Source organism: Zingiber officinale, chromosome 7B (assembly GCF_018446385.1).
Source record: "Zingiber officinale cultivar Zhangliang chromosome 7B, Zo_v1.1, whole genome shotgun sequence".
Classification (NCBI taxonomy): domain Eukaryota; kingdom Viridiplantae; phylum Streptophyta; class Magnoliopsida; order Zingiberales; family Zingiberaceae; genus Zingiber; species Zingiber officinale.
In genome coordinates this window covers 1,759,196-1,875,479 of record NC_055999.1, presented here as the reverse complement: position 1 = coordinate 1,875,479, position 116,284 = coordinate 1,759,196, and the positions used below count along the sequence as shown (strand labels likewise).

Genomic DNA, 116,284 nt, shown 5'->3' with positions numbered 1-116,284 from the left:
TTATTATTTTTACTTAGCTATCAAAATAGATTAAATTTAATTTTAATTTATTAATATTTATTTTTAATTATCAAATATTTTTAATTTAGTTTTGAATCTATTAATAATATTTTAAAATTTTTTAGTCATTGATCCTGTCCGAAAGTCAATGAGATGGATGCTGGGGATGTGACACTCCCGCTGACCTCCTGTGGACTTTGCTCCAACCTGCAACATAAGTAGCGTTAGTGCCGAGCTAGGGAAGGGATCCCCGACGATAGCCCTCCGACGCTCAAGTAAGTCTCCGGCGAAGAAGAAGAAGCAAATAGAGGAGTAACAAGAAGACTATAGCGCAACAGTAAATACCGCATACCTCCGCCGATACTTGGACCCCCCCTCCCCCCTTTTATATAGGGCTTCGGTAGCGTGCGTGCACACTTCCCAAGGCGAGCACACATCTCAATGCTTTTCCTGAAAAAACGTGTCAGTAAAGTGCCCTTAACACATTACCTTAAGGGGCCGAGCATATCTCTAAAGTGATAGTGGAAGCTTCCGCCGTACAATTCTCTGTCTAACCATATCGTCTGTCAGCGGCACTAACTCCCAAAAGGATATCAAAAGATAGCCTACTGTGTCTATTGTTTGGTCGTCCACTGTCCAAGTGTTGTTTGTTGTCGGGTCGAGCGGGATAGTCGCTTGGCCGGAAGTCCACTGTCTACATGCTCTGTTACTAAGCCGAGCCGGATCTCTGCCGGAAGTCCACTGTCCGTGTGCTCGGCTGATGTCAAGTTTGCTGCCAGGTCGAGCGGAAGAGCCGCTCGACCCGGTTTATGCATAATGCTCCCTTTGTCATCCTCTTATTTGAGCGTCGGGTGCTTGAATCATGGCCGAGTCAAAGGTGATCTCGAATAGGTCCTTTTCTCTTCCTGATCGGGACATGCTTGTCCGATCAGCAAATGACTTCTAAGTGTTGACTGCCTTGACTTTGACCTCCACTGTGGTAGCAAGGTAGGGCCCATAAAACTATTAGAGTGTATACTAAAAGCCTAGCTTTCGTATAAACTTTTATTGTGAAATAAAGAATCACATTGGTCAAATGTCTACATTTATATGCTAAGTGTAGTTGTTCAATTAATTTATATTGTAGATAACATGGTGTGTGGTGTCACACACAGAAGATCATGTTATCAATTCCTTATAAATTATAAACAGTAGCTCACGACTAAGATGGAAAGGAACAAACCATTGGAATAGTCGTAGTGTAATTTGGTATTAGTTTATCTTAACTATAAAATTACACTAGTACACTCAGAGTGTATTGAGCTGGACCATTTAAGGTAAGTTCTTTTATACTGACTTAATAAAAGAACTAGACCTTTGTTATTATGGAAGTGTGTACTCTTAATCCCAATATAGTAACAAGCACGTGTACTTAGTATTTATTTCTTTGACTTATCAAAGGGTGAGATTTAACCCGATAAATCAAGAGGCCCGATAAGTTGGGAAATGATATTATTTATAGTGTGTATTGTTGATTATAGAAGGAAACTGTGTCCTAGTAATCTAGGTTGATGATGTCCCCAAGAGGAGCTAATAAGGATTGTCATGTAAACTCTGCAGGTGGACTTAGTCCGACATGATAATAAGATTGAGTGGTACTACTCTTGGAGCTAGATACTAATTAAGTGAGTTGTCAGTAACTCATTTAATTAGTGGACATTCTGTATCTTAAACATAGGGAGACTAACACACTCATGATAAGAAGGAGCCCAAAATGTAATTTGAGATTGGTGCGGTAGTTCAATAATAATTCTTTAGTGGTATGAATTATTATTGATGAAATTAAGTTGGGTGTTCGGGGCGAACACAGGAAGCTTAATTTCATCGGGAGACCAAAACCAATTCCTCCTCTTGGTCCCTATCGTAGCCTCTTATTTATAAAGTGTTATACCCACCTATACTCACCTTCCTACCCAACCTTAGGTGGCCGACCAAGCAAACTTGGAGTCCAAGCTTGGGCCGGCCAAGCCAAAGGTTGAGCCAAGTAAAGGTGGTCGGCCCTAGCTTGGAGCCCAAGCTTGGTGTAGTCGGCCATATAAAATAAAAGGATTTTATTTTTAAAATCTTTTCTTATGTGGATACCATGGTTTTAAAAGAGAGTTAAAAATTTAAATCTTTCTTTTTATAGCCTTCTACAAAAGATAAGAGAAAGGTTTGATATCTTTCCTTATTTTGTAGTTAAAAGAAATATTTTAATTTTTAATAAAACTTTCCTTTTTTGTAACCATCCTCATGATTTAAAAGAGAGTTTTAAAATTAAAATTTTCCTATTATAGTTTCTACAAAAGATTAAGAAAAGATTTGATATCTTTCCTTATTTGTAGATTGAGAGGAAGATTTTAATTTTAAAGAAAACTTTCCTTTTTGGAAATCAGAGAGATTTTAATTTATAAAATTTCCTTTTATAACCAACGGAAAAATTATTAGAGAAATTTTTATTTTAAAAATTTTCAAAAACAAATAAAAAAGTTTTAATTTTGTGTTTAAAACCTGCATTATTTGGAGCACATGAGGTGGCCGGCCATGTAAAGGGTTAAAAGGAATTTTTAATTAAATTTTCCTTATTAACCAATGGCAAGAAGAATAAGGGAATTTTAATTATAATTAAATTTCATTATATGCCAAGACCAAGGAATATAAAAGAGGGGGTAGAGGTGCCTCACCTCATAACATATCTTCTATTCCTCTCTCTTTTCTTCCTTGGTGGTGGCCGGCCCTATCATCTCTTCCTCTCTTCTTCTAGTGGCCGAATCTATCATCCTCTTGGAGCTTCTTTTGATGGCCGAATTTGCTTGGCGAAGAAGGAGAGAAAGAAGGCTTTGTTTCTTAGTTTTCCTTGGAGCTTGGTTGGTGACCGAGAATTGCTATCTCTTGGAGAAGGTTGTTTGGTCGGAACTTGGAAGAAGAAAGAAGGAGGCTTGGTGGATTCTCATCTCAGTAGATCGTTGCCCACACAACGTCCGAGATAAGAAGAGGAATACGATAGAAAATAACTAGTAATTCTTTTCCGCATCATACTAGTTTTCTTTGTATGAATTCCAAACACAAAAGACATATGATTCTAGGCACTACAAGAAAAACCCTCATAGACATCGGTGGAACAACGATTTTAAGCAAAAACCGATGTCTTTGAGTATTTTACACTGGTTTTTCCAAAAACCGGTGTCTATAAGCGCAGATTTTCGCTCATAGACATCGATTTTTAAGCCGATGTCTATGAGCGCATTTTTTCGTTAATAGACACCGATTTTAACAGCGGTTTTTAAAATCCGGTGTCTATAATAAAATAAAATAATATAATTTTCCCACCAATACTTAGCCGAAATTTGCAACACTTCACTCTTCCCTCTAAACCTAAACCTATATCGCGTCGTCCACTGTATACCGTCGCCTCATCTCCCTCTTCCCCTTCCTAGATCGACGCCCCTTCCTCTCCCGATCAGGATCAACACAGGACGTCCTTGCTTCTCCGTCCAACCACACCGCATCTCCTCCAACTCCTCCCTTTGGGTGAGAAGAGGCTGCCTGTGTGGCTTGGAGTCGTCGTCGGGTCGCTATAAGTCGTCCTCCTCCACTCTTTCTCGATCCCATATCTGGTAACCTCGATTCCTCATCTCCTTCTTCTGATTTGATCCCTCCTTGTCGATCCTCGCGTGGCCAGGACTGATCGGAGCTCCTTGCTCGCTGATTTTGCTGCTCGCGGTAGGATTCGGCGCTGCCTCCAGGTGTGTTATCAACTAATCGGTCGACATGGTGAGGGGGAAGACACAGATGAGGAGGATAGAGAACCTGGCCAGCCGGCAGGTGACCTTTTCCAAGCACCGGAGAGACCTTCTGAAGAAGGCCTTTGAGCTCTCTATGCTAGATTAAAAAGGGGCATTGCGTCCTGGGAACCCTAAGATAGTCCTGCTATGAGTTTAGGGTTGCTGCACTTCGATGGTCGCGTCATCGACGACGATGGACGGTCCCTACTGGAATCCAACGACGACGAGGAGTTGATGCATGTTGAGCCTGGCGTCACCGTCGCCCTCGGTTTCCGACCCATGGAGTCGCCTGGAACTCTCTACGTCACCTCAAGGTATTAGTGCCACGCTCACTCAGTTTCTTGCTTCTTGTCTTCTCTCAGATGTGAGTGGATCCTGCAGGAGGGTGATTTGGCTGAGCGACGCCGACAAAGGGAAAGGGTATGCGGTGGATTTCTTATCGTTGTCCCTCCACGCTGTGTCAAGGGACCTGGAGACCTACCCCTTTCCTTGCATCTATACTCAGGTATTTGATCTATGACTGAGTTTGGGGTGGTTCTACCTGAACTTCTATTGAATCCAAAGGATCAAAATTACAAAATGTAACTTTTTTTTCTTTTCTGTTTATCTTGAACATTAGAAAGCTTTCTGTGTTTTTTTGGAGAATTCATTGTGGTGCTCGATAATGCGCTATTTTCCCTCACTGATTGGTAAACTTGAACTTTTGTTGCCTCTGACTTGAATTTTCTAAGCATGAATTAAGGGGCTACCGGTAAGCTGTTTCTTGGATAGCTACATGTTGGTGCTTGAGGTTGCCTATTTGAGTTGGTGATTACTAGCTGAGAATGGTCCTTTATAGTAATAATGTCCTGAAGGATTTGAATTATTTGAGGGGCAAATTTGAGTTACACCATTGAGGATAGTCAGATTGGCTGATGGCACCTGTGCTGTTTTTTGCTTTATTGCTTATGTACTGTTTGCTGGATTCATGTTGGATTCTTCATCAGATCGAGATAAGCGACGAAGATGAAGAGTCTGAAAGCTCATATTCAGAAAGTAATGATGATTTGGAATTGTCAAAAGTCACTGAAATGAGACTTCTTCCTTCAGATGTTGGAAAGCGTATCCTTGCTATCATGCATGCCTCATATTGTTTTCATTTGTGGCAAGTTCATTGATTGATGCATTTTCATGTATAAAGTAGGCGTTGCTGAATCTTTTGTGGTCAACTTTCTATTTAATGCTATTATGAGTGTGTTTGTCAAAGTAGGAAAGAATATGATGCAGTTGGCATTGCTTCATCATGGATTTTAGTTATGGCATAATAATACAATTATGAATGTCATCTTATCTTATTGTTCTGATTATCCTGCAAGTTCATTGCATCGATCTTTAACTCATTGATTGCATATTCTGGGATTGTGATTGTCTTCTTATCAAGTCCCATCTTTCACTAAGAGAAAAATCTCTATGCTTTTTATATGGTTGTTAAGTTCAGATCATCCTTGCATATTGCTTTTTTTTTTTTCTTTTCTTGATACTGAAAAAACCTTAGAATTTGGGTTTGGTCAATTGTTTCTTTCATATTCTGTATCTTGGTAATATAAAAATATTACATACTGGGTAATCATATGTTGTCAATGTTGATCTACAATGCTAGTAGCAGTTATGTTTGTGAATCATGCTGTTAATGTGTAGAGTGTACCAAGCAGTGATTTAGCTCTCTTCCGGTTGATTTGCAACATCATGGTAATTAGTATATTCGATCCTTAAAACATTTTACTGTGCTCAAGACCAAAGGAGGTAGTAAATTTTTGTACTTGTTAATGTTAATTTGAAGAAAATATTAATAGTAAGCCATTTGGAAATTATGAATGGAAAAACATTAAAATCGTTTATAATGCATTTTTAGAAAATGAGAATATCATATACAATAAAACATTGGTATCATATACAATTAAACATTGGTCCTTGCGTATTCCCAGGATATGTTAATGTCGTAGACAACATTCCATAGCTTTCTACTTATATTTCCTTCTAACAACTCAAAAAAACCTTTTAACAGATTCTGTTGATTCAATTGTTCATGTTCCTTGAACAATGCTTGATGTATATTTATTTATCAAGTGATGAAGAAGCTTATGACTAGTCTGTTTCACTTTTTTTTTGTTTCCCAAGCAAAAGGTATGTTATTATTATTATTAAAGTCATAAACCGTGTTCTTTCTGTCTGTTGTTCTTCATTAAGCAGGATGGACTGCAAGCACATTTATGAGAAGGAACCAGTAATCCACTACATAAGCACAAAGAAACCACATCCTCGATGCCCAGTTGCAGGTAAGTGCCCTATCTATTGCAGTTGATCTTTCGTTGTTGATCTTTTTGCTCATTACAACTACATCCTACCAGGTTGCCTAAAAATTCTCCAAGTTGGACGGGTTGTATCCGACGCCTTGCTTACAATAGAAATTGATGAAATACGTTTGGCATCAGCTACAAACATAAAGTCAACAATGGTAGAAGATTTTTACAGAAGTTGACGGAAAATGGCAACACTGCTCCCTGCAATTATAAGCTTGATATAATTTTTCAAGGTGATTTAGCCCCTGTCGGTGATTTGTCATCAGCCAATGCGATTTAGGCATCATAGTTAATTATCTTTTGATGTTGTAAGAAGAATATTTGTGTAATTTGTGGATACGGACTTGATGTGTACAATATCTATTATCTTTTTATATTGTAAGAATAATATTTATGTGTTGGTTACATGGATATTGATTTGGTGTGTTTAAATACACCGATGTATAATAATATTAACTAAATTTTGCACTATTAAAATGTTGTATAATATCGGTTTTCACTATTTCGAAAATCGAATCGGCGTCGTTAAACAATATTGATATTACATCGGTTTTTCACCGCTGCTAAAACTGGTGTTATTAACATATAATATTACATCGGTTTTACACCGTTGATAACCGATTCGAACACCGGTGTTGTTAAGTGATACTACACCGGTTTTAACCCGATGTCTAAAATGGCAGACATTTTACATCGCCTTCATAGACATCGGTCGAAAATGTAATAGACACCGGTGGAAAACCGATGTCTATGAGGATTTTTGTTGTAGTGAGGTTTCGAATTTGTGATTCGAGTTTGTGTTCTTTTCTTTTCTTTTTCGATCTTGTGATTCGATTGTTCTTATTGGTTAAACCTAGGGTTACTATAAGGAGATTGAATATTGAATTTCTTTAAAAGGCTTTGTCAAGGAAGTGGTGGATGATCCCATAACCAAGAAGGCCTAGTGCCTCGCCATGTTTAACCTGGAAGCCAATTTTAGAAATAAATATTTAATCAACTTTGTAACATAGGTGGACTTGGATTAATAATGTTAAGCATCGTTTGCGATTCAAGTCTAAACCTCTAAGAACAGATAAGTTAAATTTGGAATCAATAATGTTAAGTTCCGCTTACGATTCCTAATTTAATTTCTAAAGAACACAATATGTTGTTAGGAATGGTTCAGGATTTGTACAAAATTTTTGTACAGGTGAACCGGTACGATATTCCGAGTATCAACCAACAAAAACTTCGAGAAAATATTAAGATATTTTTTATATTATTTTTTATTAAAGTTTTTTAATGATAATATTTTTTTAATATATTTAAAAAATGTAAATTTGATTTCCAAGTTAAGAAAGCCTCCCATTAATTTAATAATAATTTTGAATATATATTGATATGGTGAATAATGGGGGCCCAAAGTTGGGTAAAAGTTAAAGAAAAAAAATGATAATCTCAGTTAGTCTCATTGACTATCTCTGGGGATGATCGACCCGGCCCCACGGAAGTTTCCCACCGGCCACCAGGGTAAATCGAGAAGTGCGCGCGGCAGCCAACCCAGATGCCCAGCATCCTTTGATTGTGCTCCCTATTTGGAGGAAAATTCTTGCAAATACGCCGTAGCTGGGGATCGAACCGCAGGTGTCTGGGTGACAACTTGAATGTCCTACCGCGGCACCATGCCCCGGGGACATGTAAAAGTTAAAGAAGATAGGTGATATGGTGGTCAGAGTTGAGGAGAGATAATCACTCGGGGTTAGCATGGTCAAATGCCTTGGCCAAGTGGCTTAGCTGATTGAACGATCGGATTTTGAGTCCCTCAAGAATGACAGAACCCCGAGCTGCATTAGCGTCCTTTAGACCCGAGTCCTCTGGGTCACTCGGAGATAACTCGGCCAATTACCTTGGCCCGGTAGTCTACCCGCTCGGACCTATGGTCCGATCGAATGTGCTGGACAGATGGCCCGATCGGACTCTGTAGCCGAGTGGAGAGGTCAAGCAAGGGTTGAGTCCTCGAGGGGGCATCAGTCCATAGTCGACCCAACTCTATCTGCAAATGAGGTCTGATCAGACGACAAAGGGGGCTTGGCCGGCCTGCCAACAAAGCATATCAAGGGTCCATCAACCCAACGATCTAATATTTCTTTTTGACGTCTTGTGTAACAGTTATCAAGGAAATAAAGAAATATTCCCTGTGTATTTTTTACAAGGGAAACTTCCATTCTGCAAATCATAAAAGTGGTGAGTCCATTTTTGGAAAGGGTACAGAATGGTGGGTCCTTTTTTGGAAATAACTTGAGATTCGTACACAAAGGAAAAGTAATATTATAAAAGAGGGTCTCTATCTACAGACGCATATACATTATGTTGGTACAATTTACACTAACGGTCTAATTCAAGTTTTGATGAATGACAAATGAGTTAAGTTAGGTATTGTCGTAGCCTAACCTTATTACCGAATGTGCACGCAAGATTAACTATCCCTAGTCAGGATGCTCGATTCATGATTTGTTGAAGGTCGGATGTGTGATTCCAACAAGTCAGGATGTTCAATTTCCGACAAGTTGAAGTCCAAATGTAGGATTCTGGCAAGGGTCGGGATGTGCAATTTCCTATTGAGAAGACCAGATGTACGATTCTGATAGGTCGGGATGTGCGATTCCCGATTGGAGAAGACTGGATGTGTGATTCCGATATGTTGGGATGTTTGATTTTCGAAGTCCAAATGTTTGATTTTGGAAAGTAACTCTACACCTGGTAAGTAGAGATAAGTCACTGAAGAAGAGTGACTAAGTGAGGACATGTCCCCGTTCGAAAGGACATTAGGCGTAGGTCTAATTTAAGTCCATTTCAAAAATCTAAATTGAGACACTAACTTGATCCTGATCTCCGGGAGAACGGGTTTAATTACTATCTATTATTATTATTGTACTAGCATTTGTCTTGCAAATTATTGGAGTAACACTTTTTGCAAAGTAAAAGGAGCACAAAAGATCTCGGGTGAACAGTGTCTGAGACGCCTTCAAGCATTAGAAGGCGTCTTCGCACTGTTCATGATAGGCGCCTTCGGTGAATAATAGGGGGTCTAAAGTTGAGTAAAAGTCAAGGAAGACAGATGACATGGTGGTCAAAGTCGAGGAAGGATCAGTACTCGAGGCTAGCATGGTCAAATGCCTTGGCTAAGTGGCTTAGCTGATCGGGCCAGAGGTCCGATTGGATCTTGAGTCCCTCGGGAACGACAGAACCCCGAGTTGCATTAGCGTTCTTCGGAGCCGAGTCTTCTGGGTCACTCGAAGATAACTCAGCCAATTACCTCGACTCGGTGGTCTACCCGCTCGGACCTATGATCCGATCGAACGTACTAAATAGATGGCTCGACCAGACTCTATAGCCGAGTGGAGATGTAGAGCGGGGGTTGAGTCCTCGAGGGGCATCATTCCGTAATCGACTCGATCCCGTCCGCAAATGAGGTCCTATCGAACAACGAAGCGCATAAGATATTCAGCAACTTAACGACCTAATATTCCTTTTTGACGTCTTGTGTAACAATTGTTAGAGAAAGAAAGGAATATTCCTTGTGCATTTTTTACGAGGAAAATTTCTATTCTGTAAATCACAAAATTAGTAAGTTCATTTTTGAAAAGTGTATAGAATGATCAGTCATTTTTTTTAAATACCTTAAAATTTATGTACAAAATAAAAGTAATACTATAAAATAGGATCTTTATCTACAAATACATGTATATAGGTTACGCATTCAAAGTATATTATTCTTTTTTTAATGTATAGGTTCATTGCCCAAATGGTACAACCCATACTGATGGGTTTTTCAAGGTTCCTTGTCGTTTTTTCACAATTTCTAGGTTTATTTCGGCTACATATGTCTCTTGGTATTCTTTCTGAGGACTGACACCATATAAACCTCTTTTTTTATATCCGATAAACAACAAACTTGACGACAAATGTGCTAATAATTTGAGATCCAAAATAGTGAAAATGTGTTAGAAGGACCATAATTCTAATATCAGTGGATATTATAGAACCACATTGATCTATCTGAACAAATGGACTTTGCTACCAATCGAACATCTATATATATATATATATATATGGACTGAATTTTTTTCCTTTTATTAAAAAAAATATTTTTAATAACAAACAGGATGATCACGGCCAGTACCAAGTGTTGGTGATTCATGTATTAATTATTCCCGCGTTATAAACAAATCCAAAGATTGATCGATGAACAGTCGCGTACTTTAATTCCTCACCATTACAATAACTCTCCGCTGCTCTTGAGCTTTGTCGTCACCGGCCCAGCCGGAGCTCAAGATCCAATTCTGCGTCCACCACGCCGGGCATCCCCTTCTTCTCCACTTCATCCTCGCCGAGGCTCTTCGACGCTCGAGAAGAGGGTGACATGCAAGCGATTCTGTCGGGGACGACAGCAACGTCGAAGGGGAATTGGGCGCAAGGAGAGGTGCAGTTGAGCCTGCTCTTGTCCTTGCGGTGCAAGTTCATGTGGCCGCCGAGGGCTTGCGCGTTGGAGAACCCTCTCTTGCAGAAGGTGCAGTCGAAGGAGCGAGAGGAGCTATTAGCACTGCTCCGGCCGTCGACGTTGCTGCCGCCGCAGCTCTCTTGATCCGGTTTGTTGTAGAGCCGACGAGGAGTGGCTGGATCCGTAATCTCCATGGCTGGTTTGCGGGCACACTAGGAAGGGAGATGGAGAGGAGAGAAAGAGAGTTGGTCGTGGTTTTGTCTTGTTCTGTGACGTCTGTCGTCTAATTTATGGAGCAGTTGGCAAGAAGTCATGAAGAAGAGAATGACGTTGTTCATCAATTGTTCACAGAAGTGTGAAGGGCACCAGAACATTATTGAAGTGTAATCTGTACTGTCATCCTCCACCAGATTAAATTGGTGTGTATGTTTTCCATTTCTCTCGAATCAAATGAATTCTTTTGATAGTATCATCTGTTTTGCTTTGTTTTTCAATTTGGTGGATTCTCCGTAACAATTTCTCGACAACTGTCTGTTCGATGATTTGTCCCTGGCGTTAAAAATTTACACGAAATAGTTATTAGCAGGTATTATATTACAGATGTCAATCAAGGGCTTTCTATAAAACAGAAAACAAAAACAATAGCACAAAAAAAAACCTCCTTGTTGACGCATTCACCTCATGTAACAATATACCTATTCCGATAATTTGTCACGTAAAGGGAGTCTCCTTCGCTAAAATGGTCACGCAATGTTCACATGTCAATATTGGAACTGGCATCTTGTGCTCTCTGAAGATGTACCATCAATGTATAATTACTCATCTGCAAAAGGCAATTGGTGTTTAAGCATTCTACAAAAGAGAATATCTTCGAATCGAGTTGGAAAGTTATGTGAAGAGCGTTTGCCAGGTCGTAGCATTTGAACTAGAAAACTTATAACGATGAGCAACTCGTCATTACCTCCAGTGCCCGGACTTGTTCTTCATACTGGCCAATCACATGCTTCAAATGTTGCACCTCCTTAATCTTCTCCTCATTCTCTGTATTCCGCTCATGCTGGACTGCAACAGCTTTCTTTAGGATTTGGTTCTCTCTCAATAAACATTGCAGTTGTTCTTTCGAGGAATTGTTCTCGTTCTGCTTGACCCAACAAAAATAGATAAAAAGGGCAATTAGCAGATAATATCATGAATGGCATATTTGTGGAGACCATCTACCTCCATGGCGGTCGAGGTGCGGGTAACAACATCTCCTTTAAATACTTCCAGGATCTTCATAGCACGGCTACGAACGTCATCCCAATCCGCAGCATCCATCATTTCCTGTACAAATAAATCTACCCAAGAAGATCCATTTTGGGACTCTACAGGTTGAGAACCTACGCCATTCTGAGAGAACTCAACCTTATCTTCAAATGCCTGAGACCTCAATGCACCTGAGTAGTGTAATGCAATAGAAGGTCAACTCTTAAGCAATGCCTATAGCTTCCACATACCAAATTAGCGTATCACCAGTGAACTCAACTGACATACATGTATCGACCCTTGTCAGAGTAAATGAGCAGGTACTACTAACCTTCCAGAGCACTTGATTTTAAGATCGAGTTAACTCCTTCAAGACTCACGGAACCATCACCGAGGCACAAAGCATTGAGACTCTTGATGGCATTGTCAATTTTGTGATCATGAGCATTCAAAACTGTTTCAACAACCTGGGGCAAAAAGTTACAGATAAGCACCTTAGTTGAAAGGTATGGAAAGGCAAGATAATATTTTACCAACTGAAAAAGTAGGAAACCTCTCTCAAAATTTGTAATTACTACTCATTCAACACATCTTCAAAAAAAAATAACTTGAGTAGAAAAATAGTGGTGTCCCAAAGCAGCAAGAAATACATTTTGAAACATAAAATTGGGCGTTCGTCCATAAAAGCAAAACAGAATTCAATGCCAAATTGGGCATTTATTCATAAAAGTAAAACAACATACAAAAATGGAGACCACATATAAATACTTGCTAAGAACTTGCAGTTAAAAGTTAGGCCGATATATAACAAGTTTTCTTGGCCCAGTGAGTATACAAAAGTGACTAGCGAAGTAAAATAAATTTGAAATGCTATGCATATTTTCCAACGAGTGTTTCTAAGTTTCCATTTCATGTATCCTGTTTTGTTTTTTCTAAAATTACACCCGTCTTTTTACTTATCCAAGATACCTCTAGCGTGTGATTTGGGAGAACAAAATAGCACGCATAGTTTTGAAGAAAGTGAAATTTAACTACGACCACTAAAATATCTGCCACGGGATACCCATGGCTTGGAAAAATTAGCCTCTTTTTTCTTCCTAAATATCTTTTGATGGCTCGAATTTAAGTATTTTTTAGTAGAAAATATTAACAGGTTATAAGAGTGAAAGTTGTAAAAAAAAAAATTCTTATTTAGTTTAAATTGGTTAAAGGAGTGAACTTATTTTGGCCAAAAAAAATATATACCAAAGGTGGGAGGCATAAGAAGAAAATTCCTCTTCATTCAAGTTGACAAGAGCAATTTTTTGAGTTAAAAATGCTCAACAAGGTGTTTTTGTAAAAACTTCTTGATGACCCTATTCACCCATTTAAAATAATTTCTTTGTATAGCTTTCTCTCTTGCAAATTTATTATCACATTTTTGTTGTCAAATATGATTAAGCTTGAACCATAAAAAAAAAATTAAAAAGAAAAAGGAGCTTAGACCAGGAGGGCCTATTTTGCAGCAGATTTTCCAACGGAAGCACCTGCGTTTTCTTTTCTTTCCTCTAAATTCATCCGCATGCTTTGTTTTTCCAAATCATACACCAACGGTATTCTGGGTATGCAAAACACAAAAACAAAAACAAAAACAAAAACAAAACAAAAAAAAGGAGAAGAATGCTCGAAGAAAAAAACAATCTAGAGTGTGTGATTTGGGGAAAAGGAAACTTAAATGCATCAGTTGGAAAATTTGGCATCAAAAGATCCTCATACTTGCACTTCCACAACTTAGCTGTGAAAAGTGTGATGCAATCAGACGTTGTCATATGAAGTTATCTCAAGGGTTGCTCTACAACTTGCAAAATATTCTAAATTCCTTGAATCCAAGATGAAAAATAATTAGGAAACTGATAATAATAAGAATACTACAACAACAACCAAGTATTATCCCATTAAATGGGGTCAGCTATATGGATCATTCTACGATATTGGACTCTATCCCCTACTATATCATCATTTATATTTAAATAAATTTTATTTTCTTTTATTGTTGCTAACTAAGTCTTTTTTTATTTTCCACTTCCTCATTCAATGTGCACATTTGTCATAGTTTCACATTGCCTAACTGGATTATTTATTGATCATCTAAGTATACGTTTTCCTTTAAGTTTTAGGGGTACTTTACGCTTACAAAAAAACATCTGACACTCTCCTCTATGTCAACAATTCCGCTTGTATTATATATAAGACATCTCTTTCAATCCTCCATCCTTTTATAAAAATAATCCTAAATACTTAAAACTCTCAATTATAGATCACTCGTCATCTCCTATCTTAATAATTATCTTATTATGTCTATAATATTACTAAACATAAATTATAGATATTATATTTTTACTGTACTAAGCCTAAAACTTTTCACTTCTAATGTTTTCCGCCAAGATTCAAGTTTAGCATTTACTCCTTCAGGTGTCTCATCTACCAAATATTATCATATGCAAACAATATTGATCCTGTCCGAATCGTTGAACCAAAGGACGCTGGGCACGTGGCACGCTCCTAGTCGATGAAGTGAATCTCCGGCTGGTCGAACGAAGCTCCAGCGATCCTGCACAAGAGTCTAGCCGGGAAGGGGTTCCCGGCGACGACCCTCCGACGCTCAAGTCAGGTAAGTGGTGGAAAAAATGGCTGCCAAGCTTGTATCATACGTACCTTCGGCGAAGTAATAGCCTCTTTATATAGGATGGAGAAGGAACTGATGCACGCCTACCGAGGTGCGTACGTGTCAGCAACCCATACCACGGTATGCACTTGTCAGAGAGCTTACCTGACACCATGCTACCACCGTCGAGCATGTCCTTTGATGGGATGGCAGGACCACTCGTTGTCAGACTAGAAGTATGGCATAGCCATACGACTTGACGGCTGTCAGCAGACGTCCCCGTCTTTTACCCACCGTCTGACGGGGGTGCCCGGCCCGCCGAGCGGGCGATGAACGTCATCCGGACGGGCTTGATTCTTTGCGCCGTCCGGGCGGCACCTCCTTCCGCTCGGTCATTACGCACTGTTTTATTTGAGCGTCGGAACCCTGGTCCCTACTAGGGTGCCTTTTACTATCAGATTTCCCTTTCTTCTGAGTCCAGTCGGCTTGCCCTTTTCTGGCGAACCACTAGACCCTTTGACCTCCCCTCAGCGTTGACTCCTTATGGGGTTCCGGATTTTTACCGCCGGATCACTTGCCTTCCTCTCGAGTCTAGTCGAAGGAGGCAAAGTCCGACTGACTGGACCGCCGATCTGTCGAACAATGATCATTGCCTTAGGCCGCTCGGCCATGCATAAGGATGCTTAGCCGAGCGGCGATATCTTTCCGTTCGGCGATACTCTGTCCATGCCTTGTACTTTCTTGGAATCGATGTCCGTTGTTCTCCTACACTACCCATCACGTGCTCTGCGCACGGTAAGAGGAGCTCATTAAATGCGGCTAGTAACCGGCTGACACGTGGCTACCGTGCATTTGTCAGAGTATGGCAGTTGCGTCACTTCCGATGGGACAGCCGCCGTTTGAAACGGACGATCCGATGACAACCTCGATATCGATGACCTGGATCGGACGGTGGAGATCGTTTCCGGGCGGCGATATAAGACCCTTGACTCGGTTTCCGCCGCATTTCGTCTTCTTCGTTTCCAGATTCCTGTCACTCCTCCTTTCGCCGGCGACTTTGTGCTCAGATTTTCCGACGATCACACGGCAACTTCCGATCATCTCCCTCGTTTGTAAGATCCTTTTTCTCGCTCCAGACGCATTCCTCTTTCTGTTAATCATCCTTGTCAGTCGGTTTTCTTCCATCGCTTGAACCATCTTCTTCTATCCCGCATTCTGGCCTTTCGATCATGACCAGTACCTCGCAGTCAACCGGCGGTGCTCCGGGTCTTTAGTACTCGAACATGGAAAGTCGGTTCGACGAGGAAGACGCCATGCGCCTTACTCGAGCATATGACCTACCGACCGACCACGAAATAGCGTTAGCCACGCCTTCCGATCGGCCTAACGATCCTCCGTCCGGCACTGTTGTCTTCTTCCGTGATCAATTCCTGGCCGGACTACGTTTTCCTCCTCACAAATTTTTCTTAGAAGTTTGCAACTATTTCCGCATTCCGCTCGGCCAAGTAGTTCCCAATTCTATTAGATTGCTGAGCGGAGTGGTAGTTTTGTTCAAGCTGAACGGCATTCCCTTAACCCCAAAAATCTTCCACTACTTCTACTATCCCAAGCAAGCCGAGTGGGGCACCTTTGTTTTCCAATCTAGGATAGGCTTCGTCCTTTTCGATAATATGCCGAGCTCCAACAAACACTGGAAGGAGCATTTTTTCTATATACGCTTTCCCGAGCGGCCGACTTTCCGCACCAAGTGGCAGACAGCTATGCCGGCCCAACCGGAGCTCGGCAAGTTTAGAGGTGACGCAGACTATCTCCACGCAGTCGAACAGCTAGTCGGTCAGCGCTATCACATTGACAAGATGCTTCTCCCAGGAGTAATGCACATATTCGGCTTGTCTTCTACACCAGCCGACCTGCCTTGTAGCATGAGTAAGCTTCCCTATCTGCCCCTTTATTTTGTTCTAACTGATTTATTCTCTGTTTCTGCAGCTGAGGTCATGTGGAGGGCCAAAGCCACTGAGAAGCTCAAACTGAAGGCCGCTCGGATTGAAGCGGTGACGAGCAAGGAGGCCGCCGAACGGGGTCTTGCTCCGGCTGATCCAGCCGGCGAAGAAGGTGAGGGGACGCCAACGGTCCCAGAAGCCCCGGACGCCCCTGCCCCTCCTGATGAGGCCACGGGCAATATAGAACATGCAAGTGAAGCTGAAGTGGAGGGCCGTTCGGCCGATGATGTGCCGCTGCGCACTCGGAAACGCCGGCGATCGGAATCTGCACCTGCCTCTACACTTGATGAGCCACAACCTGAGCAGGGTGTAGATGCGCCGGTGCTGTCCGGAACAGTTTCCGTCGAGAGTACCCCTACCCCTCAGGATTCTCCGAGGGCCAGCTTGGAAGTGCCGCCGTCCGGCCCTTCGAGGACTCGACGACGTCTCAGGCGTTTAGGCGAGCTACCCACCTCTTCTGCTGGCGGGCCATCTCAGAGCAGGCCGAGCGGCCAGAATCTACTTAAAACCGTTCTGCGCCTCCCTTCAGAGGCGTACATGGCTGCCGCCGATCGACCGGTGTTTCCTAAGCAGATGATCACCCTGACGGGTCCTCTCGCGCAAGCTTGGATAGATGCTCGGAGTCGTATAGCCAAGTTGACTCCCGGGCAGCTCGACGACAGCAACCTTGACCGGGGTATAGCCCCTCCCCTTCCTTTCTCTCTTATTTGAAGTTTTTAACCTGCTCGTGTTTGCTAGCAGAACTGGGTGGAGCAGATCGCCATTAGCGATCGGTTGGCCGAGCTGGAGGAGGAACTGAAGAAACAAAAAACGGCGGGGGATGCCAGGCAGTCAACGGCCGCTCTGGAGAAGGCCAAGAAATCACTAGAAGCCGAGCGGAAACGAGCTGCTGATCTGGCGAGCAAGGTCGTTCGGCTCGAAACAATGATTAAACAACGAGACAAGGAGATCCAGACGGCGACCACTCGGAAGCGACAGGCCATCAACGATATGGACCACATGAAGGTGGAGATCCGGGGGCTGGAGCAACGCATCAAGGACCTCGACGCTCTGCTGGCCACCGAAAAAGAGAGCCGCTCGGCTGATCTCCAAAGATTCGATGGGGACTTGAAGGATCTACAAGCCGCTAGTGACGCTGCCCATGCCGCGCTCAAGGAATATCAAGAGGGGGAGTCGGCCCGCTCGGACGAAGTGAGGAAGGCGTTCCTCCGCTCGGAAGACTTCGGAGAGAAGTTTACCGACAAGATATCCCTCACGTTCGAGGAGGCTATTAAGGCGGCGGTGGGCTATCTGAAGACCAAAGGTCACCTGTCTGCCGAGCTGACCATCCCCGACGAGGATCTGGCGAGCGTGATGGGCACCATCCCCGACGCTCTTTTTGATTTTGATGTGTGAGGAGCGTTTCTGTTTAACTTCTTTTTGAATTCCCGCCGTTCGGCCCCGATTATCTGTGTAAATGACTTTTTTGGCTTGCATATTAGACAATCTTCTGTTCCTTCCTATTTTAGCGAGAAATTTTTCCCTCGTCCCAACTTTAAGTGTTTTTTTTTTTTTTTTTAAAACTCTTCCGCTCGGCACCACTGATGGTGCTCGTTCACTTGCTCGCATTTTTTAATTCTGATTAACCATCTTTTACTTCGTGCTCGGATGTTTATAGCCGGTCGGCGCGGCTCTCGATTTTTAAAGACGGGGCTCGTCGGCGCGTCCGCTCGGATTAGTTATAGACGCCGGCTCGTCTCTCGATATTTATCGTCGGAGCTCGACGGCACGGATATTTATAGCCGGTCGGCGCGGCTCTCGATTTTTAACGACGGGGCTCGTCGGCGCGGATATTTATAGCCGGTCGGCGCGGCTCTCGATTTTTAACGACGGGGCTCGTCGGCGCGGATATTTATAGCCGGTCGGCGCGGCTCTCGATTTTTAACGACGGGGCTCGTCGGCGCGTCCGCTCGGATTATTTATAGACGCCGGCTCGTCTCTCGATATTTATCGTCGGAGCTCGACGGCACGGATATTTATAGCCGGTCGGCGCGGCTCTCGATTTTTAACGACGGGGCTCGTCGGCGCGGATATTTATAGCCGGTCGGCGCGGCTCTCGATTTTTAACGACGAGGCTCGTCGGCGCGGATATTTATAGCCGGTCGGCGCGGCTCTCGATTTTTAACGACGGGGCTCGTCGGCGCGGATATTTATAGCCGGTCGGCGCGGCTCTCGATTTTTAACGACGGGGCTCCTCGGCGTCCCAGTGAGACTACACACCCGGCCGAACGGCTCGGCCTTCGTCGTCGAGCGCTGGGCTTGTGCATAATCATCCCCGAGGTAATATCGGCTAAAATGTACCTGGCCGAACGGCTCAGGCCTTCGCTCCAGGTAATAACCTCCCTCTATCACCCTGATCAGCGCAGGGTTTTGGTTTTCCTTCCTGCCACACTAGTATGCAGCCCGGCCGAACAGCTCGGGGTCTTCAAGCCGTTCATCGGAGAATGCTCAATGTGTTTTTATCTTTTTGCTTCCTGCATCGCAAGCATATAGGCGACGAAAAAGTATATACATTTATATTTAGCGCACCTGTCACCCAGCGCGGCTCATGGTCTATTTCGTCGAGCATTTTGGCTTGGATAATTTACCTCCGTCCGAACGGTACGGGGCCTTCGATTTTCGAGCGCTTGGCTCGACCCATATACCTCCGGCCGAGCGGCACGGGGCCTTCGTTTTTCGATGATAATGCCTTATTTTCGCTCTTTTGACTTTTCATTTCTGCATTTTCAGTAATCAGTCGAAAAATGTACACATGGTGATTTACAGTGATACACCTTTCACCCCGCTCGATAAGGCTGGAGGTGGTTCGCGCTCCACGGTCTATCTAGCTGCCGACCGTCCTCATCCTCCAGATAATACGCGCCCGAGCGGAGCTTTTCGATGATTTTGAAAGGACCCGCCCATGGAGCTTCAAGCTTGCCGACGTCACCGACCGGCTTGACCTTCTTCCACATTTATATATTCGTTGGCTCGATGTAGCATGTGATCATAGTCCCGGGGCGGCTTTCGGATTAGCGACCGGAAGAAGTCCCCATCCGCAAGGCCTTGCGTGAAGGCGTTCATCATCGTCTCCGAAGTGGCCGTTGGGATGTCCATCGCCACTTGGTTGAATCTCTGAATGTAAGCTCGAAGCGATTCTCTCGGCTCTTGCTTGATAGCGAACAAGCTGACACTTGTCTTTTGATACCGCCGACTACTGGCGAAGTGGTGGAGGAAGGCCGTTCGGAATTCCTTGAAGCTCGTGATGGATCTGTCCGGCAGCCTCCGGAACCACCGTTGAGCAGACCCCGAGAGGGTGGTAAGAAAGACGCGGCATTTCACTCCATCGGTGTATTGGTGGAGCGTGGCTGTGTTGTCAAACTTACCCAGATGGTCATCCGGGTCCGTTGTTCCATTGTACTCGCCGATCGCAAAACGTTTTGGTAAATTAATGATACATTGGTTGATGAATTTTAAGTGTATTCGCTTTATTCATCTTTGCTCCAGTAATTTCACGTAGGCCTTCAAATCATCTGGGCCTCTAACGTGGGCTGACTAATACGGAGGGTGGAATCGACGGTGGATGGAGTTTATCAAGTTACTGGGCGGTCAGAATTTTGGGACAGGAGCGCTTTTGTTCAACAATTTTGGCGGCCCTTATCTCGACCAGAGCGTCGAGTTCTTCCCTAGAAAGCGTCACCGTGTGTTGTCGTCCAGCCTCGTCCATTGTTTCCGATCGGATGCAGGAGCGTTCCCACAGACGGCGCCAATTTGATCCTGTCCGAATCGTTGAACCAAAGGACGCTGGGCACGTGGCACGCTCCTAGTCGATGAAGTGAATCTCCGGCTGGTCGAACGAAGCTCCAGCGATCCTGCACAAGAGTCTAGCCGGGAAGGGGTTCCCGGCGACGACCCTCCGACGCTCAAGTCAGGTAAGTGGTGGAAAAAATGGCTGCCAAGCTTGTATCATACGTACCTTCGGCGAAGTAATAGCCTCTTTATATAGGATGGAGAAGGAACTGATGTACGCCTACCGAGGTGCGTACGTGTCAGCAACTCATACCACGGTATGCACTTGTCAGAGAGCTTACCTGACACCATGCTACCACCGTCGAGCATGTCCTTTGATGGGATGGCAGGACCACCCGTTGTCAGACTAGAAGTATGGCATAGCCATACGACTTGACGGCTGTCAGCAGACGTCCCCGTCTTTTACCCACCGTCTGACGGGGGTGCCCGGCCCGCCGAGCGGGCGATGAACGTCGTCCGGACGGGCTTGATTCTTTGCGCCGTCCGGGCGGCACCTCCTTCCGCTCGGTCATTACGCACTGTTTTATTTGAGCGTCGGAACCCTGGTCCCTACCAGGGTGCCTTTTACTATCAGATTTCCCTTTCTTCTGAGTCCGGTCGGCTTGCCCTTTTCTGGCGAACCACTAGACCCTTTGACCTCCCCTCAGCGTTGACTCCTTATGGGGTTCCGGATTTTTACCGCCGGATCAAATATAAACCACGGTACCATATCTTGGATGTGTCTAGTGAGTTTGTTAGGATTAGTGTAAAAAGATAGGGACTTAAAGTTGACCCTTATTTTTATGGGAAACGCTTCGGTCTTCACTCTTGTCATTACATCCTTATATATATCCTTAATTAGTTCAATATACATTATGCTAATACCTCTCTTTTCTAAAATTCTCCATGTAATTTTCCTTAGAACTCTATCATAATTTTTTCTAGGTTGACAAATATCAAATGTAAGTATTACTTCTGTTCCCGATACTTACTAATTAGTTGCCGGAGAAGAAGTATTTGGGCTGTAAATGAACCGAATGTTCATTAACAAGATTAGTGTTCGGCTTGATAAGAGATTGTTTATATTCATTCAATATACACAAGATCAATTAAATGAACAAGCTTAAACAATTCGTTTAACTATACGAACAAGTTTGGACACATATGTGCTCAGCTCATTAACGTTCGTGAACCATGTTCATCAATAAAATTCTTATCAACTTGCTAAATAAATAAAAAAATTTAAAAATGAACAAGCAAATTTCTATTATCAAACTCAATAACTAATCAAACAAGCTTAAAATTTAAAAGTTTCAAACAATCAAATAAGTTTGAATTGAGAACTCGATAGCATCCAAATGACCAAGCTTAAGCCAAACTCAAACCAAGCTCAAGTTCATAATAAAGAAATCAAGCAAAGCTTGAACATTCATTTTAACAGCTTGTTTCTTGGTTACCTTATTAAACAAGTTAGACAACCACAAAGCTTGGCTCGATTTGACTTGTTTACAGCCCTAGATTATACATTTTAGGTGGATGGTAATCTGATTAACTCATAAATCCTGTTTCTCAAACTATTCTCTCTGAAACTTCACAAACCCACATGAAAAGAGAAGAGTGCATTTTCCTCTCATGTTTGTAGCTCCCTTAATCAGAGAAAACCAAAAAGGTTTGAGCCAAAGACGAAAATTTCAACCAATCAACGTTATCGTCAAACTTTCTTCAATTGTCCACTCCTGGAAATCAATGTTTAAAATTTCGATAGGATAAAGAGCACAAAATAGAGGGGGAAAAAGAATCAAGACATCCGTCGTTGATCTTAATATTACAAGTCGTCAGTCAATGACTCATAGAGTTCTAACAAATTAATGAGCAACGACAAATAAAATAGCGAGGACACAGATTGAAGCTAACAGACAAAGGGTGCGAACACAGAGAGATAGAATAAAGAAGAATTACCTCCCGATCCATGGAAGGGAACATGCGGAGGAGCACTGAGAGTAAATCCTCAGATCCGTAGCGTCCGCAGCGCGATCTCTTGGCCGACGGAGGCGGCGAAGCTGGAGATCCGAAAAATTCCTCCAACCCTAGACGCTTTCCGCAGATCCCAGCAGACATGGCAGCCACGCTCCCCTCTTTCCTTCCTCTTTTTCCACCTTCAGCTCCCAACTCTCCACTTACCGATTACTTCTCGGCCGCGGTCATCTCCGGTTTATCCGCATCGCGTCAAACCGGCCGGGGCCAACTTAATGCGGGAGCCGAGCGGGGGTTTCAGGCCGTGCCAAGTGGCACGCCCTGCACACAGCCAGCTCAGACGTCGAGCTCGATCTGTGCCTACGCGGTCCCACACAGCACAGGGTAAGACTGCCTACGTGGCCAACGACCAAGCTCAAGAAAAAATAATGTTTCGAAATTAATAATCTCATTATATTTTTCTTTTTTTTTTTAATTAAATCGGCCCAAGTTCGGTTAATGTGCTTTATCCATTTTCCTGAAAAAAATTCTCGACATGCTTCCTTAAAAATATAGAAAATTTAAAATTTTCAAATAACTTTTGGAATTAATTTCTAAATTAGGTTTTGATTCTTTTCAAAAAAAAATTTTTTTAATATTGTAAAAACAAATTTTTTTATTTTAAAATTTGACTTTAATTATTCATTTTACCTCTTCAAATGCTTTATTCTAATGCGAATGAACAAAGTTAGGTGCATATCTTAGATTTCAAGTCATTTCTACTTAATTTAATAATAGATAAGATCTTCACCTTAATTTAATCAGAATTAAATCTTTCTACTAAATATAAATTGCATTTTGTTTTCACAAACATGAAAGATGAGGATAAATATTCTAGCTCTTTTCAGTTTCAACATCACTCTGATACGTACCTGTTAAAAGTTCCAAAGGTATTCTAATTCAAGATGTTCACGGTGGAATTAAAGTGTATATTGTGTGTATATATATCGATCCGGTCGAAGAAGAATCAACGTCCTTTCACAGTCTCGCTGCTCTTTCCACACAGATAATCCTGACGCCAATGGCACTCTCGAATCATCCTCTCTTGTCAGCCATCACTTCAGCTTTCCGCCCATCCCCTGCATTTGCCATTCCTCTTTAATCTTATTGGCTAAGGATCCCTCTCTCACACTCTCTCTCCGTCTCTCCCTCTACTCTACTAAACGCACACTGCGCTAGCTTAATTCCGTGTTATAAAAAGGAGTACAGGAGAGACCCATCGCCTCTTCCTTTTCCCTTTCTTATTGATTTCTTGTTCCTCATTCCTTCTTTTTCTTCTCCTCCGGCATCTGCTTGTGGCTGTGATTCAGCACAGCGACTTGTGGCCTCATCATCAAAATTGCGTCAAAAAGGAAAGTCTTAAAGGAACAAAATTAAAGGGAGGAAGGAAGGAAGGAATTAGTAAAGAAGAAGATCGAGAAATCCAAATAGCAAACATGGTTTTTCCATCCGTTCCTCTCTATCTTGATCCACCGAACTGGAACCAGGTGAGTGGAATTAGGAGCTTCCCTCCTCCCTCTCTGTTCCCGTTTTCTTCACTCCTAAAATTAAAGCCATAAGAAGAAAAATAATTAATTCTAAAAATTCTTACGACTTTCTTTTAGTGCGTGCCTTAATTATGTATGTGCTGATTGGCTATTAATTGCAGCAGCAAGCTCGTCGGCAAGGAAGCAGCGGTGTGGTTTCTCAGCTTCCGCCTGCGGGAATGGCGGCGGCGCAGCGGACGGAGACGGGGATGGCGGCCGGGTCGATCCGGCCGGGGTCTATGGCGGACCAGGCGCGGCTCGCCAAGATCCCGCAGCCGGAGCCGGGGCTCAAGTGCCCGCGCTGCGACTCCACCAACACCAAGTTCTGCTACTTCAACAACTACTCGCTCTCCCAGCCGCGCCACTTCTGCAAGACCTGCCGCCGCTACTGGACCCGCGGCGGCGCGCTCCGCAGCGTCCCCGTCGGAGGAGGGTGCCGCCGCAACAAGCGCAGCAAGCCCTCCGCGGCCAGCTCCTCCAAGACCTCCTCCGCCGCCGCCGCCTCCTCCTCCGGTGCAATCACGCCGCCCCATTTCGTCTTCCACTCGCAGTTACCCTTCATGGAGTCCTCGTTGCATCCGCTGCCGCCGGACTTCAACTTCGGGACGACGAGCTTCTCCGGCATGCAACCCCCCGTCGACGCCGCCGACTACCACCTCGCTGGCGGCATTGGCGCCGGAGTCGTGGGGCTCGAGAGCTTAAGGCTTCAGCAAATGCAACAGTTTCCTTTATTCGGAGGTGGGAATATACTAGACCACCACCTACCTCCGCCGCCGCCGCCGCTGCCACTTCAGTCGATTTCCGGGCAATACCCTTACGGCGGGGAAGGGAGTGGATTCTCCGGCGGATTATTCCCTGGGCAAGCTACAATGTCGAAGCACTCCAATTCCGAGCTCATCTCTCAGCTTGCTTCTGTAAAAATGGAAGACAGCCAACACCCGCATAACTTTCCGAGAAACTATCTCGGAGTTTCGCGCGACGACCAATTCTGGAACGGCGGCGGCGATGTCGGAGGCAGTGGCGGCGCCGCCGGTGGCTGGGATATCCCGGGATTCAACTCGTCATCAGGGTAATTAATTAATATATCTATATAGATATATAAATACAAATGTAATTGTGTGCATGGCTCCGATCCGATCTGATCCTTTGGTGGCCTTTTATACCAGTTTTAACATGGAAGCTTAGGGTTTTTGGAATCGATCGGTTACTGCCAGAAAAGTGAACAACTGGAAATTTTAATTAACTTGTTCCTAGATGTAGGTTCTTGATTTAGATCGTGAATTGGTACTGTTAATTTCTTTTCTTTCTGTGTAACTTAATTACAGTTTGGTTAATATTTATTAGATTGCTACCATGCATCTTAATTACAGTTTGGTGTTAATTTCTTTTCTTTCAATGCGTTATATTTCATTGTGTAATATTCATCAACATCGATACGTTCAAAATTCAAGGACATGAACTTTTTAATTAATTAATTAAGTAAGTAAGTAGGTATTTCAATCCTTCATCAGCATTTTAAATTTAAAGAAATTACTATGTGAAGTTTTGTTGGATACAAATTAAACGGCCATCTCATAAGTAAAGATTGGATCAATTTTTTTTTTCAAATTATGTACGTTCATTAATTTTTATATTCTCATGTGGAATCATAATTTTTCTTTAAACTTAGAAACTTCTATATATATGCTGAATTTAAGGCAAGCTAATTCGGACTCTTTCTAGAATTCCCATCTTGTTTTGTGCTACTTCAACAAAAAAATGATCTCTACTTTCGAGAAAATTTCCTTGGAAAAGCTTCCTTCTTCAACCTTGTTATATATTTATACAAATCTTGCTTTAATGAAACAATATATTGCCAAATGAAACCTTTTTTGACCCTCTTTTTTTCTGTATGATTATTCCTTGCAGATTAAAGCTCTCATGATCCAAATTTTGACCACCATTCCATGCACGCATGCACATGTTCTTCTTCGTGAAAATTAATTAAGAACTTATATTAGTGGTGATTTCACTAATAGTGTAGCAAATTGTGTCCCTTAATGATAATATGGAGAGGACAACTGTAAGCTTGAGTATGCACGCAAAGATTTGTAGAAATATTATCAGCACAAGATTAAAGCTCAACTTCTATATATTATCAATTGGTATCAAGCATGAGTGAATAATCTATGCATGCATACTACACTACACTACACATGTAGATGATATAAGAGACAGAAAGACAACCTCTTTATTTGCTCAGTGTCTTGTTGGTTAGATAATTTCAGGGCTCTTCCTCCAATAAGAGAGAGCACGCAACCGCCACTCTTCTTTCTCTCTCTATATCATCACTCCGATCCGGTCTTACTCGTCATATCTCACAAAAATCAAAACCCTAATTCCAACTCCTAGGCTCCATGGGGTTGCAGAAGAATTGCACGCATGTATGCTAGGAAGAAAGAAAGGTGTTTGATGAAATGGCCAAGAAGGAGAATGCTTCATGAGGCAGTAGCTAGCGATTTGTTCGAGAGGGGTCCAGGGAATCTGGGTCCTCTTGCCTTTCCCAAACACCAAGGCCGTTCTCCTCTCAGCTCTCCCTCAAGAGAGAATAAAGGTCGCCCGAGGCCGTGATAATGAACAAATAAAAGGAAAAGGAAAAAAGAGAGAGAAGTTGCAGCTCGGTTTTAATTGTCAGATGTGATCAGTGAGGGGTGGGTGTGGCTGGCACATACAAACGTAGTAGAATTGGAAACTGGAAATCTGAGAGGAGATGGAGCCAAGAAAAAGCAAAAAAAGGTCAGGCAATGTTAATGTACGAGAAGTACTGCAAACTGATTCCAAAGCAAGCAGGTGTGCATTGCACTAGTGCATCTCTCTGTGTGTATGTGTGTGTGTGAGAGAGAGAGTTACATCAAGACAAGTTTATCAGCATGGCATGCAGTGGAGTGGGATGCACACAATGTGTCTGAATTAATGTAGTATTCTTCTGCTAGGGAAGCATGAACTTTGCAACTTTTGCTTTATTGATTAACGATGAGTTGGACCTCCTGATCTCCTTCCTACTCGGTGAGACAGGAGATTGGATATTTGTTTAAAGGAAAGTAGTATATAGAGTAAGGCTAGAACATTCGTTTTGTGTTAATTATATTAATGAGTACTACATGTCTTCTTAATTCTGACGTCTGATGTACATGAACATATATATACTGATATTGATATCATATTGTAGAGTACTGTTGTATGCTTAACGAGGAAGAAACTCGTCTTGCTTCAACGTGCTCGATCACGTACGTAGTGGGAAGTGATGCAGAACTGGATAAGAGAAACAGTTTATGTGAAAAGAAAAATCAAACTCGAATTCGAGGTATAGTAGAATTGCAGAAAGCAGAAATTTGATTCATGAACTTACAAGTCACAAAATTATATCAAGTATGATTCATTAACCAATGTCTCATAGTGGATGATTAATGAGAAAACCCAATTATTTTTATAACAAATGAATTTGAAGAACTTATGTACGTGTTCATTACAATAATGAGTTTAAGAAACGTAAACAAGGCTTAGATTGTGAAACACGTATTAAACATGATTGTGGAAGTCATAGAAGGATATCATTCTATAATTTAGTATTTTACATAGGTTTATATATGTTAACTCTGTTGGAAAGAATATTAACCACTTTGTTTACAAAAACAAAACAAAAACAAACAACGTTGGCACCTGAGCACTGAAACAACATTGGTAAATGTCTTAAACAATATATGTACGTGTTGTGTTGCTTCATGTAAAAGTAATGGCGAGAAGGCCAAGGAAATGACAAGGCATGCAGCGCCAAGACAGAAGGGAAGCTAAATGAAGAATAAACAATTGAAGCTACTTAAGAAGGCTCCTCTATCATTGTCGATTTGATGGTGGAATCTTGGAATGTTGGGAGTAACACTGGCTTGGAATTCAAGGAGGTCCTCCCCACTGTGCCATGGACAGCGTGCTTGTGGAATCTGATGTGATGTGTGGGGGATCATCTTTTACTTTGTTTATGAGGAGGGTGTAGCTGGTGTTGGATTTACGTGCATCATCCGCCCACTCAGTTTCAGAAATATATAAATATTCTGATGCGTAGATGATTCGAAACACCAACCAGAACTACGGTAAATAGATCCAGCTGAGTTGAGCTTTGAGTGTTTAAATTGATTTGATATGGTAATTATCCTAACTCAAATTTAAAATAAATTAATTCTTTAAAATTATTATTTAAATTAATTTTTTTATTTAATGAACTATCAAATTTAAGGACATTTCTCTTTTCTTTCGGCTGTATAATAAATTAAGTTGTGCTATCTTTTAGATAATGATTATATACATATAATTTTCGTGTATATATATAATGAATCCAGTCAAAAGGTCCACAAGTTTTTCTGTGAGGTCATGATCACTTTTGAGTCAAAAAGACACAAGTAGACAAAGAGCAGAAAATAAACACGCACTTTATCCATGGTGTCCACTGTGTTGTCGAACGGCCAATAAAAATTCCCTTTGAGTCCGACGCAGCCAGTGCTTGCAGCTCGGATGCTCACAGATTTGGTTCTTCTTGTTCCTACAAAAGTCTGATCCTCTGAACGTTCCTCGTTTGATGCAAAATGTGATAGTACTCCTACCAAGTGTTCTTGGTCATTGGTCTCACCGTGAAATATTTCCTAAATGATAGAATTTTTTGCTATACCTACAACTCAAACTCTTATCTATTAATATAAATTTACTAAATACCAACTCAACTACGCCTACCCGTGGAACAATCAACGTTCCTCTTTGTTTGTACAAAGAATTGCTTGTCCGTTTAATATACGTAATTATAACAAGAAGAAAAAAAATATATAAAAATGTGTACATAGGAGATATTCCTACTTTCTATAGAGTAGTTTTTCTATATAAAAAGAAAATCTATCACAGATATGATGCTGAATGAGGATTACTCAAATCTCCATGGGATTCCTTCCTTAGCCTATTTCTTTAGGAACTATTATAATAATAATAATAATATATTTAAAACATATATATTGTAATTATATATGCCCTGGTTCCCATTACTTATTCATCTGCAAATTTAGAGGATAAAATTAAACCTGAAGTTTTATCCTCTGCAAATTTACGATGACTGTGTTGTACATATATATAACGCACATTAAATTTAATGCATTAAATTTGATGTTGAGTTGCTTAGATCGAAATAATATTTTGTAGACTTGCAATAATATAATCAATAATATCATAATAAAACTTCCGTAGAACCGAATGTATTATCAGTTCGAAGAGCTGATCAAATATATAATTTTTCTTTAGGCTTAGAGTGCTTATAGTTTAACTTTAATAAAACAATTTAATTATGAAAATGAGAATTTCTATAATGGTATAAAATAGCTACTATATTTTGGCAGGTTAGGAGCTCGACCTATTGGATGTGAACTTGTTATTGACCTAAGCTCATTAAAGGATTCAGGATCAACACAATCTAACATGTATTTGGTCAGTAAATCCTCATATGCCTATAGCGAGTACGATTGATTATATCAGTCTAATTTTACAAGACAGACTTATGTTCACTAATTTTGACAGGCTCCGGACTACTTTAGAACAGTTGCTTGCTACTTTAGAACAGTTGCTTGCGATCTATTTTCGTTTGAACCAGTTGAACCAATCTATCTAATTTTCCAAAGACGGGTGAAAGATGATACAATTAGGTCACTCGACATGTTACAACAAATCTGGAGCTACTTGGGAATTGAAAACAATTTAGCAGGTGTTGATGAGCAGATGAAAATTACAGTATATGATCTTAGAGGCATGAAGAACACCTGTTTATACAGAATTGAGGATTTTTCCTAACTCCGAACAATAAAGCAACTTTTCCTTCTGTATCTCTCATTTCCATCCTGGTTTTCAATGTTTTAATATTTGAAAGGGTTCGGGGAAAACAACATCGAGTTGTCAAACAATTTGTTTGGCCTATAGAATGCCATTGGCAACACCTGGTCGGTACTCTCCAATTCCAAGAAGATCCTACGTAATATAAGCAACCATAAAATTACAGGATATTAATGCAAGTAGAGAGAGAGATATCAAAGTCCTAGCAACATCAACGAATCATCTGACATATTTGTTTTTTTTTTTTGAAGAATATTACTACGATCAGTGCTTAATCCACGTCAAGTAAAAAAGAAAGAGCATCTTAAGCTACTGGGCAACCCATAACTTTTTTTAGGGTTGTTTAGAAGTTCAACTTCTGCTGTTGCGATACTGGCTTTGCATTACAATGAGCTAACCTGACTACTTTATACCATTTCTCTATTTGCATATTCAAAATATTTTTATACTAATGAAGTTTGTAAAAAATAAGCCCAAGTGCATTAGAATTAGAAATATCACCTGACAAGCTTTATTTTTAGCTCGGGTTTCAGCTGTACTAGGAATGTCATGATTTGGCTTCATAAACTTCTTTTCACGCCGCTCGCATGAACCCCAGCCGTCTGCAAACCTACCACATCTAGATTCCGCAACAAGGGAAGTGACATAAGATGGTGTTATGCATGAGATTTGGAGCTAGTTAATTGATTAAGGTTGGGCGTACTTCATATATGCACGAACAATGAATTCAGCACGTTGAACATTCCTGTTCTCATCAAACTCAATCGACTTGTCCCTAATCTCAAATGAGAGATTGAAGAAAAATGAGATTTTTCTCCATCCTGAAAAGAAATACATCTGATTCAATGAATGTGAAGCAAGGTTTATTAAAATAACTAGTACGAACTTCCACAAGTTACCTGACTTCTTAATAAATGGATGTCCTTGTATCACGGTGTAATCAGTTTTCTCTAAAATCTGCACATGAAAATACATAAAGGATGTAATTGGTTTCAGTTAGAATTTAACTTCGAAACCAGGTAACATGTGAAACACTACTCGTATTAGAATATCAAAATAACCAAGTGGCCATACAAGATTATGTGAAATTTTGAAAGTGGTATAGACTAGAAATTCCTTTGACTTGAGAAACTCAGGATAAACTAGTGGTATTTGCATATTTTCATCAAAACATATAGCACAGGATGAAGAAAAACACATATTCTGCTAGGAAAAAAACTAAAGTGGAAGAAGACATGAACACAATAATGATGGAATGCTTGCAAAGAAGTTATTCGTTGAACAAATTGCGATATATTTTCCTCTCATTTGCATTCCCCTCTCATAGATTATGGCGCTAGGGGATATATATATATAGTGTAGAGACATAATCTTGATACATGACTGCTTTTCGAACACAACCCCTTAAACTTAATCTTCACATTCTTTGCAATTGTTTGTGCCCCTCCCCATTCACAATAGGCATCCATTGACTCTAGCATTTTCTTTAATACCCTAGAAATTGAAATTTGAAAATCATCTTGAATCATATTTCTCAATATTCTTAAACAATATACATCAGTAGACGGATTAAGCTATCAAAAAATAAAACATCTTCCCTACTTCAGTTTTCATATATGGCCCATGTCAGTATCACCAATGTCTCCTCACAATTCTCTAGTTATTAATGAATTGTCTGTTGGAGTGTATACTGAAAGCCTAAGCTTTGTAAACATTCATTATGAATAAAGAATCACATTTGGTCTAATTATCTACATTTGTTTGTAGTTGTTCATTTAATTTATATTGTAGATAACATAGTATGTGGTGTCACATACAGAAGATGATGTTATCAGTACCTTATAAATTATAAACAGTAACTCACGACCAGAATGGAAAGGAACAAACCATTAGAAGGTCGTAGTGTAATTAGGTATTAGTTTATCTTGACTATATAATTACACTAGTACACTCAGAGTGTATTGAGTAGGACCATTTGAGGTCGTTTCTTGTATACTGACTTTATAAAGGAACAAAGACCTCGGTTATTATGGAAGTGTGTGCTCTTAATCCTAATATAATAACAAGCACATATATTTGATATTTATTTCTTTAATTTATCAATGGGTGAGATTTAGTTCGATGAATCAATAAGCGATAAATTGGAAATGATATCACTTATAGTGTGTTGTTGATTATAGAAGGAAGCGTGTCCTAGAGATACTAGGTTGATAATGTCCCCAAGAGGAGCTCATGGGATTGTCATGTTAAACCCTGCGGTGGACTTAGTCCGATACGACGATAAGGTTGAGTGGTACTACTCTTGGACTTAGACATTAATTAAATGAGTTGTCGAGAACTCACTTAATTAGTGGACATTCGATATCTTAAACACGGAGACTAACACACTCATAATAAGAAGGAGCCCAAAATGTAATTTGGGATTGGTGCGGTAGTTGATGATAGTTCTCTAGTGGAATGAATTATCATTGATAAAATTAAGTTGTGTGTTGGGCGAACACGGATGCTTAATTTTATCGGAGACCAAAACCAATTCCTCCTCGGTCCCTATCGTAGCCTCTTATTTATAAGTACTATACCCACATATCCACCTTCTATACCCACCTAAAGGGGTCGGCCAAGCTAGCTTGGGAACCAAGCTAGGCTGGCCTAGGGGTGGTGGTCCTAGCTTGAACCCAAGCTAGTAGGGCCGCCATAATTAATTAAAAGAAAATTTAATTTTAATGTTTATTATTATGTGGAAGATTTAATTTAAAAGAGAATTAAAATTAAAATATCTCTCTTGTAAAAGATTTACAAAGATTAAAAAGAGATTAGATCTCTTTCCTTATTTGTAGATTGGAGAGATGTTTTATTTTCTCTTTAAAATTATTCACATGTTAATAAAATTAAAATTATAGATATTTCCTTTTATTAACCATGAAGAGATTTTAAAGAGAAATTTTATTTTTAAAATTTCCGGAAACAAATAAGGAAAGTTTTAATTGATTAAAACTTGTCCAATTTGCTTCCTATTGATTTGGCCGGCCATCATTGTTTAATTGGGAAATATTATTTTATTTTTCTCAATTAAATCATGACAAGGAAATTAAGGAAAATTTATTGTAATTAAATTTCCTAATTTACCTAGGCCAAGGAATATAAAAGAAGGGGTGAGGTGCCTTCAAGAGACACAACATCTATTTATTCTCTCCCTCTTTTGTTCCTTGGTGTGGCGGCCATCATCTCCTTCTCTTCCTCTTGTGGTGGCCGAACCTCTCCCTCTCCCTTGGAGTTCTTGTGGTGGCCGGATACTACTCGGAGAAGAAGAAGAAGAAGAGAGAAAGCTAGCATCTCTTGGAGCTTGGTTAGTATTTTGGTTTTCTCCTTGGTGAAGCTTTTCTTTTGTGGCCGAACCTTGCTTGGAGGAGAAGAAGGTGGTTGGTGGTTTCTCATCTTGGAAGATCGTTGCCCACACAACGTCCGAGGTCAGAAGAGGAATACGGTAGAAGATCAAGAGGTTTTTCTACAAGGTATAACTAGTAATTTCTATTTCCGCATCATGCTAGTTATTTATGGAAATAATACCAAATACAAGAGGCTTACGTTCTAGTATTTCGAATATGTTTTTTCGAAGTTGTGTTCTTTTGTTTCTTTCTTTTCCTTGTGATTTGATTGTTCTCTTTGGTTAACCTAAAGTTATTTTAGGAAATTAAATATTAGCTTTCTATTAAAGGTTTTGTCTAGTCGGTGGTGGTTGCTCCCATATCCAAGAAGGCCATGTGCCTCGCCACGTCGAACCTTTTATGGAAATTAATATTTAATGGAATTAATAACTTAAGGAGACTTGGGTCGAACGTGTTAAGTTCCGCAGGAGATCCAAGTCAAAACCTAAAAGAACAAATAGATTAAGTTTTGGATCAAACGTGTTAAGTTCCGCAGGCGATCCAAAATTTAATTTAAAAGAACACATGGTAGCTAGGAAAAGGTTCAGACCTTTGTACAAAATTTTTGTACAGTGGAACCTATAGGTTTTCCGAGTAGCAACCAACATTGTCTTCCTTTACAATTTCCTTTCAAACAAAGGCAAAAATGCCTTCATAGTTCAATAGAATGAGCTATTGAGTGTTTTTGAGCACTTTCTTATACACTATTTGGTTGCATGCATCAAATACTTTCAATCTTTTCAAATAATTATTCTTAACTCTTTTTCTTTCTATATGATCAAATTTCCCTTCTATGCAAGGTGAATGTAATGTTATCATATCTGTTTCATAGAATAGGGCTAACTTCCTTATGAGTTCCACTTGAATGGCAGGTAGAGATTTTGTTGAGCCACCATGAAGATTGTATACTAGAACCACCAGAGAATTGGGACTTTGGGAGGGTGCACAACCAGAGCAGTTAATAATGAATTAAGCTTTGGGCTGGGCTCTAAACCTATAGCAGCTTATTTAGTAGCACAATATATTAGACATGGTATAGAGCTTTGTCTGCTATTGCTTCAGCTTTTGAAGCAGGTTTGGGCAATGCTACCTTTGTGCTCTGAAGATGGCTTGAAGACTCAGATTGCTGATCTTTTGAGGCTGCTGACATGTTGAGTTCCGTTTGGTTTTGCTTCGAATTACTATTTAGATTATCTAGACAGTCTATATTGTTCTCAAACTATCAGTTCTGATATCAACTTTACTTATTTAAGTAAATTGAGTCAGCTGCTCTGTCCCCTCTAACTGTTTTTTGGGAAAAGAAAGTGAGTGTGAATTGCCTAACTAGACATGGCTCCTTTATTGCCTGTCTTAAAATCACTTGGTTAGATGGAAACTAGAATCACATAAGTTACAACGCTCTGTCCTTCCAAAATTTTGTGTCTGTTTTATTAGTTTAGGTTTTCGTATGCAAAATACACCTATTCCTCAAAAACAACTTTAGCAGAAAGGTGAAATGAGCATGAACTAGGAATCCAAGGAAGGTACTCCATTGAAACATTCATCTTAGCCTGTATGCTGATAAAGCAAAGATTGGTTTCTCAAACATAAAGTTGGACTGAATGATTAGGCCAACTGATTGGGATGATAGTAGTTTAACTCCACAGATCGTGTGAAATAAAATTGAAATAAAATAAAACAACCTATTTGTCAGCAGAAAAAGAAAGATGGAACTTCGATCAGGTAAAGCACATTGACAAGAATTGGAGGTCAGCCGATCATCGCATGTGCAATAAAAAAGAACAAGAAAACAAGACAAAAGATTACCGCCATGGCAGAATTTTGGTATTTCTTAAAGGAAGACACTGAAGGGAACGGCACATGTAAACCGACATTGGGTTCCCTGTTCTCCCTCTCCACGCAGTTCCACCCCTCAGGCGGCGGGCTTTCCACCACTGGAATCATTGCCTTCTTCACGTACTTTAACGGATCTGGAGATGCATAGGTGGGAGACGACACCGCCATCATTGGGGTCCGCTGCGGGTGCCGGACCACGACCATCGTACGCTCTTCCACAGCACCGGATTCCATGAAGCGCGGCATCTTCTGGGGGCGGCGATGGTCCCAGAGATCCTCCTCCACTACTTCCCCGTCCACCGGAACAATGGAGGATTCTTCCGCCCTCCGGATCGGCCTAGGGTTTCTGAACGGCTTCGAGCCCTCGATGAGGCCGAGGGGAAGCAGCGGCTTCCGAGACCTGGAAGATGCGGCTGATTCGATCGCAGCCCACAGCTCGGCATCGTCTAGGTCAGGATCGTCCATAGGAAAGTGGACGCCGGCGGACATCTGCGGCGGCGGAGACGACGAGTGTTTTGAATTCAAATGGACAGGAAAAGCAGGAGATTGATCCGATCTTGTGCATAAAATATACAAATAAATAAGATCCAACGGCTGATATTTCTTGGCTGTTAGATCTATGCGTACCTGACGCTGCACCAAGTTTTTCAGTAGAGAAGAATCAGAAGACGGAATTAGCTAAGAAACACATTAAATTAGACAAAAATATCATGAATTCACAACAAATCAACCAACTTTCTCACTTCAAACGGACTAATGTTCTTCTTCTCCGCATCAGCGGTTCCCTTTTTTGTCGACAGTAGAATTCTTAATATTATGAGATTTCATCGATTAATAAAGATAAAGGATATCATCCTTTATTTTACATAAAAGTTATCCCTCCATATTTAAATTTTTGGATCCGTCACTGCCATTAGAGACTTCTCATTTCGATGGAGGGATTCCAACAAGTTCATATCCACTTGAGCGAATCATGATGAACTTATTTCTCAACCGTAAATTAAAATTTAACTGAAAATATATTAGTCTTAATGAATTGAACTGAAATTAGTAAATTCCCGTAACGACATTAGCGATTACGTTTAGACCGTCCACGTTTCAAACACGTATCTCGATGCTTATCCCACTACGCCAAGAACGAACCCAAATAAAATCTCCGACTGAATAGCTTCCCCGCTTCGTCTTCCTTCCTCAAATCTCTCTGTTCTCACCCTTCACGCGCAGCGGCCGAAGCTAGGCCCTACACGATGCCCGCCGGCGTAGGTCTATTCATCTTTCTCCTTTTAATCCGCCTCTTTTGCTTCTCCTCCGTCTCCGCCCTCTCCATCGGCGTCAACTACGGCGCTAACGCCGATAACCTTCCCCCTCCGGCTCAGGTGGTCGCCTTCCTTAAGCAGAGCACCTTCATCGATCGTGTCAAGCTGTTCGATGCCAACCCCGACATCATCCGCTCCTTCGCCGGCACCGGTATCGCGCTCATGATCACCGTTGCCAACGTGGATATTCCTGCCCTCGCCTCCCGCAACTCCTCTGCAGCCGCCGACTGGGTCGCGGCCCATGTCGCTCCCTTCTATCCCGCCACTAACATCTCACTCGTCGCCGTCGGCAACGAAATCATTGCCACCTCGGATCGCAACCTCATCGGCCGCCTAGTTCCTGCGATGCGCTCCCTCTCAGCCGCTCTCGCTGCCTCGGGATTTCACCAGATCCGGGTCTCCACGCCTCACTCCCTCGGCATCCTCTCCGCTTCGGAGCCGCCCTCCGTCGGACGCTTCCGCCGGGGTTATGACCGCTCCATCTTCGCGCCGATGCTCGACTTCCACCGCCGGACGCGCACCCCCTTCATGGTGAACCCCTACCCCTACTTCGGCTACACGGCGCGCACCCTCAACTACGCCCTCTTCCGTCCCAACGCGGGGGTGTTCGATCCCGCCACGGGGATCAACTACACGAACATGTTCGAAGCGCAGCTGGACGCGGTGCACGCGGCGATGCAGCGGCTGGGCTACGGCGACGTGGAGATCGCCGTCGGGGAGACAGGGTGGCCGTCTTCTGGCGACGCGGGACAGATCGGAGTTAGCGCGGATGACGCGGCCTCCTTCAACGGGAACCTGATAGTGCTGGTCAACTCTGGCAAGGGAACGCCGATGATGCCGGGCCGGAGGTTCGAGACGTACGTATTTTCGCTCTTCGACGAGAACCTGAAGCCCGGGCCGACAGCTGAGCGACACTTTGGCCTCTTCAACGCTGATCTGACCCCGACCTACGACGTCGGCCTCTTACGCGGCGGCGACCAGGTGCGCCCAACCTTTTCTTCTCAGTTTTTAAGGATTTTGCGGCTGCATTCGCAACCGGAGCTCATTCAGAAACGGCATTTGAATTTGATTACAAAACGAAAAAGCCTGCGTGCTTTTCTCTTTCTCTGTTATCTTCCTATCCCTTTTCCTTAGCATTCACACAGGATGATTCCTTCCTTATTTTCTCGTGATAGGACTCAACGCCATGATTGTTCTGTTCTTTCCCTCAATAGCTGCCAATCTTTTTATCTGTACTTGCCTTGTCATCCAGACCTTTTATATTCTTTTTCTCCAGGCTCCGGCGCCGGCGCCGGCCCTGGCCCTGGGGGGTGGTGCCGGGCGTTGGTGCGTGGCGAGCGCGGACACGGGTGAGGCGGCGCTGCAGGCCAACATCGACTACGCCTGCGGTAGCGGCGTGGCGGACTGCAAGGCCATACAGGAGGGCGGCGCGTGCTTCTCCCCCAACACGCTGCTGGCCCACGCTTCGTACTCCATGAACAGCTACTACCAGGCCGCCGGCCGCCACGAATTCAACTGCGACTTCGGCCGCACAGGCGTCATCACCTCATCCGATCCCAGTAAGTATCCGTTCCCATATCGTTGATTGATTCAATCTCTGGAACAAACGTTATCGATGCTTGATTTTAAATGATCGCGGCAGGTCACGGGAGCTGCAGTTATCCGTCATGAATTGCAACACTTGCACAAGATGATCGAACGGAGGATTAATTGATTTGTGTACGTTGTTCAAATGATGTTTTAATTATAATGCAGCTTCGATACTTGTTTGCCGGGGCATTTAATCATATGTTCTTGGATATCACTGATGAAATTAAGTAAGTGACGAGGTTTTCATAATCCCGTGCGAGATGATAATTTTGTAAATGTCCTTGATCTGCTCGCTACAAGAATACATAAACTAAGATGATAGACAATGAAAATAAATCATAATGATAAGGTGCATAAAAGTATAAAAGTTAAGAGAATATGACAGTCATAAATTAAAAGAACGCGCGTGACAGTCGGAGATCACATAGAGATAGTAGTCAGAGATCAAGGGGACATGATAGTCAACCGTTAGGAGAAAGGAGGTAGACCGCTTAACGTACCTGGTACTTTCAGTAAGATAACTCTCGGTCGACCTTCCAGTATTCCAAACGTGAAGGAGGAGACCCGAGTCGTAGCTCGTCTCTCTCATCAAGACTCGGGCTAGGCGCTACACCGTAACAGTCATCCTGAGTTGCCCATAGCTAAATCCGGGCGGAACAGAAGATACTAGGCGACAACAATGTCAAGGAATCGTAACCGTCTGTCAGAAAATAGCTGTCATATGTCAGGGAATATTCCAATAGTCTGTTGTTATCCACGGATAGAACCTTCTTTCAATTCATAGCTAGGAGGGTGTCATGCGTCCTCCATCACCCGACAGATCCTGACACTTGACATTCTCTGGCATTAGTCAGGTTCCAGAGGTATACACGGTTATATAAAAAGAGAGGTCCTCTCCTTTGAGCAGGTTCTCTCTCTCGCACCTTCACACTTGTCTTTTATAATTTTTTTTTCTTCGTATACTGTTCTTCTGGGAAAAAAATATCTTACTTGAAGGTCGGAGGGCCTACGTCAGGAACTTTTCTCTTGGTTTCTGGTCTCTAACGTTTCGTATGTTTGTCTGAGTGTGCGCAGAGCTTAAGTACCACCGGCTTAGTCATTGTCGTTCGTCAGTTCCAGGCATGGGTTCGTTTTCCCAAGCACATGCGTAGGGATATCCAAATCGTCTTTCCGTCAACGCCAATGACATCTCAACCAACCTTCGTCTGACTCAAATTCCAAACAAAACACATACCAATTCAATTTCTTTCACAAACTGGACAATTTAAATCTTCCTTTTTCTAGTTTCTTCGTGTGTTTTTTTTCACTATTTATTTTAGCTCCATCATCAGAATTCAGAAAGCAAGATCGTAAGTTGGAGGGAAAAAGACAGGAAAAAAGGAATAAGAAAGACGGGAAAAAAAGGAAAGGCTCCATCTAATTTGTTGGGAAAAACACAGGAAAGAAGCAATAGAACATTAGGAAAAGTAACATATTTTATAGTTTAAAAAAGGAGGAATAAATAAAGGAAAACAAAGGGGAAAAAAAGATTAGAAGAACAAACATAGTTTAAGAAAGAATAATCACTTTGTGAGTCTCTAGTCAACTTCACTCGTATGCTTTTAAGGCTTAAGTTTCGTCCCCGGGCGTAGTGCAGACGATGAATACATGGTATCTCTGACGTAATGATCAGAGGTTGATTCTTAGGAACTGACGATTTGGGGTTTACCCTGCCATGCGTCTATGACCTATGTACTTACATGAACCTCCTTCTATATTCATGGGATCGATATTAGGAGGACCGTTAAGATAACGGATCTATTTTTTTTTTTTTTAAGGCTTAAGCTTAGTAAATAATCACTTTGGTTACATTCTTGTAGATTAGGATTTGATGACTCACTTTGATATCTTCCACGTGGACAATCTCAACTAGATACGTTGGTAAACATTCAAATTTTGGCAACACTAATCCTGCACCATTTAGACTGATGGAAATTCTCTAGGACAAGTTAGCTAACCTACCTTCTTGACAAAGCAAAAGATAAAGCAAAGTGGTTTAGAGAGGATATCTATGAAAGAATTAACCAAATTAAAATATCTCGTTAATGATTCATTGCTATTTTCAACTTCTCAATCCGAGAACCAACTCCTTATTCCTAACCGACCTCAAGATCTCATACCTAATAATAAGTATGTTCACTAGAATTCTCTTGGTCTTAATCTTCATGAAAATCATCATAATAATGTCCTGATTATTTCAATCAAATCATAAAGTCAGAATGTGTAGTAGTTTTATCATCATGGAGCAAACCCCTAAGACGTAACACGAACAGTGGATGCATGACATCTCTGTTGTAATGACCAGAGGTCGATTCTCAGAAACTGACGATCTGAAATTTATCTCATCATACGTCTGACGTCTCATATCCGTGGGACCGACACTAAAAAAAAAAACTACTAATATAGCATACAAGACAATTAAACAATGAATCATTACAAGTTCAAAACTTTTGGTAAATTGGGATAAAATATATGAACAGTTGGCACGATATTCAATAATAAAATGTATGAATTTAGTTTAGAAATTCAAAATTATTCTCGACAAAATCAGTCTTATAATACCTCAAGTAAGTATAATTGAGTGTCGCAATTAAAAATGATTCACAATCTTGAAAATAGGAATTGGGAACACTTTGTTGGCTTAACAATTGACACTTATAGAACATCCACAACAATTTTATTTATCCATCATATTTATTGTCTCACACATCGTCGCTAATTGACACGCTCACAAGATGCTCGATCGAATGCCGCGGTCAAAGTACCAGGAGTCGGTGGTCCACGACAGCGAAGAGTAGGACGTCGGCGACGAAGCACTTGAATGCTCGTACGACGATGCGTTCGAGCCGCAGGGCTTCCTCACCAGCAACGGCACCACGTCTTCGAGCAGACCTTCCGAGCCATCCTCAAAAATTCCCTGCAGCGGCGCGACGTCCGCATCCACTAGTGGCGCACTGATCGGTCGTGCCGTCTCGGCCTTGGGCTGGCATTTGAGCTTCTTAGCCACGTGAATTTCGGCGGCCTTGGAGATGTCCGGCGACCGAGGGAAGAGGAGATGCGAGTAGGTGTAATGGAGGTGGAGGCCATCGTAGGTGACGATCAGCGTCTCTGGGTCTTCCATCGACCTCTCCACCTGTTTCTTGGCATTGCATCTTGGGTTGGTGCATCTGTAGTAACTCCTGCCAACAAGACATGCATATTTATGGTAATCAATTACAAAGTTCAGTGGCATTCAGGTGTCAGCTACGTTGTCAGACGTGACATGGACTATGGTTCGTTTTTTCAAATTTGGAAATCTCCAACAGGTAGGGACGTGTCTGTCACTAGCTTTGACTTCCTGTAAGAGTAACTGTCATCGATCTACCATGCAAGGCACGAGATCTTGTGGTAAATTAGAACCACCTGTATCTGTTCTCTGAAATGATGTTTTAATTTCTACCATTAAGAAGTAAGAAAGTACCTCGGATTGGGGCTGTTCTTGATGGTTTTTTGCCCATATTTTCTCCATTTGTAACCATCATCCTCGAGCCCATTGCCACAGGTCTTGATCCTCATTACGTACTTGTGATCCATTTTCCCCAAACCCTTGTCCGGTAAAGAAACTCTGCAACAGCACCAAACGCACACTTCACTTCAGCGAATTAGCAATGGAAGAATTCTAATTGAGCCAAACATATTGACTGAAAAGGAAACTCTAAATACGACTCACGGTGGCTGAGAATTGCATAGGCCATTGGACATAGACAGTGCCCTTTCGATATTGCTGATGGTTGGACCCGAGTAGATGAGCTTGCTGATATTGGTTGATTCACAGTGATCATCAGCTTGGGAATCTTCCACACTCGGCGATGAGATGACCTGAGGGCAGTTTTCCTGCAGTTCCTGCATGAACTCCATTTGGGAGAAGTCAAAGTCATCAAACCAATTGACCTCTGCTTCTTCAATTCCCTCCATCTAGCTTAAAGTCTCAGTTGACGAGGAAGATAGAGAGAGACAGAGGAAGATATTGACTTGTGTCTCCGACCCTGCGTTGCTCAGGCTTTTAAAAGCACAAAACTGCATGAATTCACCACCGCCAATCCTCTGCGAGGTAAAAATTTCTTCCTCTGTCTCTCACACTTTCAATTCTTACTGTTTAATCCTATTTACTGTAAATGATTAAGCGCTACTATGCATCCGATGAGATCTACGTGTTCTTTTGATCAGGTCGAACGGGTTAATATTGTTGGAGTAAGAAATTTCTGATACGCAAGGGGTTGACTTTGGAGGGGTGAACTAGAGATGAGATTTAGATGGTTACAAGAAGAAAACAAGGGAAATTAAAGTCGATATGGGGAAGGAGGGGGGACAACGGGATTGACCTGCAGGCATGGGGGAGCCGGGTTGGAATGTTAGGGGAGCGTGCCGTGGGTAGAGTTGAACACGACCGGGAGAGGGAGTCAGCGGCAGGCGTGGATGTACGGTGGATTGAGAAGTCAACCGGCGGCACTGTTCCACGTGGCGGCAGCTTAATGGTCTTTTGTCGCCTTGCTTCACGCGAGGCGTATGAAGGTTTTTTGATCTGTCGCTTGGTTACTGGCAAGTATGTGGCGAGCGATCCCCCGTCTCGGATGACACAAGGAGCAGGGAAACCTACAGTAGACTTTAACATAATTTTCTCTTTTTCTTTAAAAAAAAAACATTAGAATCTGGAAAACAAAATTTTAACTAAGGAAAAAGGTAGTTGGATTCTCTCTTTCAGGCACTGTATTTGGTGTAATATTTAATGTAAAAATTTTAAGTATGGTAGGTATAAATTTAGTTTCAAATGATACATTAGTAGAATTTAGTTTCATGAGCAAGAGATCGTATATTGCAGTCTTTTAGTTTTAGGCATTTGAACAGACTACTTAATTCTCCATAGCATACTTTCATGGCGAAGATTTTAGGAGATTTGGAGAGATTGTTTAAGTGTATATTTGGATGGGGTGTGGAAGAAAAGGGTAGAGAAGTATTTATGTTCCCTTTATCTGGAGGGGATAAGATTTATTATTATTATTAATAATAATAATGTAACTTATGTTATCTTGTATGGGAAAAAAATAGAAGAGAAATGAACGTAAGATCATCCATATCAGTTATCCTATTTAAAAATTTTACCCTAAATTTTGAATAGGGTAATTAAAAAGGTTTTGCATAAGTTACTCTATTTATTCTCTAAATTTAAATTTGATGAATAATGATTCTTTAAATTTAAGAAATCAAATCTCTATTCTAAACATATAATAATATTTCTTTTCAATATCTCTTCTTCCACTCATTCTCTCTCCTTCCCTTCATTCTATAAATATAATAATAAAAAATAGAAAAAAGAGAAGAAAGTAATAAAAAATTAAAGATAATGAAAATTTTAGAGTAATTGATATAGTGTATAGTAAAAAGTGATTGTCTAAATTTAATAAAGTGAACTATTTACCCTAAATTTTAGATATAGTGATAGAAAAACTGATATGGTTATTCTTAAATATATAAAATTATAAAATTATCCTGCTTCTTTAAAATTAAATTAAATTAATAAAATTATTATTAATGATTTTAATAGATGAAAATATATATAATAAATAAATATAATTTATCTATAATTTTTAAATTATATATATATATATATATATATATATATACATAATTGTTATCCTACATATTGTTACGGACCAACTGTCATGTCATATTATTTTATTATTTTAATACAATATTTTCTCTTTCTTAATATTTTTTCTTCTTCTTCGTTCACGCTATAACGAAGCCACGCTCACCAAGCCTCGTCGTCGCTGGCCACCCGCCGTTGCTGCCTGCCCACCGCCGAGCTGAGAGGAAGTCTCGGCGGCGAGGGGATCTAGTCATGTCGGAATCTGGTGGCGATCTCGCGGGAATCTGGCGCGATCACGTTCGGTCGTGACGCGTCCGAAATCCAATCGTGATTGCGCCAGATTTCGGACACGATCGCAACCAGAATCCTGCGCGATCGCGGTCGTGATCACGTCGGATTCTGACCGCGATCACGCCGGATTCCGGTCGCGATCGCACCGGATTTCGACCGCGATCGGGCTGGATTCCGGTCGCGATCGTGTCTGGAATCTAGCGCGATCGCTGCCGGATTCCGGACGCTTCACGACCAAACGCGATCGCGCCAGATTCCGACGAGATCACGGTCGGATTCTGGCGCGATCGTGGCCGGAATCCGGCACAACTAGATCCCCTCACCACCGAAACTTCCTCTCAGCTCGACGGTGGGCAGGCGCGCGACAGCCGGAATCCATGCCGTGATCCCCGACGGGTTCACCTCCTGGGATATAGTGTGGGTGGGTACAGGCGGCCGGAGGCCGCTGGCAATGGCCAGATGGCCGGCGGCGGGGCGAGTGGCTAGCGTGCGAGGAGGCGCGGTGAGCGGATGGCCGGCGGGTGAGGAGGTACGGTGAGCAGTGGCGAGAACAAAGAAACACAAGAAAAAATAAAAAATATTAAAAAAAATCAAATTCTGTAGATTGCGGATGAGTCCGCATGTTCAGGTCCGTATTTTAACAAATCTCTCTCTCTCTCTCTCTCTCTCTATATATATATATAGAAATGATATGTTGCGGACAAAGCCCCTGCGGACATGCGTCCTGATCGGTCTGGTGACCGATCAGGAGGTTCCCTGATCGGTCTAGAGACCGATCAGGAGATTCCCTGATCGGTCACCAGACCGATCAGGAGATTCCCTGATCGGTCACCAGACCGATCAGGAAGCATGTCCGTAGCGGTCCGCACGGCCTTTGTCCGCAGCATATCAATTCTCTCTCTCTCTATATATATATATATATATATATATATATAATTCCAATAGAATTTGAAAAAATTTATTTAAAAAAATCTGTTTTAAGTTGGAGATAAAATTAGAATAACTTTATTTTATGATTCCTTCCCCTTCCTTACATCCTGATTTAGGATGTAAAAAATTTGACCTATTCCTATAAGCATGTAAGGCGAAGACTTACCTTTCTCTCCTCTTCCCCTCCTTAACTTACTCCATCCAAATAAGGGTCAATTCTTTCCTTCCCCTTATTTATCCTTCCCTCCGCTTCCCCATCTCCTCCAAACAGAGGCTAAGATTGTTGGGCAAAGCGTGTTGACATAATTTTTGTTGTAATAATGCAAATGCTTATTATCAAGAAAATAGATCATAAAATTTAAATTCTCTAGAAAATTCAAAATGAATGGGGCTTAAATATATCAAGAGTCATAATTCTAAAAAAGGTAGAATTTAGAGTCCGGAAACAAGCAGAGCAATGGCTTCATCCCTATAGGCCCATGACATGCCATTGATCTAGTTGAATTCTATTGGTCTCCATGTGATGCCCAGTTAACTAAAAGTGACAGATTTGCTATATTGGAGAAGGATGAATTCCATGTGAGCACATGTATTGAAAAAAAATTACTCCCATCTTCCCAACGATCGGTCATAAACTGACTCAACTCTGTTCATGAAGACGGACTGAGGGATGCATGAGCGTAACTGCTAACCGATCGAGCTGGACTGCACACAGCTTAACAGTTGGCAACCATCTACTGCAAGCACGCGTGTAATGCTAGTTACCGTCCCCCACTAGACCGAGGGCGGAGGATCTGCATGCGGGACTCCATGGGGAAGGTCACCATAATCTTGTCCACTTCGATCCGCTACACCCGTCCGTGAGCCAGTGCAGTGCAGTCACGTTGTTGCTGCATGCGCGCGACTGGATGCCAGTCTCCAGGCTCAGGCTTTACGATTAACGCAGCAGCTCCGACTGCGATGTGTCACTGTTGCTGATGTTAATCCGGCACGTTCGTACATTAATCTTTTCTCGCCCTCGCCAGTCGCCAAGAGAAGAACAAGCCACGGTCGATCTCAAGCTACTAGTAATTGGCTCTCTCTATATATATGCCCCTCTTCTCCACATATATCTAGCTACATCCTAGCCACTTCTCTTCTCCTATTGTTTGTCTTCTTTTTTTGTTAAGTTCAAGGACTTGGTGCGTGCATGGAATCGACGATTGAGCAACGGTTGCTGTTTGCTGCTGCAGCATCATGGAGATTCACAGGCTCTGGTAAGAGATCTCGGAAGATGTAGGTGAGGGAGCAGTATACTGAGAATCTTGATGATGCTGCATTGGCAAATAATGACTAATTACTAATAGATATACTGAAATTGAGTTGAAGTTGATCTTCTTGATAAGGTATTAATTAGATCATCTCGGCTAAATTAAATTAGCTTTGATTGTAATTAATTGAAGCAACCAATTGCCCATTTATGTCGTCAAGTATTAATTTATTATTCTACTGCTGCATCTCGCAGAAACGTGCAGATTTACATGAGAAGCTTAGCTAGCCAGCACAAGTGTTCGTTTTTCCCGGAGACGAGTACAGAGTCCATAATTGCATGCAGTCTTCAGTGCTTGTGCATGACCTCCTGGAAATCTACCTACTCACGTGTTTTTGTACATTACATATTGAAGCATACATGATTAAATTAGTATAAGCTATTAAGGCATGCTTTTGGACACTAATCTCTCTCTGTTCCTCAATTCCTCATGCTCACTAATCTCTCCCTGAGCAACCTGCCGGAAATCAATGGCCACAAGCTCGACCTTTTCCTCTTTCTATTCTCTTTTTCTTCTATCAATAATGATGCCAAAATTAAAGCAGCGGGGAGCCAGACAACAATAGGTACAATAACACTGTACTATCAGATTCTTCTTGGGATCCGTGCCTTCGTTCAACTGTTCACTCCATTAATCGCCTTTCTCATAACCCGTTCTCCTTTCCCTCTGACCTCTCCTCAACCAAACCCTGACGTTATCCCTTCTACGTTCCTAGGAATTCCAATTCACCGCTGCAGAAAGCTCGGGAGCTCCACCACCAGAGGGGGTGTAATACGGCTTCCAGCCGCAGCTTCTCTGCCATGGAAGAAGAAAGGTGTGAGCTTTCGAAGAGAATAGAAATGAGGCTTTGCCAGGATAATGATCCTAAGCCAATAACCCCTTCGATCTGTCATTCGATCGATTTCTCTTACATGCTGTGGCGGGAGGTGGCGGGAGGCGTCATGGCTGAGTGTAGCCTCCTGGAGTGACAATTCTACTCATCGCAGTAGCATATATATAAATACTCGTGGCAATTTACAGAGAAACATGTAGCTGTTGGTTGCTATTCGGAAAATCTAGAGGTTTCACTGTACAAAAATTTTATACAAAGATCTGAACCTTTTCCTAACTACCATGTATTCTTTTAAATTAAATTTTGGATCGCCTGTGGAACTTAGCACGTTTGATCCAAAACTTAATCTATTTGTTCTTTTAGGTTTTGACTTGGATCTCCTGCGGAACTTAACACGTTCGACCCAAGTCACCTTAAGTTATTAATTCCATTAAATATTAATTTCCATAATTGGTTCCCAGTACTGACGTGGCGAGACACATGACCTTCTTGGATATGGGAGCAACCACCACCGACTAGACAAAACCTTTTATAGAAAGTTAATATTTAATTTCCTAAAATAACTTTAGGTTAACCGAAAGGAACAATCAAATCACAATAAAAAAAAACAAAAGAACACAACATCGAAAAACATATTCGAAATTCTAGAATCGTAAGCCTCTTGCATTTGGTATTATTTTCATAAATAACTAGTATGATGCGGAAAGGAAAAATTACTAGTTATACCTTCTAGAAAGACCTCTTGATCTTCTACCGTATTCCTCTTCTAACCTCGGACGTTGTGTGGGCAACGATCTTCCAAGATGAGAAACCACCAATCACCTTCTTCTCCTCCCTAGCTAGGTTCAGCCAAAACAAAAGAGCTTCACCAAGGAAGAAAAAAAACACCAACCAAGCTCCAAGGGATGCAAACTTTCTCTTCTTCTTCTTCTTCTTCTCCAAGTAGTATCCGGCCACCACAAGAACTCCAAGCAAGAGGGATGTTTCGGCCACCACAAAGAGGAAGAGAGGGAGAAGATGTTGACCGGCCACACCAAGGAATAGGAGAGGGAGAATAATAAAGGTTGTCACCCATGAAGACACCCCTACCCCTTCTTTTATATTCCTTGGCTTTAGCAAATAAGGAAATTTATTTATAATAAAATTTCCTTAACTTTATTTGACAATAATTAATTAAGAAAATTTTAATAAAATTTCTTAATCAACTAATCATGGCCGGCCACCTCAAATAGAAAAATTAGGAGAGTTTCAATCAATAATTAAAACTTCCTTATTTGTCTTTGGAAATTTTAAAAAATAAAATTTCCTTTTAAAATCCCTTCATAGTTTATAAAAAGAAATTTCTATAATTTTAATTTTCTACATGTGAATAATTTTCAAAGAGAAAAAATAAAATATCTTTTCAATCTACAAATAAGGAAAGAAATATAATCTCTTTCTTTTAATATTTTGTAGATTTTTTAAAGAGAGATATTTTAATTTTAATTCTCTGTAATAAATTATATCTTCCACATAATAAAAAATTAAAATTAAAATTCTTTTTTAATTTAATGTGGCAGGCCCCCTCTAGCTTGGGTTCAAGCTAGGGCCGGCCACCCTAAACAATGCTTAGGCCGGCCCCCTTTAGGTGGGTATAGAAGGTGGGTATAAGTGGGTATAGTACTCTATAAATAAGAGGCTACGATAGGGACCGAGAGGAGGAATTGGTTTTGGTCTCCCGATAAAATTAAGCATCCCGTGTTCGCCCCGAACACACAACTTAATTTTATCAATAATAATTCATTCCACTAGAGAACTATTATTGAACTACCGCACCAATCCCAAATTACATTTTTGGGCTCCTTCTTATTATGAGTGTGTTAGTCTCTCTGTATTTAAGATATCGAATGTCCACTAATTAAGTGAGTTACTGACAACTCATTTAATTAATATCTTAGTCCAAGAGTAGTACCACTCAACCTTATCATCATGTCGGACTAAGTCCACCTGCAGGGTTTAACATGACAATCCTTATGAGCTCCTCTTGAGGACATTATCAACCTAGTATCTCTAGGACACAGTTTCCTTCTATAATCAACAACACACACTATAAGTGATACAATTTCCCAATTTATCGAGCTTATTGATTCATCGAACTAAATCTCACCCATTGATAAATTAAAGAAATAAATATCAAACATATGTGTTTGTTATTATATTAGGATTAAGAGCGCACACTTCCATAATAACTGAGGTCTTTGTTCCTTTATAAAGTCAGTATAAAAGAAACGACCTTAAATGGTCCTACTCAATACACTCTAAGTGTACTAGTGTAATTATACAGTTAAGATAAACTGATACCTAATTACACTATGACCTTCTAATGATTTGTTCCTTTCCATTTTGATCGTGAGCTACTGTTTATAATTTATAAGGTACTGATAACATCATCTTCTGCATGTGACACCACATGCTATGCTATCTACAATATAAATTAATTGAACAACTACAAACAAATGTAGATAATTTGACCAAATGTGATTCTTTATTCAAAACAAATGTTTACAAAAGCTTAGGCTTTCAGTATACACTCCAACAGTAGCTCCATACCTGATGCATTTGGAATCCCTGGATCCCAATTCATTCATGGTGCGATCGAAAGACTTTGTAATTTTAGAATGTTCTACTTGATGCAAACAATAGCTTTTGTAGCAAAATTCCCCCGAATGCTATAATTTCCATTCAGAGGTCGAACTGTGTTAGCCCTGTTTTTTCTCTGCAATTGAACCAAGTTCTTTTGCTACACATTTCACTCAAAAATACCTTGATATAATATTTTCAAGAGCATATTGGACAAAATTCCCCAAAGTATAATCACACATCAGCAAGTAAATTCTTCTTTACCAAAATCCACTTCTTAACTTGAATGTAGTAGTTGTTAAACGACTCAATGTACACCCTCTGGTACATCTGCACTTCCATGTGTACTGTCTTCACACATCTATCAACGCCATCTTCATACTTCCCATACAGTGCTGGGACTGTTAAGATGAGTACAACGCCTGTTGGAAGAACAAGGAAATGAATTTAATTCCAATGTTCAAGCTGAATGTTTTTAGAAATTCAACCTCATTAGATTACTTGTAAAATTATATTGCAGGTATTCATTTTGACGAACGAGGAAAACAGGATTGCCTAATTCACTGATACTAAAGTTTTGATTTCAGTAGCAATTTTAAAGCCACATAAACTCTATGTTCATAAAAAAAATGATATGGTTTACTCGAGAATTGGTTTGGGTATTAATCATCTACAATAAAGTCTCTTTTTCCTGATGTTCCTAGAATATTTCCCAGATGAAATTGGAAATTGTGTCAACAGAAAACTGAAATATGATGAATCTAGTAAACATTCTCCAAATAACTTACTTGTGTAACTCAATGTAAGAATATCAGCCAAACGACCAATTGTAGAGGCTAGCAATAAGCACATAGCAATGGAATAGAAAAGTTTGGAATCCTTCCCCCGTGCAATATCATTGAACGCAGAGAAGATTTTGTTTGCATGGAATTGACAAAAATCGGAAGCTTCATGTATCATTTCTTCATTTAGGTACATCTCTGGTATGGGTGGAGGTGGTCTGCATTTGTATCAGTAAATATGTTTAGAAATTTTTTCCAAGACATACTGCAGTAAGGACACAGGAAATGCATTATATTCCTTGCACATTCATATATGAATAAAATGGATGAGTACAGGTTATCTATTTGTTCTTTATAAAAATTCTATGCTCAAATTTCCAAGCTTCATTCAGATGTAAACTCAATCTCAGGATTAGGACACTAAAAAAATGTTGATTACGTTTACAGAAAAAACCTTCATCTCAGGCTTCTTGACCTACCTTTTTAGTTTAACATATTCCTATTTTTTTTCAGACCACAGTTACATGAATTCCATCTTAAACTGAATGAGAATGATTCAGGAGATAAATAAGCTATATATATATATATATATATATATAAGTATATTATTAACATCCCATTTAATGTAGGTTTCTTTTCCAGTTAAGTACTCGTATAAGTTTCTGATATTTGTTTCAAAACTTCCAGAATGCACTGCACTGACTTAATGTTATAGTTCTGTCTTGAAACTTTATGAGAAATTATGTATCAACCTTCCACCAGTCCACCTGGACAACAAAGGATGATATTGGCTATTAACTATTCATGTTTCCAAATTTAGAATTCCTTCACAGACACTTAATAAAACTTTCAGCAATCAGTCAAACAAAATAGATGAATTAATTACAGAACAGAGCCTTGCTACAATACTACAGTGTAAAAGAGCTCGACAAAATAATCTGTGATTAAAAGGTTAAAACATAATTTCACGAAACAAATAAAGTCAAAATGCGAAAGCATGGCATTTACCTGTTGAGAACTTCGGCAGCCTTTGCCCACACGAAAAGGATGGAGATCAAGAGAAGCAGAACATTTGAGACAAGCGACAGAAGGGTATATCCAGCTACCTCAAAGATGATCCAAGACGCAAGTACACCAATGAGAATTCCCACGGTTACATTCTTCTTCCTCCAGAGGATCACATCAGCAACTATCAGGCACAATTACAGTGAGTCACTGATCAGGACACAAGCATTTTTTAATTCCACTCCCAATTCTCATTTTGTTTCTCTCCATGTAACCCTAATCGAAGTAAAAATATCACAACTAGATTCGCCAATAGTAGAAAGAAGGGGGAAAAAATGGATCGGGAAACTAATAAAGGTGCACCAAAATCGATGAGAAAACTTCCATCGAGTAGACTCTCACAGCTGAAGAAATCGCATAACACTCGACGATCGGACTGTCGGAATCGAAGCAAGCGACGTGGGAGATGAAACATCCAAACTCCGACTAACATAGAATCAAGAAAGAGAATTGGAAAAAAAAAAAAATTGCATTCTCGGTGGACATACTCATTCCGCCGCCGAGGATCCGGTGAAGGGATCGCTGCTTGCCCGAGGACGGCGGAGAGGATTCCTGCGCGGATTGATCTTGGACGGCGATCATCTCTTGTTCCGTTCGAGGGCTGGGAATGGGAAGTGAGGAGAGGGTAAAGCGGTAGGTGGAACCGCCGATTAAGGTGGCGGCTCGCTTTTTCAGCAGGCGGAAAAAGACGAAGGCCAGCTAATGGTCCTCCTCCCCACTTCCCCTCTTCAATAATTTATTTTTATTTTTATAAAATACCTCTTAAAATATTTAAAATTATTAAAACATCCTTCAAATAAATTAATTATTTTTATTTTTTTTATTTAAAAAAAATGAGACTTTTCAAATCCATAACATATATGTCAGGTATTAATCTTCCCATTTAATGATCATTAACAACTAAGACCAATTTAAGGACATGCGATTACACACTTTCCTTGTAAATCCTCCCATCGCTGCGCAGCGAACTCAGAATTTACAAGTCACCGCAGTCAACAACGAGACGAGCACAATAACAGGAGACGAAACGTTTCAGGAGAAGCAGCTCTGCAGCCGTCCGATCTGGTCAGATCAACGGCCGTGTGCAATTACACAACTAATAAATAGTCGTAATTATTATATTCATAAAGGCCGTCACCTCGCCCCTTTCCTTCCCATCTCTCATTTTCCAGTCTCTTCGTCTTCTTCAATTAGTCATGGAGGAGGAGGGTGAGAAGAATAGCGCCGATCTCAATCCCTATTGCTCTCTCTGGCAACCGCCTCCCTTTGTGATCCCAAATACTGCCTTCTTGAGTGCATTTGTGCCTGAAGGAATTTTGCTAGACGATGGGGATTTTGTTGCAGAGTCGATTAAGGTGATCAAAAGTGAGGATGATTGCTGCGGAGAGAGCAGGCCGGCGAGAAATACCTCGTCGAATTCCTGTAATGGCAGTGCCCCTGCAGCTTCGGCAAATGCGATTGTCAAAGGCCAATGGACAGCGGAGGAAGATTGGTATTCTCTTCACTTAATTTGCGTGCGTGCGTGCATGCATGAATTATGTGTTGTGGACTCGTGATGAAGGTTGCTCTGTTTCTATTCACCTCTGTTTTCGTTCGCAGCATGTTAGTTAGATTGGTGAAGCAACACGGCGTGAGGAAATGGTCTCAGATTGCTAAGAACTTGGCTGGAAGGATCGGGAAGCAGTGCAGAGAAAGATGGCACAATCATCTACGACCGGACATCAAGGTCTCCAATTGATTCGAGTATCAATCTTAATCGAAATTAAAATTGTATTGACGATCGAATTTGTGGTTTACAAAATGTATATGATTAGAAGGATACGTGGACAGAGGAGGAGGAGAGGCTGATGGTGCAAGCGCACGTGAGGTACGGCAACCGATGGGCCGAGATCGCGAAGCACATCCCTGGCCGCTCAGAGAACTCCATCAAAAACCACTGGAACGCCACGAAGCGCCGGCTCAACGCCAAGCGAAGGAGAAAAGGATCAAAAGCGTCTGCCGCCAAGGCCGCCGCTGCCTGCAGCGGCGTCCTTCAAGACTACATCCGCACCAAATTACTCGATCACTCGCAAGTAGCCGGCACGGTGATGCATGGCTCCGCGAGAGGGGATATGGAGGGATCCGTGTTCCCTGATGTTTTCCGCGATCCGACATTCGATAGCTTTCCGAGCATCCTCGACGATGACTTGATCCGATGCACGCTGATGCCTGATCACGCGTCGCCTGATGCAGCGTTTTACCGAGCCTTGGAAAGTGGTTCCGGCAGTCACCATCATCCGGACGGAGCCGCGGCAAATGACGTGAATTATATCGAGACGATGGATGGTTACAGTCCTGGCGGTTCTAAGAGAGATCTGGATCTGGTGGAGATGTTGACGCTGCAGTTCTCTTCTCAGAGTAGCAGCGGCAACAGTGCTACTGCGTTACTGAGCGCTAACAGATCATAATTGCTTAGTGTACGTTTGATTAATTAGTGGAATTAACGGTTAAATTAGAACGATGGGATTAAAAAGAAAAAGAAAAATACAAGTGTGGAGTTTCTTGCGTGCATGTAGATATGGTTTACTTGGTCAGACAAGACGTGGATGTGCGTGTTCTGATTAAGAGTTTGGACGAGAGGACAAAAACAGTTAGAGGGTTTACTCGTCGTACGTCCTGCTTTCAATTGTAATGTTTTGTCTGGTCTTCCGCGCCAGAATTGTGATTCCTATGAATATGATATTAAACGTGAACTAGGGTTTCTATATCTAAGACTAAGCATGCATGAACAGCATGGTGTGATCTCTTTAAGATGATATTGTTTAATTAAAGAAAATTTAGATAGAATAATGGAGGAATGGAATAGGAAATGAGAGAAGTCCTATATATTGGAAAGTAAGTTGAACAACAAATATTACAGTTAGATGTTCGGTATATATATTACTCTTCCTCAACATGATGAAAAATGCCTTTTAGATACAGCCGTCTTACTTGGGAAGACAGTACATATATAGGGATTAAAATACTTTCGTTTTTCTAGTTTTTCTTGTTTTTTTCTCTCCCTTTTTTAGGCAAAATACCGATCAATCTCGATAATCAACATTGTATCTAAATAATCCAACGAGAATTACAGAATATTGCAAAAAATTAAAAAAATTAAATTCAATGTGTATAGTTCCATTTCTTATATCTATTAAATTGTAGCGAGCAGACTTCCAAAAGCTAGAGTCAGGTTTACGATCGACCTACGTTGTCTTCGTCATCCACCGATTATCTTGATGTTCAATTAGCGCAAATTGAAAATTAAAAGGTGGCGAATTATGGAAAAGAACGCAATTAAAGGATGTTAACATCCGATAAATTAAAAGAGTAACCGAAAGTCGACGGGATTAATTAAAGGAGGTATGTGCAGTAAATATGTTATCGCGTAACTGCAGTGCATGGGTTCATGAAAATTTTTTCTTGAGGTCTGCTTTGAGAATAACTATGGATGCATAATATGTAAGGAGATACGAAAGCTACAATTAATTTTTTAAAAATAAAATATTGATGCTGGTCTGGGATTTAAGTTTATGGAAGTAGGATTTAGAATCCTGTTTCTACAACGATCGATGTGAAGTGATGGAACGCATGCTGATGCCTGATGCATCACCTGGAGTTGCAATTCACCTGATATTGCATCAACTGGAGTTGCACAAGTCATCGAGATGGATGGTTACGATTCTGGTGGCTCCAAAAGAGATTTGGATCCGGTAGAGATGTTGACGCTGCAATTCTGTTCCTCGTATTGTAGGAGTACCAACAACACAGTTCTGCTTTACACAAGCGCCAGACGCCAGTAATCATAGCAAATAAGTAAAAGGGCAAGAATTACAACCGTGGCGTTGCATGCAGACATGCATGTAAAATGTGGTCTGGTAGCTTCAGCGCCAGAGTTAGTGATTTATAGGAAAAGAAACTTAGAACTACTGCTGTGATCAGGTGAAGCGTCACTGCGTCAGGTCTACGTAATTAGTTTTGTTTCTTTGATCACTGTTGGCAATTATGAACTTGATAGACTGTTAAACAAGTTTGAACACAAATATCATTCCAATGAGGAAATCAAACTTTTATACATAACCGGAAATTTTTCTTACCTAAGAACAGGAGTATTTTTTTGTCAGAATGTACAAAAACTCTGATAGGACTTTTGATTGACATGCTGAAATTAGCCTGTGTGTGGAGCCTACCAAGTGGATAAAATTTACAGTCAAAGTGTTCTTTGAAATAAACTCACAGGTATATAGATGATGTTCACCAGCCAGTGATCAAAAAAATAACTCCTCAGAGGTAATGGCCAGACCGCATCTCTCAAGGACTTTGAAATATATTATGCTTTAGTTTCCCAAATGGATCAACTCCAAGAGAGCTAAGTGGATATGGTCCTCCAGGCTATAAAAACTTGCACCATATCATCATTGCCTGAACATTCTTGCACTAGATAACAAGAATTTTGCGTCAAAACCACCAGTGGGCATCTTGTGAAAATCTGTTGTACTAAAAATGTTAAACTACTGAATCTAAAAGCAAAAGGTTCGTATTCTGTGTTGCACTGGCAGCAAGTCAGTTCTCTTTCTTATCTGAATTATCCTGAGAGTTGCAATTCTCTTTTAAGAAGCCATTCTCATTCCCAAGCAAATTCTTATTAATGTCAGTTCCCATGCCGTCAGTGAGAGGTCCAATAAATGATACATAATCTCCTATGTAGTCACCAACGGGGAAAAAAACAATGAAAAAGGTTAGGAGTTCTCTGAAATAATAAAATGCAGCAACGGCACTAAAGTAATTAATGGTTGCATGTATTTCAATCACATGAGGTAGTAGCTAAGTAGTATTGCAGGCAATTGAATTGTATATTTAAATCTACAGACATACACGTACAAGACAAGTGATAAGAATTTAATAATTCTGAATTTCTGATATCATGTTTTCAGCAATACCAATTGGCACACGTGGTTGTGTATTTTGCAAGCAGATGGATGTAAAAGTACTAGAACCAAACACTGAAATACTACAAGTAAATCTGGTCCAACTATTACTATTTTATTTCAGTGATTTAATTCCATAGAAAAATACAACTGTAACTTGTCTTTATAACCAAAACTGAGCTTAAAACATAATGAACCAAGGCAAGGTGACACTGGGCAAGGGAATCCATCTAGACAGTTTCAAAACCCCTATATAATAGGAAATAATTGAGGAAGACTGAAATTTACTTCAAGCCATGAAAACTCTTAGAAACCTACATGAACATGGTCTAGTCCTATTCACACTCGATGATGGGAATCCTACCTCATCACCCCAGCAGATGCACATATTACCCTTTGGGAACTGTGGCACAGAAATAGAAGTTGCAAAATTAATTAAGAGACCCATGGGCATGCACTCATTCCTAACCTACTTCATTTTGAATCAACTTGTACTCACATAAATCATAATAATGTGAGCAACACTAGCCCATACCTTATTGATTATAGTTAGCTCTAAATATCATAAGTTGAGATCTAATCATAATAATGTGAGCAAGATGATATGTAGCTTTAAATATTATAAGTTGAGTAGATCTCAGTTAGAACAAGATAGCGGTAAAAAAGCATATATAATATTGTCTTAACTTTCCTTTTAAGTAATAAACAAAATCCTTTTCTAACTGTAGAATCTAATGTCATGCCAATCCATGTATGACTTAGGCCCTCAGTTGAAAATTGTGCCTGCTTATATTCACACAAACAACAAGCAAAAATTAACCAACTGAAGGTGACAACAAAAGACTTTGCTTAATCTTGTTTATTGTAACGACCCGACCCATTTGGCGACCCTCGGGTCGTCGACCGTGTCGTTACTCACTAGGACTTTCCACCCCTAGCCAATGGATTTTTGCCTCCCCAGGATTCGAACTCGAGACCTCCAGGCTTAAGTACTAGAGTTTATGAATCCTGATAGCCAAGTGAGCGCCTCACTTGGGCTACCAGGATTCATAAACTCTAGTACTTAAGCCTGGCCAGGGGTGGAAAGTCCTAGTGAGTAACGACACGGCCGACGGTCGTCGACCGTCGGTCGTGTCGTTACTCACTAGGACTTTCCACCCCTGGCTAGTGGATTTTTGCCTCCCAGGATTCGAACTCCAGACCTCCAGGCTTAAGTACTAGAGTTTATGAATCCTGGTAGCAAGTAAGCGGCCTACTAGACAAATGAATGGTTGTGAAATGGACCAAGCAACAAGTTCAAAATAAACAAGACATCAAGTGGGCAATCAAAGTACAACAGATACTTTGAGAGTTTAAATACTCGATAAAATTAGCAAGCAAGGCGTCTCCTAAAATAGTGGTTATAGGTGGTGATGTGGTGGAAATATACTACCTCTATTTGCCCCATGAATTCAATAGTCATGCTAAGTTGGCAGTCAAAGTCAAGGAGGGTCAGTCAGACCCAAGAGAAACCCAGTTCGACCTCTGTGGAACCCAAGGAACTCGATTCGAGCAATTTGCACCTACCCCGACTTCTCCTCTCCGAACTTCGCACCCTCCATTGATAACCGACTCCTCTGTCTCAGAACCGACCTCCCACGAAGGTCGGCTTGGACTTCTCTGTGAATCCCGACCTCCCATAAAACTCGGGCAGGCAACCCAGAGATATTTGCTCGGATTGCCCCAAGGAGCCTCAGTCCGAGCTAACGTCTCAGCTCATCTCAAGATACCTTTACTCCTGTAACCACTCCAATTCAGCTCAGGCACTTCTCAACACGCTCGCTCCTACCCACTCTTTTCTAACTTGGTCTTCCGACCTTTCAACTTGGCCATACATCGCCGACTCCTCTGATCAGCTCTACACTGCCAACTCCTCAGCTTGGACACATGATGCTGACCTCTCCCCCTGACTCGGCCGGAGACCTCCCGCCAGCAGCTAGCTCGACTCCCTTTTTCACCCCACTTCCGACGTGGCCTATTGAAAATGCGGGGAACAGGGAGAACATGGGACCACGTGGCTCCCCCATGTCCATTGTTAGCAAGAACATCGGAGATAATGGGGGTCGCGTGGCCACCTCCCTTGGAAACGTAGGCAACAAGGGCACACATTGAGGAGAACATGGACTTCAATAACTCTTTAAGTTCGCCCGCTCTAGCGGGCACAGGTATGTGCACACGGGCCTTTGAACTTGCAAACCTTTCTTCATTTTCTCTAACACACGCATATCTTCGACTCAAGCGTCAGAGTGGCTTCGCCGGGACACCCCAACATCATTCTAACCTCTTTCTCTTTGACCCTCAGGTCCGCCTGTCTCCCTCGTTGGCATTCCCTCAAGAGTCGTATAGCCCACCTAAGTTTATTGATCATCCACTGTGTTTAGGCCAGACCAGGTGGTATCTCCAATTAATTACCACTCGACATCCAGAAAATTTAATAAATAAAGAGAGAAAATAGTTGAAGCACAAAAGTGCAAGACTAATTCACTAACATATTTCATATGTGTTATGTGGAAAGTGGTTCTTACTTTCCAGATTACGAAGTGCATTCTCAGCAGCTTGTGATTGAGCTTCTTTCATTGTCCTTCCCATCCCTGTTCCAATTCTTTCGCTACTAAATAAAACCTATAACAAGCATCACAAATCAAACTAATATAAGGATTAAAGTATGCATCCTACTTGACTAAAATAGAAAAATTTAAAAAAAAGACAGCTCAGTGCACGAAGCTCTCGCCGTGCAGGCCTCGAGGAAGGATCCATTATACACCGCCTTACTCTGCTTTTTGCAAGAGGCCGTTTCTAAGATTTGAACCCGTGACCTTTAGATCACAAAGCAACAACTTTACCGTTGCGCCAAGGCTCCCCTTCGACTAAAATTGAAAAATTGAACTAATTAAAAAGACAAATTGAATTAACTAAAAGAAAAAGGGCATCTGTTACAATCTCCAATTAAAATTGAGAAGAAAAAATAGGTGTTTTATTCAAGCCACAAGCTTCACAAACCCATATGCATAAACAGTGTTTCATCAATCAATGGCAAGCTCTATCCGATAAAAGGATATCAAAATGACAAAGAAAAATGATAGCACAGAGTTTTACATCATCCCTGTAAAGTGACAAGTGAATCTGATGTTGACTGAGTAAAATATCCTGCACTAAAAATGTTTATGTAACAGGATGAGAAAATAATACTCACCTCAACAGAATGTGGCAAATCCTTCGTAATTCCGTTAGTGAACTCGAACTCAATCTATTCATTAAACCAGTGCAGAATAATAATTATCATAAAAGTCAAAATGCTCTACAGATCATACAATGAAATAACTACCTTTGAGTCACATCGTCTGCCAATCTCTTGCAGTACAGACACAAAGACTGAAGAGACAAGTAAGTTTGACTGTCCTTCCACATTCAATTTTTTGTTGCTTGCAGAAGGTATATTTACTGGCATCTCATCATCTATATCAGAAATAAATCAAGTGAAAAGAAAGAAAGAAACACATCATATCTCAGAGGGGTCGTCATACTGTAGTAGTATTTCATATAGCTTTACAATTCAATGCAAACTTATAAAGACATTTAATTATTTATCCATTCAATATATTCAGATTGGAGATAATTTATTAAATAAAAGGTGTTCTTCATGCATGCTAATAAATATGAATCATCCTTGAACAGGGACCCAACAAATATTTTGATGGAAAGAATTTCTTTAGCATCCTATATTTAGCATTTGAGAAAACAAGGAAATAGAAAAGAGTGAAAAAAAAATTATGGGAGTAAAATATGAAGAGACTGTAGTTAGGGTAAGCAAAAATTCGGTTAAACCAAACAAACGGACCGAATTTTAAAATTCGGTTTGATTTATTCAGAAATTCATTTTTTTCCTAAAAAAATCAGTTAATTCAGTTTGGTTTTGGTTTTAAAATTTCATACTTGATTAAACCAAATAAACTGAATTTTTAATCCAAACTGAATTTTTTAGACCAAAATCGAATTTATGTAAAAAAAACCATTTTTTTTTTAAAAAAAATGGGTTAATTTAGTTAATTCGGTTTTCGACCGAATTAACCGATATTTTATCAGTTCGATTTGTTTGGTTTTTTTAAAAAAATTCAGTCAGTTCGATTTGTTTGAAAAAAAAAATCGATTTGGTTCTATTAATTCAGTTTAGTTCGATTTTAACCGAATATTTACCCCTACTTGAAGTTAGGCAATTGCAAGAATTTCACAGCAATAAAACAGAAAAGTTATGCTATTATGAAAAATATCTGCAAATCTAGAGAACCCTATACTTTACACTTGAATAAACAAATATCCAAATTCAGATCTTAACCAGGGATAATCATACTCTTACCCCCTAAGCATCTTTCCTTTTCAACTTTTTCCTTGGACCACTATTTAGTCATATCTTGGTTGTCTCAACCATTGTACGCATATTAATGAATGCAAAGGTAGCATAGTGACTGATATAAATAATCTCTGGTGTGAAATCTCATTTGAAAAAGTATAAATCTTGATGAGCATTCATTTAAAAACAAGGAAATTAAAACATAGATAAGTTACCTGTAGAAGAGCGATTCGACTGTGTTTGAGGTTTTGCTTGTCGTTCATCAATTGGATATGCCTAAATCAGAAAATTTTGAGTTTTGAATATCTTGCTCAATAGGGACATATAACAAGAATGTTCGAATCCACAATCACTTAGCCACCTAGTAACAATACAAGTAATAATTTCCTGCATGAGATATCTTAGGACAACCATCAGTTCCAAGCACATGGTACATTGTGCAACTGTGTTCGAAGCGCTAAACCTCAAATTTTAATTAGGGTTATCATGGATTAGAGGAGTTAGTCAAGGATTAATGATGGAATTGGAGATTGAATCAATTCATTCAATGCTGAATAGTTATGTTTAGGGGCTAATTTTGTCTTAATTAGACTTGTCAGTGGTTTCAATTAAGGTTTGTTAGGCTCTGAGATTGTGCTTAGGATTATTTGGGCGAAAGTTGGGTTCAAGGTGGGCTCGAATCTGAGTGAAACTGGTTGTGATTGAGAAAACCAAGATTAAACCCAAGATAAATCATTGTCACGTGTAGGAAGTTAATTGATCGTCTCTTTTAGCACGTTTGCTATTTGTTTCGATATTGAGTATGCCGTTGGATATATTTAGTGCGTAGATACCATTGCATAACATTCCAGTCCCATAAAGAACATCATTTAACATTATGTAGCAATAATTGCTAATAAAAGTTAGATAAAAACCTTTTCTATTTAAGTAAGAAATAGAAATAATATTTTTATTAAAGAAACATAATAATAATTATCCAATTCTAAGACTAGTCCAGTCCACTAGGGAGTTTCAACAAATAAGTTCCTATGGCTATAGCTGCAACCTTTGCTCCATTACCAACTCGCAAATTTACTTCTCCCTTCCTTTGACCAGTCTTCTACTATTCCTTAGCTCCTGTACGTCATTACATATATGTGAGACACACCTTATATTCAATACCCAAGTGTTTAAAGAAATTGTATGACAATCATTATGAAGATACCTGAAGCAGATGGGGCATCAGATGTCGTCTTCTTCTTCAATGACTCAAGATAAATCTTACAGTTTCTTTTCCAGTGTCCCATCTCGCCACAATGGTGACATGAGCCCTTTGGTGCCAATTCTCCTTTTTTAGGCTTTTTCTTCCCTTTAGCTTGAGTTTTTAACTTCCTCTTAGAACCTTTCTTTGAGGAATCAAACAACATTACAACTTTCGGTTCCTTCTTAACTGATAGCTCCACTATCTTAAGCATGTTGATCAACTCAGGAATTGTGGATTCAATTTGATTTATCCGATAGTTCATCACAAATTGTGAATAGCTATTGGACAAACTATGAAGAATTAAGCCAATACTTAACTCATGATCCATTGCAAATCCAAGCGATCTCAACCGCTCAATATAGCCATTCATCTTTAGTACAAATTGCACTGCAGATGAACCCTCCTGCATCTTTGAGCCAAAGAGGAGCTTGGAGACTTCGAACCGTTCGATTCTCGCTTGCTCATCGAACAACTCACGAAGATGATAAACAATCGTATAAGCATCCATATGCTCATGTTGTTTTTGTAGTTCAGGAGACATCGAGGCTAGCATGATGCAGCTTGCAAGTTCAGAATCAATCATATGCTTCTGATAAGCCAACAATTGGTCAGAAGTTGCATCATCAGCCAGACTCGTAGGAAGAGGCCCTTCGAGGACATAGGCAATCTTCTCAACCTTGAGAACAATTCTCAGGTTTCGAAACCAATCTAAAAAGTTTTGCCCAGTCAACTTGTTTGTGTCCAAAATTGAATGCAAATTTAAAGAAGACATTCTGATTCTTTTAACCTGGAAATACAAAATTGAGCACACATAAGAGAGATGAATTATATATGTAATGCAAACTATTTATACAAAATGAAATCTCACTTGCTTATCGAATTTAGGAATTCTTACTTTGAATTAGGAAGATGGTATCTTTTCTCCAAGTGGATGATATCCACTATAGATAAGAACAACCTTGGAGAGTCCAATAAGCCATTCTTAGTTCTAGGGTATCGATTATACCAATTATATATCGCATATATATAACTATCACATTATGATATTTGTATAAACATCATGTTGTTAACTCATTAACACATATACATTGCATGCATATCACCCAACTTCACCTCTATCCGCATTAACCTTGGAGAGAGTCCAACAAGTCATTCTTAGTTTTAGGGTATCGATTATACCAATTATATATCACATATATATAACTATCATATTATGATATTTGAATAACATCAAGTTGTTAACTCATTAACACATATACATCGTATGCATATCACCCAACTTCACCCATATCCATATTAACCTTGGAGAGAGTCCAACAAATCAATTCATTAAGTTAAAACCGACCCATTAATCATGAGATTATATCTCAATGGTCTAAACATGTCTAATTCCAAGTAGGGGCGGGAGAGAGTCCAACAACCCAAGCTTAAAAATTAAACTCTAATTCTAACCATATTAACGAGAAATGTAAACTTTAAAATTAAATAAGGAATTTATTACTTATTTGGTCTCGTCAATTACATGCAAAATAGATAAACTATCTACATGCATACATGGCATGATCATGTCAAAAATATCATGACATAAATCATGGCATGCATTCATGGCATATATCACGGCATAAAATATGACATCAATCATAGCATTAATCATGGCATAATTGTTATAAATTAATTAGGAAATCAAATATTATAAATGATTTAGTTTCCTTAAACCAAAATCTCATTATTAGATTAGGAAACAATTTCCAAATCTAATCTAATATTTTATTAGGAACCAATTTCCAAAATTATAAGTCCCTAATTAAATTAGGAAATAATTTCAAAATTGGAACTCCTAACAAATTAGGAAAGACATCCAAGATTGGATTTCCTAACAAATTAGGAAATGTTTTTCGAAAATTGAAAATTTCCTAACACGCCATGAAACTATTTCCAAAATTGGATTTTCTAACAAATTAAGAAATAAATTCCAAAATTGAAAATTTTATATCGGATTAGGAAACAATTTCCGTATCCGAATTTTCCTAAAATTTCCATAAATAAAATTACAATAGTCTACAACCTGAAAAACTAGCTCTATGATCTATGTCGAAACACAAGTGGCTCGACACACATTTTAAATTTTGTTTCCTAAACATGCAGCGGAAGAATAATAATTTCCTAAATTATTACAACACACATCACACATACAACCACAGGGCATACGTGCGTCCGACATAATTATAGAAAATTGATTCGTTAGAAACATACCTATTGGAAGACGTGAAGCAGAAACGACATTAACGAGCAAGCCTAACTAGACTTGCCTCTACTCGTATCCACACCGAAATATCTTCGAGACGACTTTACTAAGTCACGAGTCATGTCTCCGCTTCGATACTAGTAGAAAAAGGAAGACGAAAATGATCCGACAGAGGGACCACACCTTGACTTCCGGTGGCACAAAGCAACCCGACAATACCAATCGAAGTGAACAACAACAATGAAGCCGCTGTTCGTGGTCGTAACTCACTGTTATCGTCAGTATAACCAGCGACAGGGACTCTGGAGGACCGGTGGAGGAAGTGTAAAGCCAATAGCCAAGCCTTGCGGCACGGCAAGGGATGGCGGGGCTCTTTCGGGAGGGGCGGTGTTCGGACAAAGGGCTGCTGGCGATCATCAGATGTCCATCAGCAGGGGTTGTAGTCGGGGAGGCCAGCGACAGCAGGAGCACCGACGCCAAGCAACGATAAGCTCCCTTGGGTCGGCGGCAAGAGAAGAGGGAGAGAGAATCAAAAACCTAACAATTAGGTTTTAATTCAATCGTTGTTATTTTCTCTCTAATCTATATCAATATATAGATCTTCTGTCGGGTTTGAAGATATCCGTTAGCATTAAATTTGGTTCAAGACCAAACCATCTTGGTTCAAAACAAAACTCTTTTGTTTTAAACCAAACCATTTTGTTTTACAATTAAACCAAAAAAGGTCCAATTCGTCTTCAAAAACTTGGCTCATCCGCGCTTCCTTTCCAACAAACATCTTTCCATATTTGCCTCAATCTCTCTCAATCTGAGAATCCAGTTCTCAAACTCGTTTTATGTCTTTCGGATAAACTCATAGTGCGTGTAACCTTAAAAGTTCCCGATTATATTGGTCATTCATAATTAACCATTAATTACAAATAGATATAACACCTAATAGTATATCCTGACCCCAATTAACCGCACAGCTGATTCTAGAATCCCTTCCGAATCCCATCAGCAGCTACAGTTATTCGTGTGTCTGTTCCTTTTACTCATCTTATACCCACTTGGTTTAATACATGGTCTATCAGCCCCCACTAGGTTGATTACGTTACACCTAGCCCAAGTAGTAGTTCTTTGTCATGCGGATTCAAATTCCTCAAACACATTGTTCAAGAGGACGATCCTCTTGGCGTGTTCTGCTTTGGCCAAAGACTTACGAGTAATAATCCTAACAAATGGTTATAGAGTATACATCTCCTTATCAAAGAAGTGGTAAATCCTTGGTGGACTATTCAAATATCTTCAGACATCTTAACTTATACCCAATCATCCCAGGGTCAACCTCAAAGGGAGATGCTTGCTTAAGATGTCAAAGCATATGTTTTCATTACCAAGATGACTTGAATACCTGAAGTCGAAGGAAACTTGTACTTAAGCTGCAATGAGATCTTCATAGACATGTATAAAACCACATGAAGTCTCATAGCAGATCACATCTAATGAACTAGTTACCCTTAACCAGCATCCATACGCTAACTTTCAACATCCCAATGTTTCCAGCCAGTAAAGATCGGATGCTTGAATAAACCAAGGAGTATAACATATGTTAATCTTACAAAATTGATGATCTCTAGTCTCATCAATTCATCGACTAAGGAATATTTCAATATATACATAATTACCCATAAAGAGACACCCACTAATTGTGATCCAATAACAATTTCTCTCATGCTATGCATTGTATTGTGGACTTTATTAATTGAGTTTAAGATTCAATCACAATTTCTCTCATGCTATGCATTGTATTGTGAACTTCATTAATTGAGTTTAAGATCCAATCAAATAGATAGAGAATGCACACTCAAATAGTGATTTATTTATCCAATAAATAGTACATTATCTACGGCGATTTCCCTCTCAAATAAGGATAGTTGTGCATGAATGAATTGTGAACTTGATTTATAGCTAAAAGTTGTTGTCCTGCTTTTAAAAAAGGTTAAATTTATAAATTAAGAGACGAAATTGGGAGGGGGATGTAAAACCTTATAGATCAATAAGGAGCTACAATATGAATAAGGATAACTAGGGAAATTTTCCTAACTTTAAATGTTATCATATGGAATGATCATATTGGTTATAAAATCTGGAAGACTAAATACCACAAAAGTGACAGACTATCTAAAAAGCAGACTATAGTAAAGACAAAAAAAGTTAGAGAATAGATAAGGTACCGGTTGATTCAATCTATGTTCTGTTTCCAAACCAGTCATTCCCTCAACAATAGGAGCTTCTCTATTGTTGTTTTGTAAGTTATTAGCATCCTGAGAGTCCATCCAACAACCAGTATCAGGTATGCAAAACTCCCAATCTATTACTGCAAAATACAATAAACTCAGAAACAAATACCTCAGAGATTAAATAGTAGCTCACATCAGGAGCACCAGGTAGCTCAACTATCTCATTCTCATAATTCAGTTCAAATATCTTCTGAAGAAGATTTTCATCAAATTCTCTGTCATTGACAAAAAAAAATGATGGCGGGGTTAAATAGTTTCCAGTACCTGAAATTGGTATCCTATGTTTTGTGTAGCAGATAAAAGGAAAGAAAGCAAATTCATCACGTTTACTTACTTGAAAAAGCCACCTCGAACATTGCATGCAACATTTCTTGCAACACATAATACTGGAACTGCATTGGCCATCTGCACAGAGTATTTTGTAGTAAATATGTAAATTTTTTCATGTGTAGGGAACAACTATGCATTGAGTTTAGCAAATAAGATAGGGAACACTCTGCTGTGAGCATAGAGAATAAGATAGATATAAGCAAAAAACCTCAGCTTGAGGAGCATAATATGGAGTATATGCTGGGACAACATGAACACGAGGCTGATCCTTGTCATCCCAAACCTGCAATCGGTCATCAATCACCATAGCCATTCTAGGATGGCACACTTTATCCTGGAAAACATGTTGCAATGATTTCTTCGAACCTAGCAAGTATAAACAAATGCACGATTTGTTTGAATAAGGACAATTTAGTTGAGAATAACATATTCAAACCGCACATATATTGAATTAAATGCTGGAGAATAGTGCAAAATCACAGAATTTACTTGGGTAAATCAGCATTAATATTTGATTTTGGGGCCAAATTCCTGTCATGCACTAAATTTCAAAATTGAGACTCTAATCTTTAGTGACATTAAAATTGGACATCTACTTTGTGCTTTGGATTATTGATTAAAGAAAAAGTTTGCATGAAAGAGAATTAATCAGAAAAACAAAGTCTAGCAGTAGAAGAACTTTCTATATAGAAATTTGCTAAATGCAAATGCAAAGACAGGTAAAGTATGAGATTGACAAACAAGAATGGAAAATATGTTTCTGTATGCTATCATCACATATGAATCCATCATCATCATCATCATTATCTTTATCTGCAAGGAATTCGTGCCTGATTTTGCGCATACTATGCGATCCATAAGTTGTTTTGCATTGATCAAATAAGAGTCTGGATCAAGAAGCCTCCAGATCTCCAGAGCATAGTCCCTTTCAGCCATTGTACAGACAAAAACTTCAAATCTTCGTCGTCCTTTTGCAGTTAGGTAGCTCCTTAGATCCTCCCATGCAGGCCTTAGCCTTACAAAAACACTAGTATCACGGTTCTGTAGAAGGAAGTATTTGATCAATTATGTTACAAAATGGCTGCATTGACTTTTGGATAATTACAATGCTAGTCTACATTCTAAGAATGTGAAAAAAAAAACATGCACATGTAGAAATCAAATGACATTTACAAGTAATGAAAAAACATGTGCACAAAGAGGGGGAAAAACCATCAAGCTAGAGGGAGACATCCTACTTCCCCTTAATAGTATTTACAAGTACTAAAAAATTTTTGACTAAACATTCATAATTCGCAACTCAAAAGGTATATAATTCTCCATGATGTCTGAGCATCAACAAAAAGGATCAAAGAGTACAAAAAGAATGTTAAACATCCACACAATCAATGAAATCGTTTTAGGGAAAATATATCATACTGAGTAGAGAAAAGAACTTGGAAACATTGTAAGACTGGCTATTATCCACATGCAATGAGGTAGGTGTTCTTAGCGATTAGTATGGAAAATAAAGGTCAACCCACTCCCATGACATTAATTAAAATGATCTGAAGTACTATATACCAGTATGGAAAATAAAGAACTTCCAGGAAACGGGGCACACTAATATAATAATATTGTTTCATTGTTCTAAAAGTTTGATAAATCACTGTGAAACATTCAACGAGCTAGTAACAAAGGAGCAACGCAGCTATTATAAAACAAGAAAATGCACAAAAGTAAACCTCAGGATTGATCCGAGTCAAGACAATGTTCCTTTCAGGCATTCGTATGACAGGCCGAGTAATTCTCTCCTGAACACCAGGTATTGATGGAACTTCCTCATTCTGAGCGGTAATGGATCTCCGATTGTCGGTAACAGTATCCATCTCTATATACTGCTTCAAGAGATCTTTGTCCTCAACATATCGCTTCAGTTCAGCTGACATTCCTGAAATCCTAATAGGGTCTTTTTCACCATCTATCTTTCGAGAGAGGGCCTCAATTCTATCCTCAAATGACCTCATGGTGTTGGCAACTATGAGCGTCTCATCTAGATCAAATACAATGGCAAGACACCGCAAGTTGAGCATGCCCAAACAGGATGCATATAACCCGGCCTGAACCGAACAGCACCAAAAGCAGGATACCTTCTCCACCTTGCTCGGCATTGCCACCAGATGCAGCTCTTCGTTACCATTGACCACGACGGCACTCTGCAAAAGTAGGCAATGGGAGTTTAATAAGCCGAATATGACCAAAAGAAATCATCTGCTCGAGAGAGCGCAAACAAAAACAACGAGTGAGAAGGGAAAACACGCACGCACGCACCCTGAATTCGTTGAAGCAGGAGAGGTAGAGGTGATGGAGTGGATGTTCAGCGATCGACTTGGCTTGGATCTTGCAGCGGACGAAGAAAGGGTTGATGGTTTGGAGGACGGAGAGGGGAGGGCATCGCTCGCTGGGAGGCGAGAGGTGATCGATGCGAATCTCGTTGCCGCTGGGGAAAGGCAAGGGTTGGACCTTGCCGCCGCTACTGTTGGTCGTCGGAAAAGCTTCCGCATCTCCGAGGAAAACATCCCCGTGGTACACCTTGCAGCTAATCCCCACCCGACGACTCGTCATCGCGCCGATGGCGATCACCGAGCGAGCTCAGGCGGACGGATCGGAAGCGGTACGAGAACGCGTTATCGATGGGCAAATCACTGAGAGAAAAAGTAAACTAGGGTTTGCTCGCGGCAGCGTTCTGTGCCGCCCGCCGACCCAACGCAACGCGGATTTTATGCCGCCGATCGATTGTTTCGGGTGTTCTCTGTTAGATGATTTGGGCCGACGAAACGACGCCTTCCTTCTTCTACGGTGCTTCTTTATTGCAAATAAATTTTAAAAAAAACGTTTGTCGATAAGTTCTCTACTCAAATTACATGAGATTCTTGCATTCAAAACAAAACAAATATTAATGAGAAGTTTTAGGATATCCATTAACAATATTTATCAACAAATTTTTAAATATTTTATTAGTCAAATTTTTTTTATATAAATTTATATTTGCCATAAGAGCACTTTATAGTTATCATAGTCATGTGCACCGCCGAATTGATTATTACACGAGTGATTGAGTCGAATTTCGTTAAAGACCGAAAAATTATCTTACTAACTTCGATTTTTTTTATTTACTTCCTCCTAATCTGTGGGATGACCCCTTTAATAGTGTGAGAGAGGGTTACTAGTGTGAAGGATTTCATCTTTTATAAAAGGTAGATATGTTATCTTAGCGGCCCTCCTAGTGTCGGCCCCATGGATATAGAGGGAGGTTCATACAGGTACACAGGTCATAGGCGCATGACGGAATAAACCCCAAGTCGTCAGTTCCTAAGAAAGATTTCATCCTTTATAGAATTTATAGTTGATTGGGCAGTGGTAAGCTATTCAAATCAATTAAATTTTGAGATGATTGATTCGGCTCCATATAAATTTTCTTTGGGATAATGGTGCAATGCTTAAATCCTTTAATGGATAATGAAGGGATCTACGGTTCAAGTCTCAGCTGCTACGATGTCAGATCGATCACCTTAAAAAAACCACCCGAGTGAGAGGGGGTTACATAGGCCAATCGAAGGAACCGTTGTCCGGTCGGTCGTCTGGATGAAACAGCGTCTGGTCAGCCCGATCGGCAAGAGATTGGGCTCATTTGTTCGGCTCGGGGTATGCTATTGACAGTGAATAATGAACTGATATAATAAAAGAGAAAAAGATAGATACTCAATAAGAGGAAGAAAAAACAAAAGAGAAGACTCCATCCATCATTGAATGCGGAGAAGTCAAGACAAAGATGCCTTCTGTCTGTAATTAGTATCATTAAATAGGGCAATATTAAGGGTCATCGAGACATGTATAAAAGAGTATGATAGGTGTGAAGAAAGGCAAGATTAATCTTTGTTCCTAGTACTTTCTCTTCTTCTATTTCTAACTTGAGCGTTGGAGGGTCGACGTCAGGGACCCCTTCCCTGGTTTGGTTTTGTTTTACATAGAGGCCTTCATCTAGTCAGCAGAGCCGCCATAATCCCGGCTTTCCAGTTTCAAGCTTTCGGACAAGAATATTTTTACGTCGTCTGTGGGAATGTAACCTGTATTCGAACGAGAAAATGGAAGATGCCGGACGATTTACAACGGTGATGTTAACGCAAGAAGAGGTCAACACGCTGATACACGCCCGAGCAGAGAGGATAGTGGAACAACAGCAACAACAGGCGCTAGCTGAGTGCCAATAGGTACTATCCGAACGCCAAGCACAGGAGCCTACAGTATCAGCAGAAGGTCGTCAGGCTGAGCGAGGAGACCGAGCAGAACAAATTTCCACTCGGGAATTGAACAAAAAGTCGATCGACATCTATAGGGAAGCTCCTAACGCACCAGTCCCCTTCAACCGGGCGCTGTTATGGAGTCCAGCAAAAGAGAGGGGCCGAGCGGATAGAGATTGGGGATCATCCTCAGATGAGACACCCGCTCGAGACGCAAGGAAAGGGAAGGCGCCTAGAGAGGATGATTCTCCCGAGCGGGTCAATCAACAGTTTTCGGAAGGAATTCTAAATGACCATCTGCCGAAGCATTACACCCCACTAACGATCGAGAAATATAATGGAGCAACCGACCCCGACAACCACTTGGCCAAATTTGATAATGTGGCCACACTTTATCAATACACGGATGGGGTGAAGTGTCGAGCCTCCTTCACCATGCTATCTGGATCGGCGCAACGGTGGTTCAAACAATTACCGAACAGCTCGATCCATAATTTCAAAGACTTTCGAGCGGCCTTCCTGCATCACTTCGCTAGTAGTCACCGCCACCAGAAGACGAGCATGAATTTATTCTCGCTGAAGAAGCAAGGACCCTGAGAGGCACTGAGGGCCTAAATCCAGCGCTTCAATCAGATAGCAATGGACATCCCAGCGATCTCTTCATATGTGTTGGCAAACACCTTCACCCAAGTGTTGGTGCAACCTTAGGTCAAGGTTGACCTGGTTGACCTGACTCGAGTTGACCTGACTCGAGTTGTATTTTGATGTTTGACTTAGGAAGATTGTTGGTGCAACCTTAGGTCAAGGTTGACCTAGTTGAGTTGCATGTTGATGTTTGACACTCGTGGAAGAGTTGTATTCTTGATATGGGACAAGAATAGATGTTTGGGAGATTGTTGGTGCAACCTTAGGTCAAGGTTGACCTGGTTGACCTGATTCGGGAAAAAGTCCAAGTATGGAGACTTGGCAACGGAAAAGTCCAAGCAGGGAGCTTGGCACTAGAAAAGTCCAAGCAGGGAGCTTGGCACGCGAAAAGTCCAAGTATGAAGACTTGGCACGGGAAAAGTCCAAGTATGGAGACTTGGCACTGGAAAAGTCCAAGTATGGAGACTTGCACGGAAAAGTCCTAACTGGATGTTAGGCGGTGTGGAAAGTCCCAGTGAGTGAAGCCACGGCAATGGAAATCCGGTGAGTGAATCCGGTGAAAATCCTAGTGAGTGAAGCTAGGTGAAGGTGAAAGTCACAGTGAGTGAAGCCGGGCAATGAAGGTGAGTGAAGCCGGTGAAAATCCTAGTGAGTGAAGCTAGGTGAATGAGAAAGTCCTAACTGGGATGTTAGGCGGTTGGAAAGTCCCGTGAGTGAAGCCAGGCGGTTGTGGAAATCCTGAGTGAAGCGGTGAAAACCCTAGTGAGTGAAGCTAGGTGAAAGTCACGGTGAGTAAGCCGGGCAAGGAAAAATCCAGATGGATCAAGGGTGATCGGACATCGGTGATGGGAAGTCCAAGTAGGTCATAGGGAGTGACCGGATACTTGCACGAAGAGGAAAGTCAAGTGGGTCAAAGGATTGACCGGACACTTGGTGGAGAGTCTTAGCGGTCAAGGGAGTGACCGGATGCTAAGCATGATGTACCAATAGGTCAAGGTTGACGGATATTGGTTTGGAAGGTTTGGGACTTGGTTTGGGCAAAACCAAGCTCTGGATCGGTCTGCAGCGATCAGATACTTGTCTCGATCGGTCCGGTGACCGATCGGGCGTGCTAAAATGCTGATCGCGTGTGAGGAGAAGAGGAGAGGGATCGAGAGAGGTGGGATCGGTCTGTGGACCGATCCAGATATGGCCTGATCGGTCCACAGACCGATCAGGAAACGAACAGAAAGATTGGGAAACTTTCTGTGGAGCAATCTGATCGGTCTAGGGACCGATCAGCCCAGGGCCTGATCGGTCCCCAGACCGATCAGAAGGGTCCTGGACCGATCAGGGTGGAGCCTGATCGGTCCACGATTCGACCGTTGAATCACAACGGGTCGCTCCGTCTTCTCCGCTGGCTTCATACTAGGACTTACCTTGTCAAGACTACATGCTTGGACTTACAACCTTTGCCAAGATCACACTTGGACTTTCTGTTGCCTGGCTCCTCACCAGGACTTCCCAATTGCCTGGCTCTTCACCAGAACTTCCTCCTTTGCCAAGATCACACTTGGACTTTCAATTGCCTGGCTCCTCACCAGGACTTCCCAAATGCCTGGCTCTTAACCAGGACTTTCCATACGCCTAACCTCCAGTTAGGACTTTCCTAGTCAAGTCTCCTGTCAACCTTGACCTACTTGACTTGTATTCTCATCAATCTGGTCAACCCTTTGACCATCTCCATAACTGGCCAATTACTCCAGCAATCTCCTTATATTGTCAAACATCAAAACTCAAACCCCGACTCAAGCTTGACTCAACTTAAGCTTAGTCAAACTGGTCATCATCAATGGTCGAGCGGCGACCTTAAACTTTTGTGGTCATCAACAGTCGAGCGGTGACCTTAAAACCCTCATCTACATCTACAGCCGAGCAGCAACTATAAACTCGAGGTCGATAAAAAAGTAGGCCGCCTAAGCAAGTAATATAACACTGATCAAGAAACAAATCGGAGAATATGAAAAGGAGAAGATGAGCATCGCAGAACGAAGGATCGACATTAAATAAAAAGGTCCGCCGAACGAACGACCATTCATTGATACTTGTATAAACTTTACAAAGTGCTTGAAGGGCAAATACAAAAATTCACTCGAGCAAGATCACTCCAGATAATCTAAAGCATTATCGGGCAACGACCCAGTCAGTTTATCTCGAATGATGACCTTGCTTGTCAGAGCGGTTGGGATGTAGTCGTCTTCCTTTAATTAGTTGAGTGTCCTGTCGATAGCAAGGTCGAAGAGTCGGAGTGCCCGATCAACGACCTTGTCATTAAAAGCATCTGAGCAGATGTAGGCTTGCTTCATGATCTTGAACCTATTAGACTCGGCTCCCTGATAAGTCTCTAGGGCCGACCAGGAGGCCACCAACTCTGCGTTCAACGTCGCCAACTCCTCATCTTTCGCGGCGAGCTCACCATCCTTCACATCAAGCTAGGTCTTCGCAGTAGTCTGGTGGGCCACCCGTCCTTCCCGCTCAACCTTCAGTGTGGCCTCAGCCTCCTTAAAATTTTGCGCTAAGGCCCGGGCCTCTTTGTTCTTAAGCTCCAAGTCTTCAATGGCCTGGAGCTTCCCGGCGTTGGCCAAGTTGACCTTGGACTCGAAGGTGCTTGCCTGTTTATTGAGCTGAGCCAACTGTGCAGCCTGCTCAGCGTCTTTACTCTTCTCTGCCTCCAACAGCTCGGAGCTCATGGCCAGGTCGACTCTTAGTTAAGCCATCTCAGCGCTTATCTGCTCTAGCTGGCCGCTCGATGCACGCAGCTGTTTGACTTCCTACTCCAAAAATATGAGCCTTTGGCATATGGTCAGACTCTCTACCCAAAACTGCAAGGAACTAGGAAAGTATTAGAGCCAAGCGGAAATAAATCAGAACATACAAGTAAAATGCTCACTCCAGTAGACATCTGGGTATGACTGTCGGCGAGTGCCCCAGGAGGCATGACCGCCACGCAAGCCCTAGCGTTGTCCCATATTTGGGTAAGCGACCCTTGGATAATTATCTGGTGCTCAGGGCTCGGGATTCAGCATTGTCTGAGGCACACTACTCATCCGTTGGCAGATGAATGACTGCCGTTATGTGGCATCGAACGCTCAGAGCAGACAGGGCTAAAGTTGCTCTACCAGCCGACTGAGGCAATGACGCCGGTCGAACGCGAGACACTCGTGCCGCCGGCAATGGGGGTGGCATGAAGGCAACCGGAGGTGCAACTATTAATTCCTCAGGCAGACCAGGCAATGACGGTGTCCGGTCGAAGGATATCAAGCCTAGGAGCACAGTGATCGCAGGGGTTTGTTAGAAGTTGCTGACTCCAAAGCGACCGCTATCGGGACCATGGATGGCCATTCAGGTGGAAGGTCTGCTGTTGCAGCCGCCGCATCACTCGCGGCTGTCCGGCTTCCTCCAACGCCGCTCGCCAGCACTTGAGTTCCCTCCTCACCGAGCGGATCTTCGTTGGAACCAACCGACTACAAACTGTGGCTCTCCAGCTTGGCCACAACCGCGACGTTGATATCCGCATCCACAAGCTTACACTTGTTGGTTAGACGCGCTCGCAACATGATTCAAACTGCACAAAAGGAAGAAAAATCAATTAAATTCAACGGTTGGATCTGTATCTAGATTTTCGTAACTCCAAATTGGATGGCTGGGGTCAATCGGCTGCAAGGTTTATAAACCTCGTGTGCACCACAGTCTTCCTCACTTCGCGTTTTCATCTTCGAGTCTTCACCTTTGAGCTTCCCTGCGACGCTGCGTGCTTCTCCCTTTCCGACGATCTTTTTAGTAAGCTTCTTCCTTTCAATCAAATCCTTTTTGCTGTTCTTAACGTGCTCTCTTTCAATCGAACTTCATTATTTCTTATTGACCTTCGTTTTCGATGACAAGCTCCTGACAACCTCCCATCTTCGTTCATGGACTCTAGTACATGTCCATCGAGTCCAAGTTCGATGGAGGCGATGCTGAGAGTTTGAGAGCCGTTTTTGAAATTCCCTCTGATTAACAAATCAGCCTTCCTTTGGCTTTTGACTGCCCGAACGAGCCACCTTCGGGTTTTGTATGCTTTTTTAGAGACCAATTTACCGTCGGTCTGTGGTTCCTGAACCATCCTTTCTTCTCTACCATTTGTAAATATTTTCGCATTTCTCTCCATCAACTAGTGTTGAACTCCTTTCGGCTGTTGTGCCATGTTGTCGTTCTGTTCCACCTACACGACATTCCTCATACTCCTCGACTCTTTCACTATTTCTATTATCCCAAATTGTCCGAGCCGGGGACTTTTCTCTTTCAAGCCCGAGTGAGTCTAGTCTTCTTTGATAAGATGTCATCCTCCAACAAGCATTGGAAAGACTACTATTTCTTTGTTCGCTTTCCCGAGTGGCCAAACTTTCCGACAAGCTGGCAATTAGAGGTGTCAAACCCTTCCGAGCTCAAGAAATATAAGAGCCGATCGAACTACCTCCATACAGCTTTCAGCTTGGCTTGTTAGAAATACTGTTGGTACCCCAAGGTTATTTTAATGTGATCAAACAAGTTAAGTTATGTCATATTGTGTTTAACTCTGTGTCTAAGTGTGCATGAACTTAGGAGCACAGGAAGTCGAGCAAAAGACACAACTAGTTAAAAGGACGGCACGGTAGAGAGAGTCGATGGACTCAGTGCGTCTCGGGGACTAGGTGTTGCGGAAGAGTACACTGATGGACGAGAAGACAGCGTGTAGTGCTTCCGAGGGGCGAGAAGTAAGAGCGGAAGATTGCTTGAGAGCAAAAGATACAGTTAGTGAAAAGGTCGGCACGGGAGAGAGCCGACGGGCTCGGTGCATCCGAGGGACGAAGAGCGGAAGAGTATGCTGGCGGACGAGAAGGAAACACGCGATGATTCCGAGGTACCAGAAGCCGGAGCGGAAGCTTGCTCGAGGAGAAGGCCAGAAGTTGGGTTCGGGTGAGCCCTATTCCGGAGGCCGAAATCATCCAAGCGAGTGAAGCCAGAGAGGAAGACCCAGACCGAAGCAAGCGGAGCTAAAGCTGGAGGCCTGGAGAGAAAGTCAACTAAAAGTTGACTTTTCCCCTTCGGGGCGCCTGGAACGATTTCGGGCGCCCAAAACAATCCGGGGTGCTCGGAATCATTCCGGGCGCCCAGAACCCAAGTTTTATCACTTTCGACGTGGCCTTTGGCCGACGTGTCGGGGATAAAGTTTTATCCCATTTCATGCATCTGAAACACTTTCAGGCGCTCCGAGCAAGGCTATATAAGCAGCCCTGCTCCCAAAAGCTTAAAACAACAAGAAATAGTGCAACAACACTTGTAGACACTTTTTGTTTTATTTAGCTTTCTTTTCCTGTGGTTCATTGCTGTAAGAGGTTTCTCCGTCTGAAGGAGATTCTTAGTGCGATTCAACTGCCTTGGATGAACAATCTTCCCATTTGTAACCAAGTAAATATGTGAGCCTCATTTTTTTTTTATCTTTTATTTATTCTTATGCAAGTGTTTGTATAAGTTATAAGCCGAGGAATGTACTTTTGTTTGTTGTTGTGCAGGGGCTATTCACCCCCTCCCCCTTTAGCTAGCCGCCAACGGTCCTAACAAGTGGTATCAGAGCAAGGACACCTCAGAAGGACTAACCCCGACTGAAGCAACGAGATGACCGGAGCTAACATCTACCCACCAACGTTCGAGGGGGAGTTTGTGTTTTGGAAGTGACGAATGGAGGTATTTCTTAAAATAGATTTTAATATTTTATTAATAATGAAATATAGTTATCAAGCACCAAAGAATACAAATGGAGAAGAAATTGAAAAACACCTCTATGTTAGGATCCTTCGTACGGCTAGAGAGGGGGGGGTGTGAATAGCCGACCCCAAATCGATCGCGTTTCTTCCTACAATTCGTTAGCGCAGCGGAAAAACAAACAAGGAAACGAAAACAAGAAGATCAAACCTCAACGCGTCGATGTAACGAGGTTCGGAGATGATACTCCTACTCCTCGGCGTGTCCGTAAGGTGGACGAAGCCTCTCAATCCGTCGGTGGATGAGTCCCCGGAGAACCGGCTAATAATATACTCCTTGTGGGTGGAGAAACCTCACCACAATCTTTTGCAACAGCAAACAAAGGAGTACAACAATAGAGACAACAAACAAGAACAATAGAAATTGTAAAACACTTGCTTGCCTCTTGTTGTCGACTGGAACCTTGATGAAGCAGCAGCTTCTCAGATCCAGCAGCTAGAACACCAGCAGGAAACGCACGCAGAGCTTCGACGAGCTCAACAGAACTCAGCACAATGAGAGCTCAAGAAGAAAAGAAGAAGTGGCCCTGTAGAAGCCCTCAACCCCTTTATACCTGCGAAGGAGAAACAGCGAAGAAACTAGCCGTTGCAACGCAACGGCTAGAACCCTGATCGGTCTGAGGACCGATCAGGCCCTGCGCTGATCGGTCCTCCAGACCGATCAGCCAGTGCACAGACCTTCTGTGCGTACTCTGATCGGTCTGCGGACCGATCAGGCTCTGTCCTGATCGGTCCCCAGACCGATCCCAACTCTCCCAGCTCTCTTACAGACAGAATCGCTCGTCTCTTGATCGGTCGTGGAGACCGATCAGGCATACACCTGATCGGTCCCTGGACCGATCAGGAGCTTCTTTTCTCCGCTTCTGATCGTTTCCTGATCGGTCTGTGGACCGATCAGGAACTCCACAGTATGCTACTGAGTGGAATCTGATCGGTCACCAGACCGATCAGGAAACACTGAGTATCACTGGATCGGTCTGCGGACCGATCCAACTCCTAGGTTTAGAGTGCCCCCTCTAACCTAGTTCGGAGAACGAGCTACCAAGCCCTCTCCGACTCCATATGCCAAGCTTCACTCACTTGGACTTAACAACACCAGATGTCCGATCACCCTTGATCCATCTGGATTTTCCCTTGCCCGGCTTCACTCACCAGGACTTTCACCTAGCTTCACTCACTAGGGTTTTCACACTGCCTAACATCCCAGTTAGGACTTTCTCACTGCCTGGCTTCACTCACCAGGACTTTCCACACTGCCTAACATCCCAGTTAGGACTTTCTCATTCACCTAGCTTCACTCACTAGGATTTTCACCTGGCTTCACTCACCAGGATTTTCCCGAATGCCTGGCTTCACTCACCAGGACTTTTCCCCGTGCCAAACTTCCTGTTTGGACTTCTCCGTGCCAAGTCTCCATACTTAGACTTTTCCAGTGCCAAGCTCCCTGCTTGGACTTTTCCAGTGCCAAGTCTCCATACTTGGACTTTTCCAGTGCCAAGCTCCCTGCTTGGGCTTTTCCGTTGCCAAGTCTCCATACTTGGACTTTTTCCCGAATCAGGTCAACCAGATCAACCTTGACCTATGGTTACACCAATAATCTCCCAACCATCTATTCTTGTCCCATATCAAGAATAGAACTCTCTCACGAGTGTCAAACATCAACATGCAACTCAGCTAGGTCAACCTTGACCTAAGGTTGCACCGACAATCTTCCCAAGTCAAACATCAAAATACAACTCGAGTCAAGTCACCTCGAGTCGGGTCAACCAGGTCAACCTTGACCTAAGGTTGCACCAACACTCTAGACCAAAAAGCAGTGCGATGACTTTACGTCAAACGGTAAGGCTGAATATCATTTAATAAGTGTACTACCGGTGGAGGATCTCGACAGAATCAACAACTACTAAAGTGCAAAAGAAATTTGGGAAAAGTTCTTGAAGCTCTACGAAGAACCAATTGAAGTTGAATCCAACTCCTCGATGGACACCGAGTCATCGTCAGAAGAATCGGAGACCGAGAAAATTGTCGGGACAACCCTTATAGTCGAATTCCTTCCTGAGGACATAGAAAGCTCATCCCAGATGAGCATCGATGAAAGGGGAGAGTCTTTGGAGGAAAGCAGCTCTACAGGGGGAGCATCAGGAGTCGACAAGGTAAGTTAAGTACGATCTCTACCTCCTGACCAATTCTTTAATTTAATATTGTCGAAAGATTCTTGTAAATCAGTAATGGAAAATAGAAAATTATTAATAGAGAATAATGAGTTAAAAAGAACTCTAACAACAGCTTGTCGATTAAAGGATTTCGACAAACTAAAAACAGAAAATGTAATGTTAAAGGAACATATACAAACTCTAAAAATTTTTGCATGTTCAAAATTCTCTACTTCGAATTTTAGAAATGATTATAAACTAAAATAAAAATTTAAATATCGCAATGGGAAAATTAGAAAATTAACAAAAAGCTAAAATTTGCTTGTTAATCTAGTAGAAAGAATCTATTTTGGATTCCAAAATCATGCTTGAATTATTTTGTTCAATTATTTTTTTTAAAAAAAAATCCTCTTGAGTTTTAACTTGTGTTCAAAATAAATTGAATCCTAATTTTTTTTAAAAAAAAATCAATATTCATCTTAAGGAAGAATCTCAATTTTTTCATATCATTTGATCTTTTTAAATATTTAATTATTCTACAAGAGTTATCCCTGCTAACGAAGAAAACTTTTCTGAAAGTTTTTTAAACACAATATTTTTAAAAAAAGAATTTTTAAAATTATAAATCTTAAAAATGTATTTTCTTCTATCAAAATGTATGCTCTATTATATTTTTTAAAAAATATTTCAAGATTTCTAAAATTGTTTTAAGACTTTCACTTTCAATTTTTTTTTTAGTATTATCTTAGACTTGTGTTTAAGATTCATCAAATTTTTTAAGTCATTTTAACCTTATAACTATTGAACTTGATGTGATTAACAAGTTAAGTTAGGTTCTGTGGTGTTTTAACCTTGTGTCTAAGTGTGCAGGAGCTTAGGAGCACAAGGGGTCGAGCAAAAGACCCAGCTAGCGAGAAGGACGGTACGGGAGAGAGCCGATGAGCTCGGTGTGTCCGAGGGACAAGGTACTGCGGAAGAGTACGCGGGCGGACGAGAAGGAGGCGCGCAGCATTTCCGAGGGACGAGAAGCTAAAGCGGAAGGTTGCTCGAGAAGGCCGGAAGTTGGGTTCGGTGAGCCCTATTCCGAATGGCCGAGTTCACCCAAGCAAGCAGAGCCGGAGCGAAAGACCCGAACCGAGGCGAGTTGAATTGGAGCAGAGGGCCCGGATCGAAAAAGTCAATATTGTTGACTTTCTTGGTCCGAGCGCCCGGACCTGGATTTTATCCAGATCGCGATCAAACGCGATCTATGCGAATGGTCAAAGTTGTATCCCCTTCCCAGGCGCCTGGAACCCTCCAGGCGTCCCGACCAAGATTATAAATACAGCCTTGGTCCAGAAGCTATTCATTCATTCAAGCAATTAGCAAACTAACACTTGTGCTCTTCCATTTTTAGTTTAGCTTCTATTTTTTATACGTCATTGCTGTAAGAGGCTTCTCCACCTGAAGGAGATATTAGTACTGTTCATTCCTTGGATTAACAACCTTCCTGGTTGTAACCAAGTAAAAATTCTTGTGCCTCTACCTTTTTTAGTTCTTTCTTTAATTAATGCAAGTGTTCTTTTGAAAGTTCGAGAAGGGCAGTTTGGTTTTTTATTTGTGCAGGCTAGTTAACCCCCCTTCTAGCCGGCCAACGCAATCCAAGAAGTGGTATCAGAGTCAGGACACTTCAGGAGGACTAACCGCCGATCGAAGCACCGAATCGATGGCCGGACCAAGCATATACCCGCCAAAGTTTGAAGGGGAATTCGTTAGATGGAAAAAAGCGAATGCAAGTATTTTTTAAAACAGACTTTGAGTTACTTTTAATTATGAAATTTGGTTTTGTAGCACCCGAAGGTAAGGAAGAATACCAGTGGACAAAAAAGGAGCAGGCCGACTACGTGACAAACGGCAAAACAGAGTTCCATCTGCTTAGCGTCCTTCCGCTACAAGAAGTCAACCAGATCAGCACCTACAATTCAGCAAAGGAACTTTGGGAGAAGTTTCTTGAACTACACGAAGGGACGTCTGAAGCCAAACTCGCAAGACGGGACTTACTTCACAACCAGCTCACCAACCTGCGACTTGAAGAAGACGAGACAATTGCATATCTACACTCGAGAATTAAGGAGCTCATCACCAAACTTTCGAATCTCGGAGAAAAGGTAAGTAACCAAGATTCGCTAAGGTACGCACTCAATTCTTTTCCTAGAAATACTAAATGAGCATCACTAGTAGATGCTTTTTATATATCTAAGGACTTAGAAACTATTTCCTTAGGAGAATTATTTTCCACATTTGAAGTGCATGAATTGAGATGTGCAGGTACTAAGGAGCCAAAGCACAACATCGCCCTAAAGGCATCGAGAGACGAACAAGAGTCTGAATCCTCTCTCGACGATGAAGAAATGGTAATGATGGTAAGGCGTTTTAAGAAATTATGTAAATCTAGGAAAACTAACTATCCGCAGGGTAGAAAGAAAAGGATGATCCACTGCTACCACTGCAATGAAGAAGGGAACGTCAAGGACAACTGCCCTAAGCTAAGAAACAAGGACAAAGGAAAGAAGCCTGTCCAAAAGAATAAACACAAGATTCTGAAGGCGATGTGGGACGATACGTCGTCCAAATCGAAAGTCGAGGCCTTCTCCAGACTTGCATTAATGGCAAGTCATCAAGACGAGGATTACGATTCAAGCTCATCCGAAATAAGCATCGAGAGCATCGATGAAGGGGGAGCTGCATCGGAAGAAAGCAGCAGTTCAGGGGGAGACACGGATAACGAGATCGACAAGGTAAGTCAGGTACGATCTCTTCCTCCCGATAAATTATTTAAGTTTGTTAAATTATTAACTAAGGATTGCTGTAAGTTAGAAAAAGAGATTAAAAATTTAAAAGTAATTTTAGCTAAATCTTGCCCATTAGAAGAATTAGACAAAGTAAAATTTGAAAATATAAGTAGATAACTTGAAAAATCATACATGTTCATCAAATACAAGCTATAGAAAATTCGCTAATTTAAATTGGTATTATAGATATCACAAGAGACAAATTAGGAATATTCCAAAGAGATATGTCCATAAGAAATTCTTAGTTAATCCAGTTGGCTGGAACCTATATTGGGTTCTAAAGTTTTGCTTAATCTAAAACTTTGAATTAGACTTAGCGCTTTCAGCGAGAAAATTAGATGTTAAATTTATTTATGAGATTTTGTTTAAGAAAGTGGTTGTTGCTCCAATAACCAAGAATGTATAGTGCCTCGCCATTGCCTGGAAGCCAAAATATTGAAATAAAATGTTTAATTAACTTACTGATAAAATATTAAAATTGAAATTAAATAATGCTTTAAAAAACTTTTTCAAACATTTTTTTAAAATGACTTAAAATTCTTTTTAACCATAGAATTTTTAACTTAGAAAAATTTTCTTGCTTTACTTTTAGAAAAGTTCTCAAAAATATTTATGCTTGCAAAATTTTATTTTCTAGAATATTTTTTGTAAAATTATCTATGTTGGACCCCGCGGGTGTTTTGATGTGATCAACCAAGTTGGTTAGGTCCTGCTTTGTGTTTGACCCCTGTGTCTAAGTGTGCAGGAACTTAGGAGCGCAGGAAGTTGAGCGGAAGACGCAGCTAGCGAGAAGGACGGCACGGGAAGGGAGCCGACGGGCTCGGTGCGTCCGAAGGACGAGAGAGTTGCGGAAGAGTACACCGGTGGGCGAGAAGAACGTGCGCGACATTCGAAGGATGTTAAGCCGGGGAGGAAGGCTGCTCGAGGAGAAAGCCGAAAATTGGGTTCGGGTGAGCCCTATTTCGGTTGGTCGGAATCACCCAAAAGAACGGGACTTCGGAAGATGAAGGAAAGAAGCAAGCTGGAAAAAGCTGCCATCCAGCTTGGAGGCGCCTCCAGGTTGGAGGCACCTCGGACCTGGCAGAAATGAACGTTGAGCTTTCGGATAAAGTTTTATCCACTCTCTCGATGGAGGCGCCTTGGACCTCTATTGGAGGCGCCTCGGACATCCGAGATAGAATTTCCAGAGGCTATATAAAGGCCTCTGGAACTAGGAATTAGATATCAACTGTTCCATCAACTCTATAATCAATTCCTAGCAATAGTTCTGAGCTGTAAGAGTGTAAAAGACTTCTCCGCCTTCAGAGAAGGAGATTTTTCTAGTGCGCGTTTTTCATCGCCCTGGATTAAAAACCTTCTTGGTTGTAACCAGGTTAACTCCCGGTCTTCTCTGTCCTTCTGTTTAGCTTTATTGTTTTAAGTTACTTTTTATTATTGCTATTGCACTTTCGAGTTGAAAGATCCGAGGAGGGTAGTTTTAATTTATGCAGGCAATTCACCCCCCTCTTACCGGCCTCCGCTGCACCTACAGTCTAAACTTAGATTTTTTTTAAAAAAAAATTCCTTACTTAGAAATTTTTTTTCTAAGTATTAAAATAAGTTATTGCACATTTTTGATGATATCAATAATTTTCAAAAAATTTTAAGTTTTCAAAATTATTTCCCTTAGAGTTTTTTTTATGCGATCAAAGGGGGAGAAGGAAAATGTTAAGTCTAGGGGGAGGTACATTACAAGTTTTTTATTTTTTGCACTTTATTGTCTATTTACCCTAGCTTAACTTAGGTTGCTCACATCAAAAAGGGGGAGATTGTTTGATGTGATCAACAAGTAAAGTTAGATCCTGTGGTGTTTTAACCTTGTGTCTAAGTGTGCAGGAGCTTAGAAGCACAAGAGGTCGGTCAAAAGACGCAGCTAGCGAGAAGGATGACACGGGAGAGAGCCGACGGGCTCGGTGCGTCCGAGGGACGAGGTGCTGTTGAAGAGTACGTAAGCGGACGAGAAGGAGGCGCGCGATGTTGTCGAGGGATGAGAAGCCGGAGCGGAAGGTTGCTCGAGAAGGCCGGAAATTGGGTTCGGGTGAGCCCTATTGCGGATGACCGAGATCACCCAAGCAAGCGAAGCCAGAGTGGAAGACCCGGACTGAGGCGAGCTGAACCGGAGTAGAGGGCCCGAACCGAAAAAGTCAACGTTGTTGACTTTCTTGGTCCGGGCGCCTGGACCTGGATTTTATCCAGATCGTGGTCAAACGCGATCTATACAAAAGGAATAAAGTTGTATCCCCTTTCTAGGCGCCTGTAACCCTCTAGGCGCTCCGACCAATGCTATAAATACAGCCTTGGTCTAGAAGCTATTCATTCATTCAAGCAATTAGCAAACCAACACTTGTGCGCTTCCATTTTTAGTTTAGCTTCTATTTTTTATACGTTATTGTTGTAAGAGACTTCTTCGCCTGAAAGAGATACTAGTGCGGTTCATTCCTTGGATTAACAACCTCCCCGGTTGTAACCAAGTAAAAATTCTTATACCTCTACCCTTTTTTGGTTCTTTCTTTAATTAATGCAAGTGTTCTTTTGAAAGTCTGAGAAGGGTAGTTTTGTTTTTTATTTGTGCAGGCTATTCAACCCCCTTCTAGCTGGCCAACGCGGTCCAAGAATAACTTCATAATATTTTTTGTTAAACGACTTAAAATTTTTAAAAAATTACCCTTAGATTTTTTTTGGTACCCATTTTTTATGTGGTTAAAGAGGGAGAAGGGAAGATTAAGTCTAGGGGGAGGTAGTAATTTCAAATTTCACTTTTTTGCACTTTAATTACAAAATTATTGCTTTTATTTTATGTTGGTTTACCCTAACTTAAATTGGGTTGCTCACATTAAAAAGGGAGAGATTGTTGGTACCCTAAAGTTATTTTGATGTGATCAAACAAGTTAAGTTAGGTCATGCTGTGTTTAACCCTGTGTCTAAGTGTGCTCCTTAGGAGCACGGGAAGTCGAGCAAAAGACACAACTAGCGAGAAGGATGGCACAGGAGAGAGAGTCGACGGGCTCAGTGCGTCTGAGAGACGAGGTGCTGCGGAAGAGTACACCAGCAGACGAGAAGGGAGCATGCGGTGTTTTCGAGGGACGAGAAGCCAGAACGGAAGATTGCTCGAGGAGCAAAAGACGCAGCTAGCGAGAAGGTCGACACGGGAGAGAGCCGACGGGCTCGGTACATCCGAGGGATGAAGAGCTACGGAAGAGTACGCTGACGGACGAGAAGGAAGCACGAGACGATTCCGAGGGATGAGAAGCCGGAGCAGAAGCTTGCTCGAGGAGAAGATCGAAAGTTGGGTTCGGGTGAACCCTATTCCGGATGACCGAAATCACCCAAGGGAGAGGAGCCAAAACAGAAGATCCGGACTGAAGCAAACGAAGCCGAAGCTGGAGGCCCAGAGAGAAAGTCAGGGCGCTCGAACGATTCCGGGAGCCCGGAGCAGTCCAGGGCGCTCGAAACCATTCCGAGCACTCGGAACCCAAATTTTATCACTTTCGACGTGACCTTTGAATGACGTGTCGGGGATAAAGTTTTATCCCAATTCAGGCGCCTGGAACGCTTCCAGACACCTGGAACACATCGAGGTGCCCCGAGCAGTGCTATATAAGTAGACTTGCTCCCAGAAGCTCAAAACAACAAAAAATAGTGCAACAACACTTATAGATGTTTTCTGTTTTGTTTAGCTTTCTTTTTCTGTGTGTTCATTACTGTAAGAGGCTTCTCCATCAGAACAAGATTCTTAGTGCGATTCAACTACCTTGGATGAACAACTTTCCCAGTTGTAACCAAGTAAATTTGTGAGTCTCATTTTTTTGGTTTATCTTTTATTTATTCTTATGCAAGTGTTTGTTTAAGTTATAAGCCAAGGAAGGTACTTTTGTTTGTTTTTGTGCAGGGGCTATTCACCCCCCCCCCCTCTAGCCAGCCGCCAGCGGTCCTAACAAATACCATGTCCACAAGTTGCTGCTGGAGGGTATCTTCTATGTGTTCGGCCTAAGCCCGATCCATACAAGGCTTCTGTCCAGCATAGGTATGTTCCCAGACCACTTGCAACGATAAATGAACAGACGATCATCAAATTCATTTGGCAGAACATCTTGTGTCAGTTTGGCATCCCTCACCGTCCTGTCTCAGATAAAGTGAGGTAGTTAGCGGGTCAAAAGCTCAGGGAGTGGTGCGAAGGCTATGACATTCAGTAGGCCTTCACCTCAGTGACCTACCCCCAAAGCAATGGTCAGACGGAAGTCACAAATCGGGAGATCCTTAGAAGCTTATGAGCTCGACTCGACCACACCGAGGGTAACTGGGTCAATGAGCTCCCGAGTGTCTTGTGGGTATTTCACACGACTCCAAAAGAGGCGATTGACATAACACCATTCCAGCTAGTGTATGGGGTAGAAGCGGTGGTCCCCGTAGAGATGAGGGTGGAATCTAACCGGGTGCGACTATACGACGAGGGAAATGCCGAGCGAAGGTTAATAGAGCTCGACTTGGTGGACGAAGCACGGGATAAAGCTGTCATTCAGTTAATGGCATACCGACAGCGGATGAGACAGAACTACAACCGAAGGGTGATCCCAAGATCTTTCTAGGTTGGCGATCTGGTGTGAAAGAAAGTTAAGCCGGTCAACGACGTCATCAAGTTCGAAGCACCATAGGGAGGACCCTTCAAAATCATGCAGAAATTCCGTTCGGGGGCCTACTACTTTGAGGACAAAGACAGAAGGTGGCTCGAGCGCCCATGGAGTGTGAATCATCTCTAACCCTATAGGACCAGATGAGAGGTGTGTGAGTAAATATAGATGTATCTGTGTATATGCCTTCTGGATGCAGGACAGACATGAATAAAAAAGAGAGTTTTCCAGACTCTTGAGGCATTCACCCGAGTTAAAAGTCGAGCGGCGACTATAAACCCTTGTATACGCTCATTAGTGGTTGAGCGGTGACATTAAACCCTTGTCTCCATCAACGGTCGAGCGGCGACCTTGAACCCTTATCTCCATCAGCGGTTGAGCGACGACCTTAAACCTTTGTTTTCATCAATGGTCGAGAGACGACCTTAAACCCTTGTGTCATCATCAACAGTCGAGTGACAACCTCAAACCCTTATGGTCATCAACAGTCGAGCGGCGACCTTAAAACCCTCATCTATAGCTACAGCCGAGGAACAACTATAAACTCAAGGCCGACGAAAAAGCGGGTCGTCCAAGCAAGTAATATGACGCCGATAGAGAAACAAATCGAAGAATATGAAAAGGAGAAGACGAGCATCGCAGAACGAAGGATCGACATTAAATAAAAAGGTCCATCGAACGGACGACCATTCATTGATACTTGCATAAACTTTACAAAGCACTTGAAGGGCAAATATAAAAATTCACTCAAGCAAGATCACTCTAGAAAATTTAAAGCATCGTCAGGCAACGATCCAGTCAGCTTATCCCGACTGATGACCTTGTTTGTCAGAGCGGTTGGGATGTAGCCGTCTTTCTTTAATTGGTCGAGCGTCCCGTCGACAGCAAGGTCGAATAGTCGGAGTGCCCGATCAGCGACCTTGTCATTAAAAGCATTTGAGCAGATGTAGGCCTGCTTCATGAGCTCGAACTTACTAGACTCGGCTTCCTGATAAGTCTCTAGGGCTGATCAGGAGGCCACCAACTCTGCCTTGAACACCGCCAGCTCCTCATCTTTCGTAGAGAGCTCACCATCCTTCGCATCGAGCTGGGTCTTCGCGGTAGTCTGCTCGGTCGCCCATCCTTCAGTGCGACCTCAGCCTCCTTCAAATTTTGCTCTATGGCCCGGACCTCTTTGTTCTTAAGCTCCAAGTCTTCAATGGCCTAGAGCTTCCTGGCGTTGTCCAAGTTGACCTTGGACTCGAAGGTGCTCTCCTGTTTATTGAGCCGAGCCAACTGTGCAGCCTGCTCAACACCTTTGCTCTTCTCCACCTCCAGTAGCTCGGAGCTTGTGGCTAGGTCGACTCTTAGTTGAGCCATCTCAGTGCTCATATGCTCCAGCTGTGCCTGGGAAGCAGACGATTGGCCGCTCGGTGCACGTAGCTGCTTGACTTCCTGCTCCAAAAATGTGAGTCTTTGGCATATGACCATACTCTCTACCCAATACTGCAAGGGACCAAGAAAGTATTAGACCCGAGCGGATATAAATCGGAACGTACAAGTAAAATGCTCACCCCAGTAGACATCTGGGTATGACTGTTGACTAGTGCCCCGGGAGGCATGACCGTCGCGTGAGCGCTAGCGTCACCCCATATCTGGGTGACCGACCCCTGGATAATTATCTGGTGCTCAGGGGCTCCAGGCTTGGCTCTGTACGAGACACTCCACTCGTCTGTAGGCAGATGAATGACTGCTGTTATGTGACATTGACCGCTTAGAGCAGATGAGGCTGAAGTTGCTCTACCAGCCGATTAAGGCGATGACACCAGTCAAACACAGGACACTTGTGCCGCCGGTAATGGGGGTGGCATGAAGGCAATTGGAGGTGCAACTATTAATCCCTCAGGCAGACCAAACAATGATGGTGTCTGATCGGAGGATATCGAGCCTGGGAGCATAGCGACTCCCTGATCAAGAGCAGGCGCGGAGGTTTCAGCCAGCTCGGAAGGGGGTTGAGAGATGATTGGTGTTGGAGTCTACAAGGCAAAAGTCGCAGATCGGGAGGAACCCCCTTTCGCTCGGCACCTCTTGCGTTGTCGCAGGGTTCGTCGGATGTCGCCAACTCTGAAGCGACCGCTATCGGGACCATGGACGACCGTTCAAGTGGAAGGTCCGCTGTTGCAGCCGCCACATCACTCGCGGTTGTCTGGCTTCCTCTAGTGTCACTCCCTAGCACTTGAGTTCCCTCCTCGCTGAGCGGATCTTCGTTGGAACCGACCGGCTACAGACCGCGGCTCTCCAGCTCGGCCATGACCACGACGTTGATATCCGCGTTCTCAAGCTTACAATTGTTGGCCAGATGCGCTCGCAACATGATTCAAGTTGTACAAAAGGAAGAAAAACAGTTAAATTCAACGGTTGGATCTGCTTATAGGTTTTCGTAACTCCAAATTGGATGGCTGGGGTCGATCGACTGCGTGGTTTATAAACCTTGTGTGCACCGCCGTTTTCCTCACTTCACGTTTTTGTCTTTGAGTCTTCGCCTTCGAGCTTCCCTGCGACACTACGTGCTTCTCCCTTTTCGGCGATCTTTTTAGTAATCTCCTTCCTTTCAATCGAATCCTTTTGTTGTTCTTAGCGTGCTCTCTTTCAATCAAACTTTATTGTTTCTTGTTGACCTTCATTTCCGATGGCAAGCTCTTCACAACCTTCCATCTCCATTCCTGGACTCTGGTACACGTCCATCGAGTCCAGGTTTGACGGAGGCGATGCCGAGAGTTTGAGAGCCGTGTTTGAAATTACCTCTGATTATCAAATCGACCTTCCTTTAGCTTTCAACCGCCCGAACGAGCCACCTTCGGATTTTGTATGCTTTTTAGGGACCAATTTACCATCGGTCTACGGTTCCTGATCCACCATTTTTTCTTTGCCGTTTGTAAATATTTTCGTATTTCTCTCCATCAACTAGTGTCGAACTCCTTTCGGCTGCTGTGCGGGGTTGTCGTTTTGTTCTGCCTACATGACATTCCTCTTACTCCTTGGCTCTTCCATTATTTTTATTATCCCAAATTGTCCGAGCCGGGGACTTTTCTCTTTCAAGCCCGAGTGGGCCTAGTATTCTTTGATAAGATGTAATCCTCCAACAAGCATTGGAATGACTACTACTTCTTTGTTCACTTTCCTGAGCAGCCAGACTTTCCGACCAGCTGGCAATTAGAGGTGTCGAACCCTCCCGAGCTCAAGAAATACAAGAGCCGATTGGACTACCTCCATGTAACTTCTAGCTTGGCCGGTCAGAAATACCATGTTTACAAGTTGCTACTGGAGGGTGTCCTCTACGTGTTCGACTTGAGCCTGATCCGCACAAGGCTTCCGTCCAGCCTAGATATGCTCCCAAACCACTGGCAACGATAAATGAACAGATGGTCATCAAATTCATCTGGCAAAACATTGATCTTGTGTCGGTTCGGCATCCCTCACCGGCCCATCTCGAATAATGGGAGGCAGTTCACGGGTCGAAAGCTCAGGGAGTGGTGCGAAGGCTATGGCATTCAGTAGGCCTTCACCTCAGTGGCCTACTCCCAAAGCAATGGTCATGCGGAAGTCACAAACCGGGAGATCCTTAGAGGCTTACGAGCTCGACTCGATCACACCAGGGGCAGCTGGGTCAACGAGCTCCCGAGTGTCTTGTGGACACTTCGCATGACTCCAAAAGAGACGACCGACATAACACCATTCCAGCTGGTGTATGGAGTAGAAGCGGTGGTCCCCGTGGAGATGAGGGTGGAATCTGACCGAGTGTGACTATACGATGAGGGAAATGCCGAGCAAAAGTTAATAGAGCTCGACTTGGTGGACGAAGCACGGGATAAAGCTGTCATTCGGTTAATGGCATACCGACAGCGGATGAGATAGAACTACAACCGATCGAAGGGTGATCCCAAGATCTTTCTAGGTTGGCGATCTGGTGTGAAAGAAAGTCAAGCCGGTCAGCGACGTCACCAAGCTCGAAGCACCATAGGGACCTTCAAAATCATGCAGAAACTCCGTTCGGGGGCCTACTACTTTGAGGACGAAGACGAAAGGTGGCTCGAGTTGTCATGGAGTGTGAATCTTCTCTAACCCTATAGGGCTGAATAAGAGATGCATGAGTAAATATAGATGTATCTGTGTATATGCCTTCTAGATGCAGGACAAACATGAATAAATAAGAGAGTTTTCCAGATTCTTGAGCCGATCGCCCGAGTTAAAAGTCGAGCGGCAACTATAAACCCTTGTATACGCTTATCAGTGGTTGAGCGGAGACCTTAAACCCTTGTCTCCATTGTTGGTGCGGGAAGCATCCGACGATCGACCATTGTTTTGATAATGGCAAAGGAATTCAAAGTTAAGTTATTTTGTGATCTAACGTACTTAATTGAGTGTTTCAAGAAAGTCCTAGCTGCGGTTAGGCAAGGGGAAAACCCTAGGGGTGGTAACCCTAGGTCATAGGGGGTGGTAACCCTATGCGGAAAGTCTTGGCGGGTCGAGAGCTTCAGGCAAAAGTCCTATGGGGTAACCTTAGGTGGAAAGTCCTGGTATCGCGAACCAGGTGAAAGACTGGACTAGCCGGGAAGCGGAAGTCCAGCAGAAAGTCTGGAAGCTTCGAACGTTGAGCAAAAGTTGATCTGGAGGATCGCACTGGCAACAGGTAAATCTCTTGAGTGGAGTAGGTGAGGACGCGTTCCCCGTAGAGGGAACAGTAAGCGTCGGGTCGACCTAGGGTTTCCGGTTGGAAATCCGAAGTCAGACCCGGATAGTCCGATGACTGTCAATTATATCTATCATATTGTTTCGGTGCTAACTTTGTTTTGCAGGGATTGCGTTTGGGACTAACACATTTTGCAGGAACAAAGAAGCACACTTAGCCTCGGATGAACAGTGTCTGAGGTGCCTCCATGGGGCTTGGAGGCGCCTCGGGTGCTAGCCGAAGCCAGCTGTCCAGAGAAGCTAGAGGCGCCTCGGAGGAAGCTGGAGGCGCCTTGGACCAGGCGTTGGAGGCGCCTTGGAGCAACTTGGAGGCGCCTTTAATGGGATAAGGTGCGACCAGATCAGAGTTGATCCACGCGTATGACTCGGCGGCCTGGAGGCACCTCCATCACTGTTTATAAGGAGGGTTTAAGCAACAGCTTTCAACAACAATTCTCAAGCGACCTTTCTCCTGTGTGCTGCTAACAAGATGACCCAGAAGTGCTATGACAAGTTACCGACGACCCGGAGCTGCGATTCTTCAATCCGTTGTTATCGGTATTATATTTTAGTTTATTTTGTTGTAATCCTTATTGTACTTCAGTTGTAATATTTTTCGAGCTTATAGTTGTTGCCCACCGGAAACGATCAACGATCGCGAGCCTTGGAGTAAGAGTTGTTGGTTGCTACTCGGAAAGCCTAGAGGTTCCACTGTACAAAAATTTTGTACAAAGGTCTGAACCTTTTCCTAGCTACCATGTGTTCTTTTAAATTTAATTTTGGATCGCTTGCGGAACTTAACACGTTTGATCCAAAACTTAATCTATTTGTTCTTTTAGGTTTTGACTTGGATCTCCTGCGGAACTTAACACGTTCGACCCAAATCACCTTAAGTTATTAATTCCATTAAATATTAATTTCCATAATCGGTTCCGAGTACTGACGTGGCGAGGCATATGACCTTCTTGGATATGGGAGCAACCACCACCGACTAGACAAAACCTTTTATAGAAAGCTAATATTTAATTTCCTAAAATAACTTTAGGTTAACCGAAAAGAACAATCAAATCACAAGGAAAAGAAAAAACAAAAGAACACAACATCGAAAAACATATTCGAAATTCTAGAATCGTAAGCCTCTTGTATTTGGTATTATTTCCAAAAATAACTAGTATGATGCGGAAAGAAAAATTACTAGTTATACCTTTTAGAAAGACCTCTTGATCTTCTACCGTATTCCTCTTCTAACCTCGGACGTTGTGTGGGCAACGATCTTCCGAGATGAGAAACCACCAACCACCTTCTTCTCCTCCTAGCTAGGTTCGGCCACAAAAAGCTTAACCAAGGATGAAGAACAAAACACCAACCAAGCTCCAAGAGATGCTAGCTTTCTCTCCTTCTTCTTCTTCTTCTTCTCCAAGTAGTATCCGGCCGCCACAAGAGCTCCAAGCCTTTGAGAGTTTCGGCCACCACAAAGAGGGAGAGAGGAAGAGGATGGTCGGCCACTCCAAGGAATAAAAGAGGGAGAGAAATAATAGAGGTTGTATCTCATGAAGGCACCCTCACCCCTTCTTTTATATTCCTTGGCCTAGGCAAATTAGGAAATTAATTACAATAAAATTTCCTTAATTCCCTTAACATGATTTAATTGAGAAAAATAAAATAAAATTTCCCCAATTAATCTCTAATGGTCAGCCACATTAAAAGAGATAAATTAGACAAGTTTTAATCAACAATTAAAACTTCCTAATTTGTTTCCGGAAATTTTAAAATTAATATTTCTCTTTAAAAAACTCTTCATGGTTGATAAAAAAAAATTTCTATAATTTTAATTTTATCAACATGTGGATAATTTTAAAGAGAAAATAAAATATCTCACCAATCTACAAATAAGGAAAGAGATCTAATCTCTTTCTTTAATCTTTTATAGATCTTTTACAAGAGAGATATTTTAATTTTAATTCTCTTTAATAAATTATTTCTTCCACATAATAAAAATTAAAATTAAAATTCTTTTTTAATTTAATTTGGCCGGCCCCCACTAGCTTGGGTTCAAGCTAGGGCCGGCCACCCCAATTTATACCTAGGCCGACCCTAGCTAGCTTGGCCGGCCCCCTATTGGTGGGTATAGAAGGTGGGTATAGGTGGGTATAGTACTCTATAAATAAGAGGCTACGATAGGGACCGAGAGGAAGAATTGGTTTTGGTCTCCCGATAAAATTAAGCATCCCGTGTTCGCCCCGAACACACAACTTAATTTTATCAATAATAATTCATTCCACTAGAGAACTATTATTGAACTACCGCACCAATCCCAAATTACATTTTTGGGCTCCTTCTTATTATGAGTGTGTTAGTCTCCCTGTGTTTAAGATATCGAATGTCCACTAATTAAGTGAGTTACTGACAACTCATTTAATTAATATCTTAGTCCAAGAGTAGTACCACTCAACCTTATCATTATGTCGGACTAAGTCCACCTGCAGGGTTTAACATGACAATCCTTATGAGCTCCTCTTGAGGACATTATCAACCTAGTATCTCTAGGACACAGTTTCCTTCTATAATCAACAACACACACTATAAGTGATACCATTTCCCAACTTATCGGGTTTATTGATTCATCGAACTAAATCTCACCCATTGATAAATTAAAGAAATAAATATCAAATATATGTGCTTGTTATTATATTAGGATTAAGAGCGCACACTTCCATAATAACTGAGGTCTTTGTTCCTTTATAAAGTCAGTATAAAAGAAACGACCTCAAATGGTCCTACTCAATACACTCTGAGTGTACTAGTGTAATTATATAGTCAAGATAAACTAATACCTAATTACACTACGACCTTCTAATGGTTTGTTCCTTTCCATTTTGGTCGTGAGCTACTGTTTATAATTTATAAGGTACTGATAACATTATCTTCTGCATGTGACACCACATACTATGTTATCTACAATATAAATTAATTGAACAACTACAACTAAATGTAGACAATTTGACCAAAATATGATTCTTTATTCATAATGAATGTTTACAAAGCTTAGGCTTTCAGTATACACTCCAACAGGAGTCGCCACAGGCTCCGAACCAAGTAACTCCTCGTGTCCTTGTGTATTTTTTTTGTTCCCTATTCTTTATTCCGCTGCTTAAACTCGTACGATTTACGAATTCGAAAAGAGTGAAAGCTATGAGCGCTATTCACCCCCCTCTAGCGCTTTCGATCCAACAATTGGTATCAGAGCGGGGTCGCGTTGATCTGGTTCAACCACGAATCATATAATTTTTCATGGTATTTTTAGTTTTACGGAGTCAATTAGAATTAGCTTAATAGCTATATTCTAATTATTTTTTTTCGAATCGATTTTTGCTTGAGGCTGGTGCAACACCACTCGAGTTCGTTATTTCTTAACCTTATTTACCGCACTGCTAATCCAAGACATAGTCTTGGGACATTTCTGCTATTTTTGTTTTGCATAGTTAACAAATGGCCCAACAAGAGGGTTTCAGCATCGTTCGTCCCCCGCTCTTCTCTGGAGAAGACTTCGGGTACTGGAAGGGACGAATGGAAACTTACCTGAAGATCCAGTTTGATATCTGGATGATTATCAAGACTGGAATACAACTGCCAACCGATGAAGACGGCAAGCCGACACCCTGCGAAAAATGAGAACCGACTCTAATCAAGAAGGTGGAAGCTGATGCCAGAGCGACCTGCACCCTCCAGTGCGGATTGACCAAGGAGGAGCTCAACAGAGTTGGACCATTCTCCAGTGCAAAAGAGCTTTGGGAGAAGCTGATCGAACTCCACGAGGGCGCCTCCGACACCAAGGTCAGTAAAAGAGATCTTCTATTCAATAAACTATATAATCTAAAAATGCAGGAAGGAGAGACGGCAAGTCAACTCCACGCGTGCATACAAGACGTTCTCAACGCCCTCCATGCAATCGAGCAGAAAGTCGAGAACCGAGACATCATAAGGTACGCACTAAACTCGTTTCCAAGGAGTACATTGTGGGCATCAATGGTAGATGCCTATAAAGTCTCCAAGGATCTATCTTCTATAAAATTAGATGAGTTATTTTGTGAGTTTGAATTGCATGAACAAACTAATACACAGCCAACCGAGAAGGGTGTTGCTTTGGTTGCAGGTGTTGGTTGCTACTCGGAAAACCCAATGGCTCCACTGTACAAAAATTTTGTACGTGATCTGAACCTTTCCTAGCTACCATGTGTTCTTTTAAGTTAAACTTGTATCTCCTGCGGAACTTAACACGTTTAATTCCAAGTTTAACTTATATGTTCTTTTAGGTTTAGATTTAGATCTCCTGCGGAACTTAACACGTTTGATCCAAATCACCTAGGTTATAAATTAAATTAAATATTAGTTTTCAAAATTGGCTTCCAGTACTGCATGGCGAGGCACTTGGCCTTCTTGGATATGGGAGCAACCATCACCGACTAGATAAAGCCTTTTAAGGAAAGTTAATATTTAATTTCCTTATATAACTCTAGGTTAACCAAAAGGAACAATCAAATCACAAGGAAAAAAGAAAAAGAACACAACATCGAAATTAAATTCGAAAAACAAGAATCGAATGCCTCTTGTATTTGGTATTTATACAAAGAAAAATTAACTAGTATGATGCGGAAATTAAATACTAGTTATACCTCTTCCTTGTATGCTAAAAACCTCGAGATCTTCTGTCGTATCCCTCGCCTCCTCTTGGACGTCGTGTGGGCGACGATCCTCCAAGACGAACACCACCCGGAGAGCTTCTCCTCCTTCTCTAGAATTCGGCCACCACCACCACAAAGGAGCAAAAGAGAGCAAAGGGAAGAGAGGGAGAGGGGCCGACCACTTGATGATCTCCAACAACACAATATCAATTGTTATGTTTTTCAAGGCCTCCCCTTCCCCCCTTTTTATATTAGTTTCCCAACGGAAAATTATGGAAAGAGTTTTATAAAAGATTAGACTCATTCCTATTTCCTTTTAATTTTTTTCTTTTTCTTTCCTTTTAATTAATCAATCCTAGATTGATTTATTAATTAAACAACTATTTGTTGATGTTTAATTATTTGACCGGCCCCTTGCTTGGGCACCAAGCAAGGTGGCCGGCCACTTATTAAAAGGGAAAGAAAGAAAAAAATTTTTTATAAAATTTTAAAAGAAGAAAACTTCTAATAAAATTTTACAAACTCTTTTTTCTTCTAATGTGGATATTAAAAGGAAAGTTTTAAAATTTAAAACCAAGTTTTAAAATTTAAAACATCTCTAATAATATTTCTTTTTAAAAGAAAGTTTTATAAATTTTACAACTCTCTTTTAAAACCTTGTGGCCTAATTTAAATTAGGAAAATTTTATAAATTTTTAAAATCTCTCTTTTTACAAATTGTAAATATCTGAGGAAATTTAAAAATTCAAAAATAACCTTCCTAATTTAAATATTGCGGCCGACCCCCTTGCCCAAGGCAAGGGCCGACCACTTCTAGAGAATATGTGGCCAGCCATTGCTTGGTCACCAAGCAATGAACCGGCTCCTTCTTGGACACCAAGATAGGCTTTTCTTTGGATGGACTTGAGGCTTTATTGAGGCTACAACAGAGACCTAGAGGAGAAATTGGTTTTGGCCTTCCGATGAGCTTGAGTATCCCGTGCTTGCCGCGAACACACAACTCAAGTTCATCGATAATAACTCATTCCACTAGAGAGTTATTACCGCACTACCGCATCAATCCCAAATTACATTATGGGCTCCTTCTTATCATGAGTGTGTTAGTCTCCCTGTGTTTAAGATTACGAATGTCCACTAATTAAGTGAGTTACTGACAACTCATTTAATTAATATCTAGCTCCAAGAGTAGTACCACTCAACTTTATTGTCATGTTGGACTAGGTCCACCTGCAGGGTTTAACATGGAAATCCTTATGAGCTCCTCTTGGGGACATTCTCAACCTAGATAACTAGGACACAGATTCCTTCTATAATCAACAACACATACTATAAGTAATATCATTTCCCAACTTATCGGGCATATTGATTTATCGAGCTAAACCTCACCCTTTGATAAGTTAAAGAAATAAATATTAAATATACATGCTTGTTATTATATTAGGATTAAGAGCACACACTTCCATAATAACTAAGGTCTAGTTCTTTTACTAAGTCAGTACAAAAAGAACTTACCTAAATGATCATACTCAATACACTTAAAGTGTATCAGTGTAATTTATTAGTCAAGATAAACTAATACTTAATTACACTACGTCTATTCTGATGGTTTGTTCCTTTCCATCTTAGTCGTGAGCAACTGTTTATAATTTATAGAGAACCGACAACATGATCTTCTAAGTGTGACTCCACACTCCATGTTATCTACTATATAAATTAATTGAATAATTACATTTAACAAATAAATGTAAACATTTGACCAATGTAATTCTTTATAAATGTGTACAAAAGCTAAATTTTTAAGTATACACTCCAACAATCTCCTACTTATACTAAAAGTCTAAGCTGCCATATCTGTTGTCATACATCTGATTCCCATCCCCTCCACATGCCGATCAAAAGCTTTCGCCGGAAGGGCCTTAGTGAAAGGATCTGCCAGGTTATCTGTTGATGCTATCTTAGCGACGACAACTTCTCCTCGCTTGACAATGTCTCGTATCCGGTGGTACTTGTGCTCTATATGTTTACTTGCCTTATGGGCTCGTGGTTCCTTCGAGTTTGCAACTGCTCCACTATTATCACAATAAATTGTGACAATCTTGGGCAAACCAGGAATCACATCTAAGTCCATTAGAAAGTTCCTGAGCGATACAGCTTCTTTGGCTGCCTCAGAGGCTGCCACATACTCAGCTTCCATGGTTGAGTCTGAGACGCATTTCTGCTTAACACTCCTCCATGCAATGGCTCCACCTCCTAAAGTAAACACATAGCCTGATGTAGACTTATTGTTGTCCCTATCTGATTGGAAGTCCAAATCCGTGTAACCCACAGGGAGTAAATCGTCTGCTTGGTAAACTAGCATATAATCTCTAGTCCTTCTCAGGTACTTTAATATATGCTTTACTGCAGTCCAATGTCCTTGTCCAGGGTTACTTTGATATCTGCTAACCATGCCCACGGCAAAACAGATATCAGGTCTCGTATACAATATTGCATACATAAGGCTTCCTACAGCCGAAGCATAAGGAATTGCCTTCATGTCCTTAATCTCCTTTGATGTTTTTGGAGACATCTCTTTAGATAAGGCTGCTCCATGCCTAAAAGGTAAGAAACCTTTCTTGGAGTTTTGTATGCTAAAACGAGAAAGGATTGTATCTATATATAAAGCTTGGGATAGACACAACATTCTTTTCTTGCGATCCCTTATAACTTTGATCCCAAGGATGTGTGCACATTCTCCTAAGTCCTTCATATCAAATTGTTTGGACAACCATACCCTTACGTCCGATAATACATTGACATTGTTGTCAATTAACAAAATATCATCTACGTATAGTACAAGAAATACCATCATGTTTCCGTTACACTTCTTGTATACATAAGACTCATCTAGGCACTGAATAAATCCATATGACTGGATTACTTCATTAAACCGGATATTCCAAGATCTTGAAGCTTGCTTCAGCTCATAAATGGACCGATTAAGCTTGCACACTAGATGCTCTTTGCCCTTTTCAATGACCCCTTCTGATTGCTTCATATGGATGTTTTCTTCAAGACTTTCATTAAGGAAAGCTGTCTTGACATCCATTTGCCAAATCTCATAATCCATATGAGCGGCAATGGATAAGAGTATTCGGATAGACTTAAGCATAGCTACCGGCGAAAAGGTCTCCTCATAATCGATTCCCTCTTTCTGAGTGTGCCCCTTCGCAACAAGCCTTGCTTTGAAGGTTTCTACCTTCCCATCTGTCCCTCTTTTCCTTTTATAGATCCACTTGCATCCAATGGCTTTTACGCCATCAGGTGGTTCTACAAGCTCCCAGACCTTATTAGAATACATAGATTCTATTTCGGAATTCATTGCCTTTTGCCAAGATACTGCATCTATATCTTGGAGTGCTTCACTATATGTCCGGGGATCTGGTTCATGTTTGCCTGGGATCAAGTCCGAAGACTCACCCAAAAACATGAATCTCTCAGGCTGCCTTACAACCCTCCCACTACGACGAGGCACCGTCTGTGGTTGTGTATCATGTGTGACACGTGTTGCAGTCTCTTGTGGTACTTCTGTTGGTGCAACATCCCTCAGGTCAAGGTTGACCTGGTTGACCAAGCTTGAGTTTTGGTGTGAGTTTCGATGTTTGACAATACAAGGTTGATTGAAGAAGAGTCAAGTAGGTCAAGGATGACCGGATACTTGACTGGGAAGTCCTAACTGAGCTATTAGGCAGAAGGAAAGACCTAGTGAGTGAAGCTAGGCAATGAGGAAAATCCTAGTAAGTGAAGCTAGGTGAAAGTCCTGGTGAGTGAAGCCAGGCAGAAGAAAATCCTGGTGAGTGAAGCCAGGTGAAAGACCTGGTGAGTGAAGCCAGGTGAAAGACCTGGTGAGTGAAGCCAGGCAGAAGAGAGGTCCTAGTGAGTGAAGCTAGGCAGATTGAAAGTCCTGGTGAGTGAAGCCAGTCACGGGGAAAATTCAGATGGGTCAAGGTTGGCCAGACATCTGGTCAAAGTCCAAGTAGGTCAAGGGAGTGACCGGATACTTGGCAAGATGAAGAAAAGTCCAAGTGGGTCAAAGGGAGTGACCGGATACTTGGTAAGGGAGTCCTAACAGGTCAAGGGTGACCGGATGCTAGGCATGATGAACTAACAGGTCAAGGTTGACCGGATGTTGGTTTGGGAGGCTTGAGACTTGGTTTTGGGCAAAAACCAGAAGCTGAATCGATTAGCCGATCGATTGGCTGGAGCCCAATTGATCGGTCGATCGATTGGGGTGTCCCTGCGAAAAGCCTTCGTCCCAATCGATTAGTGGATCGATTGGGAGGAAGTCGCGAGCGCACAGAATGCCTCTGAATCGATCAGCCGATCGATCCAGAGGTCCCAATCGATCAGTGGATCGATTGGGAAGGTGATGTATGTCGCGATAAGCCCTGGATCGATCAGCCGGTCGATCCAGGCGAATTTTCAGAGCACAGAGGCACTTTGGATCGATCCGTGGATCGATCCAAAGCCTCCCCGATCGATTGGGAGCAATTCAATCGATTGGGATCCGACCGTTGGCGCAGATAAAGGTCGTTGTCGTGTGTCTTCTTCGGAGAACTTCACCGATTCATCTGAGATCACTTCAGCGCTTCCACAGCTTCTCCACAAAGATCAGATCGCCAGTTCTTGAAGGTTCTTGGAGGCTTTCCAAGTCAAGAGGCGGATCTACAACTGAAGAAGAAAGCTAGGGTTAGGGTTTCTATACTCATTGTAAGCTTTTGCTTGTATTTGTGTATCCTTTCCCTTTCTTCTTGTAGTGTGAACTTGTAGGGCTTCTCCGCCTTCGGTAGTTACCGAAAAGGAGTGTTTATTAGTGGAGGTGTGTGTGTGTGTGCATGGATCATTGGACTAGTCACCTCTTGTGAGGTGGATACCAAGTAAAATCCTAAGTGTTAGCGTTGTATGTTTTTGTTTCTTGTATTTCCGCTGCACATCTTCGAAGAAACAAGCAACACCAACCACGAAGCACGCGACGAGCTATTCACCCCCCCCTCTAGCTACTTTTCGGTCCTAACAAGTGGTATCAGAGCGAGGCCGCTCTTCACCGGAATCATCGCCGGAAGGGGCAAACAAAACAAGTAAAGCTAGAGGGTGAAGAAGTTGGAGCAAATTCATCAAAGTCAAAGAATTCAAGAAGCTCAACTTCAAAATGCAATTCCAAGATGGACTTGGATTTGACACAAGGGTGGCTCCACCGTACACATCTACTAGCTTCGATCTTTGGAAATCAAGGATCGAAAACTTCTTAATGGTGGAGATAGAGCAATGGTTTGCTCTAATGGAAGGCTTCGAGGTTCCAAGAAATTCAAAGGGAAAAGTCCTCAAGAAAAGTAATTGGAGCCAAGAGCAAATCCAAAGATGTGAGGCCAATGATAAAGTGACCAAGCTTTTGGTCAATCTATTGCCTAGCCACATTCTTGGAAAAATTAGAGAGTTCAAGGATGCCAAGGAGCTTTGGAGCAAATTGGCATCAATCCATGAGATCTCCTCCACTGTACCGAATCAAGAGGAATCCAAAGAGGGCGACTCATTGGATCAAGACCAAGAGGAGGACTCCGAAGTTGAGAGATGCTCAACTTCTGAAGAAGAAGTCCAAGAAGAATCTTCATCTTCAAAGGGATGCAATGAAGAGGGCAAGGAGGGAGCATACTCCTTGTTCCATGTACAAGATGAAGATGAAGAAATCTCCACCTCTAGGATTGAGGGGGAGCAACTTTTGGTGACACCGGATCAAGTAGAAGAGGAAGCCTCCCCATCCGGATCCAAAGGAGAAGAAGTCACCCCTACACAAGAAGGTATAAATAGTTCATTTAATAATAAAAATCATATCATATGCTTTGAATGTAGGGAACATGGGCATTACAAGAGCAAATGCCCTAAATTGGTTAAGAAGAAGGGCCAAGTGGCACAAAAGGGCAAGGAGAAGCCTAAGGAGACCACTCCCAGAACAAAGAAGAGCAAGGAGCACATTGTATGCTTCTTTTGCAATCAAAAGGGGCATTACAGAAATCAATGCCCTAAGGGGAAGAAGGTGGTCAAGGCTCAAAGAGGAAGCACAATTCAAGGGGAAGCCTCCAAGGTAAAAAGGAAGGTTTCGTTCATTGAACCTAGTACTAACTTATATCATTTTAATGCTATTTACCATGAAAATAGAAGGCATGATAAAATTAAGGAAAATCATGTAGCTTATCATGCTAAAACCTCTCAACCTAGGGCTAGAAATGTAGATAAAAATCTAGGCAAGAACATTAAGGTCAATAACTATAAGCCTAGAAATAAAAATGCTCATGGATTTAATGGAAAACCAAAAACTAAGGACTTAGTGATGGAAAATCAAGTCTTGAGGTTAAGACTTGACAAACTAGAAAAGACCCTAAAAAGGATGGAAAATATCCTTAAAGGGCAAAGTGAGCAAAATCTAGGTTTAGGACAACAAGGGTCATTCAAGGGTCATAGAAGTTTGGGATACAAACCTAAAATAAAAAAGGATGTACCTACTTACCATAGGGTTCCATATAGCTATGGAACCAATCCTAAGTCTAAAGGTCAAGTCAAGGATACAAGGGAAGTAATCCCTAGAAGTATTTTTGCAACGACAAACGTGACTAATGTTAGGATCCTTCGTACGGCTAGAGAGGGGAGGTGTGAATAGCCGACCCCAAATTCTCGCGTTTCTTCCTACAATTTGTCAGCGCAGCGGAAAAACAAACAAGGAAACGAAAACAAGAAGATCAAACCTCAACGCGTCGATGTAACGAGGTTCGGAGATGATACTCCTACTCCTCGGCGTGTCCGTAAGGTGGACGAAGCCTCTCAATCCGTCGGTGGATGAGTCCCCGGAAAATCGGCTAATACAATATACTCCTTGTGGGTGGAGAAACCTCGCCACAATATTCTTGCAACAGCAAGAAAGGAATACAACAAGAGATACAAGAAGACAAGAACAATGAATGTAAAAACACAGGTTTTCTTGCCTCCTTGCCGACTGGATTCGTTGAAGCAGCAGCTCCTCAGAACACCTACAACAGCAGGATATCCCAGTCGAGAAGCTCATGCGAAGCTCGCACGAAGGGGAAGCGAGCCAGACCAAAGGCCATGTCGATGCGGCGCTGGTCACGCCGAGCGACCTCGCGCTCGCAGAACAGGGTCAGCGCCTCGCGGATCGTCAGCTCGCCCCGGCCAGCCTCGTCGATCAGGCTATCGAGCTGATCGCGCATGGCCGTCAGCTTCAGGCGGTCGAGCAGCAGGGTGAGGTGGTCATGGTCCATCAGAAGCCTCCCCCGGCGATCGCCTCGTACTCGGCCAGCGGCCGCAACAGCGCCGGCGGCATGATGGGCGACGGGTCGAGCCGGTGAGCCGGTCGCTCTCGGCTACCCACAAGCCCGGCCAGATGGGCATCGTCGACGACACGGCCGTGGCGCCCCTTCAACGCGGCGTGCACGGCGACCTCACGTCCGCCGTGGTGGACGCGCACCACCGCTCCGCTCACGGTGACGCGAACCCGCTCGCCGATCAGCCGCCACGGCACCGAGTAGGCGTTGCCGTCGACGCTGACCGCGCAGTCTGCCCCGACCCGGCGCACGAGATCGCGCGCGGCGGAGAACGGCGGCACGCCCGTCAGTGGCTGCAGCGCCCGGGCCTCGTCCCGGGCGAACCGCGCGCCACTCACCAGATTTCCACACCGCCTAACATCCAGTTAGGACTTTCTCACGGCTTCACTCACCAGACTTTCCCACTGCCTGGCTTCACTCACCAGGACTTTCCACACTGCCTAACATCCCAGTTAGGACTTTCTCATTCACCTAGCTTCACTCACTAGGATTTTCACCTGGCTTCACTCACCAGGATTTTCCCGAATGCCTGGCTTCACTCACCAGGACTTCCACCTTCACCTAGCTTCACTCACTAGGATTTTTCCCCCCGTGCCAAACTCCCTGTTTGGACTTTTCCAGTGCCAAGTCTCCATACTTGGACTTTTCGCGTGCCAAGCTCCCTGCTTGGACTTTTCCGTGCCAAGTCTTCATACTTGGACTTTTCCCGAATCAGGTCAACCAGGTCAACCTTGACCTACGGTTGCAGCAATAATCTCCCAAACATTGTCCCACATCAAGAATAGAACTCTCTCACGAGTGTCAAACATCAACATGCAACACAACTAGGTCAACCTTGACCTAAGGTTGCACCGACAATCTTCCCAAGTCAAACATCAAAATACAACTCGAGTCACGTCAACTCGAGTCGGGTCAACCAGGTCAACCTTGACCTAAGGTTGCACCAACAATCTCCCCCTTTTTGATGTTTGACAAAACCATAATCAAGTTAGGTTAACCCGATAACCTAACTTAGGTTTTCAATCATCTTCCAATGTCCAATGTTCTTTCCTTGAACATTCTCTGGATATTCTCCCCTTAGGTTAACCCGATAACCTAACTTGGGTTCTCCAATAATTCTCCCCCTTTTTGACATACATCAAAAAGAATTCCAATGTTCTTCCTTGAACATTCCTTGACATTCTTTCCCTAGCTTAGGTTAACTCGATAACCTAACTTGGGTTCTCCAATAATTCTCCAATGAACACTCTCCCCTTTTTGACACACATCAAAAAGAACAAGGAGGGTATCAAGGTCAAGAGTTTCTTCCTAATGAAAGTCCCATACCTTTCATTTGAAACTCTTAATTTCCCCCCTTGATACTAAACTCAACAATCAACTTAGCGATAATCTCATATCACTAATCCTCAAGAGTCTTAAGGAGTACAAACTCCCCCTAAAAGTCAACTCCTCTTGACAATTAGGTAAAACTCCCCCTAGAGGTCAACTCCCCCTTGACCATTGCACCAACAATGTCTTTGAGAGTTCCAAACCTTTAGAAATCCAAAAACACCACTTCCATAACTGAAATTTCAGACAACAGCTGAAAAATCAGAAATTCGGCACGCCTTGATCGGTCCCCAGACCAATCAGCCCTTCACCAGATCGCATTCGTGCTACTGGAACTCACTGGATCGGTCTGCAGACTGATCCACAATTCTCTGGATCGGTCCGCAGACCGATCAGAACTTACCTGGATCGATCCCCAGACCGATTCAGACTCTGATAGTCAGTTTTCTGAAATTTCCTTCCCGAAATTCAGAAACTCCTAGAAAATTCCAGAAAATTTGAAAAATTGTAAAATTTTGAGGATACATTTCTCATAACATATACTATCATGGAAAAATAATTTTCTATGAAAATAGTTTCCATTTTCAAATTTTGATACAAAATTCGAAAACTTTGAAATAGTTCAAAGTTAAGTCAATTTTGTATCACAATGTTCAATGATGAATGCTATCACTAGGAAAGCTTCATCAAGGTTTTTAAAATCAATTTTAAAATGCTTTTAAAACCATTTGAATTTAGGACCATAATCTTAGGGCTAGATGTACATGACTTGTACACAAGCTTTCCCTATGATCCTTCATTTCTTGAATTAGGCTCATCTAGGTACAAAAACTATGCACCTTGATCCTAACTCATGATCCTAATATCTCACATACATCTAAAGTGTATCAAACACATCCAAGTCAATGTTGATGTGAGATATGGGTTTAGGTATCTTAGACTAAGGTCTCATGCATTTTCTAAACACAAATTTGATCTCAATATCAAAATGTGTTTTTCATCCTTAAATCAATTTCATTGATTATTAATGCAAGAGATGATGACATGGCATAAAATGATATCATAAGTAAAAACATGTGCCAATGTCATGATGTCATGGCATAAAGTTTGAAAACTTAAATAAACATGACATATAGATAACCTAAGCATTATCATAACATTTCAAATGATAATAAAATAAATATGATGTCATGGCATGGCATATGGCAACCAATCATGGCAAGTTAGTACAAATAAAATACCTAAATTCCCTATCTAAGTATCCTTAGCCTTTGCTAACTTAAAATCTAACCCTAGATTGCCCATATATCCCTAAGAGAAAACCAAAATCCCAATTATGGTATTTCTCTAGGTTTTCTTAAATTGTGCCAAATAAGATTAAAATCGATATTTTTCAAATATGGCACAATTTACTCTTCAAGGAGTAAACGATAATTCCTTTTCATTTTCAAAGGTTCACAAAACCTTGAAAATGCTCCTTGAGTGTCAATTTCCTCAAAGTTGGGTTAACTACCCTTCTTATTGGAGTTGACACTCTCTAACCCATTTATGGGGTAGAGAAGATGCTCCTAGGAACCCAATACCTATTTGAGCTCATTGGGTTCACTAAATATTCACTAGGGATGACTTCCCTAGCAACCCTCCTAATGACCCTCTTAGGCTTTGAAGCCTTGGTCATTTGGGTCTCGTCAAGGTCAACTATAGGGGTGACTCCCCTTGTAACCTTGGTAATGGTCTTCCTAACCCTAGGTTTTGTTCCATAATCGAATGGAACATTGTGGTAAGTGGGCTTGACCATTTGGGACTTAGGTTTGTGACCCAAACCTTTCTTGTCCTTGGACTTGAGTTTTTGACTCTTAAACCCTAGAGATGACTTCTCCATGTTTTTAAGAGCATTTTCTAAATTATCAAGTCTTGACCTCAAGACTTGATTTTCTCTCTCTAATACCTCAAGTTTTAATTTGTCATTTTCTCTTGAGATATTCCTAGGCATGTGTCTAGTCTTCTTGGGATTTCTACCTAGGTTTTCCTTAACTTTAGAAGCGTTAATCCTAGGGTTGGTATTTCTAGTGTTATCCTTACCTAGGCTAACATGTTTAGCTCCTAAGCACATGTATTGGTTCCTAAAGTTAACATGCTTATCATTATTAACAATTGCAACAAAACTACTAGCATGAGTTTTATTAGAATTGCAATAATGAACCTTAGAGGTTACCTTAGGGTTTGCCTTAGCTCCCCCTATCGTTGTACCCGGTCTCTTGCCCTTGTGAGGTTGCCTCCCCCTCGGACAATGGCTCCTATAGTGTCCCCTTTGCTTGCATTGGAAGCACACGATGTGCTCCTTGCCCTTGCGTTTCGGGACTCCGGCTTCCTTGACCTTTGGCGCCGGTGGAGTCTTTCTTACCCTCTTTGGACACTTACTCTTGTAATGTCCATGTTCCCTACACTCAAAGCACATAATGTGTAATTTAATTGAACTTAAATTGCTTGAGTTACCTAGGGTTGAGGGTGGAGATGAGCTTTCTTCTTCAACCCTTCCGGAGGTGGAAACTTCTTCTTCTTGCTCCGAACTTGAACAAGAGGAACTCTCCTCCTCTTCTTCCTTGGATGTTGAGTAGCCCTCAACTCTCAATTCGCTCCCTCCATGATGTGAGCTACTTGGCTCACTAGGCTCCTCTTCATGGCTTGAAGTGGAGCTCTCCTCATGAAACTTGGCCAAGTTGTTCCACAATTCCTTGGCGTTGTTGTACCTATCTATCTTGCACAAAACATTATTAGGTAACGCAAATTCAATAATTTTTGTTACCTCGTCATTGATTTCGGATTGTCGGATTTGCTCTTTCGTCCACTCCTTCTTCTTGATAGGTTTTCCTTCCTCATCCATCGGAGGGGAAAACCCTTCTTGTACACAAAACCAATTTAACATATTAGTCCTAAGAAAATACATCATCCTTACCCTCCAATACGTGAAGTTGTCGTGAGACTCGTAGAAGGGTTGAATCGTGATATCTTCTCCATAGAGATCCATCTCTAGCCCGTGCTCCTCCGGTGTTGATCCGTCGAAGCAACACTGATACCACTTGTTAGGATCCTTCATACGGCTAGAGGGGTGTGAATAGCAGCCCCAAATTCTCGCTTCTTCCTACAATTTGAGTTAGCGAAGCAAAAACAAACGAAAACAAGAAGATCAAACCTCAACGCGCCGATGTAACGAGGTTCGAGATGATACTCCTACCCTCGGCGTGTCCGTAAGGTGGAAGATCCCTCAATCCGTCGGTGGATGAGTCCCGAAAACCGGCTAATACAATATACTCCTTGTGGGTGGAGAAACCTCACACAATATTCGAACAAAGAAGAAAGGAATACAACAAGAGATACAAGAAGACAAGAACAATGAATGTAAAAACACAGGTTTTCTTGCCTCCTTGCCGATTGGATTCGTTGAAGCAGCAGCTCCTCGTAACACCTACAACAGCAGGATATCCCAATCGAGAAGCTCACGAAGCTTGCGAAGAAGAGCTCAACAAAGCTCAAGCACCAGCAGTAGCAGAATAGAAGAGGAAGAAGTTGTCGCGCAGCAGCCCTCGACCCCTTTATACCGCGAAGAAGACAGCGAAGAAACTAGCCGCTGCGTCGTAACGGCTAGAACCCTGATCGATCTACGGACCGATCAGGGCCGATCGGTTCCCGCATCGATCGCTTAGTGCACGTAACCTTCAGCAGACTCGATCGATGCGGACCGATCAGAGCACCGGATCGGTCCACGCATCGATCCCAACTCCGTGCTTCCGCGACATCGTCTCCGATCGGTCCCCGGACCGATCGATGCCTGATCGGTCCGTGGACCGATCACCGCTTTCTTTTCTGTTGCTTGCCGATCGGCCACGATCGATCAAGAACCGATCGAGAGTTTTTGTATCTCGATCGGTCACCGCACCGATCGAGCAAACAGACACCGATCGGTCCGGTGACCGATCCGAGCTTGGTTTTGCCCAAACCAAGTTCCAAGACTTCCAAACCAATATCCGTCAACCTTGACCTATTGGTACTTCATCCCAAGCATCGGTCACCCTTGACCTGCTAGAACTCCCTCGCCAAGTGTCGGTCAATCCTTTGACCTACTTGGACTTTCCAACACCGAAGTCCGATCATCCCCGATCCATCTGGATTTTCCCTTGCCTTCACTCACTGGGACTTTCACCGGCTTCACTCACCAGGATTTCCACACCGCCTAACATCCCAGTTAGGACTTTCTACTTGGCTTCACTCACTGTGACTTTCCACCGCCTGGCTTCACTCACCAGACTTTCCACACCGCCTAACATCCCAGTTAGGACTTTCTCATTCACCTAGCTTCACTCACTAGGATTTTCACCTGGCTTCACTCACCAGGATTTTCCCGAATGCCTGGCTTCACTCACCAGGACTTCCACCTTCACCTAGCTTCACTCACTAGGATTTTTCCCCCCGTGCCAAACTCCCTGTTTGGACTTTTCCAGTGCCAAGTCTCCATACTTGGACTTTTCGCGTGCCAAGCTCCCTGCTTGGACTTTTCCGTGCCAAGTCTTCATACTTGGACTTTTCCCGAATCAGGTCAACCAGGTCAACCTTGACCTACGGTTGCATCAATAATCTCCCAAACATTGTCCCACATCAAGAATAGAACTCTCTCACGAGTGTCAAACATCAACATGCAACACAACTAGGTCAACCTTGACCTAAAGTTGCACCGACAATCTTCCCAAGTCAAACATCAAAATACTGTAAGACCGATAGGTTCGATAGAGGGGGGGGTGAATATCGATTCGAAAATATAGAGTATTAGCGCAGCGGAAAAGTAAAGTAGACACAGTTGTTTTTTACTTCGTTCGGAGCCTGTGACGACTCCTACTCGAAGGCCCGTGGTCCTTGACCACTTTCGTTGGGCAATCACTAGCAATTCGAATATAATTACAGAATGAATACAGGAAATGCTTAATGAAACAAAGTAATACCGACAAGAAAATTAACCAAAAGCGAAGAAGCACTTTGTCGGAGCTTTGTTAGCGTCGCAGGAACGTAGAGCAGTGGGACCAGCAGTCGAAAGTTCTCAGTTGATGATTGGTTCTGAAGCTCCTGCCTGGGGCTTCTTTTATATGTCCTTCCGGGCGGCCTGGAATGTGACGTAGCTGCACAAACCATGATGCTCCACGTGGCGACGACTCTACTGGATGAAATTTGCCTTCCGGCGCCGGATCCTCCGGCGCCGGATCTCTTCCGGCGCCGGACCTCCGGCGCCGGATCCTCCCCCTCTTCTCCGAAAGTCCTTCTCCGCAAGAAAAGGTTAGTCCGAGGCAAATGTACCCTGCAGCAAAAGAATGTTAGCACAGTTTTATAGATGAGCAGAGTATGACTTAGATTCCGTCTTTCCGAGACCGGAATCTAGTCACGATCTCGACTTAGATATCCGAAATGGATCTAAGTCGGATCGACGCCTAATGTTCCCTACCCGGGAACGCGTCCTCGCAGTCACTCCCCTCCAGTGACTTACCTCACTTACCTGCCAAGCGTCCGGTCAGCCCGTCGACCCGCTTGGACTTCTCGCCAGCTATCCGGTCAGCCCGTCGACCTAGCTGGACTTCTCGCCAAGCGTCCGGTCAGCCCGTCGACCCGCTTGGACTTCTCGCCAGCTATCCGGTCAGCCCGTCGACCTAGCTGGACTTTTCCTGCACACTTGATAAAAGTGTCAGACGACAACAAACCTAACTTAACCTGATTTGTCATTCATCAAAACCTGAGTTAGACCGTTAGTGCTAACCGCACCAACAATCTCCCCCTTTTTGATGGAATGACAACCTGGTTAAGTTAGTGATAAAAAGTATGCAAAAATCAAGCATGATTTTTGAGGTTTTTTTAAGGTTTAAGTTAGTTTTTTTTGTTTTCATTTAGTTGCTCTAACTTAACCAACCTAACCCTCCCCCTTTGGCATTCATCAAAAAACAAGGGTAAACAATCACAGTGAGAAATACCGAAAACAATAATACTTTGAACAATAACTGAGTTTTTAACTCCAAGAGAAGATCAAATTGACTTGGGGGAGTATAAAGTTTTGAAAATTTGTTTAAAGCATTAGCTTTTAGCTTTTAGAAAAAAATGCTAAGTTTAGATAGGTTAATTTTCAAACATAAGTGTATAAGGTCTAAAAAATTTTCAAAACAAGTTTCAACTTTGAAATGCTACTTAAACATAAGTTTTCAAAACCAAAATCCCAAAGCTAAGTTTGAAAAGTCTATTTTTCAAAACTAATTGAAATTTATTTTTCAACACTAAATGTACAAGATTTAATTTTCAAAACAAGGAAAATAACTTTGAGAAGCTTAGTTTGTAAACTAAATTTTGTAAAATTTATCCTTCAAATTAGATTGTCAAAATTAAGTAAAGTCAAATTTTTAAGAAGTAGACTCAGGACAATTTTCAAAGTAAAATTAAGTTTAAATCTTTACTTTTAGTTTTCAAAGGAGTCTTGGTAAACGTAAGATGAAATTTGTTTTTCAAAATCAAATTTTTCAAAGTTTAAAAGTATTAGATTCAAAACCATGGTTTAAAATACTTGAAAAGTTCAGTTTTCAAAGAATAGGTAAAGAGTTTGTGAGTTTAAAAATTTCACAATTTTAAACAAATTATTTTTAAACTCTGATTTTCAAAATTAAGTTTAAAATTCAATTTGGAAAACTAAAGTAGTTTATTTCTCCCCCTGAATTTGATATCTAACTTTAACCAGCTGTCTAACCAATTAGGTACTAACTAACTATTAGAAAATAGTAGCTTTCACTTGGTTAGTCAGATTAAGTTAATTATAATCAGTCAGTGTTTGACTTGACTGATGAACTTTAATCTGATTAATATTTGAATTGTATTTAACGTCCAGACTTATACTGATGCACTGAGATAAGCATCTTAAGTCCAGACAGATGGCCTATGCATCTCACCCCTTTCTATGTTTGTCAAACACAAGCAAGGTAAACCTAAGGTGTTGGTGAGATGCTCAAGAGCTAAACCTATGGGTACATGCTTTCTAAGGATGTAAACCTAGTCTAAGGCCAAAACTGTTTTTGAAAGTTTAAAAATGGAAATTTTGAAAACAAACAAGTTTAGCCTATAAGTTGATAAAATCAGTTTTGAAAGTATTTATGAATGATCCTAGTCTATTGAGCACATCCCTAATTGTCGTCGTAAGTTGCTAAATTCACTTTCAGGGAGTGGTTTTGTAAAAATGTCAGCTAAATTTGATTTAGACTCAATGTACTTGAGTTCAATATCACCTTTAGTAACATGATCCCTGATGAAGTGATGCCTAACTTCAATATGTTTGGTTCTTGAATGATGCACAGGATTCTTGGTTAAGTTAATCGAACTTATATTATCAATTAATACTTTTACATTTGTGATATTTAAGTTGAAATCTTTTAGAGTATGCATCATCCATAATATTTGTGCAACACACTCGCCTATAGCTATGTATTCCGACTCATTGTAGATAGTGCAACACGGTGTTGCTTTCTACTAAACCAGGTGACAAGGGATGGACCAAGTAGTTGGCATCCACCACTTGTGCTTTTATGGTCTAATTTGCATCCGCATAATCGAATCGAATATCCTATTAATTCAAAGTTGTTGGTCCTAGGATACCAAATACCTACATTTGTGGTTCCCTTGAGGTATCTAAAGATTCTTTTGACTTGAGTCAAATGAGATTCTTTAGCATGGTATCGAGCACACATACTAACCGCAAATAAAATGTCAGGTCTGCTTGCGGTTAAGTAAAGTAGACTACCTATCGCGCTCCGATAATGTTTTAAGTCTACTGATTTTCCATTAGGATCATCATCTAGGATTGTGTTTACGGCCATAGGTGTTTTTATTTCTTTAGTATTTTCCATTCCAAATTTTCTAAGTAACTCCTTAGTATATTTTTGTTGATAAATATAATTTCCTTCATTTGTTTGTTTGACTTGTAACCCTAGAAAATAAGTTAATTTTCCTACCAGACTCATTTCGAATTCGTGTTCCATTAGGTTTGTAAATTCGTTTAAAAATTCTGAGTTGGTTGAACCAAAGATGATATCATCTACATAAATTTGAGCTATAAAAATATCTTCTTTTATTGATTTCACAAATAGTGTTGGGTCAATTTGACCTTGATTGAACCCTTTAGAGGTTAAGTAAGAGGTTAGTCTTTCATACCATGCCCTAGGTGCCTGCTTAAGTCCATATAATGCCTTTTTAATTTGACATAATCATGGTGTTCTAGGCTTTCAAAACCTGCGGCTGACCTACATACACTTCTTCTTTTATCAATCCATTAAGAAAGGCGGACTTGACATCCATTTGGTATAGTTTGAATCCTTTATGGGGCTGATAGCTTAGTAACATTCTAATGGACTCTAGTCTAGCTACCGGGCATAAGTTTCATCGTAGTCAAGTCCTTCAACTTGACCGAACCCTTTGGCAAACCTGGCCTTGTTCCTAGTAATTTCTCCAGTTTAATTTGTTTCGAAATACCCATTTGGTTTCTATTATTTTCTTATCGGTAGGTTGAGGTACTAGGTCCCAAACTTCATTGCGCTCAAATTGAGCTAATTCTTCTTGCATAGCTATGACCCAGTCTGGGTCAAGTAGAGATTCAGCTACAGTTTTGGGTTCAATATTTGAGATTAACGAGATTTGACTTAGGTTTCTGAAAGATGACCTAGTTTGAACCCTCAGGTCTGGGTCACCAATTATTTGATTAGTAGGATGGTTTGGGTTGACTCTTATGGTTCTAGGAGGTTGACTTTCTTGTAGGTGTTCTTTTTCTTCTTCATTATTTTGGGTTTGGTTTGTTCCCTCAGAATTGATATGTTCGTGAACAGAGTCAACTGGTTGAGGTTGGGCTTGTTCTAGGTTTTGATTGGATTCTTTGAATTTTACATTGGTGGTTTCTTCAATTCTTAAAGTGACTTTATTATAAATTCTGTAGCCTCTGCTATTCAGAGAGTAACCTAGAAAAATTCCATTCTCTATTTTGGAAGTGAATTTGCCTAAGTGTTCTCTAGTATTTAGGATAAAGGCTGGGCAACCAAATACCTTAAAGTATTTTATATTAGGTTGCTTGTTGTAAAATATTTCAAAAAATGTTTTATTGTGGTTTTTGTTTAGTGTTGTTCGGTTTTGTACATAGCAGGCTGTTCTAACAGCTTCTGCCCAAAAATATTTAAGTAAGTTGTATTCATTTAGCATAGTTCTAGATGCTTCAAGTAAGGTTCTATTTTTCCTTTCTACAATTCCGTTTTGTTGGGGAGTTTTAGGGCAAGAAAATTCATGATGGTAGCCATTTTCAAGGCAGAATTTATCAAAATTATGATTTTTAAATTCTCCTCCATTATCACTTCTGATTCTTTTAATTTTTATGCCTTTTTCATTTTCAATTTGTTTGCAAAAATTCGTAAAAATTTCAAAAGTTTCATCTTTATGTTTTAAGAATTTGACCCAAGTGAACCTAGAATAGTCGTCTATTATAACTAAACAGTACAGACTTCCATTTATTGATTTGACCCCGTGGGAGTCAAATAAATCTAAGTGTAAAAGTTCTAGGACTGAGTTGGTTTGGGATTCATTAATTAGTTTGTGGGTAGATTTTGTTTGTTTGCCTTGTTGACAAGCATTACATATTGTTGAATCTAAGTTAGGTAATTTTGGTAAGCCTCTAACTAGACCGTTTAATTTACTTATGTTTCTGAAATGGGTGTGTGACATTCTTCTGTGCCATAACCAGGTTTCTTCTTTTTGCGTTAAATAACACTTGACTGAAGAAGTGGTTAAGTTGATGGCATAGATATTGTCTTTTCTAAAGCCTTTTAGGCTTATAGTTGGATTATCTAGATGTTTGATCAAACATTCTGTGGATAGAAATTTTACCTTATACCTAGTGTCACACAATTGACTTATACTCAGAAGATTGTATTTAAAATTTTCAACAAGTAGAACATTTGAAATTATGAAATCTATGTTTAATTCAATATTACCTATACCAATTACCTTGAGTTTACCGTTGTTCCCAAAGGCAACTGTTCCTAGGCTTTTGTAGGTTAATTGAGTGAACTTGGTGTGATCTCCAGTCATATGTTTGGAGCAACCACTGTCCAAAATCCACTTGGTTTCCTACAACACGTAGGATTTATGTTAGTCTTAGTTTATCAATTTTTTAATCAATCATTACTTAAGAAATTGATTTAAGTTTTAAAATTAAAATTTTGAAAATAATTTTTAAGTTTTAAATTAAAATTTTTGAAAATAATTTTTAAGTTTTAAAATTAAAATTTTTGAAAATAATTTTTAAGTTTTAAAATTAAAATTTTGAAAATAATTTTTAAGTTTAAAATTTTGAAAATAATTTTTAAGTTTAAAATTTTGAAAATAATTTTTAAGTTTAAAATTTTGAAAATAATTTTTAAGTTTAAAATTTTGAAAATAATTTTTAAGTTTAAAATTAAAATTTTTGAAAATAATTTTTAAGTTTAAAATTAAAATTTTTGAAAATAATTTTTAAGTTTAAAATTTTGAAAATAATTTTGAAGTTTAAAATTTTGAAAATAATTTTGAAGTTGAAAAATAATTTTTAAGTTGAAAATAATTTTTAAGTTTAAAATTTTGAAAATAATTTTTAAGTTTAAAATTTTGAAAATAATTTTGAAGTTTAAAATTTTGAAAATAATTTTTAAGTTTAAAATTTTGAAAATAATTTTTAAGTTGAAAAAATAATTTTTAAGTTGAAAATAATTTTTAAGTTGAAAATAATTTTTAAGTTTAAAATTTTGAAAATAATTTTTAAGTTGAAAATAATTTTTAAGTTTAAAAATTTGAAAATAATTTTTAAGTTTAAAATTTTGAAAATAATTTTTAAGTTTAAAATTTTTAATTTTAAGTTGAAAATA

At 41.4% G+C, this 116,284-nt stretch overlaps 10 protein-coding genes across 13 annotated transcripts; 4 read left to right on the top strand and 6 right to left on the bottom strand.

The window, feature by feature from the left end:
• The first annotated feature begins 3,950 nt into the window (after nucleotides 1–3,950).
• On the top strand, nucleotides 3,951–4,960 carry LOC122007393 (chloride conductance regulatory protein ICln-like). Its single transcript, XM_042563261.1, has 3 exons — nucleotides 3,951–4,117; nucleotides 4,185–4,308; nucleotides 4,790–4,960. The coding sequence occupies exons 1-3, from the start codon at nucleotides 3,951–3,953 to the stop codon at nucleotides 4,958–4,960; spliced, it is 462 nt and encodes a 153-aa protein (XP_042419195.1).
• A 5,462-nt stretch (nucleotides 4,961–10,422) lies between these two features.
• Nucleotides 10,423–22,532, bottom strand: LOC122004989. 2 transcript variants are annotated; one of them, XR_006118299.1, is made up of 6 exons: nucleotides 22,278–22,532; nucleotides 12,199–12,334; nucleotides 11,841–12,058; nucleotides 11,584–11,760; nucleotides 11,318–11,445; nucleotides 10,423–11,171 (listed from the first exon to the last, which is right to left on the bottom strand). XR_006118299.1 is itself a non-coding variant. In XM_042559875.1 (5 exons), the coding sequence occupies exons 1-5, from the start codon at nucleotides 22,434–22,436 to the stop codon at nucleotides 11,377–11,379; spliced, it is 759 nt and encodes a 252-aa protein (XP_042415809.1). In that variant the 5' UTR covers nucleotides 22,437–22,532; the 3' UTR covers nucleotides 11,155–11,376. The 2 variants fall into 2 exon arrangements, 1 of the variants encoding a protein (XP_042415809.1); XM_042559875.1 differs by having other exon boundaries at nucleotides 11,155–11,445.
• Nucleotides 10,433–10,816, bottom strand: LOC122007392 (probable transcriptional regulator RABBIT EARS). Its single transcript, XM_042563260.1, has one exon. The coding sequence runs from the start codon at nucleotides 10,814–10,816 to the stop codon at nucleotides 10,433–10,435; it is 384 nt and encodes a 127-aa protein (XP_042419194.1).
• Nucleotides 22,533–23,497: 965 nt separating the features above from the next.
• LOC122003469 (dof zinc finger protein DOF5.1-like) lies at nucleotides 23,498–25,206 on the top strand. Of its 2 annotated transcripts, none has more exons than XM_042558578.1 (2): nucleotides 23,498–23,818; nucleotides 23,983–25,206. In XM_042558578.1, the coding sequence occupies exons 1-2, from the start codon at nucleotides 23,768–23,770 to the stop codon at nucleotides 24,928–24,930; spliced, it is 999 nt and encodes a 332-aa protein (XP_042414512.1). In that variant the 5' UTR covers nucleotides 23,498–23,767; the 3' UTR covers nucleotides 24,931–25,206. The 2 variants fall into 2 exon arrangements, with proteins under 2 accessions (XP_042414512.1, XP_042414511.1); XM_042558577.1 differs by having other exon boundaries at nucleotides 23,500–23,818; nucleotides 23,980–25,206.
• Nucleotides 25,207–29,529: 4,323 nt separating this feature from the next.
• LOC122003468 lies at nucleotides 29,530–35,587 on the bottom strand. Its single transcript, XM_042558575.1, has 5 exons — nucleotides 34,987–35,587; nucleotides 30,655–30,712; nucleotides 30,459–30,576; nucleotides 30,257–30,374; nucleotides 29,530–29,890 (listed from the first exon to the last, which is right to left on the bottom strand). The coding sequence occupies exons 1-5, from the start codon at nucleotides 35,503–35,505 to the stop codon at nucleotides 29,837–29,839; spliced, it is 867 nt and encodes a 288-aa protein (XP_042414509.1). The 5' UTR covers nucleotides 35,506–35,587; the 3' UTR covers nucleotides 29,530–29,836.
• Nucleotides 35,588–36,159: 572 nt separating this feature from the next.
• LOC122004987 (glucan endo-1,3-beta-glucosidase-like) lies at nucleotides 36,160–38,183 on the top strand. The gene is made up of 3 exons (XM_042559873.1): nucleotides 36,160–37,313; nucleotides 37,609–37,891; nucleotides 37,975–38,183. Exons 1-3 carry the CDS (start codon nucleotides 36,264–36,266, stop codon nucleotides 38,001–38,003), a joined length of 1,362 nt encoding a protein of 453 aa, XP_042415807.1. The 5' UTR covers nucleotides 36,160–36,263; the 3' UTR covers nucleotides 38,004–38,183.
• Nucleotides 38,184–40,604: 2,421 nt separating this feature from the next.
• LOC122004988 (probable WRKY transcription factor 49) lies at nucleotides 40,605–42,072 on the bottom strand. Its single transcript, XM_042559874.1, has 3 exons — nucleotides 41,671–42,072; nucleotides 41,422–41,565; nucleotides 40,605–41,140 (listed from the first exon to the last, which is right to left on the bottom strand). Exons 1-3 carry the CDS (start codon nucleotides 41,913–41,915, stop codon nucleotides 40,690–40,692), a joined length of 840 nt encoding a protein of 279 aa, XP_042415808.1. The 5' UTR covers nucleotides 41,916–42,072; the 3' UTR covers nucleotides 40,605–40,689.
• A 7,642-nt stretch (nucleotides 42,073–49,714) lies between these two features.
• On the bottom strand, nucleotides 49,715–52,133 carry LOC122004986 (reticulon-like protein B12). The gene is made up of 4 exons (XM_042559872.1): nucleotides 51,905–52,133; nucleotides 51,360–51,540; nucleotides 50,358–50,569; nucleotides 49,715–49,991 (listed from the first exon to the last, which is right to left on the bottom strand). The coding sequence occupies exons 1-4, from the start codon at nucleotides 51,996–51,998 to the stop codon at nucleotides 49,804–49,806; spliced, it is 675 nt and encodes a 224-aa protein (XP_042415806.1). The 5' UTR covers nucleotides 51,999–52,133; the 3' UTR covers nucleotides 49,715–49,803.
• Nucleotides 52,134–52,612: 479 nt separating this feature from the next.
• Nucleotides 52,613–53,863, top strand: LOC122007391 (transcription factor MYB98-like). The gene is made up of 3 exons (XM_042563259.1): nucleotides 52,613–52,908; nucleotides 53,016–53,142; nucleotides 53,231–53,863. Exons 1-3 carry the CDS (start codon nucleotides 52,613–52,615, stop codon nucleotides 53,861–53,863), a joined length of 1,056 nt encoding a protein of 351 aa, XP_042419193.1.
• A 1,601-nt stretch (nucleotides 53,864–55,464) lies between these two features.
• LOC122004985 (RNA polymerase II C-terminal domain phosphatase-like 2) lies at nucleotides 55,465–69,729 on the bottom strand. 2 transcript variants are annotated; one of them, XM_042559871.1, is made up of 12 exons: nucleotides 69,160–69,721; nucleotides 68,574–69,044; nucleotides 67,680–67,890; nucleotides 67,058–67,215; nucleotides 66,854–66,924; nucleotides 66,629–66,734; nucleotides 66,454–66,543; nucleotides 60,965–61,025; nucleotides 59,727–59,857; nucleotides 59,595–59,648; nucleotides 58,927–59,023; nucleotides 55,465–56,134 (listed from the first exon to the last, which is right to left on the bottom strand). In XM_042559871.1, the coding sequence occupies exons 1-12, from the start codon at nucleotides 69,451–69,453 to the stop codon at nucleotides 55,998–56,000; spliced, it is 1,881 nt and encodes a 626-aa protein (XP_042415805.1). In that variant the 5' UTR covers nucleotides 69,454–69,721; the 3' UTR covers nucleotides 55,465–55,997. The 2 variants fall into 2 exon arrangements, with proteins under 2 accessions (XP_042415805.1, XP_042415804.1); XM_042559870.1 differs by lacking the exons at nucleotides 55,465–56,134; nucleotides 58,927–59,023; nucleotides 59,595–59,648; nucleotides 59,727–59,857; nucleotides 60,965–61,025 and adding exons at nucleotides 61,088–61,865; nucleotides 61,954–62,779 and having other exon boundaries at nucleotides 69,160–69,729.
• Nucleotides 69,730–116,284: the final 46,555 nt, after the last annotated feature.

Bases quoted from the DNA above. Each gene is read 5' to 3' on its own strand.
- LOC122007393 (XM_042563261.1), top strand. From the start codon at position 3,951: ATGAGTTTAGGGTTGCTGCACTTCGATGGTCGCGTCATCGACGACGAT. The intron at 4,118-4,184 runs GTATTAGTGCCA...TGGATCCTGCAG, and splicing joins ACTCTCTACGTCACCTCAAG to GAGGGTGATTTGGCTGAGCG. The intron at 4,309-4,789 runs GTATTTGATCTA...ATTCTTCATCAG, and splicing joins TTCCTTGCATCTATACTCAG to ATCGAGATAAGCGACGAAGA.
- LOC122007392 (XM_042563260.1), bottom strand. From the start codon at position 10,816: ATGGAGATTACGGATCCAGCCACTCCTCGTCGGCTCTACAACAAACCG.
- LOC122004989 (XM_042559875.1), bottom strand. From the start codon at position 22,436: ATGTCTGCTGGGATCTGCGGAAAGCGTCTAGGGTTGGAGGAATTTTTC. The intron at 12,335-22,277 runs GTAATTCTTCTT...TTTTTGCCCCAG, and splicing joins TCCCTTCCATGGATCGGGAG to GTTGTTGAAACAGTTTTGAA. The intron at 11,761-11,840 runs GTAGATGGTCTC...TGGGTCAAGCAG, and splicing joins GCACCTCGACCGCCATGGAG to AACGAGAACAATTCCTCGAA.
- LOC122003469 (XM_042558577.1), top strand. From the start codon at position 23,768: ATGGTTTTTCCATCCGTTCCTCTCTATCTTGATCCACCGAACTGGAAC. The intron at 23,819-23,979 runs GTGAGTGGAATT...TATTAATTGCAG, and splicing joins ATCCACCGAACTGGAACCAG to CAGCAAGCTCGTCGGCAAGG.
- LOC122003468 (XM_042558575.1), bottom strand. From the start codon at position 35,505: ATGTCCGCCGGCGTCCACTTTCCTATGGACGATCCTGACCTAGACGAT. The intron at 30,577-30,654 runs GTAACTTGTGGA...ATTTCTTTTCAG, and splicing joins TCCATTTATTAAGAAGTCAG to GATGGAGAAAAATCTCATTT. The intron at 30,375-30,458 runs GTACGCCCAACC...TGCGGAATCTAG, and splicing joins ATTGTTCGTGCATATATGAA to ATGTGGTAGGTTTGCAGACG.
- LOC122004987 (XM_042559873.1), top strand. From the start codon at position 36,264: ATGCCCGCCGGCGTAGGTCTATTCATCTTTCTCCTTTTAATCCGCCTC. The intron at 37,314-37,608 runs GTGCGCCCAACC...CTTTTTCTCCAG, and splicing joins TCTTACGCGGCGGCGACCAG to GCTCCGGCGCCGGCGCCGGC. The intron at 37,892-37,974 runs GTAAGTATCCGT...TGATCGCGGCAG, and splicing joins CATCACCTCATCCGATCCCA to GTCACGGGAGCTGCAGTTAT.
- LOC122004988 (XM_042559874.1), bottom strand. From the start codon at position 41,915: ATGGAGGGAATTGAAGAAGCAGAGGTCAATTGGTTTGATGACTTTGAC. The intron at 41,566-41,670 runs GTGAGTCGTATT...GTGCTGTTGCAG, and splicing joins CTATGCAATTCTCAGCCACC to AGTTTCTTTACCGGACAAGG. The intron at 41,141-41,421 runs GTACTTTCTTAC...TCTTGTTGGCAG, and splicing joins AAGAACAGCCCCAATCCGAG to GAGTTACTACAGATGCACCA.
- LOC122004986 (XM_042559872.1), bottom strand. From the start codon at position 51,998: ATGATCGCCGTCCAAGATCAATCCGCGCAGGAATCCTCTCCGCCGTCC. The intron at 50,570-51,359 runs GTAAATGCCATG...ATACAAATGCAG, and splicing joins GCTGCCGAAGTTCTCAACAG to ACCACCTCCACCCATACCAG. The intron at 49,992-50,357 runs GTAAGTTATTTG...TTCTTCCAACAG, and splicing joins TCTTACATTGAGTTACACAA to GCGTTGTACTCATCTTAACA.
- LOC122007391 (XM_042563259.1), top strand. From the start codon at position 52,613: ATGGAGGAGGAGGGTGAGAAGAATAGCGCCGATCTCAATCCCTATTGC. The intron at 52,909-53,015 runs GTATTCTCTTCA...TTTCGTTCGCAG, and splicing joins TGGACAGCGGAGGAAGATTG to CATGTTAGTTAGATTGGTGA. The intron at 53,143-53,230 runs GTCTCCAATTGA...GTATATGATTAG, and splicing joins ATCTACGACCGGACATCAAG to AAGGATACGTGGACAGAGGA.
- LOC122004985 (XM_042559870.1), bottom strand. From the start codon at position 69,453: ATGACGAGTCGTCGGGTGGGGATTAGCTGCAAGGTGTACCACGGGGAT. The intron at 66,925-67,057 runs GTTTTTTGCTTA...TACTCTGTGCAG, and splicing joins ATTATGCTCCTCAAGCTGAG to ATGGCCAATGCAGTTCCAGT. The intron at 66,735-66,853 runs GTAAGTAAACGT...TGTCAATGACAG, and splicing joins GTTCGAGGTGGCTTTTTCAA to AGAATTTGATGAAAATCTTC.